This window comes from Myotis nattereri (genome assembly GCF_964212035.1).
Source record: "Myotis nattereri genome assembly, chromosome: 18".
NCBI classification, from domain to species: domain Eukaryota; kingdom Metazoa; phylum Chordata; class Mammalia; order Chiroptera; family Vespertilionidae; genus Myotis; species Myotis nattereri.
In genome coordinates, this window is record NC_138093.1 from 9,477,531 (window position 1) to 9,620,912 (window position 143,382).

The 143,382-nt window shown below is 51.2% G+C and overlaps 2 protein-coding genes across 4 annotated transcripts; both read right to left on the minus strand.

Annotated features, from left to right (window-relative positions):
- Positions 1–758: 758 nt before the first annotated feature.
- Positions 759–28,696, minus strand: CD58 (CD58 molecule). The gene is made up of 6 exons (XM_081112912.1): positions 28,509–28,696; positions 14,660–14,956; positions 11,162–11,434; positions 5,664–5,726; positions 3,417–3,453; positions 759–1,024 (listed from the first exon to the last, which is right to left on the minus strand). Exons 1-5 carry the CDS (start codon positions 28,552–28,554, stop codon positions 3,422–3,424), a joined length of 711 nt encoding a protein of 236 aa, XP_080969038.1. The 5' UTR covers positions 28,555–28,696; the 3' UTR covers positions 759–1,024; positions 3,417–3,421.
- A 4,551-nt stretch (positions 28,697–33,247) lies between these two features.
- Positions 33,248–119,086, minus strand: IGSF3 (immunoglobulin superfamily member 3; the record flags this gene model as incomplete). Of its 3 annotated transcripts, none has more annotated exons than XM_081113038.1 (11): positions 33,248–36,249; positions 36,793–37,272; positions 41,229–41,636; positions 47,469–47,879; positions 59,540–59,944; positions 62,066–62,467; positions 64,862–64,918; positions 66,228–66,617; positions 70,337–70,747; positions 73,208–73,585; positions 119,044–119,086. In XM_081113038.1, the coding sequence occupies 11 exons, from the start codon at positions 119,084–119,086 to the stop codon at positions 35,999–36,001; spliced, it is 3,636 nt and encodes a 1,211-aa protein (XP_080969164.1). In that variant the 3' UTR covers positions 33,248–35,998. The 3 variants fall into 3 exon arrangements, with proteins under 3 accessions (XP_080969164.1, XP_080969163.1, XP_080969165.1); XM_081113037.1 differs by having other exon boundaries at positions 64,862–64,921; XM_081113039.1 differs by lacking the exon at positions 64,862–64,918.
- Between the last annotated feature and the right edge of the window lie 24,296 nt (positions 119,087–143,382).

Below are 143,382 nucleotides of genomic sequence, written 5' to 3' on the forward strand. Positions count from 1 at the left end.
TACACCAACTCCAGCACCACGGGGCTACCCCGTGTCTCTCTTTGCGAGAGTCCTCGTTTCTTGGTTCATCCTCCCTTTTGCTTTTCTAACCTCTTCCTCTACGCCTGGTGTTCCTGCTGCCCACGTTCACGGTCCTCTGCAGCTTTCATTCCCAGTGGCGTGTGGTGGCAACATAGGTCAACGCTCAACCGCTGCAATGCGTGTGTTCGCTTTTTAATGTGGGTCAACGAGCACAGCACACTACGTGGGCAACAGATCCTCATGGTGCGAACCTCACTGCCCCACCGGGTCCCACGCCCGCATGTGGGTGGTGGGGACGTGGCCTTGGCAAGAGAAACATGACCCCTGTGGCCCACAGCCACGGAGCCCACGAGCGAAAGGGCTTTGTCCATCGCCTCCTTCACTCGACTACTGATCCTGCAATAAGTGATTTTGCCTCCAAAGCAGCGGTTCTCAACCTGTGGGTCGCGACCCTTTTGGTGGTCGAACGACCCTTTCACAGGGGTCGCCTAAGACCATCCTGCATATCAGATATTTACATGACGATTCATAACAGTACAGTTATGACGTAGCAACGAAAATAATTTTATGGTTGGGCCACCACATGAGGAACTGTATTTAAAGGGCCAGAAGGTTGAGAACCACTGCTCTAAAGCAACAGAGAAGGGGAGTGCAGGTGTCAGTAAAAAGCCGTGGCCTCCCACGGTACGTGGCCCCTTTATTTTTTTAACTTAGAAGAAAAAGAGCCAAGCCACCTAGTTGTTTCTGTACATAATTACATTTATTTACAAAAGAAGCCACAGCACCAGGGGCAGTAAGATGACTAGCTGTCACACAGTACTGGGAGGGGTAATCTCCTTGGTTTGTTTTTTTCTTAAAAAAAAAACAAAACCAAACCCATACCAAACACTCTGATGAAGTTACCAGTTAAGGTAACTGGAAGGTTTTGGAAGACCATCTAATACTGCAGAGGTATTTTAAGTTGTTTTCAGTTAGTGACAGGATTTGATTTCATCATCTGGAGCTGAAAGAAAAAAAAAGTCTCATGTCAGTAACCGGTAAAATGCAGTCAACCTGCGCGGCAGCCATGATTACCCTCCTATTCGTGCCCTTTTGTAATAAATCCAACAACAGCCAGGCGCCGGCAGGAGGGGGGGGCGGGGCAGAGACGTAGGGACGGGTCTCCAGGCCGACGGGCAGCGGGAGTTCCACAGAAGCGCTACCTTCGGTGCACAGCCCGAAGGCCCCGCCCTGGCCCCTCGGACGGACCCCTCTCGGCGGGCAGTGGAAATGTCCCACGTGTCAGCTGTCACCCTCCCAGCATTTATTTCCTTCTCTGCCACGTGACTCTGCTGGTGACAGCTTCCTTCCCACCTCAACTTCCCTCTTGGTCACCTCCCTGGTGCTGACACAATCGGGGGTTAACACAGAGGAAGCAGCTAAAACCTGGGGGCACCGCCTCCCCGAGCAAGTCCCTTACCAACAGCCCACTCCCTGGCTTCCGTCTTCTCCACAGTCTGGATCTCAGAGACCAGAGCGTGTCAGCCGGGATCAGGCCAGATCAGCCCAGCCCAGCCCAGAGTTCCCAAAATACCTGTGCTCCACCCCCAGCCTTCCTGACACTCCTGCTGTGGGAAATAACGTGGTGCTTTCCCCCTACCCAAACCTGGAAGTGGGCGCTGTGGGTTCGTGAGGGGCAGAGGCCGCCCTTCTCCCCCGAGTCCTGGCCAGCACAGGGCTCCGGAGAGCAGCACCTGCCGGGCATGGCGCCCTCGGCCCCAGCTCCCCGCCACCCACAGCCTGATCCATGTGCTCCGGGGGACCAGACGGCACCTCCAGCACCCGCAGGCGGAGATGCACCTGCAAACCTTTCCCCCCAGGGAGAGGGGTTCTGCTGCCTTTTGAACTTGGCGGACGTTGGGATGTTTCCAGGCCTTGACAGCACTCCCCGAAACTGCCCAAAGGAACTGTCCCTTCTCCAGCCCGCAGATACCTGACACCGACATGGCTGTGCTCAGCTGGTTCTCGCTGCCTTTAAGTCTTCCTGACACTGTCCTCAGGAGATGTGACAATTCTGCATTTGCTGCCCCCCAGCTCTCCCCCTAATTCCCACCCCTCCGTCATACATGTGACTCTTTAATAACGGAGCCTAGGGAACTCCCCCTCCAGCCACGATGGGCTCTTTGCATTTAAAAATAATTATCAAATAAGCAGCAAACACACGGAGTGCGAAGTGTGAGAGTGAACAGAAGCATACGGAGAAAAGGGAAGCTCTCCCACACCCAGCCCGGAGCGAGCCAGTTCCTCCCTGGGGTGTCCCCCAAAATGTCAGGTTTGCCTCCTGGACCTGACCCCAGAGCAGCGTGTGCGCCCAGAGCTCTCCTGCTCAGGAAGCTCCCGGCTCCCGGCCCATGTCAATCATTTAGCCTCCGACTTCCAAAGATCTCCCTGCAAATACGGACTCTCTTGCCGCTGCTTCAGCTTGGTGCGGACCGGGCCGTGCCCTTTATCAGACACCCAGTTCCGTTCCCCCCACATCTCTGCCTCCATATTCCCGTCTGCGTGACCCCTGATCCGGGCCCTCTCTGCTTGGCCGGGTCATTCCATTTATTCCCTCACCCGCGGCCCCGTTCCCAGCACTTGTCTATTAACCCTTTGCTAGTAGAGGATCTTTCTAACGCAAAGCTCCGCTCAAACATCCTCAGTGCTTCCCCTGAAGAAAAGCCCCGGACCTCTTGGCAACTCTCAGTGCCTTGGTCGGGCCCACCCTGCCGGTCCACTTGCCACTTCCTGTCCTGCCCGCCACAGCCTGGGCCGCTCTGCCCCTCACCCCGCAAAGCCCGGCTCCCGGGCCCAGCCTCCTCCCACCAGCGGGCTTTGTCACGCGGGGCCTTCGGAGCCTCCGTATGGCATTTACTACGGACACCGCCCCCGGTGACCATGCCCGGGTCCTATCCTTTGCGCACACCCGGGCCCAGCCCTGACCCTGGCTCCTGGGGCGAATCCTCGGTCTGATCTTCCTGGCGGGGAGGAGCAGGGGCATGTGCTGGCGGAGAGTACAACCCTGGGAGCTGAGGACCTCGGTGTGCGTCTCGGCTCTCCCCCTTGCTGCCACGGGACTGGACTCGTGAGGCTCACCTTCAGGGTCTCTGGCACGTGGTACTGACCCCGTGCAAGGCTAGTGGAGAGGGTCCAATGGGAGGAGCTATGGAGGGTGGCCAGGGCAGTGCCAGCACGCGGCTGGTGCTTAACAAACTGTGGTTCGTATCTCTCTCTGCTGCTGTCAGTGGGTACGGTCCCAGGCACTGGCAGATACATAGAAGCTGGCTCCCCAAGCGACGGGCACCCGACCGCGAGGCTGTCCTGGTCTAGGACACGACACAGTTTCCCCAGAGCACGGTCTACAGGGCACTTACGTGGTTCATTCCGTCCGTCTGGCATAGTTCAGAAAACCTACGAATGAAGACATTTTCATCTCAATTAAAGGACTGGAAACGGAAGCTGAAACCTGCAGGTACTAACTGCCTTGTAGAGACGTGGATGTGAAAACTCAAAACAGAGCCCTGTCGGCCGGCATGCCTCACCGTCCCAAACGCTTCCATGAAACTGGGGACTGAGTTGGTCCAAAAATGAGTCATCAGATGACAGAGAAGCAGAAACTGCTGACAAAACGGTACGTCTACTGCAGAGTGGGCACAGGGCCGACCATGAAGGCAGGCTAGAATGGTGTGGACTAGCGCTGCCCAATAGGAGTATAATGTGAGCCACACAAGTATTTAAAAAATGTCTGTAGCCACATACAGAAGAGATAGGAAGAAATGGGTAAAATTACTTCTCGTAGTCTGTCTTACTTATTAGCCCAACCTATAAAAATATTCTCATTTCAACATGTAGTCAATAGAAACGTTATGAATGACCCATTTCACATTCCTTCCTCTAATACTGTCTTATAAACCTAGTGTGTAGTTTATACTCACAGCCCAGTGAGTGCTGGACTCCCACATTTCCAGAGCTGGACAGCCACACGTGGTTCGTGGTTACTGTGTCAGGCAGCGCAGGCTTGGGTGTGAAGGTACCGTTCCCACGGGTACACATCCGTTTCCTTCCCACAAGGCACCAGCCTCAGCCTCGAGCCACACTCCTGGTCCACGTGTAGGTGTCTGCCTACTACAATGAGGTGCTGGAGCTGTTCACCTTCGACTCACTCCCTTTCCCAAAGCTCCATGCCCAGCACCTCACCATTTTCCAACTCGTGGCTTTAGAGCGGAGACGTGTGCCAGATTATTTTTTTAGAAAAATTGTTTTTAGGTTACGTGGTGCTACCAATACTGACACTAGAGTAATTTCCTCTCTACTGAATGCCCTTTAGCTTCCTCGTTAGCACTCCCCGTGGGAGTCACAAATGAGCCTTGCAAATACCCTTTTGGTGAAGGTGGATATGGAAACAGATGGGCCTTCAAGAACATCTGTTCCCATCTGGTCAATGTCCTTTGGGATGTGAGGAAGGGCTGCGTGTTAGGTCACCCGTTGTCCAGGGCATATAGGTTGCTTTCTAGGTTGGCCCGAGATCTCTGGGGGACCAATGAAGTCTCAGGCAACACGGGTAACACCAGATCTTTATTACCCACTAGAGGCCCGAGGCACGAAATTCGTGCACTTTGGGGGGGGGCGGGGAGGTCCCTCAGCCCGGATTGCAAGAGGGCTCAGGCCAGGCCGAGGGACCCCACTGGTGCATGACTGGGGCCAGGGAGGGACTCGGGAAGTTGGCCAGCCGGGGAGGGGCCGAGGGAGGGCTCCAGGGAGTGTCGGGCCCGTCTCACTCAGTTCTGATCAGCCAGACCCCAGCAGCAAGCTAACCTACCAGTCAGAGCATCTGCCCCCTGATGGTCAGTGCACGTCATAGCGAGTGGTTGAACAGCCTTAGCATATCATTAGCATATTACGCTTTGGTTGGTTGAATGGCCGACCGGATGACCACACTTAGCATATTAGACTTTTATTATATAGGACTCCATGTCACCCAACTCCACAAAAGTTCCTTCCTACCTGGGACCTCCTCCTAGGCCAGTGATGGCGAACCTATGACACACGTGTCAGAGGTGACACGCGAACTCATATTTTTGGTTGATTTTTCTTGGTTAAACGGCATTTAAATATATAAAATAAATATCAAAAATATAAATCTTTGTTTTACTATGGTTGCAAACATCAAAAAATTTCTATATGTGACACAGCACCAGAGTTAAGTTAGGGTTTTTCAAAATGCTGACACGCCGAGCTCAAAAGGTTTGCCATCACTGTCTTAGGCTGTAAGACATGGGCACTGTGACCACAGCAGCCAAGAGTAAGGGGTCTTTTGCAAAATCTGGCTTGGAGACCGGAAGTATAACTCTATGCTGAAGTGGGCCCCGGACAGAAGGAGGCTGTAGACTAGATCCCAGGACTATCTGGCTGTGCCCCGAGGACTCATCCCACCTTAGAATCATGCAGAATCTTCGGAGGGACCTGGCACACTCGGCAACCAAACACAAAACACAAAAGTTTCTGCTTCTTTCGAAATGCCTACCAATTCAAACTGTGTTTTTATCTCCAAATTCACTGTCCAGCCTTTGAAAAATCAACTCACATTTGAAAACTTTTATTTTTAAGAGGAGTATACATACCAATTGCACAGGCTGCTCCTACGAATAGTACAGCTATGAGTGCGTATCTATGCCTTGAATTACCTGTTAAAAAAAAAAAGAAAGAAAGAAAGGAAAGAAAGAAGAGAAATGCAATTAGCTGACCTGGTCAAAATAAAGATACAGATGATCGTCCTTACTTGCAGCTCCTGTGTTTGCAATTTACCTACTTGCTAAACTTTGTTTTCCTCAAATCCATCCCCATAGCACCTTCACGGTCCCTCGTGGGCACGTGTGGCCGATGGTGAAAAGCGTGAGTCGCCCGATGCACGCGTGCCCGCCGAGTCTGAGCAAGGCCGCACGCTGCCTTCCCGCCCCGCTCTCATTCTATCAGCAAGCGTTCTATTCGTGGCCTCCTCAGGGCCAGTTCCCCACATTGTTTAATGTCTGTTGGTCTTTGCTGGTGATTTCACGGACTAAACGGTCCCCCAAGCACAGTGCGGACATGTGGTCCAGCATCCCTAAGCACAAAAAGCTGCCATGTGCCTCACAAAGAAAACGTGCATGTTGGATAAGCTTCCTTTAGGCCTGAGTTCGACAGCACCATTGGCCGTGAGTCCCATGTGAATGAATCAACCATATGTATTAAACAAGTTGTCGTTAAAAATAAAACAAGGTTATTTGTGTATTGATATTTTGCCCAAAATGTTGTGACCAGAGGCTGGCAGGCGCCTCCCATTTCCTGGTATGACAATGGATTTGGCCACAGCAACGGAACTTGAAGGCCTACATTTTAATCCCGCCTCCTTTACTTAAGTGACGTTGGCACAGTCACCCCACCTGTTGAACCAGTCTCCTCACTCTTAAAGAGTAAGTAACAACTCCTGTCCAGCCAGTCTACAATGGTGGTGGCGAGGAAACAGCTTTTGGAAGGGTTTGCTAACGAGTGGCAGGCTAGTTGATGTGAGTCACTATGATTCACTTGCTAAAGCATTAGAAAGTCTACACAAGAAAGTAACATTTGAACAAGAGCCAATATTTAAATGTTACATCTTCATGGATTTGTATCTGTTATGGTACATGCAACTCCAGAAAAGTATTTAAAATCATCGGGGGGGGGGGGGGGGGGGGGGGGGGGGGGGAAGGGAGGAGGGACAGAGACCCTGGGTTTTTATTGTAAAAGAATCATTTACAGTTCCTCATGTTGTGGCCCAACCATAAAATTAATTCCGTTGCTACTTCATAACTGCAATGTTGCTACTGTTATGAATTGTAATGTAAATATCTGATATGCAGGATGGTCATAGGCGACCCCTGTGAAAGGGTCGTTTGACCGCCAAAGGGGTCGTGACCCACAGGTTGAGAACCGCTGATTTAGATCATTAAGCTCAGGCCCAGATTTTCAGAGAAGAAAACATCTGGTTACTGGAGACCAAAAACAGGTCCCAGACATATATGTATCTCCTGTCAACACTACTCTGGGATTTAAAAGGCCAAAGAACTATCTGGCAATGTCTCTCAAACTTTCAAAATCTACAATGTAATGTGAACCATCAATGGGGAGGGGAGATTTTTAAGAAGATGAATCACAACTATTTAATAAAAAAAGGGTTTGTTTTCAAAATCACAACTCGTATTTCACGTCGGTGAGAGGGATGTTATGGCGACGACCTTTCTCTTCAAGGTGTCTGCGAGGTGTAACATTCAATCCCAACGGCAAGTGTTCAATGAAAACCGGGCAAGGACCGAATGCTTGCAAACCTCCTGCAACAATCACATAATTCTACAGAGGAGCTTGTCCAGGAATTCTGTCCTTCAAGGGTGCTGCCTCGTGGAACACGAAGCTTTTCCAGATTTCTACTTGCTGGCTCGGGCTGTACCCGGTCAGCCACTTTCTCCTGGTTGGCTATGCGCACGGCACGCTGGTGTGGCTTTCTGCCACTCCCGCTGGAAAGCAGCTATCTGCTCGCACATGGATGGTATTTCCACAGTCTGCCTTGGGTAGTATGCAACACCCAACAGGTGGAATTCATAAATTTGCTCCAAGCATAACTGTCACTAACTTTGCAGTGGTTTTTAAAAATGTTTTTATTGCCCTAACCGGTTTGGCTCAGTGGATAGAGCGTCAGCCTGTGGACTCAAGTCCCAGGTTCGATTCCGGTCACGGGCATGTACCTTGGTTGTGGGCACATCCCCAGTAAGGAGTGTGCAGGAGGCAGCTGATCGACGTTTCTCTCTCACCGATGTTTCTAACTCTCTATCCCTCTTTCTTCCTCTCTGTAAAAAAATCAATAAAACATGTTTAAAAATAAAAATAAAAATCATCATTTTCCCCTTTAAAAAAAATAAATAAATAAAACGTTTTTATTGAACTCAGAGAGGAAGGGAGAGGGAGAGAGAGAGATAGAAACATCAACGATGAGGAGAGAAATCATTGATTGGCTGCCTCCTGCCCGCCCCCTACTGGGGATCGAGCCCCGGGCATGTGCTCTTGACTAGAATAGAACCCAGGACCCTTCAGTCTGCAGGCCGACGCTCTATCCACTGAGCCAAACCGGTTAGCGCTGCAGTGGGTTTTTAAATCTTCTTGGCAGTTGTGTGGCTTGTGCAAATGGTGCCTCTATGAGTGACACCTCCGTGGGTTTGGTCTTTTTTCTGTCTTTAGGGACCAAATCCATCAGCTGCAAATTGGAACCCATTTTGTACTTTTCCTGCAAATGTTTGTTTTACCCGAGAAGTCACACTGCTTTGTCTGAAAATGAAACCATAACTTTAATGGCTTCATGTCATTATTTGAAGTTTCAAAAGGTACGATACACTGGAGACGTAAGAATGGCTCACTCATCAAGTAAAATTCAAGGTTTTTATATTCATTATGTTTACTAATTGTCCTTTTCTGTTTCAGTGGCTTGTTAAAAAAAAATTTAATTCACAGAATCACCCTATCTCAGCCCAAAGAAAAGCATATTCTCTATTTACCCTGGAAATCCTGTTCACAATATAAAATTATGACGTTATTCTGAATTATAATTAACTAGAGGCCCGGTGCACAAAAATTTGTGCACTCGGGGGGGAGGGGGGCCCCTCACCCGGCCTGTGCCCTCTCGCAGTCTGGGACCCCTCGGGAGATAACAACCTGCTGGCTTAGGCCTGCTCCCGGGTGGCAGAGGGCAGGCCCAATCCCTAGGTGCAGCCCCTGGTCGGGCTCAGAGCAGGGCCGACTGGGGAGTTGGGGCGCCGCCCCCTGTCATACACAGAGCAGGGCGATCGGGAGGTTGTGATTCCACCCTCAGTCACGCTCAGGGTAGGGCCGATTGGGGGGTTGGGGCACCATCCCCTGTCACACTCAAGGCAGGGTCAATGGGGAGGTTGCGGCGCCACCCCCTGTCATGCACAGAGCAGGGCCAATCAGGGAGTTGGGGCATTTCCCCCTGTAACTCACAGAGCAGGGCCCATCAGGGGGGTTGGGGCTCTGTACCCTGTCACGCACAGAGCAGGGCCAATCAGGGGGTTGGGGCGCCGCCCTCTATCACCCACAGAGCAGGGCCGACCAGTGGGTTGGGGTGCCGCCACTCTCACACTCAGGGCAGGGCCGATGGGGAGGTTATGGCTCTACCCCGTCACACACAGAGCAGGGCCCGTGGGGGGGGGGGGGGGGTTGGGGCGCCGCACCCTGTCACACACAGAGCAGGCCCGATCAGGGGGGTGGGGCGCCGCACCCTGTCACACACAGAGCCGCAGGGCGATCAGGGGGTTTGGGCGCTGCCCCCTGTCGCGCTGATCCTGGTGCCGGGAGGCCTCGCGGCTCCGCTGATCCCGGTGCTGGGAGGCATATTACCCTTTTACTATATAGGGTAGAGGCCTGGTGCATGGGTGGGTGCCTGCTGGTTTGCCCTGAAGGGTGTCCTGGATCAGGGTGGGGGTCCCCACTGGGGTGCCTGGCCAGCCTGGGTGAGGGGATGATGGCTGTTTGCAGCTGGTCACACATCCTTCAGGGTGGGGGTCCCCACTGGGGTGCCTGGCCAGTCTGGGTGAGGAGCTGAGGGCTGTATTCAGGCTGGGGGTGACTGAAGCTCCCAACCGCTCCTTTTTATCTTTTTTTTTTTATTCTGGGCCAGCTTTAGCTTTGAGGCTTGGCTCCAGCTCTTAGGCCTCCTGCTGCTGAAAGTAAGTTTCTGGCTTTTGCTTACAATGTTGCGATCCTCCTGGCTGAAGCCTGGCAGGTTTCTGGGGTTTTGTTTAGCTTCTATGTTTGTTACATAGTTGCTTGCAGCTCAGAGGCCTGCAGCGGCAGGCGGGGAACCAGGCGGGGAACGTTGGAGTCCTCCGTCACTGAAGCAAGCAAGCCTCATGTTAGTTTCAAGCTGCCGGCTGCCGGCCGCCATCTTGGCTGACAGTTAATTTGTATATTGCCCTGATTAGCCAATGGGAAGGGTAGCAGTCATACGCCAATTACCATGTTTCTCTTTTATTAGATAAGGATACTATAATTCATCTGTTCTCTTATGTTTTAATGAACCACTTTCAAATCACTGATCCTTTTGTTTGTAAACTGAAGATACAATGTAAAAATTAGATTAAAAAAATGGCCACTTACAAATGTACTTAAGACTTAACATAAAAAAGACCATCAGTGAGACAGCTTGGCATGAGACTGACTGGGTGTTAGACCAACGATTTTCAACTTTTTTCATCTCATGTGGTGCGAAGCCCGCAAACCACAACGGTCCCATTTTTTTATTTGACAATCTAAGGAAATGAGGTCAGTGCCTCTGACTAAGTGGTCAGGTACTGCATGTTTTAAAAATCACTGCGGCCCACCGGTTGAAAATCGCTAAACTAGACAAATGTATCAGACGCAGAGTCTTGTAGCACATGTGAGAACATAAAGGTAATGAAGAACGTTACGAAGCAGCCTGGTGGGTGTGGCTCAGTGGTTGAGTGTCGGCCCAGGAACCAAGAGGTCACCAGTTCAATTCCTGGTCAGGGCATGTGCCCGGGTTGTGGGGTCAATCCCCAGTGGGGGTGTGCAGGAGGCAGCCGATCAATGATTCTCTCTCATCGTGGTTTTTCTCTCTCTTCTTCTCCCCCTTCCTCTCTCTCTAAAAAGCAATAACATACTTTTAAAAAAAGAAAAAGAAACAGAATTATAAACAGTTAAGAGCAAGGGCTCTGGACCCAAGATGACCTGATTCCAAATCCAGGCTTTTCTACTTAACTAGCTGTTGGCCTGGGGCAGGCAACTTAAATTCCCTGCGTCTTGGTTTCTGCCCATAAAAAGGAATAATTACTATAGCACCCAACTCATTGGGTCGTGTGCGAATTCATTAACACACGTATTGGAGTGGTGTTTGACAGAGGAAGTGCTAAAAATGTTCGCTTATATCTCTAATGGGTGTCCATGAACATTGTAGCTCACTTTACATCTTGAATTTGTGAAGTGGACATTAGCCACTGTCCCTGGAGTTTGAAACCCACAAACCACCACTGGTCCGTGAACACCGTTACTATGTAGCATCTCTGCCAGGGGACGTACTCACCACCTGGGACGCAGGTTGACAAAACCATTGAGGCCGTCCTGTTGGATTCTGGATTTTCAACCAAACAATGTATTTCCCGTGAGAGATCGTCCTCCTTCGTAAAATTTAGCACAAGGGCCTCGAGCTCCCAGCTTCCCTTACACTGTGGGGAAGGGCAACGCCACATGTAGCGTAACAGCTCCCGATGCCGGCCGTAACTCTGAGGCACCTCGCAGCTGACGTAGATGACCTCATTCATCAGTGTACAGTTTAGTGTCGGAGACGGAAGAGGGTCTGGGAAAAAAGGTAATGTTTAGTCCAAGAATAATAATATGCAGACTCATCATCTGTGAACTTACGAAAACCTCCCAACTTCCTTGTGAGTTTAAGAGATGGGCAGACCACTTCCCTGGGCACCAATAGGAGAGCATTCTTCCCCTCCACCCCCCTGCCCCCCGCCACCCGCCCCGCCGCCGGAGTCCACTCTGCCTGCTCCAATTCAGGACACCTGGGGGCCCCTGATCTCATCCTCGACTTTGAAATCCCCAAGATCGCAGACGGGATGGTGGCAAACTCACTCAGCGGCAGATCCTCACCTGAACGACATGAGGATTTCTAGTTTTTATTTTTCTCACTTATTACAAGTATTCGTTACCACGTTTACTAAAAACAGTCACATGCTTGAGTGTGGGGTGCTCCCCATAACTACGTGGGGTGCTTTTTTTTGTGCATTTTTTTTGTAGAGAATTGCATTTTAAAAATATTTTTTTTATTGATTTCAGAGGAGAAGGGAGAGGGAGAGATAGAAACATCAGCGATGAGAGAGAATCACTGATCGGCTGCCTCCTGCATGCCCCCTACTGAGGATCCAGCCCGAAACCCGGGCATGTGCCCTTGACCAGAATCGAACCTGGGACCCTTCTGTCCGCAGGCCGACGCTCTATCCCCTGAGCCAAGCCGGCTAGAGCAGTGAGGTGCTTTTTAATCTACAGAGAGGAAAGAGTTTCTACTACTTTTCGAAAATCTGAAATGTTTCAAAGTGACTCAAAGGGTTTTGTGAAAGGTACCGTGGGCTGGCCCCACTGACAGGTAGGATAAGGCGTGGCACCTGTCAGGGACGTGCCAGCCCCGAGGCCTCCCTCTCAGATTTCCCCCGGGAAGCGCCTCCTCCCGGCTAAGGCAGCCTGGGCCTGCACACCGCAGGCGAAGACACTCACAGGTCCCACTGCACCATCTCACCCGCTCACATCGTAATGCTCATTTGTGTCTCACGCGTCCTGTATTTCATTCAGATGCCTTCCTGCATCTCTACTCCCACCCCCTAACTAATTATAAGAGATTTGAGAAAACGTAAATATACAGGAAATATACACCAAAAAAGTCCTGGTAGCATTTGGATAATAAAATTTCAATACATTATAAACGTGTACTAAAAAGCAAAGTATAGAAAAGTTGCATCAAGGCTGGCCAGGTGAAGTTCCCGTGAGGGCGTGGGGCACTGGCAGGGGTCACTGGCCAGGAGCTGGGAGGTGTGAGCATTGGCCCCGGCAGGCTGTGCGGCCTTGGACCACAGCTCCTGTAGGAGCTGCAAGACTTTAGAGAAATCCAGCCCAGGCTCCTGTCCTATAAAAGGAGAAACCCATTGCTAAGACTGTCTCGTTTTCCTCTGTAAGAGAGAACAGAAAATGGTCACGGTCAAGGCGAGGTGGGATAGGAAAATGCCGTGAGGGGAGACCCGTGGGAGAACTAGTATCACGTCCTGTGCTGTCAGAGCCCACTTAGCGACACAGAAGCTCTTCCAGGCGCTCTCGTGGCTCCACCACTGTCACATCCCGGGCCTGGGAGAGCCGAGCCACCTGCTCACCAACAGGTTTGCAGACCTTTCTGTGGCAGCTGGGTGACCTTCTGCACGCAGATCTTCCCATTGATAGCCTTTCCTCGCCTCTCGCTGCCCGGGGCCTTACCACAGCGACTTCTAACAGATTAGCCAACCTGCACCTTAAACAGATTCAACAGGCCAGGAACGTGCCTCCCTCATCCCCCACAATAACTGAGTTAGTCGCTGTGTAATTAATTAATTCAGCCCACCATCCTGTCAGAGAGGAGGATTTCCTCTACAGACCAGCTGGCATCTGCATCTTTCCATTAACTTCAGTAAAAAATTACACACCGGTCTGGACCAGTTCAGGGAAGGGCAGTCACTTCGACTTACATGGACGTTCCAATGCAACGAAGGCTGTGAAGGGGCTGAGAAAGAGCTCATGGACACCATTAGCGGAGATTTGCAGGGGGCTTTGCGGGAGAAGGGAAAGCTGATAGCAACTCCTATGCAGAAGCAAGAGCTGCCAGGAAACCCCCTTCTACCCGTAAAACTCCCTTTCTGAAAGCCTTCCGTTAGGTCTGGTGTCTCCGGAAGAGTAAATACCAACGCACTTAAATAGAACTAAACACACCCTCCCCCAGAAGTCTGACTTCCCCATTTTAAGACAACGAGGACGATGAATTATTTAGTCAACTGGTGTAAAGCCATGAGTCATTCTACGTCTTTTTATGACAAGTTCTAAATACGGTTGAGTCTTCCTTGGCTTATCTTCGGATCCTCTCCTTTCCCAACATCTCCTACGGACACCTCTGTCTACCTGAGCGACCACAGTGGCTTCTACCCCGGCGCCTCTTCTCCCCGATCCACCGTAAATACCTACCGCCCGGTTCATCTTCCAAAACTAGATTTTACCGAGTCTATTGTGGGAGACAGAGGCTCCTCACAGCCACAGGCTACGGCCCAGGTTCCCCAAGCAGGACCTGAAGTGCCCCAGTCGATACTGCGTTTATCACGGAGGGAAACGCGCCTCCCTGTGTGTGGCTCCTCTGCAGGCCTTCGCCAGGCCTCCTCAGGCTATCAGTCAGCACAGCCGAGGACCTGAGCTAAAAGTAGCAGGGGCAGGACATCTGCTACTGAGAGATGAAGGGATCAGAATGACTGGAGATGACAAGTTCTAGGTTACACCATGGCAAGCGAGGACAGCAAGGCCTGAGAAACTGGGACATTAAAAAGAACCTTTATTTCAATATCACAATCCCCGAGAACTATGACCCTGGCAGGAACATCAGAAACAGTGAAAATGAACCATGCACCGTAACGATCCAGAAGAACTGGGGGTGATGTTCACGGCAGCATTACGTACAGTAGCCGAGACACAGAAACAACCTACGTGTCCATCGTAGCATGACTAGATATAAAAGCTGTGGTATATGTACATACAACAGAATATTAGTCAGCCATAAAAATACATTTTTATTGATTTCAGGAGAGGGAGAGAGGTAGAAACATCAATGATGAAAGAGAATCATCCATCGGCTGCCTCCCGCACGCCCCACACTGGTGATCGAGCCCGCAATGTGGACATGTGCCCTGACCACGGATCGAACTGTGACCGCCCTGGTCAACACTCAACCACTGAGCCATGCCAGCCAGGTGAAATTTGCCATTTTAAACAGACCAAGTTATGAAATACTCACCGAGGACTGTAAGACGAAATTTAGAGCTATCTGTAAGATCCGCGGATTTCATTTCATATTCATCTTCATCCGATGATGTTAAATTGAAGATGGTGAGGTTACCTGACTTAGGGTCTAAATGAACCCTCCCTCCAAAATGGGAGTAAGTTATGACCTCAAGGTTTGTACTCCATTCTGTCACCTTATCCTTTCCTTTTTTCCATATGATCTCTGTAAAGTTTACAGTGCTTGATGGCGACAAAGTGATATTCCCACCTATACTTCCATAACGCAGTAAGCTCTGGCAGCTGATGAAACCTACAAGAGAAAAAAAAAAAGGTTAGGAAAAAAATATGATTGTTGAAAATAGAGAACCATCTTCCAAGACGCTCTATGGAGAAAGGAGTTGAATTTCGTGGTAAAAATTATTCATCGGCTACTTTGTGTGCTAAGCTGATAAACCGCCGACAGAAAGTATAGGAAGTAGATGCCTGACCAGGTAGAAACCACTCTTTTTCTTTTTTTAATCCTCACCTAAGGATATTTTTCCATTGATTTTTAGAGAGGAAGGGAGGGGTGACAGTGAGAGAAACATCGATGTGAGAGAGACACATGGATTGGCTGCCTCCCGCACACGCCCCAACCAGGGCTGGGGATTGAGCCTACAACCCAGGCACGTGCCCTTGACCGGAATTGAACCCTGGACCCTTCAGTCCATGGGCTGATGCTCTATCTACTGAGCCAAACCAGCTAGGGCTAGAATCCACTCTTTAACTGGGGCCCACAAAAACCCAGGAAGTGGAGTTAACATTGGTGGAGCACCCTTTACATGCCAGGCACGTGGGCAATGCTGGGAAAATGGCAGCAAACAAGACGGGCGTCGCTCCAGGGCCTTGAGGAGTCTCACTAGGTGGAGAGGACACAGAGGAGGCGAGGACAGCCACCTGGGCGGGGCCTTCCCCAGGAAGCCATGCTGAAGGAGGAGGGGAGTCGGCCAGCTGAGGGCTGGCTAAGGAGGGAGGAGAGTGGGTGGAAGATAGAGGAAGCAGTGCTCCAAGGCCTGTCCCGAATCGAGGAGTGTGGTCTGTTTGAGGAAATAAAAGCAGCTCCCAATGTCTGGAACAGAGAGCCAGGGGGTGGGGAGCAGGAAGGAGGCTGCGGAGGCGAGCGGGGCCCTCTCCGAGTGTGTGAGCAGGGGCTGGAGGGGTCAGGGAAGGATGCTACGGGCTTGGGACGTATCCTGATGGCAAAGGAGAGCTACAGAAAGGGTGTAAACAGAAGATGAACTTTTCCGCCGGCTGACCGTCTGCAGAGCGGCCAGCGGTTGAGTGGCGGCACAGAAAGCAGGACAGAGGCGGCGCAAGGAGCGGCGGACGGACAGACCAGGCCGGGACGCCCCTGCGAGTGGATGGACTGGAGAGGTTATCACAGGAGTTGGTGACTGGATGTGGGGACGAGGGGTAGGGAGGCCGTACCGGTGGCTGTAGGGCAGTCCGCTTTCTTGGCTGACAGGGGAGCTATTGAGATCAAACCCAATGACAGGGAGCACGCCAGAGGGACGGTGAGCATTATGGGACCGTGTGGCTGGAGCTGATTCAAACCTGTCACAAGCCCATGGTTAACCTCTCTGATGGAAGGATTTTAATGAGGGCCCCCACCACCACACCCCAACCGAGTCATTAAACATTTATCACCACCACTAAGACCGGGGTATTCCTGATGCCCCCCAAATGCGTTTAGATGCATCTTGCTCCAGGCTTAACTTTCTTGTTAAAGAGAGAAGAACGGTTGTTAAACTGAAATTTGAAGTTTCTGCCGAGCAGCAACCAGGGTAACTGTGAGAGCGTAGGAGAAATCAAGACATTCAATAACCAACTGTAGGCAACGGTGCCCAGTAATTTCAAGTGAGAAGCAAATATCCCCACCTGTATATTTGCAAGGACATTTAGAACCATCCCCCTTAATTCAGGGAGACTGCCCTCAAGAAGACAGCAGCACCCCGGCTGATTGCTGATTACGCACCATCTCCCAGATTCAACCACAGTACGTGGGACGCAGGTGAAAGCAGCCGGATCCCAAGCAGAGAGTCTCCCACACACTTAGTGGGGCCTGAAACGCCTCTGAATGAATGAATGAATGAGCGCGTAGGGTGGAGGTGGGAGAAAAGCGATGTCCCCTGAACTGTGAAATAGGAAAAAAACAAGCCAGGAACGGTGTGGAGAGAAGCGAGGAGGGAGGGAAGGGAGACTTCTGTTCAGAAAGAATCGCAGTAATTCTGAGCTGGAAGCAACTCTAAAGTGTATACAAACTACTTCCATTTCACAGGCGACGGGACGGAGCACCAAGGAAAGTGACTGAAGGCCTCCACTCTTCCAGGTGTGTTCACGTCCTCCCGCGTCCCTCTCGAACCCTCTGCACGCCCAGGTGCAGTGGAGATGCTACGTCCGTTTTACGGATGGGCAAATAGGCCCCAGGGGCACACCAACTGCTCCGTGTCTCAGCAAGTTTAGGGCAGCAGAGGGACAGGACACAGGTTTTCTGATTCCTTGCCCAGCTCCCCTTTCACAACAGCCTGGTCCATCATTCATTCATTCATTCATTCATTCCGAAATACTCACTGGGCATCTATTTTGTGTGGGAGAATCAGACAAGTAGGGTCCCTGCCCTCTTGGAGTTTATGTTCTGGCAGAGACACCAGACTTCATACAAATAATTAGACAAACATCCAATTGCAGCTGTGAGAGGGGCCAAGATCTGGAAACAGCCCAAGTGCCCATCAGATGAGTGGATTAGAAAGCTGTGGTACGTTTACACAATGGAGTACTACTCGGCCATAAAGACGAAGGGAATCTTACCCTTTGGGACAGCATGGATGGACCTGGAGAGGGTTATGCTAAGTGAAATAACCCAGCCAGAGAAAGACAAGTACCATATGATGTCACTCATATGTGGAATCTAATGAACAAAAGAAATTAATAGACAAAATAGAAACAGACCCATGGATAGAGAGCAAACTGACAGCTGTCAGGGGTTGGGGGCTGGGTGATAAAGGCGAAGGGATTAAGCAAAGAAAAAACCACCATCGATGCAGACACAGTATGGTGATTGCCACAGGGAATGGGGGGGGCGGAAGCAGGTGAGGGTAAAGGGGGATAAATGACAATGAAAGGGGACTTGATGTGGGGTGGTGAACACGCACCATAGTATACAGATGATGTGCTATAGAACTGCACACCTGAACCCTATATACTTTTATTAACCAATGTCACCCAAAACATTTTCTAAGGTAAATAAACATGTGAGATGTAAGAGTGAAGGAGGGGAAAGGGAACAAGAGAGATTTAAGTGCAGGAAGGAAGAAAAGCCAGAGCAAATCCATCCATCCATCCATTGATCTGTCCGTCCGTCCGTCCATCTACCCGTCCGTCCGTCCGTCCATCCGTCCATCCACCCGTCCGTCCGTCCATCCATCCGTCCATCCATCCACCCGTCCGTCCGTCCATCCATTCGTCCATCCATCCGTCCGTCCGTCTGTCCGTCGGTCCATCCGTCCATCCATCCATCCATCCATGCAAGGAGCAATCAAAGAAGTCATAGGGAAACTCAATAAACAGTTAAGCGAATTAACTAAACTGATATAGAATACAACTTAAATGCAGTCCAAGAGGCAGCAAAACTGGGGTCACCCCAAACCCTGAGTGCCATGGGACCGGCTGAAGAACCATGACGCGGCAAGGACAGGCACAGACCTTTAACTGGAGCCGAAGAGTAGGTGGCCTGGGACCACTCAAGACACAGTCGAAACAGCCCCCTTCCTTTCCCCTGCCTGCCTCGGGCACCAGAGCCAGACAGAGGGTCTGCTGGCTCCCCACTCCCCATCCTATCCTACCAGCCTATCCCCCGCTGTTCCTTCTGACACGTTCCCTTTGTCTACTGCTTCCCCTTCAAGGCCTAGTGGGCGGCCCCCGCTAAGGTTGTAAACCTGTACCCTGTACCCACGCAGGGACGCCAGCCCCAGTGCAAGTCCAAGCCTGTCTGCGGCCTGGGAGAGAAGGCCTGTCACTGGTGCCGTTTCTCAGAGATGTGCCCACCGCTCTTCGGGACTTAGGGAAAGGGCTTTCCTTAGAAATGCCTTTTTAAAGACTTCTTTCTCTCTCTAAAGCACTGTCCGGGTCAGGTGGCCTGCAGACGGCAGCAGTTAAGGTAAAAATTTATTTGAGGCAAAACAATAAAATCCCCTAATAGTTTCAGTACCCGAATGCATGCAGCGTGGCATTTCCCCGTGTGTATGACACTACGACGGGGGTTGGCTGAGGCCTCCGCCCGGCCTGAAGATGGCAGGGACCGGGGGCAGCCCTGGTGGCTTTAACACAACCTTGACCCTCTCACTTCTCTGAAACCATGTCTCACTTTCAGCCCTTGGAGGACCTGCTCACAGTCCGGGCAACGCAGTCTCTGTTCAGATATTTACATACGGGGGGGTGGGGGGCCATCCGCCCAGAATGACTGAGGGGGTGCTGGTACAAGTCATGTTTCATTAAGTTCATGAATATCCTCAGCTTAGTCAGACGCATGTTCCAGTTTTGGGGTGGAAACAGGCTCAGCAAGCATGGAGATGATAAAGAAGGACACGGGGGCGGGGAGGTAAGAGATCAACCAAAAGACTTGTATGCATGCATATAAGCATAACCAATGGACACAAGACACTGGGGGGGTAGGGGAACCTGGGGAAGGTCAAGGGGAAAAAAAAAAAAAAAAGGAGACATATGTAATACTTTAAGCAATAAAACAAAATTTTAAAAAAAGAAAAAAATGTTGTATACAAATGAAATCATATCTTAAAAAAAAATAAAGGACACGGTGTTTTACTCAAGGGAGTTTGCTGCAGCTCAATTCTTTTTTTTTTTTTTTTCTTCTTGCAGCTCAATTCTTTAACTTAGTTCTTAGTAAACCCAATCAAATGAGCTCTAGGCCAGCTCAACCTCGACAACATTTAACAACGCAGCAGCACAAACACTCATTACATTTGGGGCTGACGGTGTGCCAAGCATCTTCTAAAAAGCTAAATCTAGCCTGGCCGGTGTTGCTTGCTGGTTAGAGCACTAGCCTGCGCACCAAAGGGTCACGGGTTCGATTCCCGGTCAAGGGCACGTACCTGGGTTGCAGGTTCCATCCTAGACCGTTGAGGGCGTGAGCAGGAGGCAACCAATCAGTGTGTCTCTCTCACATCATTTGATGTTTGTCTCTCTCTCTTCTCTCTCTCTCTTTTCTCTCTCCCTCCCACTCTCTAAAAATCAATGGAAAATATACCCTCCAGTGAAGATTAACCCTCAAAAAAGCTAGATCTGGCCGGTTTGGCTTAGTGGATAGAGGGTTGGCCTGCAGACTGAAGGGTCCCAGGTTCGGTTCCAGTCAAGGGCATGTACCTTGGTTGCGGCCCAGTAGGTACATGCTTCCTTCCCTCCCCTCCAAGCGGCTGCCTCTCCTCCCTGTACAGTCCATGTCAGTAGCCACTATCCACATGTGGCCTGTGAGCACATCACATGTGGTCGGTCAGTCCAACATGAGACGTAGTGTGTGCGTGTAAAGTACTAACCAGACGCTGAAGGTTTGGTATGAAAAGGGGATGTAAAAATCTCACATTTAACCAGGCCAGTGTGGCTCAGTGGTTGAGTGTCAACCTATGAACCAGGAGGTCACGGTTCGATTCCCCATCAGGGTACATGCCAGGGTTGCAGGCTCGACACCGAGTGCAGGGCTTGCAGGAGGCAGCCAATCAGTGATTCTCTCTCATCACTGATATTTCTGCTCGCTCTCTCTCCCTCTTCCTTCTTCTCTGAAATCAATAAAAAAATATTTTTAAAAAATCTCTTATTTATACCAACAACATGTTGAAACAAAAATACCGTGCCTGTATCAGGTTAAATAAAATATATCACTAAAGCGGGGTTCACCGGTCCGCGTTCCATTCCTCTCTGACAGCACTACTTACTAGTAGCCTGTGCTTTCAAGGTAACCACATGCTCTTACGCTCAAAAGCCACGTTCACCTTGACAGTTCTCAGAATATACTGAGGCCTACAGCCTGCTTCAGGGGGAAAGGTTCTTACTACAGCAACGTAAGGCGCTGTCAGTCTTCCTACATCCATTCTCCGAAGTCTGATTCACGGTATTCCCACAGACTATTGATCATTTCATTACAAAACAGAAACTCCATCACAACTAATTTATGGCATCACCTTATTCACCTGACTCTCTTATAATCTGCTGAATGTGTATATTAACCTTGATTCCTCACCCCAGGTTTTAACTGGTCTATGGGGGGATGGGGGAAATGTTCAGGAAGCTACCAGTGAGCCCTGGCTGGTGTTGCTCAGTGGGTTGGGCATTAGCCTGGGCACCAAAAGGTCACCTGTTCAATTCCGGGTCAGGGGACATGTCCAGGTTTTGGGTTCAATCCCTGATTGGGGTACATATAGGAGGCAGCTAGTCCATGTTTCTCTCACATTGATGGCTCTCCGTCTCTCCCCCTCCCCCTCCTCTCTTTTTAAAAAAACATCAATAAAAAACCCCCAAAACATATGAAGTATACAATTCAATGTTTTGAAAGAAAAGAAGGAACTACCAGTGAGCCAGATGGAGGTTGAGGCACTAGTCTCAGACATTTGGGGAGTGTTATGGAAAGGGATGAAGGTCACGAGGAACCAGAAGGGGTTCATTTCTGGGGAACAAGCTGTCGAAATACGCTGGCTTCCTCAGATGGAGACCCGGCCGATAGGACAGATCAAGGTCACAAACGGAGACCTCGCATCAGCAGCTCCCGACGGGGCAGAGAGCTCCCAGGGTCCTGGGCAGGGGTTCCCTTCACTTCCACTGGTTCCCAGGGAGCCTCCCTCACAGGCCTCCAGGCTCGCGGCAGCAGCGAAGGCGAGGGTCCGGCCTATCACGTAACTGACAGGCATTTTCCTCGGGGACCGAAAGTCGCCCCCAAAGAGGAACTGCTGGAATGGTGTCCTGCCCTCTCCTGGGACGGCTGGGGCTCGCTGCCACACCCTCCACTGTCTGAGGACAGGGAACGGGAGGACAGGGAACGGGAGGGGCCCTGGCTGGGCATTCAATCCCGAGAGCCTCTCGTATGTGGCTGCGGAATCTCGGGGGCTGTGCCCCCAAGGGGAGCTGCACAGAGCTTTCTGCAGCCGAGGAGAGAGGACAGGAGAAGAAAGCAAAAGGCAGAACAGCCGGGCGGTCGGGCTGATGTGTGCGGCGAACTCTGCTCCACAACAGAGAGACCAGACCGCCGTCCCTTCCCCACAAAGCCTGTGCTTCCTGAGGCGCCGGCGTGGCCGCGGCGACAGCACGGGTCCCAGACTGTCCCATTCTTAGAGTGGCTCTGAGTCTCTTCCACATTTCTAAAAGGTAGCTGTCAAGATGAAGCCAGACACAGCAACACACGCAACGGGCAGAATTTGACAAGATCCTGGTTTTTTTTTTAAAAAAAGGCATTCTTGTGACCAGTGAGGAAATTTGAATAAGGGCAGAAGTCAGGTGATATTAGGAGATTACTGTTATTTTCGTAAATATGATGATGGAATTATGCAAAAGTGTCTGGGAGTGCAGAGCGAGTATAAGTATGGCAAAATGTCAATAAATGAGTATGTGACTAACTAGCCTTCTGAATTCTACGGAGCCAAGGCGTCCCCTCCCGCGACTGCAGGTTATGATGGGCACACAATCTGATGGGCGTGGGAACTGGCTGCCCTTCGTCATCTCACTCGCCTTGGCCAAATCGCCCTGGAAGTGTGTACATGGGAGAAAAAGAGACACCCATGGCTTTGCCAACCTTCCAGCGGTTGCTCGTCTGATCTCGGGCTGGAGTGCATGGGCTGTGTCGGCAGATCTGGGTGCTAGCACACTCTGCCACTTGTCTGCTGTGTGAACTTGGACAAGGTACTTAACCGACCCTTTGTTCTCCTCTTTAACGGTCCCAGCCTTAAAAAAAAAAAAAAAAAAGGTGGGACAATGAAATGAAAACAAAAACAAAATCTAAACTACTAACCACAGTGCCTGGGAGCTGTGAGATTTACAGCCAGGATAAGACAGGCCTGGTTTCCGGCAGGAGTGCAGCACACTATAATACCCCTGGACTTGGATAATCTCCTAAGTGAAAGCACGGACTAGGAATCTTGATGACAGCAAAGCCAGGAGCCAGTCTCACATAATGATGGGAGGTAATGTCTTAAGATGGAGAAAGACTTGACAGAGACTGTAACAATCTGTACTGTTAAAATAACAACACTGAAGCAAGTCTGGTTCCTGCATCCCAGGAACTAGAATCTAGTTGGGGAGACAGCTGGCAAGAAAAACGGTCCATAAAACCTCAACAGCATCAGAACAGGGCAGGCTCTGCTGAGAAGAGCGAATACATCACTTCCTGGTGTTGAGCTTGCTACTTGCCCGGACCACATTTCAACAGCCCACTGCTGCCACCAGCCCCCAAGCCTGCCGGCTTTACCTTCAAACCACACCCCAGTCGCTCCCATTTCGTCCTTCCTTCCTAGTCTTGATCCTTTCCTTCCTAGTCTTGATCCTTATCTGTGTGATCCATTGCCTCAACCCTCCCTCTCCAAGCTGCTCCTTTGTGCCAGCCCTCTCCAGAATGCTCTCCACCCAGCACCCAGAATGATTCCTCATAACTTCATTCCTGTTCAAAACCCTCCAGAAGTTTCCATTTCATTGGGAGTAAAAAAATGTCACCGTCATTAAAGGGCCCACAGAACTTGATCTCTGAGATCCAGCCCTGACTACTTTTACAACTTCCTTTCCCACTCTTTTCCAACAAAATGATCTCCTTGAGCCCTAGCTGGTTTGGCTCAGTGGATAGAGCGTTGGCCTGCAGACTGAAGAGTCCCAGGTTCGGTTCTGGTCAAGGGCACATGCATGGGTTGTGGGCTCGATCCCCAGTGTGGGGCGTGCAGGAGGCAGCTGATCGATGTTTCTCTCTCATCGATGTTTCTAACTCTCTATCTCTCTCCCTTCCTCTCTGTAAAAAATCAATAAAATATATTTAAAAATAAATAAATAATAAAAACAAAAAGATCTCCTTGAAGTCCCTTAAATGCTTGAAACCTATCGAAGGGCTCTGCTTCCACCCCCCATCAGTCACCTGGCCTGCTCCCTCACTTGCTTAAGTCTACAATCACCCTTTTCAAGAGACCCTCCCTGGACCACACTATACAAAATACTAACCACCAAAGAGTGGCCAAATGCAATGCCACACCTCTACCCCATGGAGCACTACGCAGCTGTACAAAAGGAATGAGGACGGTGTCTCCGGAATGATGTTCCAGACATGGTTAATTGACAAAAACAAGGTATCAAAGAGTACATGGTATGAGTTATCTGCTGTTTAGAAAGGGAGTTAGAAATAACCATATGTATCTGTTTATAACAGCAAATAGAAAGAAGAAAGATAAAACAGAAACAAATTATATGCTATGGGGGGGGGGCAGTAGGATTTCTCTGAGCATATCTTTATATAGTTGTGACCTGAACCATGTTAATATATTACATATTTAAAAATTAAAGCAAGTGGGAAACCCTTTAAAACGGAATAGAAACAGAAACAAATTAATGCAACTATATACAAATCAGTAACATAACCACACAGAAGAAAAAAAGATTCAAGTAACTTTAAAATCTAGTATTCTGTACATATCCAGTGGGACACGTAGAAAAATCAAAAGTGGCAAAGAGTCCTGGCCAGCATCAGCCCGTGCCCCGAAGGGCCAAGGGTTTGGTTTCCAGTCAAGGGCACATACCTGGCTTGCAGGTTCCATCCTGGCCCGATCAGAGTGCAGAGGCAACCAATCGAGTGTTTCTCTCACACTGATGTTTTTTTTTCTCTCTCTCTCCCACTCTCTCTAAAATAAAATCAATGGAAAAATTTCCTTGGGTAAAGATTAAAAACAACAACCACCAACAACGAAAAAAGAAGGGCAAAGAAATCTTGAACTACATTTAATAATTGTCTGTGCTTAGTAGTGGTATTGGTATAGCAATTCTCAAACAATTTTGTGTTTAATATAGATTAGGAAAATATACTGATGCTACTAAGAATAGAGTTCTCACTGTGGAGAAGCAAGAGGCAAAGATGGAAGGGAGGAAGGGGAAGAATAATCTAATTATTGGATTAGCCTTAGCTTTAACACGACAAACCCACCACTTGGTGAAAACTCTATTTCCTGGCTCAGACATCAGGCAGGGCCGGGAAGCCAGGAGTCCGGTGCCTTGAGCGCACCCGGCACTCAGAGCATGACTTCTAAATACCTGTCCCAGAGGAATGGTACAAGGCTGAGGCAGGAAAGGAGTCCAGAATCTCTTTCTGTGCCAGAAAGGAAGTGCTCAAAAACTCATGGAAACCAGGCAAAAGGGCACTGAAGCTTGAGGGGTTCTTGCTTGCAAATCTGAGGTCACTGAGCATCGAAATGCACAATGATGGGAATGCCATGTGGCAAACATCCTTGAAATGAAAAAGGGAGGTGCAGAAGGTCATCGCTGAAGAATGTCAATCATGTATAAAGAAACACAGGCACTGGGATTTGCCATCTACAAAGAATCGCCGCTGGATGCTGAAACAGTGCGTGAAAGATTGTTGGGGAGCAGGATAATCACACAACCTCAAAACGCCACTTAATAAGTCACGTACTACGTACAAAGGGGAGAGGGCGCCTCCACCCTGGAGAAGCCTGGTGAACCTCACCTTAACCAAATAACCGAAGTTAACATCTCCCATAATGAGGCAACCGGACTGTACCTGCCGCTGACACGCCACACCTACAAAAATTCCCAGGGCCCGCCCCCCAACACATAAAAATGTCTGCCCGACAAAGTATCTGATTACGAGGACACAGACAATCCAAACCGAGGGACATTTTATAAAATAACTGCTCCGGACCCTTCAAAAATGGTGATGTCATAAAGAATAAGAAACAAAACGAAAAAGTTAGCAACAGTTCTAGGTTAAAGGGGATGAAAGAGGCATGCCTTCCAAATGCAGGGTGAGTCATCTTTAGTTTCTGGGCTCTTGGACAAAACAGGGAAGCAGTATTTCCTGTGACAGTGGTTCTGTGTCTTACGGAAGACATGGGGTTCTTAGAAGACACACATGGAGCCCTGACCGGTTTGGCTCAGTGGATAGAGTGTCAGCCTGCGGACTGAAGGGTCCCGGGTTCAATTCCGGTCAAGGGCATGTACCTTGGTTGCGGGCACATCCCCAGTAGGGGGTGTGCAAGAGGCAGCTCATCGATGTTTCTCTCTCATCCATGTTTCTAACTCTCTATCCTTCTCCCTTCATCTCTGTAAAAAAATCAATAAAATATATTTTAAAAAAAGAAGACACACATGGAAATATTTAGAAGTAAGGTGTCATAAGAACTGCAACTCTCAAATGGCTCAGCGTAAAAATAAATTTTAGTACATGCGTGTGGAGAGAGAGAGAGAGAGAGAGAGAGAGAGAGAGAAGTAAATCAAATGTGACAAAATGTCACTAACTGGTGATTCCAGGAGAAAAGTGTACACGTGTTCACAGGGTACTATTGTGGCAACTATTCTAAAGATTTTAAATGCCCCTAACAATTAATAACTTAAGAAGAAATGCTGACCACTTCCCCTCCCCTTTCCTCAGCACTACGGATTTGTAAATGTCTACTTTTCCACCACCCCGTGTCTATGTATTTACTTGGTTCCTTATTTACTGTCCCCCCACTGCAATGTGCGCCTCTCAAAGCCAGGTTAAGTCTTACTTGCTGCGTCCACATCCCTGGTCCTTGTACAGTGCCTGACACAATGTTGACACTCAGTTAAGTATTTATTATTGAGTGTTCGCAATTATTCTATGAAGCTGATGCTGTCAGTGTCCTTTTAATGCCGGGAGCCAATTCCAGCATGCTCAGCAGGGCTGGATCATCTGGAGTGGCATTTCCTCAAACCTGAAAAGGTGCATTAAATTGATTGTTTGCTGCCAGACAGCTCAGGGCATCTTAATCTACATGTTATTGCCTCCTACTGGCCAAACACCTGAACAGCCCCTTTTGGCAATGGACTCTGTATAGGAAACCCTGAACCTTTGAAGTGTGTATCTCTGCCTCGCCTCAGGACAATTTGTGTTAATAAAAAACATGGGGTCCTGAGACGAGGAGAACTTAGTTTCGTTAGCTAGGCTCCTCTGACCCCCAATATGCCTTTCAAAATTATATTTCGCCTCTGGACTCTTTAAGTTACACACAGCCCCTTCTCCAGATTGCTGAACCCTTCTAGATGCTGGAACAAGATCCCCGGCATTTTAAGGGCAAAGATACTGACGCACCAAAAAAAAAAAAAAAAAAAAAAAAGATACTGACGCACAGGAAAGGTAGGTAACTCACAGACGTTATGACTCAGGTGAGGGGTGCATTCTGGGACCAGGGAGAGATCAGCTCATCAGGAGGAATCACTCCAACCACTGAAGTTCTGTCTGTGTCTCCTCCCTCTGCCACAGCCACCGGCCTCTGGAGCCCTCCCAGCTCTTTTCGCCCTGGCCTCCCTGCCTCCAATCCCTCCCCCCCGCAGTCCTTCCTCTTTGCTGCGGCCAGCTTACTCCTCCTAAGTGCATGGTTCTGCGCCTGACAGGACGGACAGAGTTCTCCTTTGTCTGCAGAAGAGAATCTAAACTCCCAAGGGGACTCCCACTCAGGGCTAACCATGGGGCCTGGAGCCCGAGTGGGCTCTCACTCTGCGGGGACATGGCATGCCCGTCTCACCTGCACACTCCACTCCGCTCCGCGGCCCGCCTTTCTCCCCTGCTCGCCCAATCACAGCACATCCACAAGCCAGCGGTCCGCAGAGGCCAAGTTCAAATGCCATCCCTCCCGCAAAGTCCTTCTTCCACAAAAGACAACTGATTTCTCAATAGGTACCGAGACACTTCCCTCCGCACCCCACGGGCACTCGGTAAATGCCGAGTGCGGACAGAGAGGGAAGGGTCGTCTGGCAGGAGTGCAAACCGGGCACGGAGAGAGGCTGGTGAAGCCTATCGCCGCGCCCCAGGGGTTGGCAGTGAGTGTCACGAGGGGCCCCGCGCAGAGGGGTCTCCGGGGCTGGCGCGATAACAATGGAGACACAGATATCGATGCGATGGGGCTGCTGTGACGATTGATTTTAGACGGAGAAGAAGAACAGGGTTCAACGAAGGCAGCTCCTGTGAGTCTTTTATGCTTTGAAGGGAGAGGAGAGGCCCTACTTAGGAATCGTTAAGTGAGGCCAACGCTACGGACACCTCTCCCCCCCGCCCCCCGCAGGGCCATTCAGAGTCGCCGCCTCGGGAGTTTGGGGCTTCGGGGGCGGCCCGCCAACGCCGGTGAGGCCAGGGCGCCGGGTACCCGAGAGCGAGAGAGTCGGTTCAAGTTCCGGAGCCTCCCGTCCGCAGGCTCAGAAGTAACTTGCACTGGAGTCAGGGCAACAGCCGCTCCCTTCGGAAGGGGCGCGCCCGGGCGGGCTTAGGAGGAGCTCCAGAGGGGGAAGGAGCAGGGCGCAGCCCGGGCGCGCGAGGTCGGGGGTGGGGGGTGCGCCGGGGTCCCGTCCCTCTCCTCCCCGAAGCGATTCAGGTGCCGCCGCCCTGTCTCTCCGGGACCAGCCCAGGGAGCCGAGGCGTGCGCGCGGCACGGCCCCTCCCGGGTAAGGTTCGCCGCGTTCCTCCGCACCCGCACCCCGAGCCCCACCCGGGAGGCCACTGGCAGTGGCCTCGCGCCCCAGCCTTCGACCGGGCCGCCAAGTCCTGGAGCGCCGGGCACCCTGGCGCTGCCCGGGCCCGCGGGGCTCGCGGAGGCCGCACTCACCGAGCAGGAGGACCAAGCTGGACAGGCGAAGGGCTCCCGCGGCCATGGCGCATCTGCCCGACTCGCCGGGCGGGCGGCGAGCTCCTCCGCCTTTCAGGCACCGTCCGACCCAGGGTACCCTCCAGGCCACACCCTCTGACTCCGGAAAAGGCACCGCCCAGCCAACACGCGGGCCGCGGGCTACTCCTTCCTCCGGCGCGCGCCGGCGCGGCCCCGCCCTCCGCCCGCCCTCCCCTCGCGCGCCGGCGCGGTCCCGCCTCCACGCCCCCCCGCCCCCCGCCCCCCCCCCCCGCACCCGGTTTCCTCGGCATTTGCAGCGTGACGGAGGCATCACGGTGGCGGGGGGTTCGCTCCCCCACAGCTGCGCCCCACTCAGCTGGCCCCTGAGTGGCAGGACTCCGCCCAAGGACACGGAGGCGCGCGCGATTCCTCCGCGGGGGGCTTGCTTGTCCTGCCAAGTTACTGGGCTAAGGGGACCCGGACCGGACAGGTTAAACAGGGAACCGGGAGCTGTCAGGCACCTGCTAGCCTGCGTGGGGTTCCTGGTGCCGCCCCTTCACCGCCGGTCTCCTCATCGGAGCGCAGGCCACCTTCTCCTAAAGCCTGCCCCAAAACCCAGCACTCCCTCCCCCGGGGCTGGGACGTCCGGCCTGTGGTTTCTCCCTCCTCAGTGTCCCTCTTGGCTCTTCTTTTCCTCCATCTCAACTGTGAACCTTTCCCAGGCCGAAGCGGTGGGTCTGCTTCCTGTTTGGCCAACCCAAATCTCTCCCAGGGCCAGCTGCTCCCACCAGCGCCCCTCTCAGCTCCCTTTCTTTGGGAGAGAAGCTCCCAGTGCGCCCGCCCCTGGGAGTTAAGGGAACTCTTTCAGGGACAGGGCCTGTCCGAATACAGTAAACGCCGACATGCTGCCAGGTGTGGGAGAGTGGGAGCGTGTGAGGAAGGATTCGTTAGGCCTGCCTTGGCTGGACACCCCTGACCAGCGAGCAGTGCCATAAGAGAGATGATGTGTTGCCCTGGCCGGTGTGCTCCTTGGCTAGAGCGTTGCCCCTGCACCAAAGAGTCAACGGTTTCCCAGTCAAGGGCACTACCTGGGTTACAGGTTCGATCCCCTCCCTGGGGTGCATGCACCAATCCATGTGTCTCTCTGACAGCATGTTTGTTTTTCATCTCTCCCCCTCCCTTTCACTCTCTCTGAAATAAATATCCTCTGGTGAGGGTTAACGAGAGAGAGAGAGAGAGAGAGAGAGAGAGAGAGAGAGAGAGAGAGAGAATGCTGTGCTCCCATCAAACCTTTCTAGGCCCAGCTGGCATGTCTCGGTGGTTGAGCATCGACCTATGAACGAGAAGGTCACGGTTCGATTCCCAGTCAGGGCACATGCCAGGGTTGCAGGCTTGATCCCCAGTGTAGGGTGTGCGGGAGGCAGCCGATCAATGATTCTCATCATTGATGTTTCTACCTCTCCCTCTCCCTTCCTCTCTGAAATCAATAAAAAATATATATTTAAAAAAAAACTTTCTAGAAGCACTGAAATGTCTGGTCCAGCTGACCTCATGAATCAGAAGTGGCTCAGAAAGGCCAGACCTGAAATGCCTCAGGCAGACGGCCAAACAGGCCCTACCTCGCCACCGAAGGAGGGCTGGGTGTAGGTTTCCTCCCAGACCAGTGACCGGAGGCCTACTTGTACCAGCTGTCATTGTAGACGATCACGGACTAGACGGTAAGAAAGGAGCTCATTCGCCTGCTCTGGTAGCATGGGGTGGGTGCTGCTCTCTGGCTTCCTGGCTCTAGTTCTTGCCAGCCTTGGAACTTCTCCCAGGAAGCCTACAAACCCTAGAACAGAGAGAGGAAATCACTGCTCCTAGACCTACAGACCTGAGAGTCCTTTTGCCTCCTGCAGGACTGTCTGTTCACTTCACTTAGATAAACACGGGGTGGATTTGCACTTAACGCCCAACCTGAAAACAAGGTCCCAGGGTGCTCTCCTTCCAAGGAGCATGCCCGTGCCGTTCCCTTCCCCTTCTCCTTCCCCCCTAAACTCCAAGGGACCCCATGAGATTGCCACCAGGGTAGCTCGTCCTGAGCTAACACCCTGACCTGTCTCTCTCAGGCCTCCTTTTCTCTGACTTCCAAGTGAGCCACAGCAGCCCAGCCTAACCTCATTTCCCCACCATATCCCCCTCCTGTTACCCTAGGCCTGTGGTCGGCAAACCGCGGCTCTTTGGCCCCTTGAGTGTGGCTCTTCCACAAAATACCACATGTGGGCGCGCACGTACAATGCGATTGAAACTTCGTGGCCCATGCGCAGAAGTCAGTATTTTGTGGAAGAGCCGGTATTTTGTGGAAGAGCCACACTCATGGGGCCAAAGAGCCGCATGTGGCTCACGAGCCGCAGTTTGCCGACCACTGCCCTAGGCCCTTCCTTGTTTCACTGTTCTGGGCTTTAATAAACACCCTGTAAAATTCATCTGGACCGTCAGCTGATTTCACAACAGAAACTTTGCAGGCCAGAAGGGAGTGGCAATAAATAGTCAAAGTGATGAAAAACCAGCACCTACAACCAAGATTACTCTGCAAAGCTATCATTTAAAATTGAAACACAGCCCTCGTCGGTTTGGCTTAGTGGATAGAGTGTTGGCCTGCGGACCGAGGGGTCCCGGGTTCAATTCTGGTCAAGGGCACATACCTCAGTTGAGGCTCCTCCCTGGTTCGGGCCCTGGTCGGGATGCATGCAGGAGGCAAAAAAATTGATGTATTTTTCTCACATCAATATTTCTCTTTGTCTTTCCCTCTCTCTTCCATTCTCTCTAAAAAATCAACAGAAAAATATCCTCAGGTAAGGATTTTAAGAAAATAAAAATAAAATTGAAACACACACAAAGAGCTTCCCAGACAAGAAAAAGCTAAAGTAGTTCATCACCATCAAAACAGTATTACATGAAATGTTAAAGGATCTTCTTTAAGAAGATCAAAAATATAAATAATATAAATAACAAATACATATCAATAATTGAGCCTAAAAAACAAAATAAAGGAACAAGCAGAAAAGAAACAGGTTCATAGATACAGAGGATATTTTGACTGTTGCCAGGTGAGAGGAGGGTTGGGAAATGGGTGAAAAAGATGAAGGGATTAAAAAGTAGAAATTGGTTGTTACAGAATAGTCATGGGGATGTGAAGTACAGCATAGGGAACATAGTCAACAATATTCTAATAACTCTGATTGAAGTCAGATGGGTACGAGATTTATCAGGATAATCGCTTCCTAAGTAATATGATGTCTAATCACTGGGGAGCATACCTGAAATTAATATAATGTTGTATGTCAAGTGTAATCCTACATAATAAAGAGCTAATATGCTAATTATACCTGATGGCAGAATGACCTTCCAGAACGACCTTCCGGAATGACCAGTGGGCGGCTGGCTGTGAGGCAGCCAGGGCTGCGAGGCCTGAGGCAGCCGGGGCTATGAGTGGTGAGCCCCTTGCATGAATTTCATGCATTGGGCCTCTAGTTGAAAAATAATGATTTAAAAAACCGAGGCAGTGGGGTGGGGTGGGGTGGGGAGAGCATTTGGGAAAAAAATATCAGGCAAAATAATAAGACTTAACACAGAACTATTCTGGATACCCAAGGGATAAAGTCACATTTCAACTGCTGGCCAAGCCCACGGCTGCAGGAAGTAGATAAGAAGCTGAGAAAAGCACAGTTAAAGCCCCTAGAAGGGCTTGGGTTATAAAAGGAAGAAAAAGGAAAAACACCTCTCTCTGCTTCTTACCCTCTATCTAGGTCAGTGGTTCTCAACCTTGGCTGCACATTAGAATCACCTAGGAATCTTTTTAAAATCCTGATTTCTGGGCCTCATCCTCCAGAAATTTTGTTTGTTACTAATGTTGTGGCCCCACCCCATAACAAAGAAACAGAATTTCCAGAGGATGAGGCCCAGAAATCAGGATTTAAAAAAGATTCCCAGGCAATTCTAATGTGCAGCCAAGGTTGAGAACCACTGATCTAGGTCCTTTTGCATATTTCTGGGTGGGTTTTAAACAGTTACAGCTGGGTTCTGACTAGTCACGCATCACTGCTATGGCTTGTCATTCTGCCCTTCTCCTCCCTTTGCGGACAACACCCCAGCATTCAAGTTGTGTGGGGACCCGAGACTGCTGTGCTGCGTGCTTTCACCGAACAGAACGCACAGCTCCTGCCGCTCCTCCAGCCGGGAAAATGCTTGCTGAGTATCTCATCGTCAGGGCAACGCTCCACAGTTTGAGAAAGATGGTGTGGTCTTGCTGCAGAGGCCCTCGATGGCCAAGGAGATTGTCGCATGCTTCTGCTCTTCTCCATCCGTCTCCTCTTACCCCATCCTGCCCATCACCCCTCAAAAGAAAGCTAGAGGTCATAGCTCTATATTCTGAACTTGCCTTGCGGGCCACCAGGTGTGTTGTGTGCTACACAGCACAGCCCTGACAGTCAGCGCAGAGCTATATATTTATGCTGATAAATCTTCACCTGGTGGCAGTCAAGCGTTTTGAGAAAGAGGTGTTTTTGGTATCGTGTGCACAAGGGCACCACTTACAATGGGGGCAGTACAAGATAATAAAGGCCGAGATTCATGAACCTTGAGCCTAGCAGGCCCATGTGGGGGCAGAGCTGTGTTCCCCCAGGTCCGCAGGTTCGTGGAGGAGGTGACTGATTAAGTGCGGAGATGGGACAGTGCACTCCAGGAAAGGTAAACAGCCATATTTTCAACATAATTTATTACAGGTGTCTGAAGTGTATATAAAACGTTTTAGTGCAACATCTTACAAATAGTTTTCCTTTTAAAAAACAAAATCAACAGCTCTCTACATCATGCATGGGTAGTTTTCTTACCCCACCTCTTTTTTTCTTCTTCTTCAACTATTACCGCAGAGAAACCATTGTTTGAAAAGAATATGAAAACTTGCTACAGAAACACCCTGGTCAAAGAGGGTGTGGTCATATCCATGTCCTGGGAGGGGCCTAGCACAGTGTAGGGTTCATGAATGCAACATTGGAGATGGAGAGAAGTCAAGAGGCAGTCTCTCCTGGTCTCAAATCTCCCGTCAGTGCAATGAGGTCTCCCAGCCACTGGAGGGCACCGTTACCATTCATCTGACACCACATTTCCATAGAAATGGCCAAAAAAAGGAAGGTCCTGGGGATTTTCATAGAAAGCTGGAAAAGCTCCCCCTTTGATGGTATCCCCAAGCCCATAGAAAAGACACAGGAAAAAAAAACAATTATTAAAATACTGGCTTCGGTTTCTTTTCTTTCAAATTTCCCGCGACGACTTCACCTATGTAATGACGTGGCAGCAGCTACCTTTCTGCAGCTGTCAATTCAAACTCAAGTCTCAGGTGCACATCCCGGCCCCAGACAGCCCTCTGGCATCTTTCCATTCAGACAGAGGACCAGTAAGTCTTCTTCCCTCACTGACTCAGTCTGTAAGTTAAAGCTCAGCAATTTCCCACTGAAAGCCCACAGCCCTGAAATGATGAAATGGGGCAAAAGACTGCCTTCTTCCCTCACCACTGAGCCGAATATGCACCCTACAGCATTCGTGCAGCACAGTAAGTGGGAACGGCATGTGAGCCTGCGCTCTCACAGGAGAGAGAGCACCGGTGCACCTGCAAGGAGTAGAAGGCAGGTGTGTGTGAGCCTGTCAGGAAGTGCTTCCCTTCAGCTGTGATGCAGCAAAGCACCTGCTGAGCACCCCAGACCCAGAGCAGGGTCAGCACCCACATGGCCTGGGGAGCCCCCCGCCTCCCTGGAGGCTGTTCAGTCTCAGAACAGGGTTTCCCAGCGAGCTCTCTGGTTCGACCTTGCGCCCAAATCCGTGTTGGCCTTTTCCAAACGGGGAACTCCCTTGAGATCCGAGATGCGTGCTCACTGAGGAAGGGTGATGGCACCGCTGGCCCGCAAAACATGGGAAGTCGGGGCATGAAACATCTTCGTGGAGGGGTGAGCACCTGCAGCCGCTGCCGCTCCCTTGGGGCCACGCTTCTGGCTTGTAAAGCAGCAGGGTGACACTGGCCTTTGTTGGGACTCTCAAGGCATTTAAATAAAATGCCGCCATCAAAACGAACCACCAAATCATCTAAGCCGCAGACACGATCCGAGGAAGGGAAGGTAAAACCCCTGCGGACAAAAGCATGTGGGGCTTCCTGTGGAGATGGGAGACCGGACCGTCAGCAGAGGGTTACAAAGGACCGAGGGGGCCTCCCTGGGCGCGGCAGCAAGAAGCAGGGAGGGATCAGTGGTGAGGAAGGAAGACATCCGTATCTTTGAGGAAAACCTAATGGAAAGGAAGGAGAAACGCAGCCTTCACACCTCCAGAGAGGCAGTCATTCCTGCCTGCACCCTGAAATCAGCTCCCACCGTGGGCTGCTCCCCTGTGCAAGGGGCTGAGCTGTGCAGGCCCCAGTGCCCTCTGCCAGGGGAGTGGGGCTGCTTGGGCTGTGTGTTCAGCTCAGCGCTGTCCCCTTCCCCGGCTCACGGGCCACTTTCTCTTAAGTTTGGCAAAGCACCTTAGCACGGAAGCCCACCGGCTCAGCTACCAGCTGGAGACTGCCCTCAGGGACCGCATCAAGCCAACAACCAGCCCTTCTTCCTCCCTCCACTAACCACGGGCTCTGACCGACCTGCAAGTCAGTCGCTGCTGAAAGCTCCCCCTGCCCACGCTGCGAAGCGAGAGCTGTCTGGGGCTTTTGACTTGTTCTCTAACCAAGGTTTCGGATTTTTTGGCAAGGCTGGGAGGACGCCGATTTCTGCCTCCCTGACGAATAGGCTGGCCGGCTACCATCTCCTTTCTCCCAATGGGCTTATGCAGGATTTCTCTGGCACAGACACAGTTCTTGAAGCAAAACAAAAAAACTCCAGCTGAGGGAAAAGATAAGATACAAACTGGGCCCACACTTCCCATCGTTTTCAAGTCTCAGGAAGGAAGTAAAAAACGTTCGGGTGTCTTTTGTTCCACCGGTGGTGGCATTTTCAAGTGTGCAAAAACCAAAGGTCTTGGAAGGGATTCCTTCACACTATAAAGTCCGTCTCTCCTTTTCTCATCCGTTGTACGTAAGAGAAATGCGTCCACAACATTACGAAATTCAAAAAGAATAAACCACGGGTTTTTAAAGAGTCCAATAGAAAGAGTGAGACCCCTGCGACGTCTACCTATTACTACCTGTGAGCAGGCGTGGCACCAGCGCCGCTCACTACATTACCAAGAACGAAAACAAGAGTCCTAATGCCGCGGGATGACCACACCTGCCCGGAAATCGCTCACCCACCAGGGCCGCCACCCACAGGCAGCAGGCTGCCTATGTGGCTGGCCGGGGACTGTGAACACATCTCACGTCGGACAGTTTTCTGGGAGGGCTGTCCGGAGTCTGGGTGCTGTCTGCTGTCCCATCACAGAGCGAGAGGCAGCGTGGGGGCCCTCGGCCCCTGGTGGCCGGCGTCCCCGGGGGGCCCTCAGTCTATGGCTCCTGGGTGGATGCTGAGGACGGGCGGCTCCAGGCAAGTGGGGGAGTAGTTGAGGTGCGGCTCCTTGATCCACAGCAGGGGCACCCCGTTCTTCCCGTCCGAGTTCTTGCTGGAGCTCCGGCTCCTGAAGCGCACCAGCAGGATGGAGATGATCAGGATGCCGAAGATGGGGAACGGGTAGAAGAAGACGAAGTAGAAGAGCGCATCATTGGAGCAGATGGCGGACTGCAGGGTGGAACCTGAAAGGGCCGGGAAGGAGACAAGACAATGAGGCTGAGGACCTGGGCTGTCAGCTTTTGCTCCTGGAAACCCGCTCAGCTGCCAGCTGGAGACTGCCCGACCCCGACCCCATGGAAGCCACTTGTCCTTCCCCTGCCGCCACTAAGAATGGAGACAACCTTTATATTCTTTTTAAAATATGTATTTTTTTTATTATTTCAGAGAGGAAGGGAGAAGGAGAGAGAAACATCAATGATGAGAGAGAATCATTGATGGGCTGCCTCCTGCATGTCCCCTACTGGAGACTGAGCCTGTCAGAGAATAGAACTGGAGACCGCTCAGTGCCTGGGATGACGCTCAACCAACTGAACCCACCAGCCAGGGCTCAATCCCTGTTTTGGGCATAAGGAATCAGATCAATTCCACGAACTGGTATGCAGACCCTAAATGCTCAGGACAGGCGAGAATGCAGCTCATAAACCCATAATCCACCTGTGATCTTTATCTTCCAGGCAGTTGTAATCAACTGGGACCTCCTCCCCCTGTGAATCGGGAAAACTCACTTGTGTCCAGCACTCGGATGCTGATGGGGGCCGACTCCTCCTCCGTCAGCCGGTACCATTCCTTCTGAGGGCTGGGCAGCCACTCCTCCACGCGGCAGGAGTAGTTGCCTGTGTCTCGGGGGCTTGCCTGCAGCACCGTGAGCCTGTAGAGCAGGGGGGACAGCCTCTGGAAGCGAAGCCTGCCCTCCCAGGGGCCGCCCTCGGGGCCGAACACGGCATCGGGGCCCACGCTCAGCAGGGCCATCCGCTCTGTTGGGTCCTCTTCCTCTTCCTCCTCCTCCTCCTCCTCGTCCTCATCTTCCCGTTCTTCCAGGACAGGGCTGCCCGCGTTCCCCCCGGCTTTAGTTCTCAGGGAATACCAGGCCACCGCAAAGCGGGAGTCCTGGCTGGAGCGCGACACGATGCTACAGTCCAGCTGGAAAGCTGCCTTCTCGGTCACCGTGGCGTTGGGGACCACCGTGTCCACCTGCAGGGCGGCCTCTGGGGGGACAGGGGACACAGGAGGGAGAAGAGCCTGTTTTAATTTCTTTGCTCGAGACAACCTCAATGTCCATCACTAAACGCACTGTAGTACATCAGACAACAGCATGCTGCGCACCTGCTGGGAGGGATGAGGCGGCGCTATGTGAAGAGACGGGAAAGGAGAGTCAAGGAAAAGCGCTAGAGAGCAGCACGCTGTGTTCCCTCCGCGGCACGGTAAGCAGAAGAGCACGTCTTACTCTAACGTGCATGTCTATGTGTGCGTGGGGTGCCCGTGGAAGAACTCACAGACCTGGTGCTGTGGCTGCGTATGGGAATCTGGCGGGTGGGGGGGGGGCAGTTATTTTCACTGCAAACCTTTGCAGTGGTTGAACAGCGTGTCCTCCGCCCACCCTCACAAATTCACGTCCCCCTGGGACCCCAGCATGGGGCCTCGATCGGAAACAGGTTCCGTGCCGATGTACTTAAGTTATGATGAGCCCTAAATCCAGCGACTGGTGTCCTTATAAGAAGGGGAGAGGTCCTGGCAAGTGTGACACAAAAGTTCGCTGGTTCAATTCCCAGACAGGGCACACGTCCAGGCTATGGGCTCAATCCCCAGTAGGGGGCGTGCAGGCGGCAGTCCATCGATGTTTCTCACATCAATGTTTCCCTCTCTCTCCCTTTAGAATCAATAAAAACATATTTAAAAAGAAAAGAAGAAGCGGAGAGGACACACAGAGAAGACAGGTGAGGCAGAGGCAGGGGCTGGCGTGACACGGCTGCAGGCCAGGGAGCTGGGGCCCGAGGAGCTGGGGAGAGAGGGCAGCGCGGCCCTGAGGACACGCTGATCTCGGACCTCCAGCCTCCAGAGCTGAGAGGGAATACGTTTCGGTGTTTTAAGCCATCAGGTTCGGGCGCCTGTGTTCCGGCGGCCCTGGGAGACGAATTCACCCTCGGCAACCTTTGCATCTGCACTGTGTGCATGTAGATTGCTGCCTACGCTACCGTGACCCCAGGAGGTGAACATTCTCCAAGGACAGAAGCCAAACAGCAGACACCAGACCGGAAAGGGGACTCTCACTGAGCAGGGACCCCCACCCTCGGAGGATGACACAGGCAGTGTCTCCCCGACAGAGAAACCGCAGCCTCGGGAGGCGCCCCACCAGGTGAGTCACAGCTCACAGACACTGTCAGCCCGAATCTGTTGTATTTTGCGGCTGTTTTAACGGCTCACGTGGGTAGGTTCTATACAAACCACTCTCTCCCCAGCTCCTAAAAGGCTCTGTTTATGAAACGCGTGTGAAAGATGCCAACGCAGCATTAACAAAAGCAGAGAGACCACGTTGGAGTCTCCTTGGATGAAGACCAAATCGGAGCATTTCCCAAGGACTGTCCTGGGCTTTCAATGAATTGGCTTAATGTCGCTCACAGACAAACACAAGGCTGGGGTTCCCACCGCTTTTGTGGGGCTCCGCCAAGCCCCTGGGCACCCCCCTCGGCCTACCTGGAATCTCGGTGTGCACGGCTGGCACACAGGGTCTTCAGAACCACAACAGGGCACAGCGTGCCATCCCAGCCCTTCCTGGGGTGGGGGTGAGGGGGGGCAGGGGGATGTGCTGGGGACAGAAAGCGGCAGAACGGGGGAATATGAAATCCGTCCACAGGCTGATGCAGCCACTGGCTGATTCCTCCAGAGAACATGGCTAACGCGTGACCCCAAAGCCATGGAGAGAATCGCTGCAGAGCAGGGCGGTCTAGGGTGCTTTTTCCCCGAGTCTAACACTGAGTCCTAACACCCTCAGCGACGGGCCACTGTGTCGGGGGAGTGGCCCGGGGAAGGTGGCCATGGGCCCGCCGTAGCAGGAGGTCAGGCCCCCAGAGTGCCCCCATCCCCTCTCCCTTTCTCTCTTCTTGTCTAACTGCTCAGACCTTCTTCGGGTCCCTTTAAGTGCCTTGTCTGCAGTAGTGACTCAATACAAGGTTTTCAAATAAAATTAATTTCCACCCTCATTCAACCCCACCTCCCCTTAACACGCCTCTACCAATTTGGTTCCCCATGTCTGACTCCCAGAATAGACCAACATGCCCCTTCAGAGGTTACCACTCCTTCCTTTACTTCTCCAGGTGGGAGCCCTGAGCAAGTCCATCCCTGCCCTCCCCGACGTTGTGCTGACGGCTCCAAGGCAGGGTCCTTGACCCCCGACTCCCGGGTGGTCTGACGAAGGTGGCTCTCTCTTCTTTACCTGTATGAGCCGAACACAACTGCCAATCTGCTTGGCTAGTACCACCTCACTGAGGGCAGGAGCCCTTACCCTCATGAATTTCCCACTACGGTCGACCTTAAGCAATGCTAGGTGACTCTGAACTCCTGGAGTTTCATTATTCCAAGTCTTCTATCCGTTTACCAGGGGTCCTCAAACTTTTTAAACAGGGGGCCAGTTCACTGTCCCTCAGACCGTTGGAGGGCCGGACTATAGTTTAAAAAAAAAACTATGAACAAATTCCTATGTACACTGTACATATCTTATTTTGAAGTAAAAAAAACAAAACGGGAACAAATACAATATTTGTATTTGCATGTGGCCCGCGTGCCCTGGAACCTATGCCTCAGTAAGAACACCTCGAAGAACAGCCCTACAACTAAAGTTATGCAACCAGTAAAAATGGTGGCTATGAAACGCTAGTGAGATTATAGATAATTTTCTTTTTCAAAACTATACTTTTCTGTTTTCCAAATATTCTATAACTGGCACGATCAACTAACATACAGTCACGCGCCACATCATCGAGCTTCGGTCAACGCTGGGCCACATACAGGACGGGGTCCCATAGGCTGAAACATCCCCATCACCAGGGACATCGCTGCCACCAGAAGGCTGTACTGCACGGCCTTCCTCACGTGCTCGTGGTGACACTGGTGTGAACACACCTGTTATGCTGCAGCCGTATAAAGCACAGCGCTTACAGCTACGTACAGCACGTGGTGCGATGACAATCAACGACCGTTACTGGTTTATGTATTTGCTACATGATACGTTTTATCGTTATGTTAAAGTGGACTCTCGCTACTACAATAAAACACGTTTGCTTATAAACCAGTGTGGCCTGTACACCTCATACGTCTCGTTTACTGGGTCTCCTGGTTGCATCACTTTCTCTTGTGCTGGATTTAGTCTTGTGGTTTTGTACAGAGCACGCCATGCAGGCGTGAAGCCTGCAGCGATAGGCTGGGCCATGCAGCCTGGTGTGCAGGAGGCTGCACCATGAGGTGTGTGAAGTGCACTCTGGGATGTTCGCACGACAACAGAACCGCCTGGCGACGCGTTGCTCAGGACGATCCCCGTGGGTAAGCGGCACGTGACTGTGCTCAGATGGGAAGGAAGGAAGGCGGGCTGGGGGGTCCAGGCTACTCATCTGGCTCAAGTCCCTTTCACTGCGTGTTTAAACGTGTCACCATACTAGCCCTAGTATGTTAGAAACAAAGAAAGACAAGGGAAGCACGAGGCCACATGGACTGGACAGTCACACCAATAACGCTGCTCGGAAGCGAGAGCGCAGGCCGATGGACTTCATCTTTTTCTACTTGAAGCCCGTGAATCAATTTCTTCCCACTGAAAATCCGTAAGCTTCCTCTCTGAACCACATGGCTCCTGTTTCAAGATTCCTGCACATCTACCACATGTCCAAGTCTGAATGTATTCTTTAAAAGGAAGACATTCCATGATCTGGAATCATTAATCATCGAATGATAGTCTAGTGAACAAACAGAATCCCCTGAGGCCGAAGCCAGATGTGCACGGTGCCATTCACGAAGGGGAAAAAATGGAGGCAATACTGAACGCAAATGGTGAATGCGCACAAATGTGACGGCAGACAACGGATGAACTGACGAACTCATGTTGGGCCGCGCATGCGATATCATACGCACGGGGGAGTGGGAACGGGTGTGGAGGCCCGGGGACAGGAGCCCTCACCTGGTCGCGTGACTGTGACAGCGGTCTGCCCGGCAGTGTCCTCTGCCCGTTTGTACCACAGGCCGCTGGGGCTGGGCAGCCACTCCTCCACGTGGCAGCTGTAGGTGCCGCTGTCCTGCACCGCCGCATTCTGGAGGAAGAGCCGGAACACGCCAGGGGAAGGGCTCTCCAGGTGCAGCCGCCCCTTCAGGTTGTTCTTGGCCGCCTGCTCCCCGTAGTGGAAGGTGGCCTCGCGGCTCAGGCGGGCCACGGCCTCCCGCTCCGGGTGGTTGGGCTTCCACACGAACCACTCCACCACGAGCTGGGAGGCCGGGCTGGTGCGGTTCAGGACCACGCACTCCAGCTGCACCTGCCGCGTCTCCAGGACGGACAGGTTCCCCTGCACCTGGCTGAGCTTCAGGCGGCTGTCTGCGAAGTTGAGGGGGAGAGGTCAGCACCAGAAAGCAGCAAGCCGCCTACACCCCCCTCTAAGCACCGGTGATGGGCGCCTTCTACACAGAAGACAGCACCTTCAGCTCCAGGAAGCATGTCTCAGGCACGGCCCCCGCGTGTCTGAGTTCTCGATCATGTGCCCGAGTGTCCCAGTTTCACGGAGTTCAATGTGACCGTGACAGCTGTCCCCCATTTATAACCCACATCAGCTCCAAGGCTGAGCAGAGGACAAGCACATCCTCTTGTCCGAGATGACACGTGCAGATGACTGCGCATCCCAGTGACAGTGGACCGTGCGGCGCACGGCTGAGGGCAGGTGGCTGGGAAAGGACAGGAAAGGGCATGGTGAGACCCCTCCCCAGGCAAGAGACTTTTATTTTACTTAAAAAAATATATTTTTTTTTACTGATTTCAGAGAGAAAGGGAGAAGGAGGGAGGGAGGGAGAGGGAGCGAGAGGGAGAGAGATCAACATGGCTGCCCCCTGCACACCTCCAGTAGAGATTGAGCCCACAACCCGGGCCTGTGCCCTGACTGGGAATCAAACTTCGACCATCTGGTTCACAGGTCGATGCTCAACCACTGAGCCACACCAGCCTGGCTAAGCAAGAGATTTTCAAAACTGGCCCCACGGAGGGACCAGGCTGGGCTGTGAACCACGAAAGAGCTGCAGAGGAAACACAGCTTATAGGGTCTCGGGGCGGCCTTGAGCATCACACTTCTTACTCAAAAACCCCACACGGTTTCCTCTCAAGGTGGGAACACAGCTGATCTGACAGCAGCAAAGAAAAACACTGACACCGAGGGACCAGGGGTTTGAAGAGTCAGCCCACCGGAAGGGTCACTAGGCGCACAGCCTAACGGCCCCCAGGAGCCCGCATGGATCGGAGGCATCACAAAGCTGTGACGCTGCACATGCACCGAGGCCCCAGGGGGAGTCTCCTCCCGAGGGACACAGAGGGCGTGGGACTCCACCTGTCGCTTTTTACGCTTCAGAACCACCAGAATACTTCACAACACACACGGTTACTTTTGTAATTAACAGGTCAAAAAATTAGCCCTGACCAGTTTGGCTCAGTGGCTAGAGCATCGGCCTGTGGACCGAAGAGTCCCAGGTTCGATCCTGGTCAAGGGCATGTACCTTGGTTGCGTTCCCCAGTAGGGTGTGCAGGAGGCAGCTGATGGAAGTTTCTCTCTCACGGATGTTTCTAACTCTCTATCCCTCTCCCTTCCTCTCTGTAAAAAATCAATAAAATATATATATTTTTAAAAAAGGTCAAAAAATTAAAAACAGAAAAATTATTTTAAACAAGCAGTCTCCCCCAAACACTCACTCACTCTCTCTCTCTGGTGTCTCTGGGTTGAAAGATTGTTTTCTTCTTTGAGCTTTTGTATTTTCCAAAAGCTCTACAGTGTATTCTTTCTCAACAGAAAATTAAAAAAAAGGGGGGGGGGGTAGAAGCAGAAAAAAAAAGACAAAAAGAAAAACATCCAAACCAAAAAAATCTCAACGGAAAAGGGGGAATGACATGCGCTGTCTTCATCAGCGTCCTGTGAGCTCTCTGTTCACAGTGTTAATATTCCCCGTACACTCGATTTCACTGTGTTTTGACAAGAATCCTTACAGGCATTCACACTGCCGCGGTTCACCTGCTCTGTCTCGGCCTCAGGTGGGGAACTCCCTGGATAAATTTAGGGTCTGGGAGTTCCCCACCTGAGGCCGAGACTCAGAGCAGGCGAACTGAGGCAGTGCGAAGGGCTCTACGGATTCTTGTCAAAACCCAGGATAAATTTAGGATCTGGCCCTGGCCGATTTGGCTCAGTGGATGGAGTGTGGGCCTGCGGACTGAAGGGTCCCGGGTTCGATTCCAGTCAAGGGCACATGCCTGGGTTGAGGGCTTAATCCCTGCAGATGGCAGCCAATCAATGATTCTCTCTTATCACTGATGTTTCTATCTCTCTCTCCCTCTCCCTCCTTTCTGAAATCAATAAAAATGTGTTTTAAAAAAAATTTAGGATCTGCAGGGAAAGTCTTGGTTTCGGCACAAAGAGAAAAGGGAAAGGGCGGATGGTGACTAAGAACCCTTGCAGGGTGTGCTGTGTGCTCTCAGCAGGGAGCCGGGTCAGAAAGGAAGAGAGACAGGAAGAACAGAAACCTGCCAGAGCCTCTGTGGGCCCAAGGACCACTTCCAACTTCTGTTTCCAAAAGCCCCTGGGACTGGCCCGGGAGGCAGGACACAGGTCACGGGAAGTACCAGCCGGAGGCACTTGGCCCAGAGCTTCCTTCCTAGGCCAGCAGCAGGAGGGTTAGCATAGCATGTCCCTTGGGAGGAGGACGGCCGTTCTAGAAACACAACAGCCCGAGGAACAGGAGGGCCAGCCACGTCTGGACTGGGAACCCGGCTCCCTTTGTCTTCTGAACAGCAGGCGCGAGCCTCAGCCGCCTGGAGACAGGCCATGGGAAGAGTGATGCAGAGAACCAAGGACCCGTGCTCACGCAGGGGGCGTCCGGCCCAGAGGAGGAGACACGAGTATGTAAATAACGAGTATGTGACGCGTAATAACTGACTAACCATGAATTTCCCTAAGTGTGAACAGGCTTACGTGCTCATCACTACCTGTCTATACACAGGTAAGTGAACAGGGATGGGAAAGGGACACAGGGTGCCTAGAATGCTGTTTCAGTTAAAAAGAGCTAACCTCTCTGAGGAAGAGTGAGATAAATGGATGCCTACGGTCAACGTGTTCCAGGCTCTGAGGACAATCAACCTCGGGGGTTCAAGGAAAGTGACCATTCATTCCTGTTCAAACAATAGTTACTAAGGGGCCATGCCAGTGACCGAAGACACAAAGATACAGCCCTGACCTCAAAGTGCTTACCGTACAGTGGGGGGGAAATGCCAGCACACACTGATGCTATGTTATGCTACGTGTTTTGTTAAGAAACACCTGCTGATGGGGGAGGTATCAGGGAAGGCTTCCTGGAGGTGGTGCTGAGTGACATGTTGGGAATGGGGTGATGACAGGGGAGAACAGGACAGGGGCATGCCAGGGGAGATGGCAGCAGAAGAAAAAGCAGGGAGATGGGACTCCGGCTGCCCACACAGCACCCCACCGCCCTTCCAGAAGGACAGTGACAACCAATTGTAGGGCACGCAGGGAGGAGGGTTGGAGAGGGAGCTCAGGGCCGCCTTATGTGAGAAGTTCTAGAGCAAGCATGCCAAACTCAGGGCCCACGGACCACATGCAGCCCACAATGAATATTTTTGCGGCCCAGCCAATATAATGGTATGTAAGAAATGTTTAAATAAAAATTTTGTAACTTAATTTTTACAATATCCTGTTATACATAATTATTAATAACGAACTACAACATTTGCTAATGATTGATTACTATGATCGTGTTGCATTCATTTCCCTTACCCGCCTTACACGCAGGCACACCATTTCTCTCCACTAATACTAGCAGCGAATATTTTAGCAGCCGATTGCCACGTCATTAGTCTTGGACTGACCTGTTTGGTGTGCGCAACAGGAAATATTTCGCTTTCAGAGAACAAGAAAAACAGGTTTATTTGTGTTATGCTTATTAATTTGTGCTACGCTTATTAATTTGTGCAGTTATTCAGTGTCTGGTAAGTTAATGTTCAAGAAAAAAAATATTAATTTTTATTAAAATGTTCTATTATCTTATGTTAACGATGACTCGTTTATTTCAGCCCTTTGTATTCAGCATGTCTCTATCGAAATAAACCTATGTTTCTATGAAAACTGAAGCTTTCGTGTTTTTGTGGCCCACAGAAACTTAAACCTTGTTTATTTGGCCTGTGTTAGCCTTTGAGTTTGACATGCTTGTTCTAGAGCTTCTTTAACCAGAAGGGGAGACTGACGGGCACACTAGCTCCCTCCTCACACAGTCATGAGCCACTGAATGACGTGGATACACTCTGAGAAAGTGTCCTCAGGTGATCTTGTCAGTGTGCGAACATCAGCGCGCTCACACACACCTAGACAGTACAGCCTCCCACACACCTAGGCTCTAAGGCAGTCATGGCGAACCTATGACACGTGTGTCAGGTGACACGCGAACTCATATTTTTGGTTGATTTTTCTTTGTTAAATGGCATTTAAATATATAAAATAAATACCAAAAATATAAGTCTTTGTTTTACTATGGTTGCAAAGATCAAAAAATTTCTATATGTGACACGGCACCAGAGTTAAGTTAGGGTTTTTCAAAATGCTGGCACGCCGAGCTCAAAAGGTTCACCATCACTGGCCTAGGATCTAGCCCAGGCTCCACGCCTGCACAGCATGCTCCTGTACTCAATACCGAAGGCAACTGTGAGGCAATGGTAAGTATTTGTGCATTTAAACATAGAAAAGGTGCAGTAAAAATAAAAGACGAGCAAGGGTGCCCCTGCATGGGGCGCGTGCCATGAATGGAGCCTGCGGGACCGGAAGCTGCTCTGGGTGCGTCAGTGAGGAGTGGGGAGGGATTGTGAAGGCCGCAGACGTACACACTGTCCCACGAGCCCTCCTCCTGCTTCCTTCCAACAGGGTCAGAAAGAGAACCTCACGGCCTTCAGTGCTGCTCCCGGAGTGGGATGTGGGTGGGAGAGGCTGGGAATACCGGGGAGAAACCGGCTGGGTAAGGCGTGGGTCACTCTAATAGAGACTGTCAGGAGGTAGTGCAGGTGGTGTGAGCACCAGTGGGAATAAGAAATCGGAAGCACTGAGCTGACAGGCTCCTCTGTCTGAAACAGGTGAGTGGGTGACGGGCTGGGATGTCACCTGTGCACTCAGAATTGAGGTGCTGTGAGCGAGAGGGAATCTATTGCCTACTGCTCCCGTCAGAGAGAAATCCTCCAGAGCCACACAGTCTTCCACTTCTCATAGGAATTCAGCTCCCTTATAATCTTGTGGGACCACCGTCATAAGAGCGGTCCACTGTTGGCTCACATGTCGTTATGCGGTGCATGACTATAATGGAAAGGGATGACCCAAACCTCTCTGGGTTGTTCTAGAGCAGGGGTGGGGAGCCTTATTTCTGCCAAGGGCCATTCGGGTATTTATAACATCATTCGTGTGCCATACACAATTATCAACTTAAAAACTAGCCTGCTGTATTTGGCCAAACATTTAATGAACTCACTCCTAATGCCTTGGCAGGGCCAGACCCAATGATTTCGAGGGTCTTCCATGGCCCGGGCTGATGTTCCCCACCCCTGCTCTAGGGGCAGATCTGAAACCTGAGAGGCAGATGTCGGGATGGGACATTCAACAATGAGGGTGCCCTAAAGTGGAGCTGAGGCCTGGCGGGTGGTGAGCGCTCCCTCCCTGGAGGCATTCGCAGAGGTCAGAGGCCACTGGTCAGGCTGCCACACAGGTTTGGAGACAGGAAGCACTCCCCCTGGGCTGGGACAGGAGGTAAAGCAGCAGGTGGGCGAGCCAGGAAAATGCCTCCTAGGCAGGATCCCTGGGGTGCGAGCTGGCCCAGCCCACGATCCCGGGTGCGAGCTGCAAACCCCGAAAGAGCAGGGAGCTGCCAGAATCCTGCCTGGCCACCTCCTGCCAACCACAGCCGCCCATCGGGCCTCTCCCTGGTGAGGATGCCTCCACACAGCACAGTCAAGAATGCTGAGTTTGCCATCGGCACTGGGACCCCTTGCAGGCAAAGTGGGCGGCCCGCCGTGCGCCAGGACGATGGCCTGCGTGCCTGCACCCACCGCCAGTGTGGGCCCAAGGCCCTGTGCAGGCCTCTCCACACTAAACCCACGGGCCTGGGTGGCTGCACCCCCTCTGCTCACCTGGCTGCTTCACAGTGACCTCTGTGCGCCCCGAAACCTCCTCCGCCAGCTTGTACCAAGCGAAGTTGGGGCTCAGCAGCCACTCCTCCACGTGGCAGTAGTAGCTGCCGCTGTCGCTGACCTCGGCTCTCTGGACGGTGAGGCTGAACAGGCCCCCGGACGCGTGCCTCTCGAACTGCAGCCTGGGCCGCAGGCCCTCCTCCTCGGCGTAGGTGCCGTACTCGAAGGCGGAGGTGTGCGTGGTCTTGAGGATGAGCTTGCCGTCGGCGTCCGAGGGCTTGTGGACGTACCAGAGCACCGCGAAGTGGGAGTTCTGGCTGGTCTGGGACTTGACGGAGCAGTTCAGCTGGATGGGCCTGTTCTCCACCAGCGTCAGGGTCCTCTTGGATTTGCTCACCTGCAGCTTGGTCACTGCAGAGCAAAGCGGGGAGGTCAGCAGAGCTGCCACACGCCCCTGGACACGGCGGTCCAAGCCCCACCCCCAGGCTCCTCCTCCAAAGCGCGGCTCCGTGAGAGGGGCCCGAGAGGGGCTGACTTCACCCCACACCCCTCCCTCTGCCTCCTCCCTGCTGGGCCCCCACTCAGGTCCCCACCACCTCTCCCCGTCTCCTGCCTGCTCCCCCGCCTCACATGGCTTCCAGGGGTATCCAGCTAAAACACAAATCTGCCCACATCCTTTCCCTGCTTGAAAAGTTTAATGGTTCCCTTGCTTTTAGGTGACAGAGAAAAAACGTTCCTTTTCACGGTACAAAGTTCCTCCAGGAGGTGTCTTCACTCATATCCGGGGACTCGCCCTGGAGCCTCCACACCCCATGCAGCTTCCCCCTGAGCCCTGGGCTCTGCTCAGCTGCCACCTCCCTGCCTGCTCCTCTGACCCTTCTCCACTCAGCCTGCAGCCCCCTCCCGCATGCCCTCCTGCAAATGTCCAGCATGTGCCCACCCTGCCCCCTGGTGATGCTAAGGGCTGGGGGCGCCCTGGAGAAGAAGGAATAAGACAGGCCCACCCAGAGGACGCTCTCATTGCCACACCCGCCGAGCCGGGCACAGTGCCTGGGCTCCAGAAAGTGCTCGGTCAGTGTTCGCTGAGAGGTGTGAGTGAGTGGGTGGGGGATGCAAGCACACCAGAGACCCACGGTCAGCGGGTGGCCAGGGACACTGGGGTGATCTTCCCTGGGGGGGGAGGGGCACGTGGCAGGGAAGACTGAGGAGAAAACGACAGGCAGTGGGACAGATCAGAGCCGTTGGCAGCCTCCCCTGCCCTCGCTATCCCGCTCCACATCCAGGAGGGAGGGCAGACTCGGGAGTGAATCCACCCGCTAACCAAGGTGCTCACAAGCCGCCATCTAATGAGACATATCTCAGGAAGGGCGTCCGAGATCCCACCCACTCCACTTGGCTCTGCTCCCCCCTCTACACCATCCCCCCACCACGAAAAAACACAATTCCCAGTTCCTCTCAGGAAGCGAATAGTAGAGCCATCTCCCACCTCCACCCCTCTTCACACTTTGCCTTTCGGGACCAAACCACTCACCAGCTGAGAAAGAAACCCAGGGCCAGGCATAGACCCCAGCAGGGAGGGGAGGCCAGGCCAGGTCTGCCTAGGCTGTCCCCAGCACCCCTGCCGGTCAGTGTCTTGCTCCAGACCAAGGCCTGCGCCCACAGGTCATCCCGGGCCTCCCTGGGCAGTGCTGGCCGCACAGGCTGGGAGTGCACAGGCAGCATCAAGGCCCGAGTCCCACGTGCCAAGGCACCTGCAACCTTCGAAGGCTGCAGGCTGTCACTGGGCAGCCTGGCCACACACCGACAACCCTTCTGAATGGCCGAGAGGATTCCGCAAGCTGAGGTGCCCGGCGCCATGCCCACAAGAGCAGCTCGAAGGGCACATCTCAGTGGAGGGCACACCTGGTAAATCAGGCGACAGTCTGCACAAAGGGCTGCTGAACTCACACGCCTGCAGGCCTGCTGGAGCCATCAGGGGCACCCCTCACAGGGACACGAAAGAAATCCCACGCCCCACCCTTTCGCTTTCTCTTTTCGATGATCAAGTCCCGTCTCCTGCCTGATCCCTTCTTCAAACACAATCACCTCCAGGGCACACTGGGCCTAGGGAGGGGCTTACCAGTAAGCTCCCCGCTCTGCAAACTCATTCACATTAGCTTGCCAGTCGACTTTCCAGGTCGGGTTCCTACAATACTTGAAACAACTAGCCCTTTCCATTGCTTTCCAACCCAGCTCACCCAATTGCATGCAAATGTATCTATGTCGGTGCACATGACACGCCCTGCCTCATCTGGTCTTTGGCCAAAAACACTGGGTTGCTCGGTGTAGGGCAGAAGGCGCTTTAAAATGTATTATTAATTGGGGCCAGATTATTTTTGCAACGGTTAGTTTCTAAGGAAACCTCAATTGCTATAGTAACTGCATATGTTAAACCGGAACCCTATGACTAAACTTCAATTCGGTCACATGGTCCCTGAGGACAAGAATCCCAGGAACTGTTTCAAAGCATTTCCATTTTTATTTTCCTTCTCGTGTCAAAATATTGTGAAGTGCCCTAACTGGTTTGGCTCAGTGGGTAGAGCGTCAGCCTGCGGACTGAAGGGTCCCGGGTTTGATTCTGGTCAAGGGCACGTGCCTGGGTTGCGGGCTTAATCCCCGTTAGGGGGCATGCAGGAGGCAGCCAATCAATGACTCTCTCTCATCATTGATGTTTCTATCTCTCTCTCCCTCTCCCTTCCTCCCTGAAATCAATAAAGATACATATATTAAAAAAAAACAAATTTATATAAAAAAAATATTGTGACATGCCGAAAAGCTTGAAAGAGAGGTGTTTTGGAGATGTGGTGCCTGCCTGGCAGGTGGGCAAGGCGTCAGCTCCTCCTTCAGGCTCTGAAGTTCCGCCCACACCCCAAGGTCAGAAAGGACCTCTCCAAAAGCGCAGACGAGCCTGCAGCCTCCGTGACTAATGAGGCAGCTCTCGCGTGTCCTGCTGGCGCTGCTCTGGCCCTGTGCGGCCGGTCTGTGTCACCTGCCTCCAGAGTTAGGGGAGCCCAGCCCCCGAGGTCTGCAGGTATTTCTTCTGCAACATCAGAACCAGCCTAGTACCTATCTCATGTCTTAGGAGTGTGTGCAGATTAATCAGCAATGGTTTCTAGAAAGAGATGAGCACAGAGCCTGGTCTGGAACACACACCATCCATTTCTCTATGCCCGTTTCTTGTTGGTCGCTGGGCTCAGTCCCATGGTCAAAGCACAGCATTCGATTGAGAACTGTCAATCGTAAGTGACACACATCCTACGAAAACTGCTGCCCATGGACCAGCAGCATCGGCGCCACCGGGCAGCTGGCTAGAAATGCAGACTGGCAGGCCCCCGAATCAAGACCCCCAGGTGGCTCACACTTTAAAGCCCGAGGACCCGAGGACCCGAGGACATGGCAGTGTGAGTGAGTGGCCTCAAGGAGGCTGAGGACTGAGGCTTGGTTAGCCCCACGGTGAACCAGCAGGACAGGTAGAGGGAGGCCAGAGAGGCACAGCAAGGCCCCTCCTACGGGCACACACTCGGCTCATCACTTAGCAGAATGCCCTCGAGGTCCATCCATGCTGTCGCCAATGGCAAGATCTCGTTCTTTTTTATGGCTAAGTCATCTTCCATTATGTACAGGTACATCCTCTCTCATGCATTCATCTATCAATGACACTTAGGCTGCTTTCATATCTTGGCTGTGCTATATATAAAGAGGTAATATGCAAATTGACCCTCACTCCATCACGCCATCACAAGATGGCTGCACCCACAGTGGAGGTAGGGTTCCCATAACGAGCTGTAATGAGTGATCAGCAGTGACCTGAGGCTGCGTGGCATCGGGCTGGGGCGGAGGACCTGAGGCTGTGCCCCTGCACCTGGCAGGGCTTGACGGGGGACCTCAGGCCATGCCCCCTGCCCAGCGGGGCTTGACGGGGACCTCAGGCCGCACCCCCTGCCCCGGCGGGGCTTGAAGGGGGACCTCAGGCTGCGCCCCCTCCCCAGCGCCGGGCTGGGGGACCTCAGGCCATGCCCTCAGCCTGGCGGGGCTTGACATGGGTGGGGCCAGCACGGTCTGCATCTCGCCCAATGGGGGTGGGGCCAGCCGGGTCTGGGTCTCGTGTGATTTCGAGGTGCAGGTGAGCGGGGATTTAACTCTAGGTCCCGTGGCATGCCCCAGACTCTGACAGGAGGAAGATTTTCATATACATTTTACTAATTTTCTTTCATTTCCAACACTTCTATTATAGAGAAAGGGCAAATAGCAATATTAAAATATTTCCTCTAATTAATTCTCTTTTAATGTGCATGAATTTCGTGCACCAGGCCACTAGTTGTAAATAATGATGCAATGAACATAGGGGTAGAAATCAGTATTTTTGTTTTCTTTGGCTACATACCCAGAAATGAAATTGCTGGATAGAATGGAAGCTCTATTTTTAATTTCTTTTGTGGAATCTCCACAGCTTTCCATGGTGGCTGCGCTAATTTACAATCCCACCGACAGTGTGCGAGGGGTCCCTTTTCTCCACAGCCTCCCCAACACTTGTTATTTGTTGGCATAGTTAATTTTCTGAAGGCCTTCTCGTTCCTACTAAATTATAAGCATCTGAAGGGCAAAGACTATGACCCAATCATCTGCTACTCAATTTAATAAATGGATGACTGAATAAATATGTAGGTAATCTTTTCTTGGAGGTATGGGAACGTAAAGGAAAGGGACAAGAGGGAGAGACTGTGACAGGAGGGAGAGACCTTTTCAAAAAGTATGTAACGGCGGAGCTGGGCCCTGAAAAACAAGTGAGCAGGTCCCCGGGTGGAGGAGGATTGTGCCAGGGCATCCCCGAGAGAGCGGACGGTGAGCCAAGGTGAGACCTCTGTGCACCGTGGTCAGGGCACAGCACGTGGCCATGTGCAGAGGACTGGCTGCGAGCACAGAATCACCCACGCCACGGGTAGGGCCTTGGACCCGCGCTGTCACCAGACCTCTGGGTGGTTCCGACGCACACTAAGTTTGAGAACCAGGGTGTGATGGTGAGGTGGCCGAGAGGAACTCTGGACACGGCAGTGTCCATACAGCGGTGGGAGCAGGAGCCGGAGGCAGTGGGGGAGAGGAGGTGGGCAGTGAGGGAGTGAGGGAGAGAAGGAAGACATGTTCTGTGTTACAGGTCTGTAACATCGGCAGTGATGTTAGGGATGGAGGGGACCGGTGGGTGGCTGGACAGCAGGGGTGTTTCCAATTGAGGACAGCAAGTCCACCAAGCGCTGGGAGATAATGAAGGGAGAGTTACTGGGGGAGCGTGTGTGTGCCTCACCCACTCGGGGAAGGAGGTGGCAAAGGCCCCTGCCAGTCTAGCAGGTCCCACACTTGGAGTCCACATCCTGACGCTGCCCTCAGCCCCTTCTCTTCTTTCTCCTGGCGGTCATGCCCTGTTTAAGGCCCCAATCACCTCTTTTTCACACCTTACACTTGCCCTGCATACGTGTCCCTGCCTCCAGCCCAGCCTCCGAGGGGAGAGCTTCTGAAGCTGCCAACCGCCAACTGCCAACCACCAACGGGGGCCTGTCCCTTCCAGCTGAGCCGCCTGCCGCTCGCCGCCAGGGTCATCACGGACAGCCGCGGGCCGCCTTTGGCCGGCAGGGATGCAATGGACTGGAGCCGGCGTAGATGTAAACCCGTATCTGGATGACCGCATGCCACCTGTCTCGTCTTCCTGTCCTGCGTGACTGTCAAATGACATTCCTGTGGGTGAAACGGTCTCTGAGCCTGGGACCCGCTTTCACCTTACCATCCACACCTGGTTTTGCGTAGTTTTAGTGTCTGTCAGTGGATGAAGGGAGGTTCCTCTCTGCTCTGTTCAGCACTGTAGCTGCGCAGGATTTCGGAACCCCCGTCCGTGACGTGGGGACAGACTAGCAGCGCCTCTGCCCCGCTGCTGCCCCCTGACCCCCCCTATCCCCCCGAGTGCTGCGCCTCCTCACGCGGCCGCCCTGAGCAAGGACAGGTTAAAGCCATTATTTTAACAATAACTGCTTTTTAAAAGACCCCTCCTTTATCCACAATCAGGGCACTGTAACAACTTTTAAAGGTTATGTGAGTAGAAATGTTACACCGTGAATTTCATTGTAGAGTAGTAAAGGGACTATTACACACTGTTAGTCAGAGAATACAATCTGAGTATGATGTAAAGTCCTAATTGCTCAGTTTAGAACATTCGTATTTAACAAACTTATATAATTCTATGTGAGCTGTATTGTAAGCACTTTCTAAATATTAACGATTTGGTTTGCACCAGTCCTATGAAGTAAATATCGTTATCCCCAGTTTTATAAAAACACTTGCTCACGGCCACACCGCCGATAAGTGGTCGAGTGGGATTCAAGCCCGGGCTGGTCTGTCCTGGCTTTTAACCATCACATATAGTGACCGTCTGGGCTTCCCAGTACAAAAGGGGCTCCCTGGCCCTTGCCAACTGCCTGGGATGAGCCCTCCCCCACCCCATGCTTCAGTCACATCAAAACACGCATGCTGCTTGTTGTTTATCCACACTCTGTGCGCCCACCCCCAGGGAAGCCCCTTCCCTCCTCAGGCCTAATGCCCATCCCCCAGGCAGCTCCAATACCACCCCTGAAACTCCTCCTTTCCCGGGAGAGCACACAAGGCAGGAACTGGGACACACCCATCTCTGCAGCCCCAGCACCCAGCAGGGAGATTGGCATAGCAGGTGCTCAAACCTGCTTGCAGAAGGCACTGAGAGGGAGGAGCAAGGAGGACATAACAGCCTAACATAACAATGTGGCTCAGGGATTGAATGTTGACCTATGAACCGGGAGATCACAGTTCAATTCCCGGTCAGGACACATGCCCAGGTTGTGGGCTCAATCCCCAGTAGGGGGTGTGCAGGCGGCAGCTGATCAATGATTCTCTCTCATCAATGATGTTTCTATCTCTTTCTCTCCCTTTACTTTCCTCTCTGAAATCAATATATATATATATATATATATATATATATATATATATATATATATATATATATTTTTTTTTTTTTTAAAGGAGAAAGTAATGAAAGTCTGGAAGTGGAAACAGCTAATTAGCAGTAACCCCGACATGCCCTGTCTGCAGACAGAGCAGGACCCCACCTCAGTGACTCCAAACAGCTGCACCTGGAGTCGCCATGACAATGAGCTTGGGGCACCTCCATGGCTCTCGCCCTCATGCTCACTCCACCTCTGAGCACCCGGCGGGCAGCAGCCACATGCACACGGGGTAGGAGAACCGCAGGTTCTCCCAAAAGAAAGCAGGGGCTAATCCCTCTGAGGGATGAGGCAGCCTGCCACCTACCAACTGTGTGACAAGGAGAGCCACTGTCACGTGCCCTGGACTCACAGACGTCGAAGAAAAAGCCCCCAGCATTCCCAGTCTGCTAGGTCAGCAGTAAGAAATGCAGAAAACAGACTTGGCAGCATCCCGAACGTATTAAATATTCATCCTGACCGCCCATCAGTAAAATCCCAGCAGAATACACCCTGACAAGTGGGCCTTCCAGACCGGAGGCTGTACTCCGGGAGGCTTGGTTATTGCTTTGTCGATTTTAATGTGCAGTATTTAATAGCCAGACCCAGGCATGGTCGTAAACATTTGGAAAATGAATGCTGACATTTCCTTTATTGCTTCTGTATTTAGGAATGTGCAATGGGGGCGGGGGGGCTGATGCTAAAGAAAATCAGAAGAAAGCAAAGCAATGCTTCAAAATTAAAGGAGAACAGGACTGACTAAGAACTAAGAATCGAGTATGTTGAAGTGGCTTCAAGTCCTGCCTTAAGTGCCCCTTGGGGGGGTCACACTCTGCTGTCCATGGGAGTAAGGCTGAGCACAACCCACAACAGAATGGGAGCCAGGCATCCCTGAAAGATGTCCTGGGGGATGCGCGTTCCGAATCAGAAACACGCCTGCAGAATGGTCAATAACAGACCCACAACAAATGGATGGGGGTGCCATCTAGCCAGAGATTGTGATGGGTCAGGTCCCTGTGATGCAGCCAGCTCAGCAGGTGGCTCTGGCCAGGGCTGGCCTGGGCACAGACCATAGGGAGCCTTCGTGGGAGCTGATGGCGTCGGCAGTGGAAGGCGGATAAATGGACCACTGGGCCAACGGTCCCTCGGTTCCTACTTAATTCTTTTGGAATGAGAATATGCAACAAAATATTCTGAAAAGGGGGGGGGTGGGCAGGCAGTGGGGGACCTTCCTATGGAAGACACCAGACTAGGGAGAGCAGAAAGAAGGGAAGCCAGCACTGGCTCTGAGCTCTGGTGTGGCCAAGTCTTAGAGCCATCTTGTGGCAGAAATTAGAAGAAACAGAGGGAGCCACAAATTAAACTCCTACACCGACACCATTGGCAAGCTGCACCTCAAGGAACCTCTATGGGTACCCTGTGACCCCGACTTAAAAAAACAAATTTAAATGTTTGTGAAAGGAGATCAGGAAATTAGGGTAAACCAGACAAAATAGAATTGAAGGAGTGTACATGGTACTCAAAAAGGTTCTTGAGAAGATTAAAAAAAAATGTCTACTCTAGAAAATACCTTAATACTGTATAATAAAATTAAGAGCTTGGACCTAGCCGGTTTGGCTCAGTGGATAGAGCATTGGCCCCCGGACTGAAGGGTCCCAGGTCTGATTCCGGTCAAGGGCACATACCTTAGTTGCAGGCTCCATCCCCTACCCTGGTTGGGGCGCATACGGGAGGCAACCAACTGATGCTTCTCTCCCTCTGTCTCTCCCGATCCCTTCCACTCTCTCTAAAACATCAATGGAAAAAATATCCACGGGTGAAGATTAACAACAACAAAAAATAAGAGCCTGGACTCTGGAGCCAGACTGCCTGTCTGGATGTGAATCTTGCCTCTGACTGCGGATCACTGGGTAACTTAATCAACCCGTGTCAGTGTCCGCATCTACAAAGTGGGGAAACAGCACCCCTCATAGCACTGCATGGGTAAGTGAGGTTTTACAGGTACGGACTTCGGGACGGCGATGGCACATGAGAAATGCAGAGGAAGTGTGAGCTGCTATTGTTGCACCAGGCCTAGGACTCCGCACGTCAGGCATCTACAGAGAGTGCCTTCTGTAAATGAGACTGCTACAAGATGCAGAGGAGTAATTTCTGATGACACAGCCTTAAAAAGGTCAAAGTCCCCTTTTATACCAACTGCTTTTCACTCAGGCACACCTGCGTGTCAGGCCCACCTTCCCACTCACTATTTCTTGGACTTCAGCAAGCCACCCTGAGCCTCAGTTACTCCCTTATAAATGGGAAAGCGACAGTCCTGGCTGGCGTGGCTCGGTGGTTGAGCGTCAACCTATGAAACAGGAGGTCACAGTTTGATTCCTGGTCAGGGCACATGTCTGGGTTGCAGGCTCCATTCCCGGTAGGGGGCATGCAGGAGGCAGCTGATCAATGATTCTCTCTCTCTCTCCCCTGTGTTCCTCTCTGAAATCAATAAAAAATATATTAAAATATAAATAAATGGAAAATCAGCGCCTTCCTCCCGCGGTGCAGTGAAGATGAAGGAGATTATCGTCACCACGTGTCTACATGGTCTCGGCGCAGTCAGCCTCTGTACTTTTCCACTTCTGTGTCCCCCAGATAAAAGCTCCAGGGCCAACCAGAGTGTGTGGGGGGGCGGGGTGGGGAGGAGCAAACACAAACACGAGGCTCCCTGGAACATATTAAGTGCTAAGTGCATCAATATTTCATAAAGGGGAGACAGTAACACTTAGGGGATGTGCTCTCCCGGTGCCTCAGCCACTCCCGGGAGTGTGTGGACTGGGCGCCGACTCGCTCTCCGGGGCCTCCCCAGGGCCCCGAGAGGCTTACTGGGCACCTCTGGGCACGGACCTCACCACACACAGCCCAGCACGATGACACTGCACACTTTATAGCGAGAACACAAATGACTCAACCTAAGCCACACCCGACACAGACCGTCCTCGGAGCAGAGCCTCAGCCTCCAGCCACTTCCCAGGAGGCACTGAAATGGTACCATGGAAAGTGGAGGTATCTGGGCATCAGAGACCCGGCTCCAAGCTCAGTTCCAACACCAGGTTCCCACGTACCAGCCTGGCCTGCCCCCCTCGAGGCTCCTCACACCTGGCGCCTCGGTTTCTCCTGGGGAAACAAACATCTCCACGCCTCCACTGGTGGACGGAATGAAAAGAAAACAGAAGTACTGAGCACACAGCCTGGCGCCCATTTCTGTCCCTTATCTCCTTTCGAAGCACCATCAATTGATCAGAATCGAAATAACTTGAACCTTCAATAAATTAATTCCTATTCTTCCCTTATGAGCTCCAGCCTCAGATTCCCAGGAGCAACAGAAAGAAGCAAATATTAGGGATTTATGCAAAAAGGCAGCGTCAGGCAAGGTCTGGGGTTGGCTCTTCCCTGCCTTTGAGGGCGGCAGAACCATGTGCCTGCGCTGCAGCTCACACGCCCGCCCCGGGGCCAGGAGACCATACGAGAGGCAATTACTATCTCGAAGTCACTCAGTAAGGCAGGCGAGTGCGTCCCTGAGCACTTCCCACACAAAGGCTCACAGGAAATGGGTCTCTATTTGCCCTCCATTAACCTGAAAACCCACTTAAGCAGAACAGCCTCTTCCCCGAGCATCTTGTCGTCCAGGTTTAGGCTCTAATTGGCCAAGGATCGGCCCTTTGTTTATATGACTCATTTATATGACTCATTTGTTCCAAACTCGGGGACACAACAGACTCTTTATGGGTTAGGAGAGGTGAAGGGTAAACTCACACATTGCCCTCTGTAACCCCGCACTGCTGCAAACAACACTGACCATCTGAAATGGCCCATGGACACTGACCATGGCCGTGAGCGGGAAGAAAAATCCTTTTTGCAAGATGTTCAACCCTTCTTTGCAAAGTGGGTGGATCAGAACGTCAGAATAAAGTCTTTGCAAAGTCACCTGCCACCCACCCTCACCGTCCGCAGCATGGGTGGGTGCCCACACTCACCTGTTCAGGGCCCAGCTCAGAGAGAAACAGGACCATGGCCTGGGCTCCACCCTCATCCAGCTTCCAACGAGCGGCAGACCAGACAGACTCCAAGGAAACCATGGGAGTGGCATGCACTTAACCGCCCCGTGTTAGGGGAAGGGCTTGATGAAGGTGAGAGTATTCGCAGGATCCCCCAGTCCCCACCCTCGACTAGGCTCCCCAAATTCGTGCGTCCTCACCACCTACTGAGAGACTCAGCCCCATGGAAGAATGAAGCACAAACTCAGCACAAGCAGACAGGCCAGGGGTCAGGGAACCAGAAGGAGGACAGCCAAGGGTGCAAATCCTGGCTCCACCCCTCACCAGCTATGCGGCCCTGTGCTGGGCAACCTTTCCTGGGGCGGCCGGGATACCTGGTAAAATAACCAGCCTAAGCGCCTAGCACAGAGCAGATGCTCAGCAGGGTCCCCCTTCCTCCTCACTCGGGGTCTCTGCTCTGCAAACAGGGGTGGGTACCGTGTTCACACCGCTGTGGTAAGGATACAGGAGGTGACATGAGACAGAGCTTCTAGCAAAACAGTCAGCCTGGACACTTTCACCAACGCCAGTGTCTCAACACACGGGTGTCCGGCCGGGACGCAGCTCTAGAGTAAAGGGATATAAAGACGTGACAACTAAAAGGCATGCGTGGTCCCGGCTGGATCTGGTTAGGAGTTGGGAAAGTGTCAGTGACGTCCTGTAATCACGTGTCCTTGTTCTTAGGAGGTTCACGCTCAAGTATTTAGGAGGAAGTGCCCTGATGGCACCAACTTACCCTCAAGTGGTTCAACAACAGAATACCCACCGAGGGAGAAGACCAAATGGTAAGACTGTAACAACTGGCCAAGAGAAGGGGATTCGTTCTTTCAACTTCCTACGGATTTGAAATTTCTCAACATCAAAGGTTGGTAAGTCAAAGCGGTCACACAGGGGGCTCAATGCACACGTTTTGTTCCCTCCCGCGTCTCACCCCGCGCGAGCTCGGCCGTGCCCCTACCTGGCTGCAGCACCCTGATCTCCAGCAGGTTGGAGGTCCGCTCGGCCAGCCGCGTCCAGGAGTTGTTGTAGTTCTGCCGCCACAGCTCCGCCACGCACTGGTACTTGCCCGCCTCCGTGTCGCTGGCTCGGCTGATGCTCAGGCGGACGTTGTTGCTGGACTCCACCTTCTCAATGGCCGTTCGGGTGCGGAAGCTGGAGGACCTGTCCCCCCACTGGACCCCTCCGTCCCGGGTGAAGGTCACCAGGTCGTGGAACTCGACGGTGCCCACCGGCTGGAACCGCCAGGTGACTGACACAGGGACCCGGGCCCGGTAATGGGGTTTGATGATGCACTGCAGGTCGAAGGAGTCGCTGTAGGTCACCCCCGGCGTGCGGGAGATGGCTGTGACCGCGAAGCCCGTTTCTGGAGAGAGAACAGACAGGCGCAAGTCAGGAGTCACTTGGTTCTCTCGGGGGGGTGGGGGGGGGGCGGTGATGTGGCAACGGGGGTCCTGGCAAAAGCTAGGAGGGCAGAGCAAAGGCTCTCGGGTCTGTTTTGATGCCAGACCAGGATTACGTTAGCTATCATGTGGAGGCACAGACTCACAGCTCATAAGACCCCACAGAGAGAGATCGGGGCCCCCTTGAGCAGTATTACCGATCCCTGCTGACGAAGCCCTCACAATGGCCTCTCAATGGCCATTCGTGCTCGGAAGCTGGAGGACCTACCTGAATTTGCAGTCCCCCACTGCAGGGCCGTTCCTAAAAATCTTGGGATTCCATGCTAACGCAGGAGAAAAAAGCCCCAAAGCTATTCATGTGCTGTCTGTTTACTTTAGGCTGAAAAGGTGACCTTACTCCAGGGAACCCTCCTGTTTTCTTCTGTGCCACACCCTTGGGCCACTATGATTATGGCTTTAGGCAGTAGTGCCCCAGGTGTGGCGAGCAGGTGAGCAGAGCCAGGCTCCTGAGGTCCCAGGTTAGAATCTCTTGGTGACCCCCGGCTGTGGGAACCACCAGACACATGTTAATCTTTGCATGAACCCATTTTACAGATAGGGAAGTAGAGGCAGAGAGAAGTTAAGTAACTTGCTCAATGCCACACAGCTAGGAAGTGTTAGAATCGGGGACAGCCTGGAACCGTAAAATTACTTCTAGAGGAACAACCCTGACTAACCAGCCCTACTCCTTGATACTCCTAACCTCACAGGACAGGAAAAGCTACCACTGTTGGACACCGGAGCTTTTCTCACAGGTTCCATGTCCACAGGTGCCCACGGTGCTGAGCGTAGGCACGGGACTGAGCTCATCAGAAAACTCAACCTCTGGATGAAACTTCTAGAGACAGAAATCAGAGCTGTATGGGGACTGCAGAAAGCAGGCCAATCTCTGGGATAAAGCTTTTAGAAAGTAAATGGCATTCTAACCTGGAGATTAGAATGGGGGAGGGGGGGCATGGAATGGAGGACTCTGTGGGGAGCAAACCCTCTCAGGGCTGCGTCTTTACCGAGGTGTATTCAGGAGCACCAGCAGCCCTGCCCAGGGGGAAGGGGCGACACGGCCTCAGGGAGTGGGACCAAATCTCCAGGACAAGTGACAGCAGAGTCTCCTGATGACAGCAGACCGACGGGAGGAGCTACCTTCCCAGCAAAGCAGCAGACGCCTGCCTCTTACAATGCTCCACACGGATCTGATTAGGCAGATACGTGTTGACGGAAGCCTGTTTAAGGACCCCATGAGGAGTCCATCTAATCTTCTTTGGTTTTAGTAAACCTCAAGGTATCTTTTAATTTCATGCTAATGAGGAAATCGCTTTCTTAAGGGGGGGCCTCAGAGCACAGGCTTTGGAAAAAATTAAGATAGATGGCTGGTTTCCTAGGTTCAGGGTGTGGGTCTAGCATTTAAAAGCTACAGCCCTGAGCAAATCAGTTAACCTGCCTCACTCAGTCTCCTTGTAAAATGGAAGTGTCTACCTCCCAGCCAGCTGCTCAGACTTAGCCGGGAGCACAGTACAGCTAAGAGACACCTGGAAGACAGCCTGGAAGAGACGTAAGCCACAGGCTCACCATCCTGTCTGTCCACACTCAGAATCAAGGTGATTCCCCGCCCTTGTCCGCCCTGCTCTGAACCTTTCAGGAGGACTGGGCACTGGGCAGCACACAAGGGGCGGAGGAGAGCCTGGGGGCAGAAGAGCAGCTTCGTGGGTGTGCGCCTGCTCTTCAGCCAGTGTTGAAGGTGGCATATCCTCTACCCGGGGCCACCATGTCCTGCTGAGTGTCCTTGGTCCTCTGGCCAGAATTCTTATAGCTTCACTCCCGCCACCCAGACCCATGAGTGCTTAAAGTCACCGGTCCCAGGGCCCCGCCATGCATCACTGGTCCCTTCAGCCATGCCCACGCTTCCATAGCGTGTTCCTTCCATTAAACCCTTTGAAGGTGCCCTCTGTTTCCCGGCAGGACTGACCGATACAGGTCAGGGGAGGGCTCCTGACCCGGGGGCAGTCTCCCCAGCGACCCTGCAGAAGGACTCCCAGACATTCACTTACCGAGAGCCGTGATGGAGATGGGGGTGCTGGCCCAGCGCTCCCCCACGACCTGCCACTCTCCGTCCACGGCCCGCACCCACTCGGTCACGTGGCACTCGTACTGGCCCTCGTCCTCCTTCCTGCTGTGGAAGATGCCCAGGCTGAAGGAGTTGGGCTGCACCTGCTCCATCTGCACGCCCCCAAAGTTGCTGCGCTCCCAGTAGGACGCGCCCGGCTGCACGGTGCCGTCCCGGTCCAGCCACATGATGTTGCTGCGGCGGTTCAGCCTGTCCACGAGCTGCCAGATGACGGAGAAGCGGCCCTGAGACCTGCCCGCCGTGCGGACGCTGCAGGAGAAGCGCAGGTGCTCGCCCTCGAGGACCACGCTGGCATTGCTGGCCACCTCCACGGAGATGCTGCTCTCTGGGGACAGAGAGAGAGCACAGCTGGGGCCTCGGGTCTCCACTGCGCCCTCCCCACAGACGAGAAAGGAGGATGGGTGCAGTGTCACCCGCTGCAGGCACAGTGGGCCTTGGAGGCTGAGAGCCCTGGCCCTGGCCGGTTCTGGGCATTGATCCCGGTATTTGGGTCTGATCACCTAAGAGCCTGTGCCGTGTGCAGAGGACCAGAGTAATGAGGGTCTAAGTCTTAGACCTGGGGCTGGATCAGAAGCTAAGAAATATAACTGCCCGGCCGGTGTGCTCAGTGGTTGAGTGTTGATCCAGGAAACAAGAGGTTGCTGGTTTGATTCCCGGCCAGGACACATGCCCAGGTTGTGGGCCCGATCCCCAGTAGGGGTGTGTGCAGGAGGCAGCCAATGGTGTTAGGCTGATGGTGTTTCTCTCTCACCAATGTTTCTGTCTTTCTACCCCTCTCTTTTCCTCTCTCTCTAAAAATCAATTAAAAACAAAAACAACCAATGCCATTAAGCTTAGGGCATAAACCAATGTACTGGGTTCTTTGTTCAGTTGGGGTTCCAGGCTCTTCCATTTGGATTTCTATTAGGTTGAATGCTTTGGAAATTCCACTCCCACCCTTTGGGGCGGGGGCTGACATCCGATCAATGAATCTCTCTCATCATTGATATTTCTGTCTCCCTTCCTCTCTGAAAACAATAAAAATACATTTTTTTAAAAAAGTTTGGGATAAGGAGTCCACTCCCTTCACTGTTTTGCTAACTCACTTAGCTATATGAACTCATTCAAACTATTTAAACTCTACTATAGACAGGGAGAGTGTTATCTCATACAGTTTTTTAAAGATTAAAAAGTAAATGAGACCATGTATATAAATCACTTAAAACATACTAAGTTTTCAAAAGCTGGTCACTGTGATCAGGATTGATTTTACTATCTATCCCCCATAACTCTTGGTTTTTGTAAACATCATGGATAGTCCAATCTACTTTAATCATGAGTATATTATTTTGTACAGTCATCTATACTGAGTTCAAAAAGCCATAATAAGTATAAAAGAACACAAAATACTGTAACTAATTTGGTTCCAATTTTCTGGGCACCCCCCCAACATTTTTGAATCAATCATCAATTTTCAATCACTCAATACAATCAAATCCCAGATTAAGAGGCACACCCAGTGGGAAACACACCCGTACTTAGGACCATGCATTTGAATCAACCCTTGCTCCCTGGATTCCCCCACAGGCAGAAACAGACGCAGGTGAGCACAGAACCCCTGCATGGACTCTGGTTAAGGTGAGTAGACCTGCTCCTCAGTCTGGGTCGGCTTGTTTTACGTGAACAAAATAAAACAAAAACAGGTCTGCACAAGGGGACTAGGAATGCTCCCGGGAGGGCAACCTCCCCAGGAGCCATCCCAAGAGGCTCAGGACAACGATAAGACTTCCGATGAGCCCGCATCCACAGCACTGCTGGCTAAAAGCAAGGGTGTGGAGGCAGGACGCCTGGGCCCAATTCGGCAATCTTGGGTCCTTACCTAACCCCACCCAAGCTTCGAAATCTCATGTGCGAAATGGAGATACTAACAGTTCCTACTTCTCAGGGTCATGACACTGAGTGTTAGATGAGGTCGTTGTTTTTCATCTCATCATTAATAGCAACAAGATTCCTCTCTGGATTAAAGACTCATCCCCAGTGTTATCGATTCCGAGTGAGGACAACTTCAGCATCCAGGGGGAAAAATCCCTTTTTGGGCCTTCATCAGAAGAACGACATTGCAGGGTGTCACCCTCGTCCCCTACTGTCACCCCAATGGACTCTCGTGTAAGCCCGGCTTGTATTGTGAGGGCTGCTGGGGATGCGTTGTTATTCTAGCAAGCCTGGAAAACTGCACAATTAGAACATGGGGCTGTGAGAAACCACACCATTCCAGCAGCCCAGGCAAAGACAAATACAGACACTGCCCAGTTAGACTATTCACCGGTGTTGTTGGGCCTGAGAAAAGACAGCCGACAATTTAAAACACTCTGGATCGAGTGCCAACCTGGACAGGACTCATGAGAATCCGAGGGCATGTCACAAATGACCTTTCAAACCAGGAGGTTGGTGGTATGGCACAGGCTAAGCGCAGAGCAGTGGACATGGGTTAGAAGCAGAGATTTCTACTGCAGTGCAAGCTCAACCTCTGACGGAACTGGCTCAACCATGGCTCTGGGCAGTGCTCTGGCTTCTTCCTTCACAGGACGGATACGATATTGGCCTCTACGGGGACTTGAGGGGGGAAGCGGGGAAGATGATAGATGCAGAAGCACTTTGAGGCTCTTGGGAGGAAAAGCGCCATTAAAGTCCAAGGTATTACCATCATTACCGACGTGATCGTTTGCTTTGGTAGACTTACCCAAGTGGCCTTGGGGCAGGATCTGGTGGTTCTGGGGGACTTTAACTACCCAGTCATCTGCTGGAAAAGCAATACAGCAGGCCACAGATCATCAAACACGTTCTTGGAAGGGGCGGGGGGGAAATCTCTTAGCACAAAAGATAAAGGAAGCAAACAGCGTGGCTGCCCTTCACTGGATCCTTACGACACAACAAGGAATTAGTTGCAGATTTAAAAGCAGAGAGTCCGTGCATGGTTAAGGCAAACACTGACCAACAGGAAAATAGTAGAGAAAGTGGTCATTCGATTCCACAGCTTCAATCCTACAAATAGTCCGCAAGCACCTACGCTATGCAAAGCACCATGCTAGGCATTGCGGGGGGGGGAGGGGGGGTAAGTCTAGTAACAGAAGAATTTCAAGATAATTAGGTGTGTGCGTGTGGCTTTTTAAAAATAAGCATGAAAAGAAAGTAATCCTGTTGGTGAGAAAAGGAGAAAGAGTGGGAGGACGCTTGTGTGGTCTTTTTCCTTCAGACTTGAAGATCAAGAGCTATATTACAAACGTAGAAAAAATGAAAGGGAGCCAGGGTAAGGGTGAGAGAAAGAACAGTTTGAACAGCTGAGAAAGGGTTAACGGTTAGTTTAAAAACTTCCCCATCTTGTTTAAACTCTGAGCATTCTAAGTTTTTTCATTCTCTTTTTACTAAAAATAGAACCATGGGAGAAATGCAATATTAATGAGAACATCCTGAGACTATGGATGACTAAACACAGGTAGGCAGTCAGTCCCCAGCCACGACCGACCGTGACCCACCCAGACAACACCCAGTGCCCAGGGGGGCAGGGAGCCCACCTGAGCATCAGATTTAAAAGTCTATGCCCCAGGAAAATGTGAGAGATCCCAGCCACTGACTTTTAAAAAACACAATTTCCACAGGAAAGAGAAAATGAGGGAAATGCCAACCCCTCCACCCCCAAAACCCAGAGGGCAAATCCTTCTTAACAATGAGCTTTATGATTTTAAATCCTCCCTCTGAAGGTAGATGTCAAGAGCATCTCCCCACTCCTCCTGGGACTGATTTCCCACTTGGGAGCAAATAGCTGTCCTGAATTCCTGGTTTCCCTCCCAGCTGAGCTGCTATCCGTGGGGTCTGCAAACACAGCCCTGAGCTCGCCTGCCTGGGGGGTTGCCACTTGGGGTTGCCAAGTGGGCGGGGGAGCTAGAGCAGGGGAGCAGTGAGCTGGCCTTCCCTGTCAGCTTGAACCCTAGAGTCCCACTTCCCTCCCTCCCCTCCAGCACCGTCTTCTCTCCCCTGACCTCTCAGTGATGTAGCTATTGGACCAGACCAGTGGGGGAAGGGGAAGGAAGCAGGCGCTCTCCACTTACTGATGGGGAGGACTATGATGGGGATGTTTTTGGGGCGCTTGCTGTCCTTGTCGATGAACTCCCCGGTGATGGTTTTCTCGCGCTCGGTTACACGGCAGTTGTATTTCCCGCTGTCATCCTGGCGGAGGTGGAAGATCTTCAGCACAAAGACACCGTCGCTCTCTTTGGCCACCTTCAGCTGTCCCCGGGCTTCCCGGTGGGCGAACTCGCTGTTGAGGACGGGCACGGCGTTCGGCCCCATGCTGGCGATGAGCGAGCTGTTGAAGGCCCAGGAGACGGCGAAGTAGCGGTCGGGAATGTTCTGCGCCTCCAGGATGCAGCGGAACTCGGCCGGCTCCCCCGTGGTGTACAGGCGCTTCTCGGTTTCCAGCCGCACCATGAACTCTTTGTCTGAGGAAACAAACGCAACACGGCACAACTGGGTGAGTGAGAGCCCCGGCCACCCAGACGCATGGCACAGTCCCACCACCCATGCCCGCTTCCCAGGCTCACTCCAGGGAAGCCACCACCGCACCCAGGGAACGAGAAAGTGCTGGAAGGTCACAGAGGACACTCGAGGTAGCCAGACCCAGACGGTGTGAAGGCCTGTTATCCCAGTCGAGACCGCTGGGCTCTGTCACAGCTTATACCGCCCTGGATTCGAGCCCCGAAAGTCAGTAAGGAATTCCGAATTATCACCTACCTGGCAGAGCGCCAAGGTCCAGCCTTGACCTCTACTCCGGAACTCCACTAGCCACATGACTACACACATTTTCAGCAGATGTAGTGGGACTACCCCACGGGGGTTTGTGATACAAAGTTATATAGTGGCCAGGTGCTGAATCCCCAACCCCAATAACTCAAATATTAATATACGGAAATACAGTCTTCACCCCCATGTGGATACCGGAAATAAGTCACAAAACTGCACAGGAAAAAAGAAAACTAATGGCTTTTCACTAGTCACCACCCGTCAAATCTTTAGAAAGGTGTCGCCAAAAGTACCTATTTACACCGAAAGCCGGAACACCTCTGAAACAGCCAACGAACCCAAGGACCCTTCCCAGAGCTGGGTGTCTGATCTGGCATGGGGGTCACGTGATCCACAAAGAGCTCGTCACCACCAGCGTGTCCCAGCACCCGTGCAATGGCGCGTGGTGACTGTCACTTCCATGGGACAGTTCTCCTCTCTCATAGGCACCCATGGCCAGGGTGGGGTAAGACAAAGGAGTCAAGTGCTGAAGAAAACATTCTGTTCTAGAAAACAGGACCAAAGAGCCTGGGGTAGGGGAGGCTATCGCTATAACCAGCATCCAGTCCCTCCTCCTCCAGCACATGGGGCTTCAGGCTACTTCCCCACTTTCCTCTCGTCACTTGTCACTGTATCTGGAACTCAGCATCTACCGATACTCAACTGCTCTCTGCTTGCCCACATGCCAAACAATCGCAGGCTTCTCCCCCTGCTCTCCTGCCAAGACTCAAGGCTCAGCTCAAGTCACCAGACTTGTTGGTGGCCCTGGATGTGCCTTAACAACAGCCCCCTGCAGGGAAACTGAGTGTAGACACACTTCACATTCACCGTGTCCCCGGAGCGCTCTCTGCCCGATCGCAGCACTTAGCACCCTGCTCTCAGCCGCTGGCTGTCCCACCGGCTGGCTCCCTGTGTGCAGGGACAGTGTGAATCATCTTTGAATCCCCGGCGCTACCACCACACCTTCAGAGCTGCAGGGACTCACTGGGTGTTGACTGAAATGAACTACGAGAAGGCCACGCTGGGGCAGCAACCACTGAGCCTGAACAGCACAGGGTCCCAGAGCGAAGCCATCAACATTCATGTCATCGAGTTGTCCCTGGGCTGGCGTAGTCTGGAGATATTTGCTGGGCAAATTTTAAAAACTCCTAATTCCAAATTGGTACGATTAAAAATAAAGTAGATTAGCTGGTGCAACCCAATTTAAAAGCATTAAGACTCCAAATTTGGTCCAGACTTTTGAAGCTGATAGTAAAACCATCCTGGAAGGGAAAGATAAATAGGAAATAAGGCGCCGTCTGGAGATTTCTTGGTACTGGAAGATGCAGAAGCTGCCAAATGCTCTGGGTCCTACAGACAAGGTGCCACCTCTACAGGAGCCCACCCCTTCTCGTAAAAGCCCTCACATCCACCCGCTGCCAGAGAATCCCTTCTGCCCTATGACCTCCAGAGCTGCACTTGACAAAACTCAGACCGTGGAGCCCTAGCAGGTTTGGCTCGGGACAGAGTGTCGGCCCACAGACCTAAAGGTCAGGGGTTTGATTTTGGTCAAGGGCACGGGCACGTGTGGGAGGCAACTAATTGGTGTGTCTCTCTCTCACATCGATGTTTCTCTCTGTGTGTGTGTCTCTCCCCATCCCTTCCACTCTCTCTGAAAATCAATGGAAAAATATCCTCAGGTTAGGATTAGAAAAACATAAGCAAGATGTAGGAAGCAGACCATGGAAAAATCACCCGGGAAGGATGCTGGAAACCCAGCTCCCCAGGCCCCACCCTGGAGCTGGCTCAGGAATCTGCACTGTCAGGTGAGTCAGAAGCCCTCTCTAGAATGACAGAAGATTATGGAAAGACCAAGACCACTGACCACAGCAAATGGGACAGGGAGGCCAGGGGACAGGTGCTGACAAGGGTACCCCACACGCACCACAGACTCCCACAGACCCCTCCTCCACTCCCGGGACAGCCGTAGCCTCGCCCCCGAGGTCAGCAGAACACAAGGAAAGGCTCCTGGGCCATCACCACACCTCCTTAACCACACAGTGACCGCCCTCAACCAAAGCCAGGGGGCCCAAGGCCCACGGAGAACCTACCCCAGCCCAGCCTAGGCAGCGGCAACAACAGGCTGGATGCGGGGGCCAGACGCGGGGGCTGGGGGTGCAGTCTGACCCAGTGGGAGGATAACGTGAGGAGCAGGAGGGTCTCGGCTCATGGAGCTGCCATCACCTTGACCCAGCTCTTAACTCGTCACTCAGCCTCCTCTGGCAATCCCCTTCCGAGGTCTTCCCCTTGAGACAGCATTTATGGGGATCCCAGTGCTCCGGGAGCTGCCTCAACAACACACCAGGACTCCTCCTGGGGCCCCACCGGCAAGCCACCAGCACACGCATCTTTCCTACTTACCTCCCAGAACTGTGAAAGAATGGTGACAGTGCATCTTGAAAATCATCAAACACCACAAAAGAAGTAATATAAAAAATAACCACATTGCCCAGCTGTCTACCTATGAACCAGGAGGTCACAGTTCCATTCCCAGTAAGGGCACATGCCTGGGTTGCGGGCTCCATCCCCAGTAGGGGGCATGCAGGAAGCAACCAAACAATGACTTTCTTGTCATTGATGTGTCTCTCTCTCTCTCTCTCTCTCTCCCCCCCACCTTCCCCTCTCTGAAATCAATAAATATATCCTATATAATAAAAGACTAATATGCAAATTGAACGAATGGCGGAAGGAACGGTCACTATGACACACACTGACCACCAGGGGGCAGACGCTCAACGCAGGAGCTGCCCCCTGGTGGTCAGTGCACTCCCACAGGGGGAGCGCTGCTCAGCCAGAAGCCCTGAGCTGGGCTCACAGCTGGTGAGTACAGTGCAGGGCGGGAGCCTCTCCCGCCTCCGCAGCAGCACTAAGGATTCCGACTGACGGCTTAGGCCCGCTCCCCTTCTTGGCCTAAGCTGTCAGACATTCCCTGAGGGCTCTCAGACTGCGAGAGGACACAGGCCAGCCTGAGGGACCCCTGAGTTCACAAATTTCGTGCATCGGGCCTCTAGTATGTAAATAACCACTGATGCCAAAATTTTTCTAGTCCAGGATTTCGTATCTATGATGGAAGGCTCCCAATCTCAAATGGCCTCTAAAAAGAAACGGGATTGGTACCCGAAGCGGGCAATGTCACCAAGGGGGCAGGCGCATGGCTAATGGAACCCAGTCCTGGGCCCCATACATCCCTCAGCTTCCTCTGGCCCAAGGCGGGACCATCTCTAACTTCACGTGAAAACCTCATGCACTTTCCGGTGTCACTGAAGAAGGGGTCTGCGCACCATCTCCATGTCTGACAACCCTCCCCACCGGGTGGACAACGGGGACGAGAGAGACTGACCTGTGGGCTGGACGGTGACCACAGTGCCCTCGGAGCGCTTTCGGGTCATGGCGTACCACGAGCCGTCGGGATCCTGGATCCACTCGGCGGCCTCGCAGTAGAACTCGCCCTGGTCAGACGGCTGCAGGTGGAAGACGGTGAGGCGGAAGGTGCTGCTCCCCAGCTTGTCCAGCCGCACCTCCCCCAGGCTCTGCCGCTGGGCGTACTCGCTGCTGGAGTGGAGCACGAAGTCTCGGCTCAGGGCGATGACCTCCACGGGCCTCTCGCTGCCTCTCTGCCGGAGCCAGGCCACAGACACGTGGCTGTGCTGGACCGTCTCGGTGGCCACCTCGCATGTGAGCTCCAGGGGGTCCTGCTCCACCTTGTGCAGCGTCTGGGGCACGGCTGTGGTCTGCAGGGAGTCTGGGATCACTGTAACACAGAGCATCGCAGTGCACGGTCACAATGAAGCCGCAGAACGTACGTTCACAGGAACAGAACTGAAGCTGTCCTGCTTTGGGCACATCCTGAGAAACAGGGTTCTTTGCAAAAGACAATCATGCTGGGAAAGCCCTAGCCCGTTTGGCTCAGTGGATAGAGCGTCGGCCTGCGGACTGAAGGGTCCCGGGTTCAATTTCGGCCAAGGACACATGCCCAGGTTTCAGGTTCGATCCCCAGTAGGGGGCATGCAAGAGGCAGCCAATCAATAATTCTCTCTCATCATTGATGTTTCTATCTCTCCCTCTCCCTTCCTCTCTGAAATCAATAAAAATATATTTAAAAATAATAATAATGCTGGGGAAAATGGAAGTCAGCAGAAAAAGAGGAAGACTGAAGCCACAGGCATGAGTCCACAGGAGCTGAGCAGGGCTGTTGAGGACAGGACAGGACATGTGGACATCACTCAGTCATAGGTCCCCAGGGGTCGGAGCAGACTCAACGACAGGTAACAGCAAAGCTCCTACCCCATGCAGCCTCCAACCATCACTGCGAGGCCACAGATGACCCAAGATAGCACAGAAATGGAAGTTTTCTGTTTGGATCTGGACTGCAAGTTTCTGGCAATTACTCTTACCTGTTTGGTGATTTTCATAACACTCCGACAAAAGATGGGTTGTATTTGATTTTAAAAGAACTCCCTAAAAATACTGTGTACAAAGCATGTTCTTTTAGGGGAAATTAGATTTTATTGTTCATTCTGGTACTTGCTTCAAAATACGTTGAAATTGGCTTCTGACTGATCTTCAAACGGAAATTGTTCCTGGAACTCGGGGAGTTTTTATCTCTATACAACTTCCTCAATTCCTCCCTTCCAGCCACAGCCCCACATCCCCCCAGCTGATCTCAACAAGGCATTTTGCTAGGAAGGCTATTATTTAAAAAAAATTTTTTTTTGATAGAAAAAAGCATCATCCTCCTTGATTTTAACAGGTTCAATTTTCATGTAATTGAGGTGCCAAGTGCTCCACACTAGCAGGAAGCCACCGTAGGGGGATGACGCAGGCACGTGAAGTGGCCCTGTGGTCCCTTGGTCAGAATTCTTCCCTGGGGACTAAACACTCCCCCCCGCTCCCCTGACTGATGAAAACACCCATGTGTGTGATTTCTCAGGGTTGGGTTACAGGCCTCCTGCTGGGGTGCAGACTTGTCAGAAAGGAAAAGTCACCGAAGGAAGCTGGAGGTGGAGGGAGTGGGCAGAAGGCAGTGTGTGCCAAGAGGAAGGATCAATAATTCCAGTTTTTATTATCACAGGTAAGCCTGGAAATTATGACTTGGCACGGGAAGGCAAGAGCTAGCTCACGTAGGGTCTTGCAGAACCTAGTGAAGAGCAGAATTTATTCTAAATGTGGCTGACGCCACTAGAGAATTTTAAGCACGGAAAGGACATGATTTGATTAATGTCTTAAAAAATCATTCCGTTACTGTTAGAGAAGAGACTATGACGGCAAAAGAAAAAAAGAAAAGAAATTATGAGTTGGGCAGAAAAACAGAACAGCCTGGATAGTGCTAACCCTTCCCCTGAGATCCCTCCATCGCTGGGTACTCACCCACCAACGGGTGCCCATGCCCCACTCGTGGAGCCAGGACTCCGGACGCCCAGGGGGGAACAAGGACCTGCAGCTGCACTCACTTCCTGACTCCATGGCGCCCCCGCATCCCAGAGCCCAACTCTGAGGTTTCACCTCTCTTCCCGCTGACATCATAGGCTTCATCACCCTCGTCATGTCTTCAGGCGAGCAACCACAGACATCCTTGCCTCATATTTTCATATCCCCTTTCACCAGCTAGAGGGCTAGTCAACCTTCTCAGAAATACTTAACATCTGCTTTAGATCTTTAAGTTTCAGCCTTATCAAGGAACACAAGCTTTATTCTTTTACGTGACTGGTTGACCTCTAAAATATCTGGGGAGGTGTTTTTTTAAAAGTCAAATAAAGCTGTACTCTGAAAGAATTAACTCCCCCCACCCCCTTCCTTTCTCTAAGCATGTCCTCGGTGAGGATTTTAAGAGAGGGAGAGGGAGACGGAGAGAGAGAGGGAGAGGAAGAGAGAGAGGGAGAGGAAGAGGAGGAGGAGGAGGAAGGGAAGGATCAGTCCGAGAGAAGTGAGTCAATGTTATGGACTTTGAATAGCATTAGTGCCCCTATAAAGGGACCTCAGCGTGCTCCCTCGCTCCCTCCACCATGTGAGGACACAATGAGAAGTCAGCAGTCCGCAACCTGGAAGAGGGCTCCCACCAGAACCCATGAGGCTGGCACCCAGTTTCCCCAACTGTGAGAAATAAATGCTTGTTGTTTAAGCTGCTCAGTCTACAACACTTTGTTACAGCAGCCAGAACTGGCCATGACACGCAGGCAGGACACTGGCCACATACCAACAGCTCTCTCCTTACCCACTAGGTTCATCTTGGCGCTGTAGCTCCCGAAGTATCGCTCGTCGGTGTTGGGCGTGAAGCATTCGTACTCGCCGGCATCGCGGGCCTGGAGGTCGGTGACGTGCAGCAGGGCCGAGTTCCCCTGGATTCTCTCCACGTAGATCTTCCCGCTGCGCACACGCTGGGTGTAGATGGCGTAAGGGAAGGAGGAGTCCACGGTGCTGACGATCTGGACCTCGCGCTCTGGGGCCGAGGGCAGGTAGATGGACCACTGGAAATTCTGCTCGGAAGCTCCCTGGTAGCCGCTCACGTTGCACCAGATGGTGATGTGGGAGCCCTCCGTGCGGTACAAGGGGCCTTCCTGGACGGCGACTTGCCGCTGTGCTGTCACTACACCTACAGGGGACACACACACAACAGGCTCACTTAGGACTCCGACCAAAAGCAAAGGAGGCAGCAATCCTCAAAGGGTTTGCTGTTCGTGTGGCAGGACAGTACCATCAGCAGCTCGCTGGCGCTTTCGGAGGCGCTCTGTGATGTAGAGATAGTCATTAAAACCCTCCGTGGGAAAGCACGGTCCCTAACTGGCATGTGCGGGGATCTGACCGCACGAGGACGTGTGCTGCTACTTACTCAGCAGTTGACCCTTGGGGATGTCATTTAGTCCCTCTGTTTGTCATTTACATGGCATTTCAGAACTATTCACATTAAGGCTGCTTATAATGTTTTTGACAAAATGAGCAGGAAAAGTTGAATGAATCCTTGGCACAATTCAGATGGAAAGGAGTAAAAACCACCTTTCGATCTGGCTGAAATGAAATGCCCCTTTCTCGCTTAGAGGGCTGGCGGCGAGGGGGGGGGGGACCTTCTTTTGGCTGTACCCTTTATTCTCAAAAGTCGATCCTCCAGGACACCCTGTGGGAGGAGCACAGTCCTTACTCCCTCTGCCCGCCAGGAATGGGGACAGCGCTGAGCCCCCGGGTGCGGCAGCTCTGAGCCGAGCTCACGTGAACTTGAATGATGCCCACACACTGACCAGAGGGAGCTGAGCGCAGACGGGTGACACGCGAGTAAGGCTGCCCTTGAGGTCACAGCTCTGATTCGCCCACCAGCCCTCGTCTTCTGGCGGGAAATGCTCCCCGACGGTGGGCCCTGCCTGCCTTCCCCGTGTTCTCATCATGGTCTCCCTTGCACACTCAGGAACGGGGGCGATAGGGTGGGTTTAACTTCTCCTTCCACGCCAGCACAACACTGATTCTGCTCGAGTCACTGAGAAAGTGGGAGTGGACAACCCTTGGACCGCCCCGTGGGCAGAAAGAGCAGGTGAGGTGTAGGCACAGCTTTGCTGGGAACTGGAATGGGCTGTCACCCTGGACAAGCTGCTTTGCCCTCGGGACCTTGGTCTCCTCATCTATACCATGGTTTCTAAGAAGGCTTTGGAACAGACTAGCATGTGTGCTAAAGGCTGACTTTGTCACTTCCTAGCTGTGACCTTGGGCGCGTCACTTCACCTCTCGGAGCCTTAGTTTCCTCATCTGTCATATGGGGATGATAATGTGTGCCTCGCAGGGCCTAGCCCATGACTAGTCCTCGGAAAAGAGCTGCTGGCCCAGGCCCCTCTGGCTGGATCATCCTGTGCCTCAGGATCCAGAGGACAGGCCAGTGGTAACGCAAGGACATCCCAGTGGCCTGTCAGTGACACCATCTCTGGGCCACCCACCGCCACGCACGGCTGCAGCCACTCCCTCCCACACAGAACCACAGCTGCCCCAGGGTAAACCTATCTGCCGTGGATGCAGCTGGTGAGCAGCTGGGACAGCTCACGTCCTACTGGGCTCAGCTCGAAGCCCCGCCCGGGGGTGTCTGTGCTCCAGCCGCTGACCTAACATGCAAAATGACCGACTTTCAAACAGACCTTACAAGGAAAGGCTGTGGCTCGTAAACTCTTACTTGCAAAGAATCTCTTTTCCCCAAACAAAACCTTCCACACAACCCTGTCTCAGCTTCAGCAGGGAAACTAAAAAAAGTGTGTGTGTGTGTGTGTGGGGGGGGGGGGGTTACAAATCAACAGATCCAAGTGGCACGTGAATTTACTCCATACATCCCGGTCGACAGCATTCCTTTCTACACTGAAAAGTCGTGGAGAAGACAGCTGGTTAGTTAGTTACCGTTAGTATGTTAGCGTTCGCTGCATCACGTTGTGACCACGGACCCTTTAGGACACTTTGAAACACTGAGCTGGTGACATTTGGACAAATGTCTGCGGCGCTCCAGAATCGCAGAGACTTTGAAAGCAATGTAAGCACATTTAACCGCTCAGGGCTCCTTATCTCAGTGCTCTGTGACTGGGCAGCTGTGACCACTCCCCATCTGGTCACTCCCACCCGCTGCTGAGAAGGCTGGAGGCGGGCCAGGACCGGCCAGCATCTTGCTTGAAGGGACTACCTCTCAACCATGGGCCCTCCCTGGACTCTGCTGGGGAGCTTGAATAAATAACCCTGCCTGGATCCCAGACCACGGTCAAGGCCGCTGCCTTAAGGTGTCTGCTTGCCCAGTGCCAGCCAGGTGCCCAAATGAAAGAACCTCTGCTAATTCAAGGCTCTCAATCGCTTTAAGCTCCTCCCTTCAGAAAGACTCCACGTTGGTTTGGATGAAGAAAGTGTCTTTCCCCTGTAGGGAGAGGGCAGAAGCAAGCAGCACCTGCCTTCAGATATGACTGTGATGCAATACAGAGCTCACCCAGAGTGGATTCTATTGACAGGCCTTACAAAAGCACTCGATCCTCGGATCCTGCTCATTGCTCTCCCGAAAGTTAAACAGTGTTAAGTGGCCTGAATGAGCCTGGGGCATCAGGGTCAAAACCACTTGTCCAAGCCGGAAGCAGCTTATAAACGCCCTGACAAATAAATAAATACTGGACTGTACTTTAACCAAACACATTCAGCTGCACCTGCTTCCGCTTATGAAATATCTCCTTCAGTTGCTGAAAATAATGCTGTTCTTAGGAAGTGGACCTTAACATAGAAATAAAAATTAACCTTTTCTTCTCAGCAGCTTATTCCCCTTCCACACCCTGCCCCGCCCATTTCCTTCCCCTGGCACTGGCCCTGCTGGGCAGGGCTCCTTCTCCTACACACGGCTGCCTTCAAACAGGCCCGGTCCCCAGCCCTGGCCAAGGCCTCCCTGGCCCAACCCCTTCCCCATCTTCCCTCTCAGCCTAGCACAGAGGCTCCTCTGAGCAGGGCTCGCCTTTTCCTTTTAGATAACCATTTCTGCTTTTGACATTCCTGCACTCCTTAAATTACTTAGCAGCACACAAATATCACTTCTGTAATTCAAAAAGAAAAGATCAAAGTATTATATATAACTGTATAAAGAGAGCTAGACACAAAAGGCAGAAGAGAAGTGGAAGATAAAAATAGGAACAAAAAAAACAAACAAACAAGGGCAACAAGCAAGAACAGTAATGGATATGGTAGATATCAGTCCAACTATATCGATAATCACTTTGTCAATAGTCTAAATGTAGCAATTAAAAGACAGATTGTCAGCCTGGCCAGCATGGCTCAGTGGTTGAGTATTGACCTATGAACCATCAGGTCATAGCTCGATTCCCGGTCAGGGCAGACGCCCAGGTTGTGGCTTCAATCCCCAGAGTGGGGCATGCAGGAGGCAACCCATCAATGATTCTCTCTCATCACTGATGTTTCTATCTCTCTCTCCCTCTCCCTTCCTCAATGAAATATATATATATATATATTTTAAAAACAATAGAAAAATATCCTAGAGTGAAGATTAAAAAAAAGAGGGGGGGTCGGGGGGCAAAGTCCTTAACAGACACCTCACCAAAGAAGATACACAGATGGCAAGTAAGCCCATGACATCAGATGTCATCAGGGAAATTCAAACAAACAACGATGAGATACCCTATTACTATTACTATTACTATTACTATTACTATTACTATTAGAATGGCCAAAATACAGAACACTGACACCACCAAATGCTGGTGAGGATGTGGAGCAGAAGGAACTCTCATGCATTGCACGTGGGGATGAAAATGGTGCAGACACAGTGGGAGGGAGTTTCACAGTATCTTACAAGACTAAATATATTCCTCCCATGCAATTCAGCAACAGCGCTCCTTGGTATTTACCCAAAGAAATGGAGATCTTGTCTACACAAACCTGCACATGGATATTAATAGCAGCTCTATTCATATTTGCCAAAACGTGGAAGCATCAAGATGTCCTTCAGAGGGTGAACAGATAGATAAACTGTGGCACACCCAGACAAGGCAACCATTAGTCAACACTAAAAAGAAAGGAGCTGTTAAACCATGAAAACACACCGAAGAAACGCAAATGCTTGTTCCTAAGAGCAAGAAGCCCATCAGAAAAGGCTCCCCTGCATGCGTCCCAAGTTGATGGCATTCTGGAAAAGGCAAAACCATGGAGACAGTAAAAGGATCAGTGCTTGCAGCGGCCGAGGAGAGGAACAGGAAAAGCACGGAGGGTTTGCAGGGCAGGAAAAATACTCGATGGTACAATGATGGGTACATGTCATTATTCATGCATTTGTCCAAACCCATAGAATGCACAACATCCAGAGTGAACCCTAAGGTAAACTATGAACTCTGGGTGACTATAATGGTGTCAATGTAAGTTCATCGTTTGTAATAAAGAAAATGCCCCTCTGGTGAGTGATGCTAACGGGGGAGGCTATGCCTGTGTAGGGGCTGGAGGGCATGTGGAAAATCTCTGTATCTTCCTCCCAATTTAGCAGAGCACAGTTCCTCCCATTGAGATTTATTTAAAGTCTTTTTAAAAGAGCAGTTTTAGATTTACAATAAAATTGAAAAGGATTTACTGTTCTTTCAAGCCTTAAGTTTGAGGAAATGTGTTTTATACTGATATATGACTAATATAGATACCTGTGGGTCCCAAGCTTAAATTTAAAATTGTGTCACATGTACATGTGTGTGCTTTTCTAGATTTCAAAAGGTTCTCAAAGAGATTCAAGGCCAAGAAAAAAGATTAAGAATCATTTGCTTTAGACAATAAATGGTCAGTGGGAAAGACCATGTCCTTATAGTTGTTTTTTTTTTAAATCCTCACCTGAGGATTTATTGATTTTAGAGAGAGGAAAGCGGGGAGGGGGGGGCATTAATGTGAGAAACATCCATCCGTTGCCTCCAGTATGCATCCCAACAGGGGACCGAACCCACAACTCAGGTATATGTCCTGACCAGGAATCGAACCTGCAATCCTTTTGGTGTACGGAAAGATGCTCCAACCAACTGAGGCACCCAGCCGGGGCTCAGATTTGGTTTTGACAGTCCTCAGTCACAAACTCATGATACCATTCAACAAGCTCTACAAGGTATAGTTTGTCCAAGCGTGCTTCCACTTTTACTTGGTGCTGAGTCCTAGATGAACCTGGCCAGGGGTGGCAGTGAGGAGAGAGAGGTCGCTGCGCCTGCCAGCCAGCTTCTCATGCATTTTTCCACACATGCCTGGGCTCGGGGACCCACAGCTCTAGGCACGGAATCCAATTTCTATGTTCAAGGTGCGTGACTGAGCACGTCACCACGTCAGAAGGAGCCACCGCACCATCCCACATCTCCTCTTCCAGTGGGGCCCTGACGTCCCCAAAGCTCCATCGGCACCCAGTTGTTACAAATTCTGCGAGGCACTCGGCTGCACTAGAATATGTTTCCATCTGTAAAGTGGGAATAATGCAGTGTACCCTACACAGTCTCTCGGGTAACCCCAGAGATCAAACAATACTGTGAAAGTCATCAAATGAATACACTTAAATTTCATCTTATTTCTGCCAGTGAGAGACAGCAATCCCCAAATAGGAAAAATCTTTGTCAGTACAAAAGCATTAAAAAAAAACCACTAATATTGAAATTGAATCTGTAATAAAGTTATGTTAATATACCGTACCTAGCCCTAGCCGGTTTGGCTCAGTGGATAGAGCGTTGGCCTGTGAACTGAAAGGTCCCAGGTTCAATTCCGGTCAAAGGCACATGCCCGGGTTGCGGGCTCGATCCCCAGTGTGGGGCGTGCAGGAGGTAGCCAATCAATGATTCTCTCTCCTCACTGATGTTTCTATTTCTCTCTCCCTCTCCCTTCTTTCTGAAATCAATAAATATATTTAAAAACAAAACAAACCTTCACTTTCAAAAAAAAAAAAAAAATACCGTACCTAGAAAATAACCAAACAAAACACTAATGAAACTGGCATGAATCTATGGGTGATTCCCTCCCTTTTCCTCTCCTCTATTTTCCCATTTTTTAAAAATAAGCAGGCATGTGCTGTTTTAAAATGAAGATAAATGATGATGATGATGATGATGATGATGATGATGATGACGATTAGCACGTCAGTGTGCCCAGCACTGTCCTAACTGCTCTGGGTTCGTCATCTCATTTAATCCTCATGACTAAATTGGGCGATTTCATTACAGTCACATTTACCAGGCCAGGAAATGATCTTCAAGGTTAGGTCCCTTTCTCCATGACAAAAAACATGACTAATGGTCTTTTCAGGCTATGGCACATACTGACTTGCGGTGGGTCGGTGAATGCAGTGATAAGTGATGTTAAACCACCGGCTGGGTTTTGTGCCAACCTGGCCCTGAAGACGATGATGGGGAGTCTGTAGGGCCCCAAGCGAAAACTGCCCAACACACCAGGCAACCAAGTGCTTCACAGACATAGAGGCTCCCAAGAGAGCGGTCGGGAGGGCCACGCCAGTGACGGCCACGCCAGCGACAAGGTCTGGGAAGTCCCACTCTGTAGCCTTCAGTTAAGGAGGACAAGGAGTAGCAGGAGCTGAAAGAACCTTTCTGGACCAGGGGACAGATAGACACAAAGGTTGAGCCTGACCAACAACAATGACAGCCAGCCCCTGCTGGGCCCTGGTCAGGTCCGGGGTACTGTTCCGAGGGCTTTACATGTATTTTTGTTGTTGTTGTTCCTCACCGGAGAATAGTTTTTCCATTGCTTTTCAGAGAAAGTGGAAGGGATGGGGAGGGAGAGAGAGAGAGAGAGAAACATCAACGTGAGAGAGACACATTGATTGGTTGCCTCCTGCACGCCCCCAACAGGCATGTATCCCAACCTAGGTACATGCCTTTGACCAAGAATCGAACCTGTGACACTTTAGTGCATGGGTCGACACACTAACCACTGAGCACACCAGCCAGGGCACGTGTATTAATTTCATGCTCACAGCAAACCGTAAGGGCTGTCCTCCTAGTGACTTCACGTTACAGCTGCTGACCCTGAGGCCAGGAGCGGGGTTGTCACGAAGTCGGGCTGGAGACACGGTCACTGTGGGAAGCACCTTAACAAGAAGGCCCCACGAGGTCAATGTCACTGCCCTCAGGGGCAGCCTAGCCAAGGTCAACACACCGGGAGCCCCAGAGCCAGGTCGGCTCGCAGCTCAGCTTCCCGAGACCACGGGCACAAGAGCATGCCTCTGCGGCCTTACTTCCCTCAAAAACATCCCTTGAAGCAGCCACCGACTCCCATGCGATAAGTGCAATGCCACCACCCAGCGGCAGACCCAGGGACGGAAGTAATTCTGCAATCTCCCCCCTCCCTGACCTCTGGCCACACGGGCCGTCGCTGTGAGGCCACGGCTGGTTACTTAACCTCTCCGGGCCTCAGCTTCCTCATCTGTAAAGTGATCTCATGGCCACAGCGCTGATGGGGGAGGAAACGAGTTGCTACATTGAACGCCCGGCCCATAATAAGTGCTCAGTGCGCATTAAGCCACCAACCCTACTAACAACAGCAGTCGTGCTGACATTAGCTCTAGATGTCAACTGAGGTCTCCCACACGCCGGGCAGGCTGTGTTGTCCAAACACGGCAGCAGCGATGGCTCCTGTTCCACACGCTCTTCTGCAATGTGGCCAAGACCATCAGGAGGTGGCGTTTATTCCCCTCCCTTTGAATCTGGGCAGGCCTGTGACACTGTGACTTTCACGGCGAGGTCATAGAGAGTGATGCAGCTTCCACTCTGCCACCTGCTGCCCTGTGCCTTCAAGTCCTGAGGCTGCCATGCTGTCAGGGAGCCCAAGGCTCGTGGAGAGGCCCCGTGGAGAGACTGGGGAGCTCGAGATCCACGGGCAGCACCGGCTGCCAGCCATGCGCGTGAACGGCCTTCACACATTCCCAGACCTCAGCTGCGAGCCGCCTCCCAGCCTTGGAATGAATGATCCCACCTGAGGCCCAGACGGGGTGGAGCAGAGAGGAGCCATCCCTGCTGTGCCCACATGAACTCTGACCCACAGAACCATGAGCACAATAAAATGGCTGTTTTAAGCCACTGAGTTTTGGAATAATTTGTTACACGGCAAAGATAACTGAGATATACACTATACTTTCTTTTTTTTTTTTTAAATATATTTTATTGGGGCTTTTTTTTTTCACAGAGGAAGGGAGAGAGATAGAGAGTTAGAAACATCGATGAGAGAGAAACATCGATCAGTTGCCTCCTGCACACCCCACACTGGGGACATGCCTGCAACCAAGGTACCTGCCCTTGACTGGAATCGAACCTGGGACCCTTGAGTCCGCAGGCCGATGCTCTATCCACTGAGCCAAACCAGTTAGGGCACTATACTTTCAACTGACATATTTTCAGTACGTATTACCTGAAGGGACCAGGGCAGAAACTGTGAGGGAAAAATAAATAAAACCTAATTTTATCCTAAGCTGACAATCCCAAAGGAAATACACAACTATCATTATATACCAGCATGTGATGGCAGTGAGGTGCGAAGGTCAGGCCACTCAGGAGAAAGCAGGTCTAAAAAGGCTTCACAGAAGCAGTGGCATCTGAATGGGGTCTTGAAGGAGCGAGGGGAAGTGCATGCCACAGGAAAACATTTCAACACGTTCCAGGATCAGCAAGATGTTTGCCGAGGTCTTCTGTCACATGAGTGGAGGGCACAGCAGAGCCAGGCGGGAGAGAGCACGGGAAAGGTGAATCCCCCCACCCCTGGCACGGGAAGTGAGGAGGAGGCTGGCTAGGAGAGCGAGGACTCAGATCAGGTTGGCACTTCTGAATCATCCCGGGGCAGGTGGAGGACAGAGCAGAGGGCAAGACCAAATTCACAGTCAGGTGAGGCAAGGAGGGCCTGGCCTGGTTTCAAGTTCAAGGACAAAAATAACACCCATTCATTCCTTCACTCACATCCCCAGTGCTTCTTAAAATAGAGCTGGTCTGAGGTCGATGATTGATAAATGTTACATTATTGATGCCATTTCTAAAAAGGTGTGACTACCAGCTACAGAGCCAGCCAGGAGGACTGCAAACTCTGATTCACTTCTTCCCCAAACCGACCTGCCTCACTGCCCTGTCAGGAGTAGCTCCCAAGCCCCCGGGTGGGACCCCTTGCCTCTGAGCTGGTGCCTAGTTCACTCATTACTAAATGCTGAAGCTGCCACCTACTAAACTGTGACTTCAAAGATATTGTAAACATCCAACATTTAATAAATTGGAATATTCATTGTAAAAATTTTAATTAAAATATTACAAGCCTTCGATCTCTTCTGATTATCAACCCTAATCCTACTCCCCCCAGCATTTCCTCAGAGATTGGCACTGCTATAATTTAGGGATATACTGCTCCAGATTTTTTAAAAAAACACATTTACATATCACAAACATATATATATAATTAGTGAAAATATACATTGTTCAGCATATTTTTACATAAACATTATCATTCCAAAGATGTTCCTTGGTTTTCCCCTTTAATATTTTTGAGAAGAAATATAATTCTAGTTCTTTCCTTCAATATACCTGTATAGTATTCCATCATAGGATTACACCACATTTTCATTAGTCCCAAAATGTGGATAGTTGGGTTATTTCTAATTTGTTTGCTATAACCAAGAAGCCCTTCTCTTCTCGCATTCCTCCTGCCTCGGTCCTTTCCTTGCGCAAATGTGTACAATCCTCCAGCTGCTCCTGCACTGACCATTAAACCACAGGGTAGTGGGGACACCAACAGCGACTTGGCCCCATAAGTCACAGCACTTCCCCAGCAGTGAAATATTACACAGCTGTTAAAAAGGCCTGGCTGGCATGGCTCAGTGGTTGAGCTTCGACCTATGAACCAGAAGATCACGGTTTGATTCCTAGTCAGGGCATATGCCCGGGTTGTGGGCTCAAATCCCCAGTATAGGGCCTGCAGAAGGCAGCCGATCAATGACTCTCTCTCATCATTGATATTTCTCTCTCTCTCTCTCTCTCTCTCTCTCTCTCTCTCTCTCTCTCTCTCTGAAATCAATTAAAAACTATTTTTTTTTTAAAAAAAAGAAAATAATACCTAAAAATGTTGAAAGCACATTACTAGGCTAAAGAAGAAAAGAGCTCTAAGAGGCTTGAAACTGTTTTTGTAGAGAAAACCACCCCCACGCCCTGTAGATGTGGGAAGAACTGGGCTAGCAGATAGGAAAATGCTGGAGAGGCAGGTAGTACGTGGCTGTCTTTGTTTGCACTTTGTGTCTTCCAAGCTCTCTGCCCTCTGCATGGATTCTCTCTATGAGGGCAGATGGTCAAAAGTCACTTCTCAGACCACCCTCCCCTTGACCCCCCAAGAAAGAAGTCAGAGGGAATGAATATTTTTGTGCAGATCAATCGGAGGTTATGTCAGTGGGGAAGGGTGGGGGTGGCCAAGGGGTCTGCGGTGGGTGGGGAGGGAATTAATGGAATAGGGAGGAGCTGAAAGAGAAAACGATGGCATAATCTGCTGGGGCCAGGCTGGCCAGGTGTCCTGGCAGGCGTGTGCGTGTCACGTGGTTAATCGGCGGCCCTCTATTTGAGCTGGGTACTGTGCAAGGGCCTGGTGGAACAGGTTTGGCCTCATCTCCATTTTTTTTTAAGCTGTTTACTCGCTTTTCTAAAATCCTCATTTCTGAGTTATTAAACTATCGAATCCACGCAGACCCCTTCGGAGCCCTGTACTGCGTCTCTTCTCTTGCTTCTCTCAACTGATGCCTCTGCATGGACAGACGTGTGAGCCCTGATGAAAACCGTCCTCCCAGGGCACAAAGAAGGCACCTGAACGGCAGATGGCTGCAGGGATCCTGAGAAAGCAGCTTAGACATTAGCATGCAGGCTGCCTCTGACTTACGCAGGGCCAAGGTCGTGACACACCGCACAGGGCTGGGCCTAAGTCCCTGCTGAGAGAGGGCAGGCTGAGGCATCCCAGGCCCTGCAGCAACCTTGAGGGACAGAGCTTTCAGGATCTGGGCTCTAAACATGTGCTAAACGCCGCCCCCCACCCCCCCCCACCCCGCCCCCCAAGCAGGAAGATTCAAAGCCTCTGCCCCCTGGTGGCCACCTCGCCCCTGTGCGGTGGGCGCTCCCAAGCGCACCCTCGTAATGGGAGTCCAGGTGAGAAGCCCTCAGAAAGGGGACAAAAAATAGATGCAAGGTACTGAGGTGCTGCTCTCGAAACTGAGGCTGTCTCCAATTGTCACCTGAAAAGGGAAATAACGACTGAGGACCTGGCCTGCTGAATTCCAGGCACTTAGCCAACCCTGAACCTCACACTTTCCCCAGGTGTCTTCTCATTCCCTTTTTTTTAAAAACAATAAAATATTTTTTGCCCTAACAGGTTTGGCTCAGTGGATAGAGCGTCGGCCTGCGGACTGAAAGGTCCCAGGTTCGATTCCGGTCAAGGGCATGTACCTGGGTTGCGGGCACATCCCCAGTAGGGGGTGTGCAGGAGGCAGCTGATCGATGTTTCTCTCTCATCGATGTTTCTAACTCTCTATCCCTCTCCCTTCCTCTCTGTAAAAATCAATATATTTTAAAAAATATATATATTTTTTATTGTTTTTAGAGAGAAAGGGAGGGGGAGAAAGATATAGAGAAAATCATTGATTGGTTGCCTCCTGCACGCCCCCTACTGGGGATGGAGCCCGCAACCCGGGCATGTGCCCTTGACCTGAATCGAACCTCAGACCCTTCAGTCCACAGGCCGACGCTCTATCCACTGAGCCAAACCGGCTAGAGCCCAAGTGTCTTCTTATTCTAACTTCACAACCACCTTGTGAGGGAAGGATATGTCCCCATTTTACAGATTACGTGAGCAAACTTGTTGCAGTGGCTGCAGAGCCCGCACCACAGCCCACAACCTGACTCCAAGCTCCTTTTTCACTCATTCTACAAGTACTGAGGGTGCCTCTTCCTTGCCAGGCACTGTGCTGGGCTGATGAGCTGCAAGGCCCAAATCCTCACAGTCAAGGAGACAGATGTATACACAGAGGCTGCCGAGTGCTCCTGTGCTGTGAAGGACACTGGAGGACACAGGGCAAGGGGTCCCCTCTAGCCACAAGGAGTCAGGAGGGGCTTCAGAGAAGAGAGCTTCTTCATACCAGGTTTTAATTAGGACAAGCGGGCATTCCTGCTTGGTGAGGGCAGAGGGCACAACCAGGACCTCAGCAGAGAGCAGACCGAGTGTACGCAGAGCTACATGAGGGAGTCGGAGGGTCCAGAGAGCTGCAGCCGTTTCCCATTGCTAGATGCGGGGTAACCAGGGGCAAAGGGAGACGGGGTGAAGCAACAAAAAGGGATGGGTCAAGGTGGGCTCAGTGCCACGTGCAGGAGGCTTTACCCATGTGTAACAGGGAGCCACTGAGGGGCATAAATAAAGGAATATATATTCTGTCTGGGGAGGATGGTCCTGGCAGGAATGAAGAGAAAGGGGCCCTGGCAGACGATGCCTGCAGTGATCCCCATGAGAGCTACCGAGGCCCCAACTAGAGCAGATCGCTGGGGTGGAGGCAGGGGGTCTGGCAGAAGAGATGCTGGGAAATGCAATCAGGAGTCGAGAGCCAGTGGGGCTGTCCAGGGAGCTTGTCCAGAACAGCTCCCAGACCTGGGCGTCTGGGTGGGTGTGAGAACGGAGATAGCGCAGGGGTAGGTGTGGGGGGAGTGGATGAGGTCATCATTGGACTGGGAATCTATTCCTTGAGCCCATCCAACGCTCTGGAAATCCTCCCCTCCAGCCAGGCCTCAACAGGACACAGGGAACAGACAAGAGTCAAACAGCGGATGGATGCAAGCGTTCAGGTGGCAAGTGCCTCAGAGGCCATGACGACCCACTGGCCAATTTGGGAAAGATGCCAGAGGCCCGTTAGTTCAGGGCTGCTCCCAAACCCTGGTATGCAGTCCTCTACAGTCTGCACCAGCTGTAGCCCACAGCCCCCAAATGGATGTCACCTCGGCAAAAGGTCAAGACACAGCGAAGTCACCAAGGGCAGAGCCCACTCCTGGAAAGCCCTCAGGGACTCCAGGAGCCCAATTCAATCGACAAAGGCTTGGCAACCAAGATGTTGCAAACGGGAAATGACCCCGTTAATGAGGGCTCTGCCCATACAGGTGTGAAAGTTATCGCTTTCCCAGAGCTGCACATCTGACATATTCTCCGTGTCACCGAAACCCGAGCGCGCTGACCATCCCCACAGGCCTCCGGGCCCTGGCGCTGATACGCGGAGCTCTCAGCAGTCGCCTGTGTGTGCAGGTGCGGGTCTGTGCGGGTCTGTGCGGGTCTGTGTGTGCAGGTGCGGGTCTGTGCGGGTCTGTGTGTGCAGGTGCGGGTCTGTGCGGGTCTGTGCGTGCAGGTGCGGGTCTGTGCGGGTCTGTGCGTGCAGGTGCGGGTCTGTGCGGGTCTGTGCGTGCAGGTGCGGGTCTGTGCGGGTCTGTGCGTGCAGGTGCGGGTCTGTGCGGGTATGTGCGTGCAGGTGCGGGTCTGTGCGGGTCTGTGTGTGCAGGTGCGGGTCTGTGTGTGCAGGTGCGGGTCTGTGCGGGTCTGTGCGGGTGGCAGACGGTCATCGAATAGTGACACATCCTCCAGGACTTAAAAGCAGCTCAGGAGCCGCTTGCAAGATAACCACGGAATAAGCAACCACATGACACTCTGAACAAGGAGCATTGGGAGATGGGAGAGGAAGCAAACCCAGAAGGCAGCCAATGGGCACGCAGCCGCTGAGGGATTAGTTTTTAATCCTGCCGGGCAATTCGTTCTGCAGCCATATATCGCTGTCTCCCCAAACCTGGGAAGCACTTTAAAGGAAATCCATGCTCTCAGGGGCAAAAGAGAGGTGGCCCTCATTAACTCAGAGCTGCCCATCTGACGGGATTAGCTCACTGTGCCTGGGCAGCCAGCAGAACGGACCCCAGCGCACCGGGGACTTTCTGGGGCAAAGGAGCGGCTGTTTGAATTCTTTTTTCAGGGACCAACCCACTCCAGAAAAAGACAGGGCTGCAGCAAGGAGCAGGTGAGGCATCAGGGCCTTTGAAAAGGTTATAAAAACCCAGGGGCAGGGATGGTGACATCAGTGTTTACAGAGCATTTGACTGACTTTAAGGCAAAATTCCAGAAGTCTGAGGCCCAGGGACGCGAGGGAAGAGTTCTGCGTCTCAGCATCCCTGGCAGGCTCATGGTAAAGTGATGAATTTTGTGGACACTCGCGGATTTAAAAAATAAAAAAAGCTTCAGAAGCTATGGATCGATGGTGCGCAGTGCAGACACCGCCCTGGCTTTCTGAGAGCTGCCCCGGTACTGCACAGAGCTCGGCTGCATCTGTCCCTGGGAAGGCCAGCTAAGGAGACCTGGGCCCAGGCCTGGCACAGTGCCAATGCCCCACCGCCAGCCATTTGCAGTAGCCTGGGTTCCAGCACTGGGCCCACAGCTGGATCAGCTTCCCCAACTGCTCCAGCGAACAGGGGTCTCAGGTCGCCACCCACCCCGGAAGCACAGCAGAGTTGGTTTGGGGGTTTGGGGGAAGGGGAGGAAGGATTTTGGGGGGGGGGGGGAGGGGGGCTCTTTTAGTCTCTTCTCTAGGTCTGAATTCCCTGCATGCAAAACAAAAAAAAATTTTTTTAAAAAATCAAACCAAACAAAGGGAAAACATCTTGACAATCCTTAAAGTCTCTTTTTAGCTCCAAGATGATGTGATTCTGTGACACCAAAATTTAGAGCCCCTGGCCTCCCCTAACTACACATTTCCCTCTGCCGGGAAATGTACAGGGAAACGACAGGACAAACACCATCAGGATCAGGATCAGGATCAGGGAGAGAAAGAACGCTTAGAAACCACACAAAGCAGAAATGCCCCACCGGCAGGGAATGGACCTGACTTGAATTAGAAGCAACGTGTAAAAGCACAGGTTTAGGAAAGCCTGGGCAGGATCCCGGGCCGAGGCAGCAACACAGAACGTTTTCTGAAGGATGCACGTGAACCCCTAATGCGAGGAGGTGGGGGTGGGGGCGCATGGGGGGATGGGGCAAGAAACAGACTTAATTTTCACTCTCGACATCCTTGCGTACCCTTTCTAATTAAGCACGTGCATGCATTTCCTCTTCGGAAATAAAGGAATAAAAACACGTGCCATGCCAAAGTAAAACAGGGAGACAAAAACAAAGCTAATTTAAAATTTTCCTAATGAAATGTCACTTAGAAATCTAAGGGGAAACCAGGAGGGAGGGCTCAAGCTAGTAAAGAAAACAATGAAAAAAAACAAGAGCCACGTGGTCCTGGCAAAACGCAACACCCCCCGCCCCGCCACACACACACACACACACACACACACACACACACACACACGCCCACAGGTCTGCCTCCAGCTCCCACAGCAAGCCTGGCTGCATGCCCAGCACACCTCCTGGTCTCCTGGTTCTCCTCCTCCAGCCCTGCCACACCTCCTTGGCCACTGGCTGCCTCCGCCTCGGCTTCTCGTCCAGTCACTCAGGTGCCCACAAACCTCAGGTGGCGCCCTCCTCTCTCCTCTACCTGTAATCGCAGTTCATGCGAGTTCCCACTGAGACAAAGGGTATTTCCCGAAGGTCTCCCATCCCACAGGCTCTGCTCTGTAGGACCCTGTTCCCATTGAGAGATGGGCTCTGTGTTTCCTCCCCTCGAATCTGGGTGGGCTCAGAGCTATGGCAGAAGTGACACTCTGTGACTTCAAGGTCATCCAAAACTTCTACCTGGCTCCCTGGGACAGTCACGTGGAGCTCTGGGCTGCCATGTGGGCGGCCGACAGACTGTGAGGAAGCCCACGCCAGCCCACAGGAGTGACCAGCACCGCTGGGGTGAGATGCGGGCCCTGGGCCCCAGCCCTGGCTGACTGCGACCCAATGAAAGCTACTGTGAGCTGGGACTACCAGGCAAGACCCCCACCACCCCACCCCAAAGTCCTGGCCTACAGAATTCTTGAAAAAGAAGAAACTGCTTCTTGCTCTGAACCATTAAGATTTGGGACGATTGGTTACACAGACTAGGTAACTGATAACCTCCTTCTAAATAGGAGAACCCCAAAGGTCAGGGCCCCACCTCAAAACTCACTTCAGGGGGAAAATTGGCTGATTTTAAGTCACTGAGCTTGACCAAGCCCTTGAGTTGCCAATTCCAGAAATCTACTTAAACAGATGCACTGCCCATCCTGCCTGTTCCTCCAAAGCAGCTCCCACTGCTGTCTGCCCTCAGTTCTCTTCCTGGCACAGAGGAGCCCAAGCTCCCTTCTCTCTTCTCTTCAACCCCCCCTCTTCTCAGGGAAGTGCCCCTAAATTCTGCTCATTCACAGTGACTCTGAGCCCCATTCCCTCCTCTCCTGCCTGCAGTCCCGCCTCCGTCACCTCCCAGGCCTCTGCACTGGGCTGCATCCTCCACCTCCAGCTCCTCATCCTTTCCAGAACCTTTCCAACCCAGAGCAGAAAGGACGCGCTTCTGTTTTACACACACAATGTTCCAGAAAAGGCTTGAGGCCGCTTAAGCACAAAGTCTCATTCTCAAACCCTGAGATGAAATCCTCTTTTGGGGCGCAGTAAAGTGTATCCCCCATTGTTTCAAGAATCAAATGAACAACATCTGGTTAAGGCGCGTCTGGCCTCCACCCACAATAAGAAAGAATTCAAAGTCCTTCACCTGGAATGGACTTTCTCTGCCCTGCCCCTGGCAAACGCCTAATCATCTAGTCACACATAAGGCCCAGCTCATTTGTCACCTCTGCCAGGAGGAGAATATTTTGTGCTTAAGCCTGCCCCTCCCCCTCAGCAGTCAGTCACTCCGCCCGTGTGTGCCCGCTGCACTACACTGAAATGCACCTCTACCCTCACCCACCTCGCTAGGCTTAGGGCACCTGAAGCCAGAGCCTTATCTTACCTCATCTGCATGTGACCTTCAGCACTTCAGACGGCAGGTACCCAGTAAATATTTGTGGGATGAATACACCTGTGGTTCCATGTTATTCTCCTAGAACGCCCTTTCCCAGGGCACCTTCACTCCACAGACAGTTCTCCTCCTCACAGGGGCCTCACATCACCTCCTCCCCGCTCTGAGGCCTCCCCCAATCTCTCCTGCAACAAAGCAGGCCCGCTTGTCCCCGCTGAGAGCCCCACTCCACAGTCACCTCCCCAGGGAAGAGCTCCCACACCAGGTTGGCGATTCCTCCTATACTCAAAGGTGCTTTGAGAAGCACCTGTTCAGCTATTCATCTTCACAGCTTGATGCTCATGCACTTCTGCATGGCCCCCGGTTCCCTTTTCGGCCTGGAACACACCAGGAGGAAGGCTGGTGACACCTTCTCCCGAGCTCAGCAGTTTTCATGCACATGGTTCTGATGCCCCGAAGAAATGCTGCTCCCGGTGATATCAATGAAATGGGTGACAATGTCCTTAGCATCCGAGGTTCCAAAACTAAAATGGTGCCTGACACATAATAGGAGCTCAGAAATATTAGCTGAATGAATGAATGAATGAATGAATGAGTGAATGGAAGGTCACCGGCCTGGCCCTGACTTGGTGAAGCTGTGGTCTGCCAGGCTTGCTACCCCAGGCACCGAGGCCTGAGAGGTGGCATGACCAAGGTCACCAGCAAGCCTGTGAGGGAAACTGGAACCCCGCCTCTTGCCTCCAGCACACGGCCCTCCTGCTGCCCAACCCCACTTTCTCACCACCCACCCCTTCCACGTCCTAAGCTGGCGTCTCCGTGGGAAGTCTGGACAGCATCCAGGAGGATTCTTCTTCCTGGCTTTAAGACAAATTGTGACAAATGGCTCCACAGATCTGCTGGGCCATGAAGGCTGAGCAGATGGGACTGCCATTCACACTATTAACTTAAATTCTACTCGATGCTATTTCAAATTAGGGCATTTTACCTAGAAATTATAAAAAGCATGCTTGGGGTGGGGGTGCACTTGTAAGTTAGTTTGCCAGATTTTACTTACCAAACTACTTGCTCCTGGCCACCCTGAGTCATCACAGATTTTACCCCGCCCCTTACGCTCATCCACCGAATGTCCTGAATCATGTAAAGTAGGATCGATGCTTGGGGCCATCTGGTCTACCCACCCACTGCACCTGTGGACATTTCTCCCACAGAGGTACATTCCACTGATGGCAGCCCAGGTGGGAACCTCCATGAGCCAATTCTTTACTTTGAACTGAAACTGGGCTCAGGGATCCAGGACACAGGATAAGCCCAGTCTCTTAGATATCCACTCAACGGGCAATACCTGAGCACATTGTGGGCACCGTGCTCTGAAGCTACAGAGAGATGCACAGGCTGTTAGCTCACCATCTGACGTTCCGAAGCTTCCCCTCTCTGGGCAGAACAGCCTGAGACCTTTCGTGGCTGCGTGCGTGACGTGGGTTCAGTGCCTGTCCCCATTTCTTACAAAGGGCTGCAGTTTGCCTCTGGCTCGCCAGGTGGGTTGCCCAGAACTGCGTGCAGGTCCCCACGTGTGGTCTGACCAGCACGGACCATGCAGGCCGTCACCCCTCGGTTCCAGACATGACATTTCTTTCCGTGCAGACAAGACAGCTTTGTTTGGTGGCCACATCGCATGGGTCCACTAAAACCGGCCCTCCTTCCACAGCCTCTCCCTCCTCCTCTGGGCAGCTGGACTCAGTCTTGTATTTATCCCTGTTCCATCTGCCTGCCTTGCTTTTTTATCTTCCATATCATCCAACATGCCTGCTGTCCCTCCTCTCTCTCTCTCTCTCTCTCTCTCTCTCTCTCTCTCTCTCGATATATATGTGTATGTGTATGTATGTGTATGTGTGTGTGTGTGTGTGTATATATGTATATATATGTGTATATATATATACACATATATATATACATATATATATATTTCAGAGAGGAAGGGAGAGGGAGAGGAACATTAATGATGAGAGAGAATCATTGATTGGCTGCCTCCTACATGCCCTACACTGGGTATCGAGCCAGCAACCCAGGCATGTGCCCTTGACCAGAATCGAACCCAGGACCCTTCAGTCTGTAGGTTGATGCTCTATCTTCTGAGCCAAACCAGCTAGGGCTGGCTGTCACTTCTTGATTCAAAGTCATGTCGATGATTTTAAAGGATCTGGATGAGTATAACCTCAAGTTTTATTAAAACTCACTAGGAAAATACAGAAAGGTCAAGGACAGAATCCTGCAGCCCCCAAATCCAGGCAGAGCACTCTGAAGACAGCAGGTGGGCACGGTCTCCCTGCTCTTGTCTTGCCTGCAAGTGCTTCAGACCACAGTACCTCCTGCTGGCATCCACAGTGGGTATTCCCAAAACACACACCAATGGATGCCAAACACCCAGCCATTCCACTTGTATTAAAAATCATAATTTTTAAATGAGTGCTATCTTCAGTCTTTTTGTGACTTCCTGCAGTCCAACTGGCTGGAAATCTTAGGGCCAAACCTTGAAGCTCCCCCTCCAGCACCCCTTCAACTAGCCCGGGAATCCTGCTCCTTCCTCACCAGAATCTCCTCTGTCCCTTTGTCACCGTCACCAGCCCAACCTAGGCATCCTGCTCTTCAATATTAAAGGACTCCAGCCTATTTTAAAACTGGTGTCCTTACTCCACCCTGGCTGATCCGCCCAGTAAATCACTGCCAGGCACGGCTCCCACCATCCACCAGGCCCTTACCACCATCTGAACACAGCCCAGGGACTGCACCTCGCCCATCCCCCAAGTCCAAAGTCCTCTTCTTGGTATTCGAGGCTTCCAAATTCTGGCTCCATTCCCCATCTATCTAATCTAACTCCCATCAGTCCTTCCAAAATTTGCCTCCCCCTTCCCACCCCGCCATTAGTCATTCACACCTGTAGGTTTTGCTTACAATGTTTTCCATCTTCCCGTGTTGCTGAGCTAAAAACAAGAAGGAGAATGGAAGAGGAAGAAGGGAAGGGAGAAGACAAAGAACAGGAAGGAGGAAGGGAAGAACCAGGAAAATAACAGTAGCATCAGCACACCCTCAGGGCACTGAATCTTCCCAGGCCCCCTCTAAATGCCTCCCACATCCCATGTAACCCTCACAGCAACCTGGGGCAGGTGCCATTCTCATCCCCACTGGCAGATGAGCGTGGCCCCCAGAGGTTAAGTAGCCTGTCCAGGGCCACATGTGGAGTCTGCACCCTGAACCATTCCACCTGTATCGCTGCCCACAAAAAAGTCATAGGTGGGGAGAGGAGCATGGAATCAAGTACCAATCAGACAAAGAGCTGTGGGTACAGATGCTATGGGAGAGTGGGGTCAGCCCGGGGAGTCAGGGAGGGCATCACAGGAAGATCCCCTTGACCTAAGTCTTGGGAAGTAAGCAGGAATCGGGCAGGCAGCCAGGAATGGGTATGGAGAGGCAGGCATTCCACGTAAGAGGACAGGCGTGTGCAAAGCCAGGGACAAAGGGTGAGTTCACAGAGGGCCGGTGTGGGCTCTGGCTGGAAGGGTCATCGGAGGTGGGTAGTGAGCAGAGGTGAAGATGGACAGGCAGGGACCTTGGGAAAGATGGGCCCTTAATTCCAAGACACATCTTGTCAACCACTCCTCATTATCTAAACCCTAGCTCCCCCGAGGCTCTTCTGCCCTACGGCACTGAAAAGCTCAGGTGTGGAGACAGGTGTTAATGAACAGAGGGACTCCCCTTCTAGCACCGTCCACACACAGGGAAGGAAGGATCACCCTCCACCTCCCACCATCACACTCCACTTACCTTCCCCAAAGCAAAAGAAAACCCAATGTAACTGCTTCTGTAACATGGAGTGAACCGTTACTTGGCTTTTTCTATCCCTGTGAGTGCCTGGAAACAAGGAATCATGGGCCTCTAGGAATCCATTACATTTAGGGGGCTCCATGACCTACTGTATTAGATGACTAAGAAAATATGCATTTCCTCAGGATTGGACACGTTTCTTAGCTTCAGTGTAGACGCTAACATCATGTGACAACCATGGCCATCTGAAGCTCATCAGACGATGAAGAACAATGACCTGGGTCTTAAATCAGTCTGAACGAGGAAGTATTTAAGGCATACAGGAAAGTATTCCTGTGCTCATCCAGGGTTGTCGAATCCTGATATTTTGCCACATTCTATTTAGATATCTTTTTTCTCAAGAAAGCAAGCATTGGGGACACTGCTCAAGTCCCTATTTCTCTCCCTTCCCAATCCCATCACCCCCATAAATAGCATGCTAAACTTGGTATTTATCACTCTCATGCATTTTTGTGCATTGCTATATTATATGAATAAAAAAATTGCTTTTGCACGCTTTACAACTATTTAAAATGCCATCATACTCTATGTACTCTTTTGCCTCATTCCTTTTTTATCTGACAAAACCTGTTTGAGCGTAATCCATATTGACACACATCACTCCAACATAATCACTTCAACTGCTCTAGATCATAGCCAATGTAAGAAAGTCACTTTCCTGTTGATGAATTTCACTTTTAAGTGGTTTCCCACTTTCACTGCAATACACGTTCTTGTAAATCAGGGGTGGGGAACCTTTTTTCTGCTAAGGGCCATTTGAATATTTACAATGTCATTCTCAGGTCATAAAAAATTATCAACTTAAAAATTACCCTGCTATATTTGGTCAAACATTTAATTAACTCACCCCTAATGCCTTGGCAGGGCCAGACCTAATGACTTCTTGGGCCTTATATGGCTTGTGGGCCTGATGTTCCTCACCCTTGTAATGTAAATGTTCACCTAGGAATACCTTCCATCATACAAGGCACTGCCCAAACTGGTCAGCAATATCCCTGCACCAACTTATACTCTCAGGGTCAGTGTTTAAGGGTTCCTTTTGTTCCACGTCTTTGTCGACTCCTGGTATTGTGCGACTAACGTTTTCACCGATCCAACGGGAACAAAATGTTACCTGCCCTGTTGTCCTGAAAATAAATTTTACGTGGGAAAATAAAATACTAACACATGCAGCTTAAGAGACAAGAGCTTCCTTCCCACAACAGGAAGGGTGGGGAAAGGAGGGTACAGGAAAAAATCGAGATTAACCACGAGCTGATATCTGTTGGAACTGGAGAGGGGTGCATCAGGTTTATTATCCTATTCTCTCCACTTTACATTTGAAATTGTCCATAATAAGAAAAAGCAGCATCCAGAGCAAAAAAAAAAAAAAAAGAGCCCTGATCCCAGCAGAAGCAGCCTCTGGGGACAGGTGGGAGAGAGGGAGGGAGGGAGGGAGGGAGGGAGGGAGGGAGGGAGGGAGGGAGGGAGGTGGGAAAGAAGGCAGGCGTGGAGGACAAAAGGAAGGAGGACAAGAGCTTTCCACTTGTGTTATGATTTAAGTCAGAGAGTTGGGAACATTCGTTATCAACTTAGCATTTCTGATAACCCTGTACAACAGGGCAGCAGCGAGTAAGACATTATCAGATTTTTAAAGCATGACTGATCTGATGATCACCATTAAAAATCACTCAAGCTTTTGTTCCATAAAGTTTACTCTGAAACACAGATGTCATTTGTTCTCACATTCCCAGATTTGTTTTTTTTAATATGCACAAGAATGACCTATTACCAAAAAAATTTAGTGAAAAAAACGGGTCCATGTGCTTTTTTAAAAAAGACCTAGGATGACGTCAATAAGGATAGAGGTCATACTGCATACTTCTGAGTGAAACTGTAATCAATCATGATGAATGATATCAGAATTCTGGGTGACTCCGAGCAGCTAGAGCAGGGGGGACCCGAGTCCCCAAGTTTGAGGGACAGGAATCCACACACTGGATTCCTGGGAAGTGAAATCCAGGACTCCTGGGATGTGGAAGATTAACCTCAGAGAAACAAACAGAGTGGGATTTGGGACAGACCATAACTTGCCCTGGGAGGGGCTATAAACTCCTGCCACACCCACACCAGTGGAAGAAGCAGGTTTGCTCAAAGGGGTAAGAACACGTGGAAAAGTGAAAACCAATGCTTTAGAGCTGGGACCTCGGGCGCTGTCAGCTGAGGAGTCCAGAACCGAAGGGTGTGACAGGGGCAGGCACAGAGCTGCTCAGGGCAGAGCTGCCTCGGAAGAGGAGGGTCATCCATCACGGACCCATGCGGGGCCTTGGGAACTCGGTGGCAGATGTCAGCAGGGGGCCACCAGGGCCACCTGCCAGGGAGCCCCAGCAAAAACTGCTTCTCAAAGTCGTTTTCAGGTTTTTCTGCATTTTGTTGGTTGCAATGACCTCACCTCGGTGAAATGTGTGTCCCACCCACCTTCACTCGCAGCCTTCACTACCCCACCTCTGCCCCGGAGCCATTATTCATTAACCACCGGGATTTACCATCGGGATTTACCATCGGTGACAGAGAGGCTGCAAACCCTGCTGCCTGCACGTCCAGGTCCGAGAAGCACACCGTGAGCTGTGAGAGGCGCTGGGCTGTGGTGCCTGCTGCTCTGCGGAGCCTCGTTCAGCAAATGCAACGTGAAAGCTACCAAGGGCTCTGGAGTCTATCACCAGTCCTGTCCTCTCATTTACAGAAACAGAAACGAAGGTCAACGTGTCCAAGGTCACACAACTAGTTCCTAAGTGACTCAAAGAACCCAGGTCACCAGCTTCCCAGGTCGGAGCTCTGGTCCCTCCCACACCTGGTCCCTGGTCTAAAGACCCAGCCTCCTCAGCGTGGAATCACAGCCTTTTCTCTCCACGCCCCTGGATCAGTGAGAAAAGCCCATTTGGACAGGCACTCTTCAGGTGACCTTCAGGGGCCTGACTCACTTCCCTGACAGTCAGTCCTCTGAGTCCTGCCTCCTGGCCGCTCAGGCCTCTTTTGTGCATTCATTACTGTCAGTCTGGGGGCGCCAGCAGGAAGTTTCCAAGCTGGGTTCATTCTCAGCTGACATTGCCCGGGGCCAGCCTGTCGGAGTGACACCCAATCATACAGGCTACTCCGGCAGGTGCTGGCACAGGGAACCAGAGGGGAGGACAGGAGGTGGGTGGCTTCCTGGTGTGAGCCTGAACTCTCACAGCTCACTGGGGAGGCTAGCCAAGGCCTCGCTGGCCCTGGCCACTAGCCACATGTAAGAAGGGACTTCCGGTCCACAGGGGCCTTCCAATGCACAGTGCAGCTGACCAGCCAACCCCCTGCTTGAATTGTTCTTACTCCACGGTGAGGATGCTGAGGTCCAAAGAGGAGTGACTCGTCCAGGCCGTAAGGTTAGCAGGAGTCAGGGAAAGGGCAGGAGTCTTTTCAGCCCAGCAGGTGGGTCCACCAGCTGGTCTCCGCCCTCCCCAACCCGAGCTGCAGAATGTCTGTGCTCAGCACTCTCACTCTGGGACATCAATCCTTTAGAAAGGAGCACCTGAGCTTCCTTCATCTGGACCCTATCAAAGAGCACCTCGTTACCAGCCGCCCCACTGGGGAAAACGCCGCCACAAAGAAAGAAAACAGTAAAACCCAAACACGTGCTCTTCAAACTCCTCTCCACTTCCCCACATGCCACCCCAGGACAGCACCTCTGTCCTGGGCTCTGTCAAGCCCCAGGGACCTAACTGGAAAGCAATGCGGCAGCTAGTCGTTAAGGACTGCCCTGAGCAGGGAGGTCCAGACCTGAGATGTCCCAGGAAGCAGCCGCCAGCCCCTCCCTCGGGCCTGCAAACTCCCCCGAAGCACGAGGAGGCCCAGGCCGTGTCCCCAGGGCTCCCGGTGGCTCTTGCACTCGGCTCCCTTAGGGGGAGGGCGTCTAACACTGGCTCTGGCCAGAAGCCAGCAGCACCGGGCCTGAGCAGCACAGGTGTGGGAAGTCCCAGGGTCCACAGGCTGCATGTGGATCCAGCTACAGCCACAGGAATTCCACCGGGAGCTCAAGAGATGGCAGAGAGGAAAGCGGCAGGGAGGTGTCCCCATGGTGGCAGCCGTCAGGGGAGAAGAGGAAGCTGCCCCAGGGACTCAGGGCCTCCTGGAGGAATCCTCTCCAGAACCAACTGGCTCCGAACATTAAACTTCTCCAGAAACCCCCTGTGAAAAGGGCAGACTCGGAACACACTAGCGGGGTTATCAGCCACTAACCACACCTCAGCAGCTACACACTAGGGCATGACCGCAAAGGCCCCAGATTATAAGTCAAATGGATTAGGCCCCCTTCATACTCTGCTGGTGGGACCGTGGGGTGGCAGTCACTTCGAAAAACAACCTGGCAGCTTCTTATAAAGTTAAACATGTATTTGCCACACGACCCGGCAATCCCACCACTGGTGGTACTCACCCGAGAGAAAGGAAAGCCTATGCCCAATAAGACTGATACGTGAACAGCAGCTGCGTTCGTAATAGCCCCAAACTGGAAATAACCCAAGTGCCTGTCAGCGGGGGAGCGGATAAACACACGTGTAGGTCCGTGCAAGGGAACACTGCTCCTCAGCAATCGAAAGGAATGAACTAGGCACAAGCAACCCCATGGACGAATCCCAAAAGCCCTGCGCTGAGGGCCAGAAGCCAGACCCAAGGGCGTCGGACTGTCGGATCCTGCATGGACCTCACTATGGGCAGGGCAACACTGCGGTAACAGAAATCAGATCGCAGGTTGCAGGGCCTGGAAGTGGGAAGAGGGAACTTGTGGGGGTGACAAGAGTGTCCTATATTTAACTGTGACGGTGGCTGACACAACTGTTTACACCAGTCACCACTCAGAGACCTACATACTTAAAATGGATGAATTCTGTGCCATGTCCACTGTACCACAATAAAGCAGATTAAAACAGAACCGGGTTCGTTTTCCCTAACCAGAGCTCCAAGAAGTGGTCTGTGCTGGCTGGGACTTGCAGAAGTCACACAGCCTTGCCGTGTCTCCACTGTCCCATCCATACAGGGGGCCGCGTGACAGTCCCTGACTGGACACCATAACGATGGATGACACCAGAGGGTGTGAGTGAACCACAGAGCCCAGGGCAACATGGGGGTCAGCAAATGTTGGCCTCTGGGGCTCCATGTCCATCCACGAACCTTCCCACCAGCCCAGGCCGGGGTGAGCCGGAGGACCAGGCAAGTACTGAGCCACTGGGAAAATGAGGGACAAAGGCTGCGGCCTGGGTGGAGTAGAGGGGGTGGGGGAGGGAGCCCATGGATGTGGCTGCTGGGGGTGGTTGTGGAACAGCCCCGAGGGGTGGAGGGGGTAGTGAGGGCTGGGCTGGGCTGCTGCTGACTGCTGACGTGCCCACTGCTCCAGGCCCAGCCTGGCTGTGGCTTCAGGCCTGTCATTTCCTGTACCTTAACGAGGGGTCATGTAAGTGCCTTCCCATAACTGCACCCCACCCCCCCCGCCCCCCGCAGCTCCCTGCGCACAGAGTGGCTGAAACAGCGCTGAGCAGGCAGGACAGGGGCTCCTTTATACACCCTGTGGTCTGTTCCCCCCGCGGGCCCTGTGACACATAACACAAGTTCCCGCAGTCCGGTCACTTCCCACAGGCGCCAGGACCGGAGTCCCTCCGCCTGGCCTCTGGTGACCGCCACTGTCAGTACCTCAGGGGGCTGCTGGTGACTTGGGGGCGGGGGAGATCCAAAGAAAGATGGGCCTGAAAGACTTCTAGGAACTTTAAAAGACCTGGAGGTGAATGGTGCCAGTTCTTTATTGTGTCCAATTTTACTTCAAAAGGTCCTCTTAGCACAATACACCCACCAGCCAAGACCGGGTTGGTTTTTGGCTCAGAAACAGGGAAGGTGAGACTTTCCTCACCTCGCTGGTTGGCGGAAAAGTGAATGGGGCAGGAAGTGTCTGCTGATAGCCTTCCAGGAAACTGACCTTGCCAGAGGCATGGTCCAGAACGTGACCAAGAATGCAGACAGCTAAGCTGGGACAACAAAGGAAGCAGGGAACACACTGCGAGGCCCCCAGGCCATGGGCCACTGCCACCCGCAGGGAAGCCTGGTAGCCGACCAGCGACCAGCGTGCCCTGCCTCTCCGATGCCTCTGTTTCAGGGGATCCTAACTCAGACCGCAGCTCTCTCCCCATAGCCCCTGGTGCGCCATCACTGACAAATCTCTCCCTTTCCCCGGGACACTCCGACTAGATCAGTGATGGCGAACCTTTTTTGCTCGGCATGTCAGTATTTTGAAAAACCCTAACTTAACTCTGGTGCCGTGTAACATATAGAAATTTTTTGATATTTGCAACCGTAGTAAAACAAAGACTTATGTTTTTGATATTTATTTTATATATTTAAATGCCATTTAATAAAGAAAAATCAACCAAAAAAATGAGTTCGTGTGTCACCTCTGACACGCGTGTCACCTCTGACACGTGTGTCACCTCTGACACACGTGTCATAGGTTCGCCATCACTGGACTAGATCCTCGGCCATTCCTGTGCCCTTGAATGGCCCATGCAGGCTCACTCTGAGAAACTCAACGTGGTACATGAGATGACGTCAACATGGAGGAGATGCTAAAGAACAGGCAAGACTGTCACAGCAGCACACACAGAGCAGGAGCTTACGCAGATGAGAAGGCTAGAAATGAAACTGGCTTACACTGGTGGGACGTGGAGAGACAGAGGTATGGCAGGGGGCAAAAAGGTAAAGGTGAGGGGCAGGTGAGACAGGGCAGCAATGCACAAACAATGGGGTGAGGAACCCCCTTGGGCCTCCGATGCTCTCAACATCAGACGACACGGGCTGGTGAACACTCAGTGGCGTGTGTACTGTCACTGGCTCTGAGATTCTGGAGCCCAGCTACCATGGCCTGGCCAGGACTGACACACGAACAGCGAGCTACCCCGAGGGAGGTGACCATACAGTCCAAAGGCCATGCCTTTATGGCCCAGCAACCATGTACTATGGCCTAAATCCAACCTCCAAATGGCCACTCGTGTCTAAGGCAACCTGTGGCCAGTCAGCTGAGCAGGGTGGCACCCCTGGCCCTGGACAACAAGAGTGAGCATGTGCCATGCCAGGCATGATGCAAAGCGCTCTGCTCAGAGGGCCGCCTCAGGCTCTCTGTAACCCCAGTGAGTAGCTCCTATTTTACATGAGAAAAATGGGCGGTTGGAGTAGTTAAGTAGCTTGCCCCAGAGCCCTCTGCTGACTCAATCATAAAGATGTAGCGAATGTTGGTTGGGTGGACAGATGGATGGATGACTGGAAGGACAGATGGACAAAGGAAAGGCCAGCTTGACAGATAGCTCCAGTTTCATCCTCCTCCTAGGACTGAACTGGGCCTTCCGCCTGATGGAGGAAGCAAGGAGCGCAATGGTAAAATCAGGGTGGCTACCTACGAACAGAACGGCATCTACAAACATTTACAACCAGCTATGTTGTTGAAAGTGGAGGGAAAAGCCCAGCCGGCATGGCTCAGTGGTTGAGCGTTGACCTATGAACCAGGAGGTCACAGTTCAATTCCTGGTCAGGGCACATGCCTGGGTTGCAGGCTCAATCCCCAGTGTGGGGCACAGAAGAGGCAGTCGATCAATGATTCTCTCTCTTCATTGATGTTTTCTGTGTCTCTCCCTCTCCCTCTCTGAAATCAGTAAAAACATTTTTTAAATATTAAAAACAAAAGAAAGCGGAGGAAAAATAAGAACACCAACTTTCCATTAGACAAAGAAAGGGTCCTTCTCTGTCTTCATATTTTCAAACTCATAAAAATAAACAGCCCCAGAGAGGCCGATGCCGGCTGCCTCCCAGTTCTGAAGGGCTGTCTCCTGGGTGTTTATGGGGCCAAGTTTTCAGGGAGAGGAGAAACAGGACCCACGGGGCTCACACCCGGAGCAGGACAGGCGCCGCATAAAGGCCCTTTCCTCGCGTCTGGCTCTGCTTTGTTTAAAGCAAGAGGGGATTCGACGTCTGCACTTTCCCTCGCTGCCTGACAAAACCCAGATGCCCAGAGCCTCCCAGCACCGCGCCGGGGCCTCTGCCCTTAGGAAAATAATGTGAGTCAGCCGGGCAAAATGAGCTCGGCGCTGCAACAAAGAGAGAGCCCTGCACTCCCAGCGCCAGGCGCCGCGCCCAGCCTTCAGGAAAAGGCACATTTTGAATCTCTTGAGAGTGGGAAAGATGACAAAGTTGGGCTTTGCACCTCATTCTTAGTCTAGCCTGGAGGTCTGGAACGCCTCCCTGAAGCTCTACTTTTAGGCAGATGACTGAGGCGCTCCAGCTGGTCACCAGCAGATACCAGCCACCAAAGCACGCCTCTCTGCAAGCCACTTGACATTCTGGTGGCCTGGGAGAGCAGCCACCTCACTAGCACAGCTCCTGCGCAGGGATCCCTTCCCTGGAAAGCTAAAGGCCTTAACATCACTGCGAGCCTCGGGGTGGAATGAAAGCCAGCCAGCTCCAGCCCATGCATGGCAGTCCCGTGAGCACATCCCCCGCCCCGTTCCCGCTGCTTTCTACTAAATCTCACCTACAAATGAATTATTCCAGGAGCTTACTCCGGTCACTCGGCTTTCCCTTTCTTCCCTCCCAGTCGACCTGGTATTCGTCTCCCACATCCTCTCTCCCCAGGTCCCCTGTCTTAGTGTCTCCCCTGCTCGAGGCCCACAATACCTCCCCACTGCATGACCAGGGGTCGCCGTGTAGGCCCCGATCCGCAGTGCTGCACACGATCCCACGGTTCTCTGACATGACCACGCCCACTCCTGTCTCCAGAGGTCGGCTCATGCCATTGCTCCTCGGATGCCTTCTGCTCCTCCTGTACAAATCCTCATCCTACCTCAGGATGCAGGATCCACTCCAAATAGTCTCCTCACTCGGTCCCTCGTGCCAACGTCCTTACCCCTCTCCTGTCTTACCACAAGGCTAAGCAGGGGCTCTCTGATGATGATCTGAATTGCACTGTTTAATAAAAAGAAATCCTATTTTTTGCTCCTTGGACGCAGTGTCTAACGTAGGTTGCCTCAACTGGCAAAAACAGTGAGGACAGAGAGTGTGGCGGTCGGCCTGCTGTATCGGCATTGGCTGTCATCAGGGATCCTGGTTCCTCCTATCTGGTCCCCGCTGACTTGCTTTCCTCATGATGACAAGACGGCTGCCTGATTGCCGAGAACCCACAGGGAGGAACTGTCTGTCTCTTCTATGTTTCGTTTCTTTCTTTTTATTTTTTTATTTTTATTTTTATTGCTTTTAGAGAGAGAGAGGAAGGAGGAGAGGGAGACAGAGAAAGAACAAGAGCCCTGACCGGGGATCAAACACACAACCTTGGCGTATCAAGACAACGCTCTGACCAACCTAGCTGCTACCTGGTCAGGGTTCTTGTGTGTTTCTTTTGAATCGGGAAGAGGTCTTTCCCAGAATCCTCTCCGGTAGACTTCTCCTTATAGCTCACTGGCCAAAACTGTGTCAGACGCCCATGTCTAAACCATAGACCTCCATGACTGGCTCAGATCAATCAGCTTTTACCCTGGGGATGGAAGTGGGGTCACCTTTCCGTGAGTGGGAAGGAGAAGGCGAGTGTGGTGTTGAAAGCAAATAAGGGCCCTGCCATGAAGAAGAGAAAAGGCTGGCTACTGTGCAGGCAACCAACAGGGTCTGCCACAGGCAGGAACCGATGTCATATATTTGTGTTTTCCCTAACTTGCCACCCCCATCCTGTGCTGGCACATGAGATAAGAGACTCAACAAATAGCTGCGGAATTGAGCTGAACCGGAAATTATCCTGCAGGTGTGAGAAAATTGCGAGCATTATCACAGAGTGGCACAATTGGACACGTGTGCACAGCAACTGGACAGAGGGCCAAGAAATCCAAATAGATGCAAAAAAAAAGCACTTAGCAGAAGAGGTTTGGGAAGCTCCGGTCCAAGCCCTAGGCTGGCCCAACTCCCAGTTCTCGGAGAGGGAGCAGGACCAGGCCAGAGGGCTGGGCTGCTCCCCACAGGGCCCAGCTGGGCCTTCTCCTCAGCTCACCCCGGCCTCCGATGGCCAGTGGTCCACAGCCACCCACCTGTTCAGGCTCAATGGAGGCTTGCGTGCAGGCAGGCGGTGCTTGGCAGGTAACTGAGCATGTCGTGGGCACAAACAGATCTACTGAGTATGAAAACACGCGAGGTCTGGGCCCTTCTTGGGCTGGTGCTGATAGGTGATAGGTCTCCCTCCTTTTTCCTGCTCATCTGTGCCTGCCACCTCAGCTTTGCAGCACAGTCCCCCAATTCTTTAGGCTACTGACAGCACTACAGACCCGAAGATACACATGCCTCCACCTTGGCTGGACAGGTAGCCAGGCTGCACAGGGCCATACTGAACACAAGGCCCTAGAGTCCCATCAGTACCCGGTGTCTGCATCACAGGTCCGGGGGTTTTGTTGTTTCAAGTTCTAGATTTCCTTTTCCTTACTTTCTTCTTTTTTTTTTTTTTAATGCATTTAATACCACGTTAATTATACACTTTAAAAGGTTTAAAATGATAAATTGTACGTTACATATATTATACATTCAAAAAAAGAAAAAAGAAACTTGACCCAGGTCACATAGCTCTAAGTGGCAGCACCAGCATTAGAATTTAAATTGGATTTCCTTTTCTAAAACTGTAGCTGGCATTTCCTTGGCTACAGAAAGCTGTGTTAAATGCAGCCTGCTATGAAAAGCTCATTGATTACGACATGCATTCAACACTCGATACAACACATTGACTGAGCAACTAGCAGGTTGAACCGTATGGCGTTGCTGTTTTTGACCTACAAACGTGGCGATGTCTTCCATTTCAACTAATATCTATGCCACCAGCAGGATAAGGAGGGGCGGGGGACACCAGGACCAACAGCACAACCCCTGTCCTGATGGAACTTGCAGCCTAGTGCATGAAACCAAGAATTAAAAAGCAACCTCAATCTTGAAGAAAGTACGTCTAGCTTCACTACTGTGGTTAATTGTGTGTATGTATTTGTGACTGCTTGACTTCTTTGCTAACCTATAAACTACACAAGAATGATGGCTGTGTCTCCTTGAAGCACATGGCCAGGCACGTAGCAGAGCACATTAGATACTGGTTAACTTATTAGTTCCTGTTACAAGAGACAAGCGAGGGTGCCGAGAAGCTTTTGGCAGAGAGAGCTAACTAATCTTGGGCGGTGAGGACCAGGCACTTCCCTAGCTTGGGATTTCTGACACTGCAGATATGGTTGACTTAGGTCTTCACAAAACAGGTCCTCACGGGGCATATAAGCTACCAGCAGCGCAGGTAGGTGGGGCTTCACAGGGAACACTTAAAATAGTTAAGAGAATCAACTGTTTTCCAACACAATCAAGCATTTGAGAAACACCATTTACATAAACAATTGGCACGCTAATTGCAAATCATTCTGTTGGTGTCCTAAAGCAGGGTCCCCAAGGACCTGTATTAGGCGCTCTATTTGCCTCGGTTACCTTAGAACATTCACTTGAAAGTAGTAACGATGAAATTCTCAGAAAATATTTGCTAATTCAGACACTTTACTAATTGAAACTCATCTTCCTCATCCGTCTGTGTGTTAGGACTTCTACCTATTAAGAGAAAGTAGCAAAGACGGCCCTTAGAGTAATTCACCAAATTCTTCCGCAGGGCCCTTCTGGTGGCAAGAACCTGAGCGAACATCAGGGAGTGGGTGGAACTAGAAACTAAAGAAATGACAACTTGAAGAGCAACTATAATCCAATTTAGTCTAATAAATGATATATGTGATGTCACATCAAATTATAAGGAAAATGTGAACATTTCAGAGCCTGCACCCCTGCTTTTTTTTTTTTAATTTTCACTAGAGGGTATTTTTTTTCTTTATTTCTAGAGAGAGTGGAAGGGAGGGAGGAGGAGGAGAGAGAGACACAGATCGATTGGCTGCCTCCCTCACATGCCCCCACCAGCGCTGGGGAACCTGCAACCGAGGTATGTGCTTTTGATAGGGAATTGAACCCTCAACCCTTCCATCCGCAGCCAACACTCTAACCACTGAGCTAAATCGGGCAGAGCTGCACCCCTAATTTTTTTATTAACCTGATATTATTTAACAAAAGTGCCAGTGGACACCACTGACCAGCAGGCCTGTTATCTACGTTGCAGCATCTCCTGGGGAGCCAGCCCTGGACATGCTACACAGATATAGAAGCGCCTGTCACCGTTCTCTGTGCCAGCACACTGGTCGCAGTCATGGAGCGTCCCGGACTCTCTTGACATGGCCAATGGTCAGCAGGCCCCGTCCCCATGCTGAAAGCAAACAAAAACCTGTCACCATCTCCAAAGGATGCCAAGGTCCCCATCCAGCCTCATTGCAGAAACTCGCGCATCTCTGGATGCAGGCGGGATGATCAGGACCCGCGAGATTATGCTCTGGATGTTTTAAGAGATTAGTTACTTAAAACCCTCCACGTGACTTCAGTCATCCCCCTACTGATGACAGAGGAAGAGCCTCCTTGATTACAGTGAATGCCTCTGCATTTACAAAAGGGAAGATGTGCAGAAGAAAACCAGAGTCAGATTTCTGATGGGCACCGCACCAGCGCCAGGACACGGGCTGCTGAATAAATTATGACGAGGAGGCAAACACAGTAATCATAAATCCCCCATAACTACCACAGTCCTCAGGGCTCACATTTACTTATTTCCCACCAAAGCATAGATTGAATCTGGCCTTGTGCTCAAATGAGGCCTGGCTCTCCCCAAATTCCAACTATGGGAAATGACAGCTCTGTGGTGGGGTTACCAGTGGGAAAGCAAATGTTTGGATTGTGTAATGCTTTAATTAAAACAAAGACGACGTACACCAGTCTCCTCGTCTGTTAAGGGGGTTTCCAGCCCTCCATCCATTCTCCCCGCTCCCAGGCCAACACAGTCTTGTCCTCACCTCCAGAACAGTTCCCCTTTAAAATAAGAGGATTACACCTCAGATCCAGAAAGATTCTTCCAAAACAAATTCAAATCTGGAGGCAAGTTCTCGATCTCCTCTCTCCTTTCTAGACACCCACTGCCCATGGGAGCTACTCGGAAGAGCTGGGTTTGTGACAGGCATGTGAGAGAGAGAAGGGACGGCACTGCTCGCAGCCATGATGTGCCTGAGCACCCAGCGCCGGGCCATTACCCACAGTGACAGAGGGAAGGAAAAGAGCGGGCAGGGTGCTGGGAATGCGGGCTTGATCTTTTGTAACAAAACGCCAGAAGGCAGATTGCAAAGCTGTTCGGCAACATCAGGAGACATTAAGAAATGGTTCAGCAAATCATCTCTAAACGGCGTCATAAGGGCTGTCTGTTGCAGGGTGAGCCTAGAACGAATCTATCTACACAATCGCTCCTCTCAGGAACTAACAGACGTGTCCATCTGTGAAGCAGAATTTCCAACAGACCATCCATCCCCAAACCAACAGAAAACCATCCATCTCCAAACCAACAGAGAACCACTGCGGAGCAAAACCGACGAGGAAAACCAGAAGGGCCTGGCAGAGCACTGCCTGTGGACGGTGGATGGCCCTGCAGGCAGGCTCCTAGGAGCAGCCCCCACCTGCTTGGGGCTAAAGCCATCTCACTGGGCCCGGTGCACAGCATGTCTGGGACCTGCAGACTCAGGGATGCGTGGAGAAGAGGTGACACTCGAGACAAGTGCAAAGCGGTGTCGTCTCAGGGTTGAAGCAAAGGGGGAGGCTACCTGGCACGGTGCCTACCTGGAAGAGCCTGCACCCTACTGAGCAGACTCCCATAGCAGCTTCTGGGAAACAAAGCCTCCCACTGGCCAGGGTCCCGAGCCATCCCTCAGCCTCCCCTCCCATGGCTTCCTGAGAAGAGTCACTCTGGAAGGACTCAGAGCAGCCGAGAGCAGGAGAGATCGACCGCACCACCACCACCACCACCACCACCACCACGCCCCAGCATAAGGGTCCTCCAGAGAGCCTGCGACGCATGCTCTCTCCTACCTGCGGGGGAAGTATGGGACTGTTCTATTTCCCATTTGTTCTGGCTTCCTAGAAATTCAGGGCTTCCATATATGAAATTCCTGACTCCCATAGACGAGACAACATCCCCAGCAGTTAATAAGGGCATTCCACATATTCAGGACTCAATATACTCGCATCTTTTCAAAAGGAAGAATTTGCCCTTATGGACCCTCCTCCCCCATCTCCTCCATCACTGCTATTCAGGGCTGCTTGTGGTATTCTTAATTCATGGTTGCCAAAGAAGAGAACAAAACAGGAAGAAAAGATTCTAAGTAATAATAAAAAAAGGCTTACCTTAGGGATAGAAAAGAGTTCCCTAATGCCAGTGTTCTTAATTAATCTATTTGTTAAAGATTAAAATACATATCAGGTGACTATTTAATCATGTTCACCATGATTTTACCTTCAAATTCTTGCTATGTGAGATAACAGAACAATGAGCGATTGAAGCAGGCACTCAGATATTGGGTAAATAAACAGATGAAAGTCTTCTCAGGAAAGTATTATAAGAAGACTCTAACAGAACTGTGGTCTCTGGACGGGTGTAGCAGGTCAACAGATGTTTAAGAAGAGTTGACTATGGTATGTGAATCCAGCAACCATCCCTCCAAACAGCGACTATTTTATAAATTGGGTATAAAGGTGAACCTCCAGTCACTCCTGAGGTTTTAAAGAAAGCCATAGCCGTGAACCTGAGAAGTAACCCACACTTTGAAATAATATTTTGCCTGGCCAGTGTGGCTCCATGGTTGAGCGTCGATCCAAGAGGTCACGGTTCAGTTCCCAGTCAGGGCACATGCCCGGGTTGTGGGCTCCCGTGTGAGGCGTGCAGGAGGCAGCTGATCAATGATTCTCTGTCATCACTGATGTTTCTATCTCTCTCTCCCTCTCCCTTCCTCTCTGAAATCAATAAAAAAACATTTTTTAAAAAAGAAATGATAATATTTTTACAGCAACAGCTGCTTCTGCAGGACTAGAGAGAAAAGTTCTCTTTCTACGGGTTAAGGTCTTGACTGTCTGGGAGTCAGCAACCTTGAAGGTGCCCCTGGTCCAGTTCATTCTAAATGGAAGAATCATTTGGGAACTGAAAAGTCAGGAAAACTCTCACTTTTGTTCTAGAATGTGAACAAACAAGGACACTTGATTGAATCAGACACAAAACCCAGCATTTGTGGTTGTCCTCTTAACAAGCTTTAAATAGGCTTCATTTTAATTCAACATAGCTTCAAAATTAGAACTAAAATAGTCAATAAAATATGTGCATGCTTAACTTGTTAAATCTGTGTTTTGGGAGAAAATATTCAGAATAAACAAGTCAATTCTTTTCATAAAATACATTCAAATTTAAGGGTAGTGTTTTTATTATGACTCTTGCCCTTGATAAAGACAAAATTATTCCATTATATAGCTACTGAATGAGGCTCACGACTCCCTAATAATTTCACAAATTACAGTTGCAGCTAGCTGTAAAATAACCAAATCAATTCTGATTTGGCCATAAAACCTAATAAATAGGGAAGAAAATCACCCCTTTATAATCAAGTTGTTGAACAATATATTCTGTACATTTCCATTTATGTCAGAAAAAATACATGCGTATATCAAAATGTAAGGAATATATATCAGACTCAGTATGGGGCATGGGGCAAACAGGGGAACTTTCACATTTTACTTTTTGTCTGTACTATTTGATTTTTTTAACAATAGAATTATAGTCGGGGGGGGGAGGACACATATGTAATACCCTTTGTAATACTTTAAGCAATAAAAATAATAATAATAATAAAATAAAATAAAATAAAAAAGAATTATAGTCAACTGTTATCTCTGTTGAAAAATTAAAATTCAAAAAACTAAAGCTTATAAGTATAGGCTGCCTTGTGAAATTGAAAACAATCTCTCATTGCTTTATTTTTGTATACGCTTACCCTAAAGCACTTTATCTGCTGCTTTAAATTATGACTTAATTCAAATCAAAATTAAGGTTTCCTGATGGACGTGTTACACTTAAGAGGTTGTGAAATTTCATTCTCTGGACGTCTTTAAAAATAAAATAAAACAAAAACCAAGGAATAGGTTGTACCTGGCCAGGACAAGATATGGTTTGACGTGAAGCAATGAATTACTCAACTCCAGGTCTCCTGTTCCTCTTCCTACTGAAAGTCAGTCAAGGTCACCAATGCAACCAATTCATGGGCAAACACACTGTGCAGACACGAATGGACCTGGATAGCATCTTCATGCATGTTAGGCCTGTCACTGTTCTCTGTAGCAGCACACTGGTCACATTCATGAGGCATCTTGAACTTTCCTGACATGGCCAATGATTAGCAGGCCCTCTCCCATGCCCAAAGCAAGCAAAAACCTAGTTGCCTAAGCTCTCAGAATAACACTGGAGTCCATAAGCTGGCCACCTTAAGAGATTTCAAAAACACCTAAAATGACACCACCTCCCCCTAACTGCTAAGACACAGGAGCTAAGGTACCGAACAGGTCAGGCTTATACGTCCTTTGGTCATCAGCAGCCCAGGTCACCAGCCTGATTTTGCTTTGGAGCTGGATTATATCAAGTGTGAGATCACAGTGATGGTGGCATAGGAAAAGCAGATTGATACCACATTTAATAAATGCTGTCTGTCTGGGAGATGGAAGATTTCAAGTTTATGAGGCTCCTGGGGGAAGGGGAGTGAGTAACAGGGGTTCTTGAGAAGAAGGTTGGCAGCAGCCCCGTCAGGACAAGTCTCTGTCACCGACACACCACCGGCGGGATGCAGTGTCCTGTGGAGGGCAGAGACAGTGTACTTAGAAGTCTCCACAAAAAGGAGGAGCAGACTGCACTCCTGGGAAAATGGGTGTTATAAACAAAAACAGAATTAACACACAAAAGTAACACCGACTTAAGGCAATCCTGACCTTACTCCACTACATCGAAGAATCGTAATGGGGCCCTGGAGCGTTGTCCCATACACCAAAAGGTGTGGGTTCCGTTCCCAGTCGAGGCACATACCTAGGTTTTGGGTTCAATCCCCCGTCAGTACAAGAGGCAGCTGGTGTGTGTGTGTGTGTCTCTCTCCCCCGCTTCCACTCTTTCTGAAAATCAAAGAAAACATATCCTTGGGTGAGGATAAAAAAAAAAATCATAACGGGGGAAAAAGCACCCCACTGGCATCAGCTTCCTTCCCCCTGTTTTAATAAAGGGAAGGCCTAGGGACCTGAGAGTTGGGGCGAAGAGGCCACCACTAGAAGATTGGCCAACAATCTCTTGAGCTCACAGTTTTGTTACAGTGCCTTTGCCCAGATACTGTTTTGATGGACACACGAAAGAAAGCTCACCCTTTGGTGCAAGAACAGGTCCCATCACTTCCACTCTGGACCTGCCCCTCCAGGATGGCCTCTTGCCTTCCCTAGCCACTCCTCCAGGGGTCCTCCAGGATTCCCACTTACAGCTCTCTGGCATCTTCCATCTGTCTCTGGCCCAAATACCCAGGCCCCATGCCAAACACCTTCTCCAATTCTTACTTAGCTACACCTTGAGGGTCCGGGCCCACCGACACTGGGGCTGCTCCACTCGTGTGCCCAGGTGTCTTCCACCCCCCAATTTTACCAGAACCTCATCCTTCTATATCTGAAGGCATGCCTGACACTCCAGCTCCTCCAGAGCCTTTTCAGAATGACCACTCCTGACCTCGTCCAGCCTCACAGCTCCCGGCCAGAGAAGCCCCTCACTCCTCCCGCTGAAAACAAGCACACACGTGCCTTGCCTCCCTCCACAATGAACGCCCATCCTCGGACACCACACACTATCAATGTCTTCCTGGCCACTTGGCCTTAGAGCAGCGGTTCTCAACCTGTGGGTCGCGACCCCTTTGGGGGTGTTGAACGACCCTTTCACAGAGGTCGCCTAAGACCATCAGAAAACACATATATAATTACATATTGTTTTTGTGATTAATCACTATGCTTTATGTTCAACTTGTAACAATTAAAATACATCCTGCATATCAGATATTTACATTACAATTCATAACAGTAGCAAAATTACAGTTATGAAGTAGCAACGAAAATAATTTTATGGTTGGGTCACAACATGAGGAACTGTATTAAAGGGCCGTGGCATTAGGAAGGTTGAGAACCACTGACATAGATGATCATCTCCTAGGGGGCAGGGACAGGGTTGTGTCCAGCAACGCCTGGGTCACCTGGATGGTGGGGGATGGGGCATTCGGATGAATTTAATTAGAGTTAAAAGAGGGCTAGGCAGAAACTTTGTTTCAACTCTCATTATTATAAAGCTTTTTAAAGTCCATGTGACATCTGACCGCATGCGCTTCCAGCCTGGGTGGAGTGAATATAATTTAATCTTTGGTTTAGGATCTTGCAGGGCCCTGAGGCGCATTACGCGCTTCTGCTACTGTAATTACAGATGCAGAAGATGCAGAGCCTGGGCTGCCAGTGGCCTGGAAGCTAGCTTCTAGAAGAAACCCTTGCTACCACACCTTGTGATTTGTGCCTTTATGAAAGCAGAGATCCAAAAATAAAAACGAAGTCCCACTTAACTGAGGATGCGTTATGGAAAGTCCATTGCTATGGCTTTTGTTAAGCGCCTGCCACTGTGGCCCCCTCACTAAAGGGTTCTTGATGAGAGAACTCGGCAATGTGATTTTCTGCAACTATAAGCTTGATTTTGGTGCAACCATTTATTCCTCTGGAAATCAGGGTGAATTCACACACAGGTGTCCTAAATTTCCTTAAAATAAAAAAAAACAACTCTTCCATGAGGAATAGCTGTGCTCCCTTTGAAACAGCAAAGAAACAGGTGTCCAATTGCGGCGAATGAGGAGCTCCCAAAGGAACCTAAAAATATGACTTAAGGAGCCATAATTCAGGATGCGCAAGGCTGGGACCACGGAAGGCCAACACCTGGAGCCACTTCATGCAGGGCCCAGGCCTGGGCTCCAGGGACCCAGACTAAGCCCAGATTCCAAACTCAACACATCCAAGTCAATCCTCCCTGTCCACATTGTCCCACCCGAACTGGTACCTAAAACCACTGACAGTCATTTCTCTAGTCTCCAAAGGGCAAATCTACCACGGTTATGAGTCTGACTCTGAATTATCAGGACTCTGCTGGGAAGAGAATGTCCTCCCCCTCTGAACCCTGCCATCTGAAAGCACAGCCCCAATCCTCTCCCCAACAACCACCACCGACATTGAACTTCACAGTCTGTGGATGGAATTCAGAGCGTATGTGAACTTGAATGGGGGAAAAATGAACATACAAAACCCCCGACATCTTTATCTGCGCTAACCTCTCAGTGCATGTTAGCAGTGCTTTTGTTGTGAATGTAGCCCATGACTGTGTCACAACAGATACATGCAGAGACCACAAAATAGCATGTTCACTTTCATTATGCCCAAATTATGGTAACTGTTGAACCTTGTTCTGTAATGTTATTAAATGCTACATCATAACCTTGGCTCTCGATATTTTGATAACTTAAGTTTCAATACCATTTATTTTCTTTGTTATCCTATGCATTTGTATCTATGCCCTTTAAAGTGTGTCCTGAGAAGGGATCTAGAGGCTTCACCAGATTGCCAAGAGGATCCATGGCATAAAAACGGTTAGAGAACCCCTGCCTGGTGAAGTAAAGGCATGAGCACTATAGCCAAAAAACATGGATTCCAATCCAGGCTCTGCCAATTTCTAGTTCTGTTCCTTTGAGCAAAAGGATTTAAACTCTCTGAGCCTTGAATTTCCCCATCTTGACTGAGGGAGCCAACACAGAAACAATGCCTACCTCGTTCATCAACAACTTAACTGAACACCTGGTTACTCTGCGCCAGGCACAAGGCTGAGTTCTGGGGCTACAGCCATGAACATGACAGAGAGGGAGGGCCCTTCGGTACTTTCTACAGAAGGTCATGCCGTGTACACTGTTTAGCAGTGACTGGCACATAAGCATTCTATAAACACTACGGTCCTACTGCTAAACCCGCAACGTTTAGTGTTTAATTATGTGCTGATTACGTTGCCTCCTATGTAACAATTGTTAATTCATCTAGCTCATGGGTTCTCAATCTGTGGGTCACGACTCCTTTGGGGGTCGAACGCCTCTTTCACAGGGGTCGGAAAACACATATATAATTATATGTTGTTTTTGTGATTAATCACTATGCTTTAATTATGTTCAATTTGTAACAATGAAATTGGGGTCACCACAACATGAGGAACTGTATTAAAGGGCTGCGGCATTAGGAAGGTTGAGAACCACTGATCTAGTTCATGCCCTCCCAACAAAGGTTCCCGGAGGCTAGGGGCTGGGGATCACGCTCATGGAGGGCACAGCTTGTTGGATGGAAGAACACAGGATTTGGAACCAAATGGCCCCGGCCTCGAAACCACTCTGCCATTGGCTAGCTCTGTGACTATACCAGAGACCAGCAGCTGTCCCCCAAAATCTGTCCTCTACTTCCTCTACCGTAATAGAATTCCTAGATTTTGGCTGCGCACATGGACACTCAGAATCAAGGATAATATTTCCCAGCCTCCTCTCAGCAGAGTATGGTCATGTGATCAAATTCTACCCAATGGGGATATAAGCAGAAGTGATGTGTATAACTTCCTAGAAGCGTCCTTAAATTAAGAGGGCCTGCCCTTTACCTATCCTTTTCCCTCCCAGCACGGCCATCAGGGACATGAGATGCCCTTGGGAATGGAGGCGTGCACTTGGAGCAAGACAGAAGGGCCTGGGTCCTACCGTTGTGGGGCACATTTCTAGCTGGTACAGTGATCTACCTTCGGCAAGTTCCTCCACCTCCCTGGGCCTCCATATCCCCATCTACAAAAAGGTGATCAGACAAGGTCTCTACCCAGCAAGGCTGTGTTGAGGACTTAATGAGATGGGGCTTGCTTCACAGTAAGGGCTTGAGTTAGGAGACGTGATATTACCACTGTTCTTATCTCGTGATATTACCACTGTTCTTATCTCGCTGCAAAGAAAAATGTTGGAAATGGAGACATCTTAACACTGCCCTGGGGGAGAGGTGGCTCAACAACCACACACTTGAAAGGCACCCCAGCCACGCCAGTCCTCCAGACAAGAATTCCCTTCTCTGGCACCCTTGTCAAAGGCCCCCAGGGAAGGGAGGTGCACTCCCTCTAGGACTACTGTTGGGAGAGGGATGTTTGTTCACCCATTTATCACTATTCTCACCTATCCCTTCGGAATCCTTGAATCCTTCCTCTGAGGGCCCTGACCCACCTCCCTCCTCTCCTCTGCCTCCTTATCTCTGCCTTTAATGACCCCAGCCCTGCCTCTGGTGGCACTCCCACAGGACATCAAACTTCCCTTCTATCTCTTTGGAAGCACCCTCTGGTCTCTGCCCAAAGAAGCTTCCCTAACTAACTGGGAAGTAAGTGATCACTTCCTGAGCCCATCCTTTTTAAATAGAGGCTTCCCATGCTCTCTAAACGAAATTCTCTCCCATCGGAGAAGACTACAGGACCATCAGCCGCCGACAGGCTCTCCTGCATGGATCCAGAGAGGTCCCAACCGCCTCCATTGGGAGTGTTCTGTTGCTAACACTTTCAAAGCGATTTCATCTTGTTTGCAGCATCAGCATTGAGCTGGGAGGCATAACTCTTCCTGGCAATGCAAAAGCGAAATGTGCTTTATGCGCCTAAAGCTCATATTCATCTTTCCTGATAGTTCCCTCCCTGTTCCTCAGACACAAATCCTAATCTGTCTCTCCCAGAGTTGTCATCCTATGTCACTGTCACCCACAAAGGCTGCTCCCAGGCACAGCCACAATCAGCTCGCTCTCTCTCCTTCTGCCCCTCTGGCTCCGCCCATTCTCAGTAATGGAACTTCACTCTCCTCATGGTTTAACCAGGTCCAGGCTTTAGAATTGGAACAAGGGTGCCTGTGGCAGCCAATGGCTCCCCAGAGGGGTGGGAACCCAGAGCTGCAACAAGAAGAAACAAGACAGTGGTCAAGAGGGCAGGACTCAGCGCCCCGCCAAGGAGAAAAGGAGGGATCTGACCCAGACATGGCAAAGGACCGGGAGCAGAAAGCACAGGCCTAATGATGTCAGAGGAGCCACAAGCATCTGGAGATCCGCCCTGTGTCCCCCAGGGTTTCCCACCTCGCACTGCCTTTCTGGAGGCTGGCTCAGCCCACTTTGCAGAGCACTCAGCCTTCTCCTACTTTTCACACACACACAATTTTACTCCAGGGGTGTGGCTCACATGGGCATAAAACCTGGGGATTCTTTGCTGTTTCAAAGTCACATTACACATTAATTTGCATGACACAGCAAGAACGCTGCCCCATGAATCACTCCACAACCGACTACAAGCAGGAAACGAGACCCCCCCCCCCCACCTCCAAATACCTTCTGCTCTCCAAGGTTCCCTCCACCGTGCTCAGAGCCACCGAGGAAGGAGAAAAGAGGGGACTTCTCCAGTGGGGCCCAAAAGACCAGGCAGAGATGGATGTGTGTCCACAGTTCCAAACCTCCCCACTCCCACCACGTCCGTCTCCTGCCACCATTCCCCTTCAAGGACACCTGGAGGCTCACTGTCCTCCACGGCACCTGCTTATACGCGAGGCTGGGAGTGAAGGGAAGACAGCAGTGCAGGTGCCAGGGCCCAAGCTTCCACTCCACAGAGCGGCCCAGCACAGGGACCAGCCGGGACTTACAGTCCTTGAGCAGCCGGAGGAAACAAAAGGCACAAATGTCACATCTCCTTGTTTTCCCATCAGCGCTTCCCTCTGTCCTGGGCCCCACCCGACCACTCTGCCTCTTTCCCGCCTTCGCCACACAACCCGCCCCACACCTGAACCTCCCAGAGGGCTTTCCTTGTTGGTCCTCCTGAATCCACATGAATCACTAACTACTGACTTACACCCAGACACTAAGCGAATGACAAATACAGAATCACAAATGGCAATCGGATCGTTAGGACTGGGAACAGAGAGCTTCCTGCCTTCTGCGTCCACCTGAGCACACGGGAGACACTATCCTAACCCACACCTGGGCGGAGGCTCTGCTGACTACACTGCCGCCAGGCTAGGTGTGTGTGCATGCGTCAGGGCAGGGAGGGCTGGCATTAATGAACGTACACGCTGCTTCCTTCACGTGCTACGCACTGGAATTACCTAGGACGGCTGAAAGTCGGATGCCTGGGTTACCCTCCCAGAGAATCTAGTTGAATTGGTCTGGGGTTGCCTCCTGGACTTTTATTTTTAATAAATTTTTTAATTGATTTCAGAGAGGAAGGGAGAGAGAAACATCAATGATGAGAGAGAATCATTGATTGGTTGCCTCCTGCATGCCCCACACTGGAAATCGAGCCCACAACCCAGGCATGTGCCCTGACCGGGAATCGAACCCTGACCTCCTGGTTCACAGGTCGATGCTCAACCATTGAGCCATGATGGCTAGGCCCGCCTGGACTTTTAAAAGCTCCCCCAGTGATTCCAGCCTGCACCCAAGTTTGCAAACCACTGACTGCACACATTTATGATGTGTTCAGAGCACTCACAGCCTTTCACTGTCAAGATAGCTCTTGGAGGCCTCATCCCATCTTACTGGGGCTCTGACGTCAATCCCGGTAAGGCCGAGACTGGAACTCGGGTTCTCTAACCCCAGGCTCCGTCCTGTCCACCGACCTGGGAACTCTCACCAGGGTGTACACAAGGCATGAAAGCAATCTCCACTGCCAGCAGCTCATGGACAAACCCATTAATACAAGAAGCCTGGACTTGGAGGTGCAGAGACCCAGGCATCGGAGAAGGGGGAGGTGTGCTCACGTGTGAGGCCTGCGGCAATGCAGAGAGACAGACAGATCCTGGCCAGGGAGCTACCCGAGACCCAATGTGTCCTAACATAGGTCACTGAAGACGGAGCTCAATGGCAGGGAAAGTAGTTTTGAATTTGAGGATGGACAAGCGTTAGGCACTGGGAAGAGAATCCTTGAGAGAGGCGTCCAAGGTTTGCCTCTCAGTGCCAGTTTCTTCGTCCAGCTCTAAGCATTCTGACCGTCTGTGGGGGCACAAAAACCAATCCTAATACATCCCCAAACCAGGCAGCTGCAATCCCTCCAGCCTCTCTTCCTGCCAGAGCAACAATCCGCGCTTCCTCGGTGAGGGGACATATGACAGTGCCTTCAAACATGTGTTTGTATCCAGAGTACTTAGGTAGCGCAAAGCATCCCTTCAACCCCTTTCCAGCCACGCCTACCTCCCCATCAGCATCACCACACCAACCTCCCCGACACAGTAGGAATAGTGTTGCCACGTCGGGTTAAGAATTTACATGGACCAGCAGAGGTGAAGCCACTCAAGCACGTGTGTAATACTGCAAAGAACCAGCCCACAACCCACACAGAGTCCCCCAACCACTGGCGGGCAGATGGGGGACCTCATCCCTGCAAAGCCCGGGACAGACACTTTAAGGGCAGCAAATGTTCCTTCTTACAGACCACACATGTTGTTCCACTATTCCTCCCCAGCCAGAAATGGGCCTCTTAGTTCACCAGTCCAACCTGTGCCACTCAACCTGTGCCACATACCGGCCGCCTCCTGGTGTCTCAACACCTCCTGGTGTTGATGGGAAAGAACCACACGGAATTACAGGAACCAACAGCAGGTTAAACTTTCCCATTGATCGATCGCGCTGATAGCAATGCCACTTACCCAGCACAGCCAGACAGCTCAGCACCGGGAGAAAGCACTTCATGTCGGCAGCAGAGAGAAGTCACAACACGGGGCGCTTCCTCCTCTCTCGGACTTAATCTCTCATTGCTGGCAATCCACTCACAGCTCCGGGGGACAGTTTTGGAAACAGAACTTCACTCAGAAAATAAGAAAAGGTTAAAGAGAAGAGATCAGCAGGAGGCAGTCGGGAGGACCACGGGTGGGTGGCACGTGTTAAACTCCCCGATGCAAAGAAAGGGTCCAGCACACTCCTGCAGGCGCTCTGGGCTCCTGCCACATCGTGTGCCTTGCGGTTTCCACTGGAATTATAGATTGCGGTGGGTTAATCCTCCAGGAAAAGGGGAAAAGAGTCTGAGAAAATCCTTTCATCCGCTGATTATACAGAAATGTCCTTGGCTTCCCAGTGAAGGTGTCTGCGCTCTCCTTCATTCGGATTCCCCACAGGGGCCTGGGCAGGTTTTGTCAAAACCTTTAACAGCCAAATCGGCCCTGGCTAACAGCGACTGCTTGGGTTTCTTCGTGGAAAAGTGCACTCCATCCATGATGGGAGGTCAAGGAGCTGCCACCAGCCCCAGACCTGCCTGGCACACACGAAGCCAGTTGGCGTTTCCGAGCCCTGAGGCGGTCCCCAATGCCAGCAGATTTCTAAAACAAACACAACAAAGATTTATCAAAGCCCAACACGCCGGCCACAAAACCCAGAGAGGGGCAGAGCCCGCGAACACCTGGGTCCCTTCCCCGGACCAAGACGGATGCTTTACATTCTGACCTTGGTCAGGTCGCTACGTCTGCCTCTGCCTCAGTTTCCCCGCCCAGAGCAGGGCAATTGTGGGCAGCCGGATGGTGCCTGCCATACTTTTGCCAAATGCTTCACTCCTGGGAATTCCCGGCGCGAGGCGACGAGCCCGGCGCCACGGGCAGCCCCACCCTCCGCGGGCGCAATTCGGTCTGGGGCTCCGAGGTGGGGCCGCCACTCCCGGTTCCACCCCGGCCCCCGCCCCCTACGTGGGAGCCCGGCGCGCCGCGTCCCTGGTGGCCCCGCTATTGTTTTACCTTCCCGGGTGTGTATTTTCCGCTGAGTGGGAAGAAAAGAGACGGAGGGAGAAGGGCACCGAGGCTGCGCTTTCCGCTGCCGGGACACGCTCGCTGGGCGCCCGACCGGCCGGAGGAGGGTCTGGGGCCGACCCCCGAGCGCAGCCGGCGCCCGGCCCGCCGCCGCCCCTCCTCGCGCCCTCTCGGGGCCCCGCTCCGCCCGCTGCCGCCCGGGCCCGCGTCGCCCTCGCTCCCCTATGCTCACCTCTCCGCGGCCCTCTCCCTCTACGCGCCGGTCCGTCTGCCGGTCGGTCGGCCCGGGCGCACGCCTCTGGGGACGCGCCGCCTCCTCCCCGTCCTCCGGCTACGGCACCAGCCGCGCGCGGCCCCGCCCAGTCCCCGCCCCCTCCAGCCCGGGCCGCGGCACCGGCAGGCAGAGCGCGGGGCGCGGGTGCCGCCTGGGCCAGAGGCACCGCCCCCGGGCCCGCCCCTTCCCGCAGACCCGGGACGCGCGTCGGGGCTGGGGGGCCTGGCTTGGGGGTGGGGGGGACGCCGAGGCCGCACCTGTCGGTGGGGAGGGCCACCCAAGGCCCTGGATACATCTGGCGTGCGGGCCAGCAGCCCCGAAAGTTAACCAGGGGTTCACGGGCAGCCTCCCGGGTCGCAGGTTAGACGCACAGGCCCTTCCCAAAGCCCAGAGAAGGCCCCAGGGCCCCCCAGGAGGGCGACACAAAAACAAAGTCTTCGCCAAGGACTTGGGCCTCCTCATATAGTGCAACCCATACTGCGCTTCACTCTAGCACCGAATTTCCTAGAAGTTGAGACTGAATTGGACTCTGAAATAGCCTGGGTTCTAACCCTGGTTCCTCCACTTCCTCAAGACGAACCATGGTCGGGGACTCTGTACCTCAGTTTCCCCATCTGTCATGGTTATGTGAGATGCCCGTGATACACGTGCAAAACAGAATGGTGCCTGCCACATCTTCTGCACTCAGTAAATGTCAGCTGTAACTGTTTTATGAGGAGGTCCTATCCAAGCAAATGCATTTTCATTCATTTGATACTTATCCAGCCCACCTGGGTGCTGGGTAGGCACCTCACAAGGTGACCAAGGTAGACCAGGACAGCCCTGTCCTCCTGGAGCTTGCCGTCCCATGAGGAGACAATAAAACAGGGATGGCAAGAAAAAAAAACAGTGTTGAAAAAGCACATGTAGGGACATAGGTCCTATGTTGGGGGTCGGGGCATGAGGAGGAGGGGGAGTTGGTCACCCAGGAAGGCTTCTAGGAAGAATCAAAGAGCAGAAGAGGCAGCAGAGGAAGAGAGAGGAGAGGAGTGAGGAGTCACAGGCCTTGGACTCAACATCCTGGCAGACCCAGAAGGGAGAGAGAGAGTGGCCCATTTAGAGGACCAGAAATCTCTGTTGGGCCCAAACTAGGCTGTAAGAAAGTGCAAGAAATGAGCAGAGAAGAAACCCAGTGCCTGAACCAGGAGCACTCTGGACGCTGTGTTAAGGAGTTTGGGCGTTAGCCCAGGACCTTCACGAAGCGAGGTTTTGTCCACTGTAGGAAGACTACTCTGGCCTAGGTGCAAAGGATGGATGGAATGGGAGTTCTATAAGCGGCTGGGGGTGTTGCCGGAAATCCAGACAAAAGGTGATGGTGACCGAACCTCAGAAGTGGCAACAGGGAGGGAGAGGAGTGAGCAGGTCCCTTGATGTGGGGAGGAGGTAGGCTCCTGGGGTTGAGGGTGAGGATGGGCCAGAAAAACCAGTTCAGCCTCAAAGGCTGAGATCAGGATAGTAGAATAGGGCTGAATGGAGTGAGTTTGAGTTGCCTGAGGGCATGCAAGTGAAGATGTCCAAAAAGCAACTGGGTATGCCAGCAAAGGCCTGAGAGATGGGGATTCGGGGGTTGGGTGGCGTTCAGAACTCAAAAAGGGACTATGGTTTGTAAGATGTTTTTTTCACCCTACTGAACAGTATGATAGTGAAAAGATTTAATGAAGGAATAGACTGATAATTCATTTATGCAAAAGAGAGAGAGAGAGAGAGGGAGAGAGAGAGAGAGAGAGGAAAAGACCTGCAGCACGCAGGGCAATGAAGAACATGCTATGAGGGATTAAAAAATAACTACGGGGTCTTATTTGCCCACCCCGCTCCCTTGCCGGCATGATCTGCCCTTAAATAATCATTTATTGCAAACAACTCTTGGTATTGTGGCCTGCATATAGTAATTGCACTATAAATACTTGAATTGAATTGAATTGGATTAAATATTTATCACATATGCCAAGTATTGTACTGAAATCTCCTCTTGTGCGTTAAATATTACCTCTTCCTCCCAAGACAACCCTGACTCTAGCATCTCTCACTGCTCCCGCTCTGCTAGACTCCTTCATTTGTTTACTGAGCACCTGCTATGTGCCAGGAAAAGTCTCTGCTCTCATGGTGCTTACATTCTAGAGGAAAACACAGATAAATATATAACATAGCATGACGTGTGTTCTGAGGAAAAGGGGGTAAGGGAATTGTGTGTGCATGCGTGGGGGGTGTGGAGGAGGATTCTGTTCCAGGTGATGGCCAGGGAAAGCCTCGCAGAGGGTGTGCCCTTTGATCAGAGACCAGATTGGAGGGAGGGAGGGAGGGAGGGAGCCTTGGGGATTTCTGCAGGAAGAACATTCCAAGGTTAGGGAACACCAAGTGCAAAGCCCATTAAGATGCTCAGAATCTAAAAGGTGTGCTTGAAAAGGCCTGAGAGAGAAGGGGAGTGGGGGTTGTTTTCAAAGAGGTCCCAGAGCCCAAAGCCTGTAGGACCTCACCTGCCGGGGGCAGTTTGGGTGGCTCTGGCTGCAGTGAAAGGATGGAGCTTTGGAGGGTAGGAGTGGAGGAGGGCACTAAAAAGAAAGCTCTTATGGTCACGATGGTGAGCGATGACCACGGCTAGGGCTGGGGTGGTAAAGATACAGGTTAGGAGAAATGTGTGGAGTCTGGAAGCATTTTGAAAGTCGACTCAATGGAATATGGAGGGGAGAGTCAAGGAATCTTCCAAAAGTCCCACCTAAGTCTTATTTGGAGTTCTCTGACCTCACCAAGCTGCCCAACCCCGTTTCCAAGCCTGTACCTCCCAAGCACTTACTCCCTGGGCCTCTGCCGGGCCACTTCCTGGGTCCTTGGACCTGCACTCAATTATCCCTTCTCAGTTGTTTCTTCTCAACCTACCGCACCTCCTATCATGTTGACCTGTTGTATCCTGGTTCCCAGCACAGCATCTTCCTAATTTCCACAGTGATGAGCCACCTAAGATACTCAAAGAGCTGTGCTAACTGTAGGGCAGGGAGAGTAAATTAAACCGAAAGAATGCCTCTGCCCTCCACACACGGAAACAAAGGAAGTAAGGGCTGAACAGGGGCATGATGGTGGCCCTTCACCTGCAGGCAGAGAAGCCATGCCAAGGGAAGGAGAAGCGTCTGGTCTGAAGGCTCGTAGCTTGCCTCACATGTGTGTGTGTCACATCTTACACTGGAAGGTTGAGGCCCCTCCTGGGTCGGCCTGGGATGGGGTGCACAGTGGGATGCTTTGGGAGACTCCCTCCGGAACCTTCTCCCCCCGGGGCGGGCGGTCCGCTCTGAAGCCTGCAGGAGCCAGGCTGACTCACAGCGTCAGCAAAGCGTCACACTTGGGAACAAAGGTCTGGTGTTGCCTTGTTTTCCTACTTTTCAAGAAAAACAGGAAATCCAGATTTTCGTCGAATGCTTCCTAATTTTTTTCATTGGAAGCTAGTGTTTCAAAATAAATGAAACCCTGTGGGAAAACAACACAAAACTTGTTTGAGGTTAAGATATGGCCAGTGATTCTATCAGTTGGAGGTCTCCAGACCTATTGTAGCTGTAATCAAAGGCTAATCTAACACCAGAAGGGAGTGGCGGGGAGGGGGGAAGAGGGGGAACATCTGTGATACTTTCAACAATAAAGATAAATTTTTTAAAAAGACCATAAGTGATATAAAGATGCAAATGGGGGGAGGGGGGGTGAGAGAAAGGGGATGGTTAGCCAAGTCGTCTTGTTGAGGGCGAGGCACTTTGTGTAAAGACAGCCTGACACTCAGTGCTCACAGCACGGATGTTAATTGCTCTATTGCACTTTGAAATGCCAAGTGGGAAGAGCAAAGCTCCCCACCTCACAAGCAGCCGCTCAACAATTCTCCTGATAGCTCACTCTCTTCCTGGTGATTACCCTCCCACACAGGCGAGGGTCCCCAAGCTGAAGACTAGGAATAGCTCACACAGGATGCCATCTGCCTTTAAAAAAAAAAAAAAAATCGACTGTTGTATTTTGAGATCAGGGTGGCGAGGGGGTAAGAGGGTCCCCAAGGCGTCCCCCCCAGGTGGGTGCTGAGAACCTCAGGTGCATCACCTAGTGTTGGAGAAGGGGCTGGACTGCCCCCATGAATTCTGAAGTCTGGTTTCTCCCAGCGGGAGGAATAAGACTCGGTCCTCCCTCCACAAAACCCCGGAGCTGTGCTCGCTTGCTCTCCGGCTGACAGAGCACAGCGGGTCTGAAGAAGAAAGCCGGGGTTTGTGCCTCAGACCTGCCTTTATTGTCTCTTAACTCTAGTCAAGTTACTTCCCCTCGCTCACCCTCTGCTTCTGCTTCCTAGAAGGAGGTATAACAATAGCCTCTGCCCTCACATCGAGATTGTAAGGATTAAATGAGTTCATATAAAGAAAGAATTTAGCAAAATACCTGGCCCGCCCTAACCGGTTTGGCTCAGTGGATGGAGCATCGGCCTGCGGACTCAAGGGTCCCAGGTTCGATTCTGGTCAGGGGCGTGTGTCTTGGTTGCGGGCACATCCTCAGTGCGGGGTGTGCAGGAGGCAGCTGATTGATGTTTCTCTCTCATCGATGTTTCTGGCTCTCTGTCCCTCTCCCTTCCTCTCTGTAGAGGATCAATGGAATATATTTAAAAAAAAAAAATACCTGGTCCTTGGTAGTCAGTCCTCATTAGCTATTCTCGTCACTAGTTAAGAATCTCACACAGCCCAGGCGCAGGGAGCCAGGAGCCGGAACGTCTGGCCTTAGTCTAGGCTCCACTACCTACGCTGTCTTTTGACCTCGCTGGACCCAACTTTCTTCTTCTGGAAAATGAAGTTGGTTAGACTAGGCAGAAGGTCCCACGCTGGCTGTGCATGAACTATTCCACAGAATTGAAAGTACAGATTCTCAGCCCTGGCCAGTGGTTTGAGTGTTGGCCCTCACACCGAAGGGTCTTGGGTTCAATTCCTGGTCAAGGGTGTGATCCTGGGTTGTAGGTTCTAGCCCCAGCCCTGGCCAGGGCAAGTATAGGAGGCAACCAATCAGTATGTCTCTCTTACATCAATGTTTCTCCTCCCCCTCTGATCCACTCTCTCTAAAAATTAATGAGAAAATATCCTCGGATGAGGATTAACAAAAATAAAATAATAGTACAGATTCCCAGGCCCCATCTGAACATCAGTGTGTGAGACTAAACTAGATGGGCTCTTCCAGCTCAAAATTTTATGACAGCTTTTCTCCAATTCATGATCCCATCTCCTCTGACAAGCCCATTTCTGATTTTGATTGATGGGTCCCTCAACTACACAGCTTGTCACCTAGATCAAGAGTTAGAAGCATTCACGTTTTCATCAGTATTCCATTCAAGAAGTTCCCCCTCCTGCCTATCCCAACCTTAAGGGTTTCATGGCTCTCCATTCCTCTTTTCCTAAATCTCAGCAAATCCTGATTTTTTTTTTTTAACTCAACAGCAGCCTTAGATTTCTTTCTCCTCGTGCCCAGCTCTGGCTCACGGCCTACGTTCTACCCTCCTGGACTCCCTCCCTTTGTGAAAGCAGGCACGTGACCCTGAGCCTGTGCGTAGGCAAGGATTTTGGCTCAGGCTGAATGCCGCCACACTTGTCATGTTGGCATGGCTTCTCTGAGCTCGATTGGCCGACCCCCACTCTCTCCTTCCCTCTCACAGTCCCAAGGCGCTGGGCTGGCTGCCAGCACTGGCTGCCACAGTCAACCAGGCGGTTGTGCAGGTGGAGGACTCTTAGGAATTTTGCTTGGCCCCTCTGGTGGGGGGCAAAAAAAGCATGAGTTTGATCACAAAGTTTCTGTCCTCGCACGGGGAAGGTGTGCCACGACCGATCTGCTGTTCTAAGAATCCAAACGACCGAGACGGACCGTGAGCATCCGGGGCACAGAGCCTCCGGATGCGGGGCCCTCTTGCAGACATCTGCTCCCCACCAGTCGCCAGGGCTGCCGGGCCGATCTGGCTGGCACCTTGCCTCTTTCTGGAAAGGAGTGCAAAGACGCTGGCACATCTCACCCAAATGTATAGGAGCCTGGCTGACAGTTTCCGAAAGTTCACTTGGAAGTTAATCATTTGGAACCCCGAACATATTTCCCCGTAACAGTCATATAATATAGGTGATTCTATTTCCAAGCCAACACACAAGCCAGTTTAACCCTTACTATGCTTAAGAGAAAAAAAAGCAGTAAGCCAACATACAGTTGAAACACCAGTGACTAAATATTACTGAAAAATAACATTAGAACAGGAATTTTTTCTTTTAAAAAATATCAACAGATATTTAACAAAAATGTAACATAAAGCGCTGTTCTACACCCAGGGGTGCTAAAGAACATGGGCAAGCGTCCCATCCTCGCGGAGTTTAATTCTGCATTTATTTTCCTGTTTATTGTCTGTGTTCCCCCTGAGCATGTAGGTTCCCCGGGGGCCAGAATCTGGTCTCTGTTCTCTAATGTCTGCTTATTCCTAGGACAGGGGCTAGCACGTAGGATGTATGTGCTCAAAAAATACTTGTTAAATAAATGAGTAAATCAATCATAGTTGGGGAGACAGACAATAAACAAGTAGGCAAATAAATGTGCCACAAATGCCATAAAGAAAAATAAAGCAGATCACACAGGGAGGGAGGTGGCTATTTTTGACGGCACAGCCAGGCTTCTCTGAGGAAGTGACATTTGCACAGAAATCAGATGAGGGATGAGGAATTGAGTCATGGGAGGAACAGGGGAAGAAGGATGCTGCTTTTGGTATTATCAGACCAGGAAATTTGGACCTATTTTCCCAGTAACAACTGAAATGCCTGGACAAAATTTAAGTAGTGTTAAAAAATTGCCAAAACCGGTTTGGCTCAGTGGATAGAGCGTCAGCCTGCGGACTGAGAGGTCCCGGGTTCGATTCCAGTCAAGGGCATGTACCTGGGTTGCGGGCACATCCCCGGTGGGGGATGTGCAAGAGGCAGCTGATCGATGTTTCTCTCTCATCGATGTTTCTAACTCTCTATCTCTCTCCCTTCCTCTCTGTGAAAAATCAATAAAATATATTAAAAAAAAAAATAGTTAGTGAAGAGCCCAGCAGGCTTGGCTCAGTAGTTGAGCATCGACCTATGAACTAGAAGGTCATGGTTCAATTCCTGGTCAAGGCACATGCCCGGGGTTGCAGGCTCGATCCACAGTGTGGGGCATGCAGGAGGCAGCCGATCAATGATTCTCTCTCATCATTGATGTTTCTATCTCTTGTGCACTCTCCCCTTCTCTCTGAAATCAATAAAAAATACATATATTTTTTAAAAGTTAGTAAAGTGTTGAGGAATTACCAGGTAAAAGCTAGGAGAAGAGGAAGACCATGACACAGAGCCCTGCTGCCCTGAGGGCCTCTATGGAAATGCAATGAGTAGCTGCAACACTCAGCTGAGCTTTGGGTGGCCTCAGAAGGGGAGGGGACATTTAACCCTTGAACTGGGGTTAAGCTGGTTCCAGACTGGAAGCAGCACCGGGACCTTCCAGGAGCCAATGGAAATCCTTTCAGGAAGAAGGGCCTATCGCCCTGGGCTTCCCATGACGCCAAAATGGAATTCCCAGCACACAGTCAAATATAATCAGGAAGTAAGACAAGATGAGTGAGCACCAGCAGAGACAACAGGAAACTGAAACAGGCCCACAAAACCTTGAGCTATTGGAGTCACCAGAAACAGCCCAAAGAGCAACTATGCTTACCATGTTGAAGAAAAAAAATTCACACGGGAAGACTTCGTTAGAGAAATTGAAACCGGGGGAAGGTCTGAGGGAAGAGCATTCCAGGCTCGGAGGAAAATAAGTGCATAGGCCCTGAGGCAGGAACAAGCTTGGCGGGTTGGAGAGACAAAGGCAGTGTGGCCAGAGCAGAGAGAGTGGGGGAGGGCTTGGGGGAGGGTCAGTTCAGAAAGGAAGGCAAAGACCAGGTCTTTTGGGTCTTATGGGAATGAGGGTCTTATTCCATGAGTCAAAGGAGATGAGGTTTTGTTTTTATTTGTGCACAAGCCTTCATTATTGATCACCCTCTTTCGTGCCATCTACAGAATCCCTTGGCGAGGGACATCAGTCCTCCGCCCCACTGCTCATCTCCCTGGGATGCCCAAGTCCCACCCGCCCAGACGCCGGGCCCCTGGGACTGAATCAGGGACAGCATCTCCCCGGAGGCTTTACAGGAAGCTGACCTTGTTCCCCAGGCTTGACCTTAGCCAAAGGCAGAGAAGTGCTAAGCTGGAGCCCATGCGTGTGCCTGGAGTTCACAACTCAAATGATCACACATGAACATAAACTAGATTCTTTCATAAGCGCTTATAATGTCTATGACCCGCCCCCATCTTTCTTTTCCTTACTTACAATTTTCCATTTATGGACAAGGGCAGGGGAGCAGAAAGGGAAAAAAAGAAGTGGAAAAAGAAAGACTGAACTAAAAAAGAAAAATTGGTGCCCTAGTCAGTTTGGCTCAGTGGATAGAGCATCGGCCCACAGACTGAACGGTCCTGGGTTTGATTCCAGTCAAGGGCACATACCTTAGTTGCAGACTCCCCAGCCCTAGTCAGGGCTGCATGCAGGAGGCAACCAATCTATGTGTCTCTCTCACATCAATATTTCTCTGTGTCTCTCCCTCTCTTTTCCACTCTCTCTAAAAATCAATGGGAAAATATCCTCGGGTGAGGAATAACAAAAAGAGAGAGAGAGAAGAAAAATTGGGAAGAGGAAGGAAGGAAAAGAAGGGAAAGAAAAGAAAGAAGGGAGAGAGAAGAGGGCAAAGAGAGAGAAAGAACAAGCAAAAAGAGAAAGAGGGGAGGAGGGAGGGAGGGAGGGAGGAGGGGAGGGAGACAGATGGAAGGCAGGAAGGAAGGAAGGAGAGAAGGAAGGAGAGAAAGAAAGAGAAATCCTTAAGTAACCACACATGTGGCTATGAAATATATCTGAAGTATCTCCACTTAAACAGCAGGGGCCTCATGGCAGATTTTAAATATTTAATTGACTAAAGAAACCAACGTAGAACAAAGCCCCCTTTCTTTGTGAGCTATCATATGATAACCCAAACACAGCAGTTGCTATTTTTCTCCAGACTCTATCAACCACAGCCGTTTGTCTTGGTCCTGCACTGTTAAAAAAAAAAAAAAAAATTAAAAAGAATGTGTGTGTCTCTCAGCCACAAGACCAAAGCAGCCGTTGCAGCAATGGCCGACCTATGGAATTCTGCAGCGCCCCGGCCCCTCCTGGCTGCCAGATGTCAGACAGTGGTTCCCTTTCATCCGCACCCACCGCAGGGCCCTGTCACCCTGTGCAGTGGTGGGAATTCACAACCGTTTTCGAATCCCACCCCAGATCTGAGGAGGCCTAATCTTGCCCGAGGGGAATGAGCTGCCTGGGAGTGCAGATGGGGTGGGGTTTGATTTGTTCCCCAAGTTCTGCTGCTTATTAAAAGGCTTGTTTTTAGCAGGGGAAGTCAGTCACTACCACGAGGGGAACATAGGACAGACCTAACACCAGGGTTTGAAAGGAGTACCATGAGCCGGAGGGAACACACGAGTCCTCCCATGGGTGTGTTAACCTAAAAATAAAAGCCAAAGAGAGAGGCAATAGCATGTATTTGAGATCCAAAAGAATAGCTAGTCGGGAAGCACCGATTCAGGCAGAAACACAAATAGTGTTCCAATTAGGAGACAAAAGCAAGGGGTACTTATGAGAAAGGGAAGGGGACCGATTACATCAGTGGAAGGAAGGCATTTCTACAGGTGCAGACCAGCTAATTAGTGATGCTAATTCTAAACAATGTTTTTTACTTTCAGTCTAGTAGTCAAATGATCTGCTTTCCTGTTATCTTTGCAAACAGTAGTTGAGGATACAATGTGGCTTTAGGCCCAGCCCTGAGGTTTCTATGCCGCTTTAACATTCCTAAGGCTTGAGGACATGCAAGGCAGTGCCTCTGGGACTGCAGCTCCAAGTCCATTTTAAAGGGGCTCCCTTTCTATTATTTTTAGGTGCTTTCCCGGAGGTTCTGTACTCATTCTACTGTAGATTCAGGAGGAAGCTGGATGACTCCGGACCGCCATCTCTTTCTGTCCCACACTCCTCTTCTGCCTCCTCTCCCTTCCCCTCGCCCTTCCCCTTTTCTCTCATAACTGGATTGGATCAGCATTGCAACTCCAGCAAGGCAGTGGGCAGGCACACCATGACGATGCTGACCAGAGGGCCCCAAGCTGCCAGCCCCCTCTAAGGCATGAGAGAACACAGGGAAGGCAAATGACAGTGTAGCTTCCTAGTTAAGAGCTTGAATTCCATACTTCCTCTTCCACTGGCTCTGTGACCTCTGATAATGTATGGCACCAACCAGCCTCAGTTTCCTCATCTGTAACTTGGGTGCTTTATATGAGGAGATATTATAGTGCATTTTTTAAAAATAGGGTTAGCTTGGGGAATACAGTAGAATACAGTAGAAATACACTGGGTGAAATACTTAGTACATAGTAGATGGTCAATGAATTCAGTCACTTAACAAATATGATTGAACATCTACTACCAGTAAATGCCAGGCCCTATGTCAGGTACTTGGTAGACAAAACAGATAACAAGGAGCTCCTGCTCTCACGGAGTGAACCTGTGTGTCAATGATGAAAGCGCCATTGTTGGCGCCGGCAAAACGGCACCAGGTGTTAAGACCGGACCTCAGTTCAGCAACCTGGGTACTTGAGTTCTGACTAAGAAACAATTCAGAGCCAAGACTCAAGCTATAAGAGAAAGTTTATTTAGAAAGTCACAGAGGTAGGAGAAGTGAGCTGGAGAAGAAATAGGCTCAGAAAACAAGCTGCAGCAAGAGAAGGGCCCTTGGAGCTTAGGAGAAAGAGAGAGAAAAGGAAAACACGCCTGGGGGGAGGGTGGGGACAGGCGCTGGGTGCTCCACAAGAAAGCCCAGCTGGTTCCTCCCTCCTGGGGATTTTAACTGGGAATTTTAGGGGCGCTCCCTGGGGGAGGGCTGGGAGGATCTTGATAGAATATTCATCAGTTTTCCAGGTATGTCCTTTCAGGGCGGTGGTCTCCACTGATTGGTCAGCACCAGGGCAGGGGGTCATTAGTCCCTGCAGCTGGTCTGAAGTCAGCCATGCATCCCTTGTCTGGTGTTGCTGCTTTTCTGGGCCTGGAGCTGAAGCACAACTGAGGCCTAGATATTATCTCCAGGGGTTCATGTTTCAGGGAGTGTTTGTGCAAGGGCCGAGTGGGAGTCCAAGGAGGCCGCTCTTCAGCCCCTGGTTTCTCCTCCAACGGGGTCTACCGCAGGGCTAGCGACTTGCCAGGGAGGAAAGGTCACAGGAGGGTCCGAACTGTACGACCAGCTTATGAAAAGCCAGGGGTCTAACCCCATGACCAGTGATATGCTGGGGGAGGAAAGGTCACCCTGGGGCACTGTCCTTGTTTTCCCAGTTTTCCCTGTTGCTAGGCTCCCAGGGGCTTTCCATACTGTGACCTTCTGTACCTGGCCCATCGTCCTTGCTCTGCTCATGTCTGTCTAACTGCCTGCCACACTGTGAGAGAACTAAGCCCAGGAATGGGATGACAGCCTGCTGGAAGCGGAGCCACTGCACCTGTAAGTGGTGCAATCAGAAACTCCCTGGGAAAGTGTCATTGGAATCAAGACCAGAGGAGGTGAAGGAGCCCGGCGGGCAGACGTCTAAGGGAAGAACATTCTGGGCAGCTGGGAGAGCAAGGAGTGCACCAGGTGCCGCTGAGAACCGTCTAGGACAGTGGTCGGCAAACTGCGGCCCCTTGAGTGTGGTTCTTCCACAAAATACCACGTGTGGGCGCACACGTACAGTGCGATTGAAACTTCGTGGCCACACTCAAGGGGCCAAAGAGCCGCCTGTGGCTTGCGAGCCGCAGTTTGCCGACCACTGGTCTAGGAGGCAGGTGTGGCTGGAGCTATAAGTCAGGGAAGGAGAGTAGATGGAAATGAGGTCAGAGGGGTAAAGGCGTGTGCGTGGGAGGGGAAGGAGGCGCCAGGGAGTGCGATCATGTAGGTACCTGTTGGCCACTGTAAAAACTTTGGAGAGTTATAAGGAGAGGGGTGATACAATCTGATCAATGTTTTCACAGGATTGCTCAGGCAGATGTGTTGAAAATAGACTGTGGGTGTCAAGAGTGGCCGCAGGGAAGCCAGTTCAAGGCCAGATCCATAAGCCAGGCCAGAGACGGTGGTAGCTGCCAGGGGGTGGAAGAAAAGGAGGTGGCGAGGAGTGGTGGGATTCAGGATATGTGTTTGAGGAAGAGCTTGCAGGAGTTGATGATGGATGTGAGGAGGAGTGTGAGAACAAGAGAAGAGTTCTAGCACGCCTCTAGGGGTTTTGGCCTGAGCAACCAAAGGATGGGATGGCCATTGACTGAGATGGGAAAGACTGTAGGTGGAGCAGATTGGGGTGGGGGGCGGGGGTAGGAGAGGCTATGGATGCTGTTTGACATTGTGAGAGATGATTGCCTTAATACCCCAGTGAGTCATGCAATGGGGCTTGCCTTTTTAGAATGCTGCCTCAGCCTTATAAGGAACCCAGGCTAACCTAACCTGCTGGGGAGTCATACGGAGGACAGCCAATGTGTCCTGGTCAATTGCTCCAGCTAATGGCCAGGCGCATAAGCGTAGGCATCTTTTTTTTTTTTTCGTTTTAAAAAAATCTTTATTGTTGAAAGTAAGGCATAGGCATCTTAAACCATCCAGTCCCAGAAGACTCCAGAAGACTTCATTGCATGAGTGACCCCAGGCAAGGCCAGCGAGTGGATTATCCAGCTGAGACCAGCCCGGATTGCCACTAAGCTTCAGGGTCTGCTGTGTAGCAACAGATAACAAATCATGTTAAATGTGAGATGCTTTAAGGATATTCAAATTAGGGTGTCCAGTAGGTAGTTGAACGTCTGAGTCTAGAATCCAGGGGAGATGTCCAGGCTGAAACACATCAAGAGAGCCGTCAGCATACAGGCGATGGTTGAAGCCACGAGACTGATAAAATACCAGGGAAGTGAGCATAGGCAGGACAAGAAAAGGCCGAGGACTGAGCCCTGGGACACATAACACTGAGAAAGGGAGAGGAATGGCAAATGTGACGGAGAAGGATCAGCCAGTGCAATGGGAGGAAAACCAGGAGTGTGTGGTGTCCTGAAAACCATGAAACAGAGCGTGTTTCCGGGAGAAAGCAGGACTCGATTGTGCCTAATTGTAATTATAACTGATCCAGTAAGAAAAGACTGAGAACTGATCACTGGATTTAGCCAATGAAGGTCTTTGGTTGCCTTGAGAGGAATAGTTTTAATGGAGTAATAAACATGGAAGTCCACTTGGAAGGAGTTTAAGAGAGAATGGGAAGAGAGGAGTTGGAGCCATGGCTGTAGATAACCCTTCTGAGGAATTCTTTTTTTTTTTTTAAGAAAATATTTTTATTGATTTTTTACAGGGAGGAAGGGAGAGGGATAGAGAGCTAGAAACATCGATGAGAGAGAAACATCGACCAGCTGCCTCCTGCACACCCCCTACTGGGGATGTTATCGCAACCAAGGTACATGCCCTTGACCGGAATCGAACCTAGGACCCTTGAGTCCGCAGGCCGACGCTCTATCCACTGAGCCAAACTGGTTAGGGCTGAGGAATTCTGATATAGAGGAAAATAGAAATAGATGGACAGGGGTAAGAAGATGGGCAGTCAAGAGAGGTGTCTTAAGGTTGGGACCGTTCATTTATGGATGGGAAGGATCTGGTAGAGAGAGAGGAAAATCAAGTGATGCGGGAGACAGGAAGATTTGCTGGGTGATGTGTCTGAGTACATGAGTGGGGATGGGACCTAGGGTACAAGTGGAGGCACTGGCCCAAGCTGGGAGCAAGATGGATCCCACATAATGTGGGAGGAAAAGCAGAAAATGTGGGCAAATGTGATGTAAGTGGGTAGACAGATGTAGGTAGAAGATTTTGGAACTTCCTTGCTTATGTTTTCTCAGCAGGGTTATTGACTGAGCTTGAGGATAGGGGAGGAGGTGGAGAAGGAGGAGATAGAAATGAATGATCGCCATTGTTACTATCTCCCTGCAGGAGGTGAGGGCTCCATCCTGCCCACTACTACCCAAGAGTTCAGGAATGGTGTTCTGGTAGGCCAGGCTTGATACAGCCTATGGTGCAGAGTGACTCTGGCTGGCACGACTGCTACTTCCTCCTTACACGGGACTCAGTTTTGTTCAGATATGTGGTGGCCGTGTGCTCAGGAGTGTCTGAGCCTTTTCCCTGACCAAGGCTGTGAGCCTTGCTTAGTCTGAGCCAATCATTCTGTTCCCAGGATATTCTCCCCACAGGTTAGTTATTTATTACAAAGGGGAAAATCGTAACTTTACAGCAGAGAACCCTGGAGGGCATGTCCAGGACTTGGTGATCACAGTTAACATCACCAATAGGAACAAGTCACAACCACCTGCCACCTGAGCATAACCTGAGTCTAATGAAGTATCAGACAAACCCAACTCAAGGGACATCCCACAAAATAACTGGCCCCATCTCTTCAAAATGTCACAGTAGAAAGGACGGAGAAAGACCAAGACTGACCTAGAGGAAGGAAGGCTAGAGAGGCCTGACAACTGAAAAGCAACAGGTGAGCCTGGATGGACCCTGGACCTGAAATATCCTTTCTGCAGAGGACCAGTGAACAGTGGGTGAAACCTGGATAAGGCCAGTGGGTTGGGGGGAAAAAGATATTCTGTTCCCATTGCCAGCAAGTGCTTCAGGCACGGACGTGCGTCCCAGTTCTGATTAAGAACATGAGCGGAGATCTGCCGGCTGACTCTTAGGAAAGATGCTTCCTTGTGATAAATAAAGGATCACAGAGGAAGGATTTCATCCCTTTGGCTCCCCAGTGTTCTGTGTGTATGTGTGTGGCAGGGGAGACCAGAGACATTTCTTTTTTACCCAATAATAACTGTTTCAGTTACTTGCTATGCCCTCAATATCCACCAACACTAGTACAGATTCACCTAACACCTCAGCAAGAACAAACAAGAGACAATTAACTCAGACCCCAGCAATGGGAGGGGGAACAGGGACAGGTCATTGGCCTTGGCCTGTACGTACCTCGCCAACCCTTCCTCCTGTATCCCACCTCCCTCTTTTAAGCTCCTATCACCACAGAGAGCCCCCATTCCATTTACAATCTGCCCCCGGAGCCCAGCGTTGCACCAGCACAGCGGTTCTCCGGGTTCTGGTCCTAACATGTTGATACAGCGGAGTTCCTGCCAGTCGTGGTCCCCTTTGCAGAGCACCATGAAAAACTGATAAATTTAAGATCAAAACACAGCCTACAACTTAGCATGAAATTATATATTTAGCAACTGTGTGCTTAAGTTGTTTAGAAATGTTCAATGTAATCAAATTTACAGACACTGACACACAATATAAAACCACAGCCATCAGTCCAAACACCTGTCCATAGAAAAAAGCAAGCTGTCCAACGTAGCACGACGTCTGGGCCCATTAATATTCATTTGCTAGTTGCTAATTCTTGCTGTCATCTGCTAGCACTGGCTAGCACAAGCAGTAACAGGTGCCAAGGATTTAATAAAAATGTAGAGAGAAGACGACTGAACCCTGGAGAAATTCTACCCATTAACTTAATTTTTCTGGGAATCATGTACTTCTTCATTCAGTCAACAAAGACTGATGGAGCAGGTACCTTGTGGCAAGCCCCGTGCCAAGCAGAGGAGACATGAAGCGGTGAGGTTCCGGCCGCCTTCCCGAAGAAGGCTGCTCGGGGAGACGAAGCGGGACATGCTAACAGCACCAGAGGAAGCGAGTCCTCTTATAAGTAGGGCAGGGACCTATGGAGCCCGGAGCCGGGGCCAGAGACGGCTTCAGGAAGGATGAGCTACGAGAGCATCTTGGAAATAAACTCAAATGGTCTAAGCCAGTGCTCGTCAGAGTGTAGGGTGTTCTAAAGCAGTACAATGACCACAGAACTGGGGGAGGGACAGGACCCCCTTTGCCATGTTGTGAAATGATGGTCATTTATTATTTCATCAAATATCACCTGCTGCCCTGGCTGGTGTGGCTCAGTGGTTGAGCATCGACCTGTGAACCAGGAGTTCACGGTTCGATTCCTGGTCAGGGCACATGCTTGGGTTATGGGCTCAATCCCCAGTGTGCAAAAGGCAGCCAATCAATGATTCTCTCTCATTGTTGATGTTTCTCTCTCTCTCTCTCTCTCTCTCTCTCTCTCTCTCTCTCTCTCCCTCACTCCCTCCCTTCCTCTCTCTGAAATCAATAAAAATATTAAAAATATATATACATATCACCTGCCATTATCATAATGTTCTAGACAAAAGGACATTTTAGTACCAAAAAAAAGGGAAAAGAAATAAGCATATGATTTCAGTAAACAACAACAACAACACACACACACACACACACACACACACACACACACACACACACCCTGTCTTTTCATTGGTGTAAATTGTGAAGAACTCATCCCATTGTCCTTTATCTCGTTTTGCTGCAGATTCATGAAAACATGAGCCCTGAGCTGCCGTGGGGAGAGGAGCTGAGAAGGCATCACCGCAGAGAAACGGGACAGTGTGGAGGTCCTGGGACTCTGGGTTTGGGGGCGGGGCAGGGAGGAGAGCCAACGAGACCTCAGGGCTGGGTCATGACCTTCCCGGAACCAGGTTTTCCTTGGAGGGTGGGGGGTAGGGCTTCCTCTGTAAAAATATTCCCAATTACATGTTATGAGTGCTGGTATAACAAAGAATCGAATCTTTGACCCTAAGAGTTCATTATTTTTTCTTCTGAGGTTACAAGAAGTTAACACATTTCTCTGGGCCCCTGCGGATCTTTGCCCACTGTGCCTCGTGGATGTCAGGTCTGACTGTCATAGCATCCAGTGAGGCGGGTCCCACAGGCTCCCATGTCATCAGAATCCCCTCACTGGTTCTGCCCGTGGAAGAGTCTGCCCCTGTTTGGGAGCAAGTAGTGGGCTCAGGAAAGCTGAGGAATGATGCCACAAGAAGGCCAAATCCCACAGAGGTGCATGGCTCTTGTACGTGAGCACAGTCAGGCCTGGAGACTCCAGAGGGCAAAGGGCCACTTGCCAATGGCTGGTGGGAGGGGCTGGCCTCTCCAGCTTCGGGGACAAGAAGCAGCAGGGACCTGTCCTTTCTAGAAACTCGGCCAGAGGGCCTAGCATCCTGGGCTCGGCCTGATCTGCGTTTCAGTAGCCAGGGCCAGACGGAGCCTTTCACAGTTCAGAGCCCCTCCTCCACCAAAACCCTGTCCAAACACCACTCTATTGAGGGCCTGATAAACCAAAGCTAAATTTTAGTCCTTTCTTCCCAGTGGGAGGTGGGCGTTGGAAGTCTTATCTAGGATATGCAGGGCTGGAGGGCAGGGACCAAGGTCATTTAAGTGCCTGGGGCACTTGAGATCTCTTGTGGGGACATCGGAGAGAAAGGGAGAGAGAGGGGCCCTGCAGGAATAGCAGCAGGGGCCCAGTTCCTGTTTTTGCAAGAATGGTGCATCTGTACAAATGTGTGTACTCCAACAGGCTCACCCTGAGTTTTCTAATGTAGCCCAGGTGAAAGAAGACCCAAGACAAATGCACAGTCACTGGGGGAATCCAAATGTAAGCGTCTAACAGAAACAATGTCTAAATGAGCAACTAGAATTAACACTTTATCTGCTGTCTTCCCCTAATAGTTCATAGTGAAAAAATTCCAAGCGACAGAAAGCTTGAGAGAACAGTGCACTGAATATTTCCGTACCCTCCCCTCCCCCGGATCCACTAGTTGGTATTTTGCCACATTTTTCTCTGTTGTGTGTTTCTTAGTGGTGTGTGTTGTGTGTGTTACATCAGTGTATTTGTTTGAGTGTAATTTTTTTTTGCTAAACCATTTCAAAGTAAGTTTCAGACATAATGACACTCCGCTATATAACTCCTAAGAATAAAGCACTCTCCTAAAATGTCATTACCACCCTGAAGAAATTTAACATTAATGCAATAGTGTAATCAATATGTAGCCCAACTATCTAAAAAATGTATTTCACAGCATTTTTATAATCCAGGACCCAATGAATTTCACTCGGTGCAATCTGGTTGTTATATATCCTTAGTCTGTTAGTCTGGAATAGTCCCCAGCCTTGGACTTCGTCTTGCACTGACAGCATTAGTTCAGCTGGTGGCCCTGTTGAATGTCCTATGGTCTGGGTTTTGCTGATCGTCTCCTCAGGATGACAGTCAGGCTGAGTGTTTGAGGCAAGAATACTACACAGATGATAACGTGTACCTCCCCCTGCACACAGCTAGAGGCCAAGGTCAGTAGCCCTCACTGCGATGCCAAGTCTATTTGGCTAAGGGAATGACCTTCAGTTCTCTTTATTGTAAAGGCACTCTTTGACCTCCGTAATTAATTACACTGTGGGTGTTAACGTCTTTCTTTGTGATATATATATTTTAATTATTACAATAATTAAGGTCCATTAAGTTTACATTAAGATTCCCTCTTTGTACTGTCCATTCTATGGCTTTGACAAGAGTTTAATGTCGTGTAACCACCATTCCAGTTTCATACAGAATAGCTTCATGCCCTAAATACCCCCCTGTGCTCCACCTTCTCTAGCTCCAGTTAACCCTACAGTTGGAAGGAAAATGGGATGAGGACTGAGGTTTTGATTTTAGACAGACTTGGACTTTTCATGTCTCGAAATGACCAGAAAAACCTATGGAATCCACGTGAGATTTCATCTGGGGGCCAATGGCCTAACAGGGTGCGTATGGAAAGGTAGTGCAGGAAAGAAAATAAAGTCGTGTGTGTGTGTGTGTGTGTGTGTGTGTGTGTGTGTGTGTGTGTTTCCTTCGGCTGCTATAACACAGACATGCAAAATCAAGGTGTCAGCCAGGCCATGCTCCCTTCCCAGCCTCTTCCAGCTTCTGGTGGTCCAGGTGTTACTTGGTTGGTGGGAGCGCAACTTCATTCTGTCTCCATCTCACACAGAGTCTCCCCTCTGAGTCTCGAAGTTCTTGTGTCTCCCCATGGTGCTCTCCCTCTGCCAGGTCTATCTTCCTTCAGGGGACAAAAGTCACCTACTTTTCCTGGGAAACTGCCTTTCTTCCATTGTCCCATCAAAAGCCCCCTGCTGTATGGTGAGCTGCGGAGCTCACACCAGCATCCCAGGAAGCTTCATGAGTGCAATTAATCATTGTAACATTCCCTAATGTTTTCGAGGCGTCTCACAGTTTACAGAGCATTTTTCACACATATTCCAGCTTTTTCTTTCCCCCCAATTCCCCTTTCCTTCTATAAAAAGTGGCACCGCTTAGAATCACTCATTCATTCATCTACCCATCCATTCATCCTGGCTACATAGTGCCAGGCCCTGAGCTGGAGGCAGGGCTTTCAGAGTGACAGGTCTCGGTGAGGAGACAAACACACAAACTGCAATACAGTGGGACAGTCCTGCAGTAGAGAGACAGGCTCTGGTGTAGAGAACCTGGGAAGAAAGGAACACACCCAGGAGAGAATCACAGGAAGGGAAGCTGAGCCTCCAGCCTGCCCTACCCATTGTGCTGTGAGAAAACAGGCCCCTCCTCCTCAAAGTTGGACTTCCTGTCCCTGCAGACTAAAGCATGCTCACTGAGACATGTCCTCACTCACGGGCAAGGAAATTAAGTGCCCAGAAGCAAAACGATTTTGCCAAATGATGCCCAGTTAATAAGTGCCTGAGATGGTTCTTGATCCTGAGTGTCTGATGCCAGTCCCACACTCATCTCTGTACCCTGTGTGCGTCTCCCAGGGGCAGAGACAAGGATGCCCCATTAGCCTGAGTGTAGGTACACTGCTTGGCATCTGTCTTCCATATACACAGCAGAGATGGCTGGGCAGGAAAAAAAAAAAGGCGCCCAGCCTGCTGGTGTGGTTCAGTGGTTGAACATCAACCCATGAACCAGGAGGTCACGGTTTGATTCCCAGTCAGGGCACATGCCCAGGTTGTGGGCTTGATCCCCAGTGGGGGGCATACAGCAGGCAACTGATCAATGATTCTCTCTCATCATTGATGTTTCTATCTTTCCCTCTCCTTTCCTCTCTGAAATCAATAAAAATGTTGTTGTTTTTTAAAGAGAGAAAAGGTGCCCAGCGACACTCATGAGCCCGGGTCATTTCCTCCCAGGCGGCTGAGAGATGGGCATTTTACAGTAGGGAGCCATTTCACTAAGTTCAGCGGTGTCCACACAGACGGATAGGGCGTGTGCACAGTTAATCAGCCCTAACAGGTGAGCACACTGTCGGAAGGCCTCGAAGTGCCTCATGAATAATTCCCTGTAAATATGGATCCATTGTCCAAGTCTCAGGGAGACGGATGGAGGGGATAAAAGACTGAATGGCTCAGGGAACAGGAGCTAATGGATGGGCGGAATCCATGGGAGCAGAGGCCAGGGAATAGGCTCAGTGCAGCCAGGCTCACCAGCCCACTGGGAGTTTGAAGTATGAGGGCAATTAGGCATGAGCTATTTGCAGACGGCAGGAGAGAAAAGGTGAGCTGCACGCTCAGGTCCATGTGCAAGCCTAATGCTGTGGACTGTCACCCTCAGAGGAGGCTGTAAAACGATGCAGAGGGTCATCCTTACAGAGGGCGGGGCCCAGAGTCGCAAACACTTAAGTCCACCTCCTGAGCTTTCAGGCAGCCCTTATCATAAACATAAGCACGAAGGTCAAGAATTCTAAACCCTTGGCTGCTAATTGTTTCATTTCACCTTAAGTAATTTTGCTAAAGAATGCTGATGCAGCCTCTGTGTGTGTGTGTGTGTGTGTGTGTGCAGGGAGGATAGTGTAGGGGGAGGGGATGTAGCATTTTTTTTGCCAGCATTTGCCTTATTTTTATTTTTTATCTTTCCCCCCCCAGCTTTTCTCCACCCTTCCAATAAGCTGAGGCAGTGTAAGTTACAATTTATTAGCTGGTTGCTATGGGTTACCCCAGCGCGCCACAGATATTCCCTTCAGAAATAGTAACACTTAATGTAATGTAAAACAGAACTACTGTATCACCACTTGGTTGGCTTCTGCTGGCTTGCAATATTCCATCCTTCCCTGCTGAGCCTGAAGCCTCAGGAAATTAGCTGGTGCCATTATTCTATGATGATGATGGGTGGCTGCCATAGCCCTTGTTTCATGGAAAAGAGAGTTTGCCAACCACGGGTGTCTGCAGGACCTGGGGGCCAGCTCGCAGTGCCCCACAGTGCCTGGAGACCGAATGTTTATTTCATCTTCCTGGTCATTATTTCAGGCCGCCTTCTCGAAGCACAGTCCCTGTGAGCCCGAGGCCAGTTACCGTAACTGGGAGGCTAGTCGTAACTACCGATGGGTTTTCTTTCTTTTGCCATCTGTGTAATGTTAGTAGCAGGCTGATTAACAAAAATGTGTGGGCTGGTACATTTTTAGGATAATATTTAGCTGTCAGGATTTAAAAGGAAATGGTGAGGTGACAATGCTGAGTACAGTCGTTCAACTTAAATAAACACAGTAAGAGAGAGATTGATATTTTTAGGTCACCTACATTCTCTTTTCTGCCCACTGTCACCATCAACCATGCACCTCAGCCCCGGGGAGGAAAGGGACCCCCCAGGAGAGAATGCCAGCTCCCTCCCTTTTCTCTTCTGCTCACAGAGCTGCAGCTCGCAGTGCTGTGGGCCACTGGGTGGGTGGGTGCTGCCCAAGCAGGGGCCACTTCTGAGGACTGCTGGGACGGGAGAAGGAATCTGGGTTCTGGAGTCCAGTGGTCTGTGTACAAAGCCTGGCTCTGCCCCTTTCTGGCGGCATGACCTCGGCAGGTCACCACTCCTGAGGCCTCGGGTTCCATACTGTAGAGTGGGATGACAGTATTTACCTTGCACACAACCCAAAGACGAGAGAGGCAAACTGAATGTTACGTCACGGAGCACAATGCCTGGCTCGCTGTAGGTGCTTCAACAGTGGCCCAGCTTGCTTTCTAGTTCTCGGGAACACGGGATGCTGCTCCCTCTGCCTGACGGACGCTTGGCCGGCTCGTCCACCTGGGCGACTCTTGCTTTTTGTCCGAGGCTCAGTTCAGATAGAACCTTTGTGAAACCTGCTCGGTCGCCTTCCCAGTTCCCTGCTCTCAGCTGCCTGTCCCTCCTGCTCTCAGCTCTGCTGTGGCCTCAGGGACCCTCTGTTGTCTCGGATGCACTGATGGGCAGTCTCTGTTTACGGCTCTTCCCGCGGGCATGGGCTCTGGCCCCTTTGGGGCGGGGACCTTGCCTTGTCAGTATCGCGCACACAGTGGCTGGCACACAGGGTTCAGTGAGGTTTGCTGGGTGTATGGACGAAGGAAGGAACTAGTTCATCAGGTCCTGTCTACCTGTCGCCATACCCCAGGATGAAAGCCGGTGCTCCAGTCTACAGGCCAGTGGCAGTCACTAGGACAAAGGGACAGTATATGCCGCAGTCTTTAGGCTTCAAATGGCTCTGGCTGCAGGTAACAGAGATGCAGCTCACAGGGCTTAATACTGAGAAACTGATCACACCCCACAGGAAGTCTTGTTTTCAGTAATGTCATCAAGGAGGCAGGGTCTTCAGCTGGCCTAGGCATCGTATGGGATCAAAAGGCAGAGTCCGCTTCCTTTTCTATGAGGGATAAACCTCTTCTAGAACCTCCCAGATGGACCCAGCAGACTGGCACTCACAGTTCTGCCAGAGGATGTCACGTATCCTTTCGGAAACCAGTCACTAACATGGGGCAACCACGCTGGCTCAGTGGAACGCACGGTCCTGAGCAGGGCAGGTTGCCAAACACAATGGGGGGTCTGCGAGGAAGGGGAGCATGGAGTGAGGGTATTTTGGATGAGCCAGCACCCGGCTTGTGGCAGCAGCGTTCACCCCATTTATTCCTTCAGTGGGTATTTATCAGCACCTAC

Excerpts from the sequence above, each read along its gene's own strand:
- CD58 (XM_081112912.1), bottom strand. The coding sequence starts at position 28,554 with ATGGCCGCGGGAGCCCTTCGCCTGTCCAGCTTGGTCCTCCTGCTCG. Across the intron at positions 5,727-11,161 it reads GTCAACCTGCGTCCCAGGTG|GTAATTCAAGGCATAGATAC; the intron begins GTGAGTACGTCC and ends TTTTTTTAACAG. Across the intron at positions 3,454-5,663 it reads AGGAGCAGCCTGTGCAATTG|GTTTTCTGAACTATGCCAGA; the intron begins GTATGTATACTC and ends CTTCATTCGTAG.